This window comes from Culicoides brevitarsis, chromosome 1 (genome assembly GCF_036172545.1).
Source record: "Culicoides brevitarsis isolate CSIRO-B50_1 chromosome 1, AGI_CSIRO_Cbre_v1, whole genome shotgun sequence".
In the NCBI taxonomy this organism is placed as follows: Eukaryota; Metazoa; Arthropoda; class Insecta; order Diptera; family Ceratopogonidae; genus Culicoides; species Culicoides brevitarsis.
In genome coordinates this window covers 45459972-45564996 of record NC_087085.1, presented here as the reverse complement: position 1 = coordinate 45564996, position 105025 = coordinate 45459972, and the positions used below count along the sequence as shown (strand labels likewise).

The 105025-nt window shown below is 27.6% G+C and overlaps 1 protein-coding gene across 1 annotated transcript; it reads right to left on the bottom strand.

Moving 5' to 3' along the window:
• Positions 1–25786: 25786 nt before the first annotated feature.
• Positions 25787–85991, bottom strand: LOC134831998 (palladin-like). Its single transcript, XM_063845860.1, has 6 exons — positions 85923–85991; positions 30820–31013; positions 29852–30062; positions 27537–27667; positions 27242–27410; positions 25787–25990 (listed from the first exon to the last, which is right to left on the bottom strand). The coding sequence occupies exons 1-6, from the start codon at positions 85942–85944 to the stop codon at positions 25839–25841; spliced, it is 879 nt and encodes a 292-aa protein (XP_063701930.1). The 5' UTR covers positions 85945–85991; the 3' UTR covers positions 25787–25838.
• Between the last annotated feature and the right edge of the window lie 19034 nt (positions 85992–105025).

The following is a 105025-nucleotide window of genomic DNA, read 5'->3' as shown; positions in this document are numbered from 1 at the left end:
TGTCAATTTTTTTTTTATCTTCAGTTTTACGATATTTGCAGATTGATTTGTGAAATAAAAAAATATTAATTTAAAGGTTTTAAAAAAATTTCTGAACAAAAATTTTTTTTTTCGAAAATTTCTCGTTTATGAAAAAATGCTATTTTTTGAATAAAAATAAAACATAAATGACAAAAAACACTCAACTTAACGTTCCGTGCTTCTGTTACGTAATGAAATAACAAAGTTCGATGCATGCACAATAATTTTCCTCAAGAGTGAAAGAACTTTTGATTGAATAAAATTATCTCGCCTTCGTTCGTTTTTCCTTTCTTCCATGTGAATATTTTGTTCCATATAATTTTCTCTGCTTGACGAAAAAAAAAATTACAAATTAAAGTCACGCTATTGAGCAATTATCATACTTATTGCCTTATATTGAGTCGAGGATATTAAATCAGGATGTGAATCACCTTTTCATGTCTTTGTATTCTGTTTTGTCAATCTGTTTCGTTTTTCTTTTTAATAATGGAACGAAATGAAAACATGCATGAGACTAACTTACTCACACACACACTCACTCACTTCTCATGAATACTTTAGCATATTATATTTTCCTCATCATCATTGATTTTTGGATTTACCTTTTTTGTATCGTTAAGTTGAACGTTCTTGAAGGTACTCTGTGGCTTGAAAAAAAATTTTTTTGAGACTTATTTAAAGTCAAATAATAAATTTTTGTATACTTTTGACTTATGATTTTGTAAATTTTTTTTGACATAATTTTAATTTTTTTAAATTTTATCTTGAAAAATATTTTTCAAAAAAAAAATTAAAAAAAAAATTATATTAAAAAAAAATATTTTTAAAAATAAAAAAATATATTTTTATATTTTAAAAAATAAAAAATTTTTTTACAGAATTTTAATGAAATTTTTAAAGATTTGAACCGAATAACTGAAAAATCTTAATAGCTAAAGTTACCAAAATTTTTCCATTTTTAAGCCACAGAACAAACACAAAGCTCAACACAACACTTTTGAAAGGTTAAACGTGTGATTATTGCTCCTTTTCACTGTTATTGTTGTTCATTCTTCACAACTCAAGTGTTTCTCATTGAAATTATTTGTTTTGTGTGTTCTTTATATGGCATCAGCGATGATGATGTCGACGACGATGATGATGAGCACCAACAACAACGACGGAAAGTCAATCAATTGCACACATGTGGTTTTACTTCGACACAAATGGCATCGAGAAACTTTTGCTATTATAGAGACAATAATGTCATTCATTAAAAGTTTCTTCTGCTTTGCTGCGGGTTCGAGCGAAATGACGGAAGATGAAAAGGAAAACTTATTTTTGATATAGAAATAATTGACACTTCCTTGCTTCTTCTTCTTCTTCTGCTTTGAGTTCAAGATTCTCAAGAATTTCTATTTTTTGCGACAGACAGACGACTCCATTAACCAATATCGATGTCTAATTTCCATCTCATTTCCCTCTGACGAAGGCTTTATATTTTTTTTCGTACTTTTTTGCAGCGTCATTCCTCACTTCACACCTAACGGAAGGAAGAAAGGCACAAAAAAGAAAGAAGGAAATATCTCATCATGAAATTAAGTTGAAACAATTGCTCTTCACACATGAATTATTTATTTATTTGTGTATTTGGCATGTGAGATATTTGACTTTTTGATTCTTTTTAGGCTCTTTTTCGATTTCGACGCCGATAGTAGCGTCTCTTGAATAGATTTCCCTCTCTCACACTCTGAGAACTTTTCAACTTTAATGGATTTTGAATGACTTTACGTGACATTTGCCGAACGCCATATTTATCAAAAAGGTCGATCATCATATATTCAGGTCAATTATTCGTTGATCCTGCATTTTATTTAATATTTATCCATCATCAAGGCAAGTTTACCTTCGACTTTTTTTTTGCTCGTGTGTGTTTGAGAGTGAATATTTTTGTTCAGACAGGTCGAATTCGTGACGCACAACAAAACAATTAAGCAAGTCATACAAAAGAAGTTAATGAGAAATGGTTTTTATCACAGTCTTGTGCACACGAGTTTTTCTTACTTATCTCCAAAATTGTTGAGACAAAAAGGTGTGAAAATAACAATGTGCCCAAAATTTTTTTGCACACAAAATGGAGCTTGGTTGTTTTTTTACACTTGCGGTAAACCGAAAATTTTACGACAATAAAGGTAACACATAGAGGTTTTTTGGTGCCAAAGTGGTTATTTCAATCAACGAACGAATCAATAATGCGGTAAGTTTGTCTTTCACAGTGTCGAATTATGTCAAATTAACTGAAAATTTGTGTGTGCGAGTAATGAAAATTATTATTATTAAAAATTTATTGGTGCGTGTGAAATTTTGTGCTGTAAATTCGAAATATTTTACATTAAAAGTTGAGGAAGAAATAGAACGTCTAAAAATAAATAATAGAATTTGCTGAAAAGCTCTCGGAATAATTAATTAGCACGCTGCACAAATAATGAAATTTCGTTTCGCGAACATAATTCTTTAATTAGGGTAGTAATTAATAATAATGTACTAAATTATATGACGTTCTAAAAAGAACTCGCGTAGAATTTTAAATGGAAAATTTTGGTTCACAAATTATTTTTCGTTGATTGGTTGCCAATTAGTAATATGATTAAGTGAGAATTTTATTAAATTGAAAGTACGGAGAAAATGAAATCGGATTTTAATATATAGGTAATTTCGGAAAAGATGAAATTTCAACCTTTTTTTTGAGGGCATAAATTTACATATTTATAGAGTCTGATGTTATTGGGTAAAAATCTTATTTTATGCTTGGTTTGAATTAATTGGAGAAGATTATTAATTTTTTTAATTTGTTTCAACTTTTTTAATCTTTGGCTTAAAAACTCTCTGTGATATTCCTCCATCGTGATTCCAAATTGTCCAAACAATTTGTGATGTAATTCAGTTCGTTCAATCATTCATTCATACATTTTCTCGAAGATTAGAAAGTAAAGTCAAAACTTACCTGAGAATCTCGTATTTCATCAATTTATGTCTTGTTCTTGCTAAAATGTGTAAATAAAGTTTAAATTTAATAGTCTTGAACGTAAAAAATACTTACCTATTTCTGATGAAAATACTTAAGATTTAAATCTTGAAGTCACTTGAGTTTCCAAAAGTACCTCCTTGTTGTCAAGTTCTATAAATAAAATTAATTTAGTTCACATTTTAAAGAATTCCGCATGCTAAAGTTTTTTTTCCATTGAGATTCAAAAATCAAACCAAACTTTTAATCAGCCATTTCTCAGTTTTCTTCACTTTTCACAAAAACTTTTGCTCGAGGAAATAAAATAATAATAAATAAATGAAAACATCATCTAATTAGTGTCTTCCTTTCAGAGCACTTCCATTCTATTACCGTACAATACCAAAAATAACTTGAACACAACAACGGCTTCCTTCGTTCCTATAATTAAATGATGATAGAAGGAAAAACTAATTTCATACACTTTCAGGTCTTGTCTCTACATCAGGGTCGAGAACACTTCAGTCAAAAAAAAAAAACTAAAAGCTTTTGCTTAAGTAAAAGTCACAATTAAGTTGACATTTGAGTTTAAAGTCAAAAGTAAAAGTTTCTTAAATTTATTTACTTTTACTTAAATAAAAGTTCAAGTCAACATTAAAAACTTAATTTTTCCAATAAATCCAAAAATTTTTGAATTTCAAACAATTTTTTTGACTTAAACTTTTACTTAAGTAAAAAAAAAAGTCAACTTAATTCTGACTTTAACTTAAGCAAAAAATTTAAGTTTTTTTTTTGACTGAAAGTTTTTTCGACCCTGTTCTCCATCGTGTTGTGTTTGGCATTGCAGGCAGCACTAAAACACTTAAGAGTACGAATAACTACCAGTTAAAGTTAATAATTGTGTTGTACATTAAAATATTGTTCCAAGAGATGAAGTACTCCGAATGAGAGAGAGACACATAATAATAATAATAATGATAAAACCACTTTCCTAATTAGAAAACTTAAATTCATTTCGAAAGTTTTCTTCTGACTCTGCTCACATGGAATTTGCAGTAACTAAAAAGCAGAGCGAGCTATTGTCTGCAGTTAAAATGATACACATTAGTTTAATTCGTCTCCTGCGGTTGAGACATCTTTTGTCTTCGTCCCGACAACAACACACGTCGCTAACCAGAAAGACGACTGAAGAGCATTTAGCAGATGCATGACGATATCTTATCACGTGTCTGTCTTCACATCTCATTTCCAACTCGAGTGCAGTTTGTGATGGGGAACAATAAATTATGTGCCCGATTGCATAACTATTTTGGATCAGAGTTTGTCGCATAACACATGCCTATGATTGCCAGCAAACATTCAAAGTATTTCTCTCGCTCTCTTCACTTCCCGTCGTCACGCTGTGGCATTAGTTTGAACGTGTGTGTGTGTTTTTCGGGGTATAATTATTACTGTGTGATGGCAAAAGAGAAATGCAAGTTATTATTACATCTCATGCAATTGTTTTAAATTCAATAAATTTACCAAAGTTATATCCATACATGTGGCTTAAAGGGAATTTATGCAACTTTTAGGCAGTGCAATAGAAAGCAACTTTGTATTGTGCCAAGAATTTAACATGAAATTCTCCTTTCAAAGGTAAGTTATTTGAAAACATTTTGTTCATTTAAAAGATGTATGAAAATTTTACATCTGAAATGTTCTTTAGATCACGTTTGAATTGAGCTTCAATAGAAACATATTCAAACGTGAAATCGATTTTATATTTTGTTAAATTTTGATGAAAATGTTAAAGATTAAATTTAAGTTTTTAACTTTGACCTTCAATTGACCTTGAATTTAACCAATATTTCTTTTACGTCTTGAAATCAACATTTTTAAAAATTTATTATAAAAAAACAAAAACAAAAAAATACATACATGAAAAAAAAATTTAAATAATAAATTGAATTAATTAAGATTTAATAAAATATCAAATCGATTTTTCAAAATCAATAAAAATATTAAAATTAAAATAAAAATTTATTAAAAAATAATTCAAATAATTAATTAAATGTTAAAAAAAATTAAATTTTAGTTAAAAATTTTTTAATTTTTTTAATGTCTTATTTTAAAAAATATTTTATATTTATAAAATACCTGAAGTAGTTTAAATAAAAATATAACTTAAGTTATAAAATGTAATAAAATTATATTTTATTAAAATAATTTTATATCCTTTTAGTTTTTTATTATGATAAGATTTCAAGAAAAAAGTGAATTTCAAGACAAAAAAAAAAAATAAAAGATTCAAGGTCAAATGAAAGTCAAACTAAATTTTAACCGATTTGAACAGATTTAAGAAAATTTCAGAAGGAAAAAATCTTTTTGGCAACACCGTGCAAACTTCTCCATATATTAGTTAGTCGTCATCATGAAAAGACCGCAAATGCATTAACTACCTCGTTCGCTTTTATGGAATGTAAAACACATACATACGAATTCCAAACACTGAACAATAATAATTTTGTTGGAAAATTTACATTTGTAGTGCATTTTCCTCTTACACTTGTCGTCGTCGTTGTCGTTGAGGAGTTTTCGTCGTATAAATGTGAGACTGAAAGTGTCTCTATTTGTGTAGCAACGTGTTAAAACTTCTGTTCTACTTATCATTATCACAACTCATACCAACCAACCAACCAACCGAAATGCAAATAATAAAGAGGAAAGCGCTGGCGAATGTTAACTAGTTTAATTACAGTTGTAAATCATCCAATTGTAATTTACAAATGTTCCAATGATCCGCTGCTGCGCTTTGCGAGTTTTAATGATTCGAAATTTAGTCTTGAAATGCATGAAGAGAAAATATAAAGAGAGCGAGACAATTATCTTTTTTTCTTCTTCTTGCATTTGAATGGGATGATGCAAGGACGCATTAAAGTAGAAAAAAAATGCAAGCATCTCAATTTCATGCTTCAACAATCCTCACTCATCCTTCACACACGAGTTTTTATGTCTCGCTCGGTGCAAATGTAATTTCAAGGATGCCAATTGCAGTCCAGATGTCGCCACATTCGACTTTCGATAAATTTTATTGCACACGATCACAAACTTTTTTAATACTTTTAAAAACAGTTAGCAGCAATCTTTAGCACTAAACTTCAAATACTTTCGATAACAACAACATATTTACAACTTTTCAAGTGTATTATAAAGCCTCAAGTCTCTGCTGGAATATAATTCTGGTCGAAGGAGAAAACAACAAAGCAGGAACAATTTTAAAGTACATTGATTTATTCGTGTTTTTCAAGTGAATTTTTTTTATTTTCTCACAGACACACATTCACTTGAAACAAACAACTTGCCTCGAAGCTGAAGGAGTATTAAGAGAATAGAATGCAGTATCACAGAAAACGAGAGAAAACGAAAAGAAACAATCAGTAAGCAACGAAGAAGAGGTCAACACAGAAACCATAAATTACTTACATACAAAAATTTTCTCATTCTTCCGCCTGTCTGCAACTTACAGTCAACTTAAAAATGTCTAACAATACATTTTTACAAAACCCAAGTATTTGATGATGTAACACAATTTTCGTATGAACTTCCATTTCGACACACAAAATTTTGTTTGGTTGCAGTTGTTACATTTATACTTTTTTTTTTGGTATTGTTGGCAAAGGTAAGTCACAATTTTCTCATTTTTTATCTTATTTTCCTTCATTTTCAGATGTACTTGCAAAATCGTTATCAGAGCGCATTTATGTTCAAACAATGAACCGTTAATGCCCGAACGATAAAAAAAACTCTCTTTTTAAAAAAAAAGGAAGAATGAAAAATAGTTGTTAAAAGTGTTGTGGCAGCGTAGTTGATTTACCGAAAATATTTTTGTTATTCACAAGAAAAGTTTTCATCCCGGGTAAAAATTTCGTAATAGTTTTGATGATGGAGTTGTTATTATTACATTTTTTGTTGTCGAAAGCAAAACGAAAGAGTAGAAAGACACCCAAACGACGCAATGAAATTAAAACCTCTAGATTATGTGGTTATTGTTGGAATTTGTGTTTGTTTACTTTCTTCGTAGAAGGCACAAAAACCACACATTGACACGCAAACATCTAAAAATCAAAACTTGAAAATTTTTGCCTTCTTGTGGACTTGGAAAGCAAACAAATCGGTTTCAAGTTTACGAATCTTCTGTTTGTTCGGTTCGGATATGCAAACAAAAATCTTGCTCTTGACAAAAAGACATTTTTGGGCAACGTATTGACAAGGAAATGTCATCGCCATGCAAAACTATAATTTCTATGAAGCAGCATGTTGTTATCTTTTATGATTATTAACATGCAATATTTTGACATCGTGACAGCGAAGCATCTTCACAAAGTAATTAAATTAAAAGTTTTTATTTACTATGCTAATTGGGCTTCGGGGTGCACATTTCAATATGTCTTGTGTTGCCAAATATCGCCGAAAGTTATTTCGAGAAGAAATGTGCTTTGAAGAGTTAATTTAATCAGATATTTGTTACATATATGTAAATTACGAATGCATTACTTGATCAAACACTTTTCGAGGCAATTTTCAGGATTGCTGTTTGAGTTGCGCGGCGTTTTAATTAGCTGATATGAGTATCTTTGATCATTGAGTAAATTCAAGGAATTTAAAAGTTTTCCGCTTTTAAAAATGGTAACGTATTCATGACTTTTTTATAATTTTTTAATTAATTTTCTTTCATTTCAGATTCTGAAGCCTCATTTAAAGAATTTTTTTTTTAAACTTTTGTAAGTAAGCTGATATCCTTATCATTAGACAATATGGGAATTTAAAATATTTAGATAAAAATAATTTTGCACAATTTTTCGAAAAGTGACACTCAAAATGTTCACATAGTGCCTCACGTTGCGATATCAAACCAACCAAGCATTAAATGTAAGCTACTTGAGAAAAGAAGTTCATAAATGTTCACGATTGAATTCGCAATTTCCGTCACATACTTCACTCGCGAGTAATCTACTTTAGTTTCGCTCTACTATCACAATTCAATCCTATCTCACTTTTTCACGGTAACGTGTAAATGCATAGAATCCTCCATAATACGATGATGTCGTCCTTTATGTCTTCGTCATCGCATCACTGCAAATTGCATATGTTTAAATACATTATTAAAAATTTAAAATATCACGCAATGAAGCGGAAATATGGAGAAAAAATGTAATCCATTGAGTAAAAGCTGTCAAATGCTAAAAAAATAACTGAATACGAAATGAACTCATCCAGCTCATTTCCATATTTTAGGGGATTCTTGTTTTATTTTATACTTTTTTTTCCTTCTCACACATTCAATTACTGTATGCTTGAAGCACCTAAATGCGTTCCAAAACTAAATATTTGCATGCAAAAAACGAATATAGGTCAAAATTGAGATGATGATGATTTATATTCATAAATAAATGAATTGCTCGGTTTAGTACGAAACGCAAAAAAAAATTCACACACATGAGATTTTTTTTCGCCATGCTGCCAAGTAATTTGGGAAAAAGGGATAATGTAACCAGGCTTCTCCATTATCCTTGATAAAGTGTCTAAATTTGTGTGAGAAGAAATACAAAACTTTTCCCTAAAATATGAGTAATGTACTTGTTCAAAAATGGGATCGAACAAACTTGTTTTCGATACCTGAAAGTTATTTAAAAATTTTATTATTCTGGGATTGATAAATGTTGCAAAAATAACGGAAAATTCCATTGCACCAAATTTCATTCCCAAATATGGTTTTGTGCAAAAAAAAAATAAATAAAAAAATTGATGAATGGGAAGCTCTTGAGTTCTCAGAAGAAGGAAAAATTGATTGAAAATGTGTTACAAATGATATTTTTTCTTATTTATTTTTTACTCTTGAGATATGTTACAAGAGTTGTTTATGACACGTTATTTGGTTTAACAAAACGGAAAAAGGGGTTTCTTTGCTCTCATCTGCAATTGTTTATATATGGCGCAAAAAAGAAGCATGCCAAGGAAAATATTGTAAATAACAATTGACACTTGCCAGAAATCGTAAAAATTTTCATATTTTTCATGTCATGAAATTGCATTTGAAAAAATTTTAAAGGCAGCATTTTTTGGGTCATAGTTTTGTTTTAGCGATAATAATTTTTTGTTTCTTTAAATTTTAAGGAAAAAATTTTTATTTTATAAAATTTAAATTCATTTTAATTTTAATTTTAGTTAATTTTAATGAAATTTAAAATTATTTAAATTTTTTAATTTTTTAAATTTTTTTAAAATTTTATTTTAAATTTTTTATTTTAAAATTTTATTTTTTTTTTTTAAAATAAATCAATATTGATAAAAAAAAATAATTTTCATGAAAATTTTTTTAAGCTGTCGTATTTTTTATGAACTATGATGGGAACATATGTTTTTTAATTACTTATTAAATTTTAATTTTTTGATATATATCGACATAATTTTTCTACTAAATAAACAATTAATTACTTGATCCTATCATATCCTTTGGTTAAAAATGAAATAAATTTTACACTTTTAATCATAAATTATAATTTTTAATTTTTTTTTTTCGAATTGAATAAATAATTAAAATTTATTTCTTAAAAAATAATTTTTTTTATCAATTTTTGACAAAAAATTTAAAACTTGATGAGTAAAATTTATCTATTTTTACCAACAGATTCATCTCAAGGTTGAAAAATGGCGAAAAATCTGATTATGCTGATTGAAAATAATTTGCATCTCATGATAAGCTATGAAAATTATGATTGGAAAATTCAATTTGATTGTGTAAATTTGTGTTATCGACACAAACACGGCAAAAATTGATTGGATCCGTGGAGTTAATAAAATATTTAATAAATGCACAACCGATTCGAGTCGGAGTAACAGATGCATTCGAGTGTAAAATAAGGTTCAATAATCGAATTACTTTGTGTTTCCCCCCAAACACACACGAAAAGTTAAACTGGATCGAAAAAAATCAAATAAATCTCAAAAATTTATTGTTTTAACCCTGCAGCTTTCACTCTTACACTCTTTTTCTGTTCCGTACTTCCGTGCGAGGAGTAAAAAAGGGCTGCAAACAAGTAACGGTCTTAACGGCTTTTAATAATTACCCAAAAGTGTTGCGCCGCGTGAACAATAAATGGCACATGAAGAAATAATTAAATTGATAAATTGCTGCCTGTTTCGGTGCGTCGTCCTCGTTTTCGACTGAAACAATATTTTGGGCTTAAAAAAGTTCGCGGAGGATTTCCGTCGTGCTTCGTCGTCGTATTTTTTATCCGAGAAACCCCTTTTTGTATTCTTTTCCAAATAAAGATTTATTCTTGTAATTAATGGAGTTAACGTTTCCGCAAAAACCATTATTATCATCATCATCGTGCCTGTTCGCCAATGCGAGGTACACACTTTTGCGAACGAAATAATTATGAAAATGAAGTTCGTACCACAGAGAGGCATTTGTCGCTTTAATTAGCGGTTTATCTAAAAACTCGTCAAAGCAAAGTAAAAATTTGGACATTGGAAATTCAACAAAAAATGCCTTTGTTCAAATTAAGCGGCTTTGAAGCTAAAAAAAATTTTGTTCAACATTTTAAAATTTTTTCGTTTGGAAGATATCCAAGATTCATTTGAATTTCCAATCACGATTTCGCTCACTTTAATAATGAGAAAAAGAGAAAACACAGAAAAAAGTAATAAAAAAACGTTTCTTTGTAATTTTCTCTTTTTATTTTTCAATCAGCATCGATTTGATGCAAATTAATATTGTTTTCATGTCTTTTCATTCAAATAAATTATTTTCCTTTTTCAGGTAAAGTCCATCTTTAACCAATTCATCTTCTTATGTTTGATCCATCATTCATTCACACGTTTTACGAAAAAAAAAATATTAAATTTTCCTAAAATGTATGAAAAATTAGTATTTATTGAGCACGTGAAGCAAATTCGAACGTAAAAATAATTTATCTTCCTTTTTTTCGTATTAGCAGGTCAGTGAAACATGTGCTTGCTTTCTATGAGGAAATATTGATTGAAAAATGAAATTTTGATTAATATTTCAGGCGAAATGTTAGAAGATAATAATAATGGACTACTTGAAAATCAATTCGTTTCTTCTGATAAAATGTTTGAGAAAACAAACAAAGAGCTCAAGAACTGTCATGTCGTGTCTGTTAAAAGAGAACAATTGCATTACAATGAAGAAATTGAAAGATGAGACAGATTTTCTTATGAAACTCTTTTTTTTCTTTTTCTTCTTTGTTTATATAATCTTCAGAGGCTGAAAAGATAATAAAATAAAAAATTATTTAAAATACAAAAATAATATTTTTAATTTTTTTTTTAATTTTAATATTTATATTTCTAAAAATAAATTAAATAAATAAATTGAATAAATAAAAAAATTAAAATAAAAAAATATTTTAAAATAATGTTTAATTAAAATAAAAAAAATTAAAGTTATTAAAAAATTATTTTTTAAAAATAAATTTTTTATTTTAATATTCTTTTGTCTCTTGAAAATAAGTAAATAAAATGAAAAAATAAAAATAAAATTAAAAAATAAATAAAAATATTTTTAATAAATTAAATTTAAATTAAAAATTTTTTATTTTAATTTTTTAAAATTAAATAAAATCAAAATTTAATTAAAATTAAAAAAAAAATTAATAAAAATTAAAAAAATAAAAAAAATTTTAAATTAACATTAAATTTTTAATATTATTTTAAAATAAAGTAATCACAAAAAAACATGTCAAAACGAAAGACATCCCGATAAACGAGAGAATAATTTTATGATTATGCACAGAAAAGTGATTTAAATTCTCGGGCTGTCATGTCGTGCATTTGAGCAGGCAAGCAGGCAGGTCTCCGTTGTGTTCAATAAGATTATAAATCTTCATTTTTTTTGTGTGTGATTTTTTTCTTTTTATTTTTTTTCTTCTTGCATGTTTTACAAGAACAGCGTAGTTCATTTTTATGGAAATCATGACTTTTTATCATATAAATTATGGTTTAAAAAGGTAGAGACTATAAATTTAGATAATCCTCGTCTCTTTTTGCTCTTTTTCTTGATTTCCTTCTCTCGTTTCTTTTGTGTCTCTGTCTGACCTTTTTCACAAAAAAAGTCACAAACATTGACAATCACATATCACGAGTTGTCCTTTCATTCCTTTTTTTGTATTGCGACTTTTTTTTATCTGTACTTGAAATGGAGCAAATGGAGAAAAATTGAATCATTTGCAGAATAATGAGACTTTCCATGAGTGTGATTTTCATTGATATAAATTTCTTTTGGTGAGCACATGTACGAGCTTTAACAGCAAAAAAAGACAATAAAATCATGAAAAATGTATTTACATTAAATTTTTAATGCTTGTCATTCATTCGTACAAAAAAAAAGTTTTTTTTTCTCATAGATAAGGGTGTATTAAAAAAAGATTAGAAGAACGAAAAAGGACATAATCCTCGACATTTTTATGTAACTTACCGACATGTGTCTCTAAAGTATTACGTATATCCTGAAAATTATTCCAATTTTTCTAACAAGCCATTGTCCGAGTTAATCCCCTTCGACTTAAGCATCTCACCTGACAAGGAAATCTTCAGCATTTTATTTCCTGAAAACTCAGATTTAATTAAACTTTTAAAATTTAAAAAAAAAGTCACACAAGTTGAAAACTAATTGCGCTTTTAAAACATTGTTTGCACATAATAAATTATATGTTGAAATAAAAAATAAATTAAATCGATTTGTATTTTCTGTTCGGAAAGCTATCATCAACAAACATACACGAAACAAAAAAAATATTCGAACTAACCAAAATACAAAATAATAATGAAATTGGCAAGAAAGTTTCTTTTTTTTCGGTACAATTTAATATTATTATTGCATTGACAACACACAAAAGTACAATGTTTTAAATAAAATTCATTTTACGAGCCGCTACGTGAACAAGGAAGGAACGAACGAAAAAATATTGTACATTTAGGTCAAAGAATTTGCTTTGAATTAGTTTTGAAATGCAGCAAAACAAAAAAAAAACGAGAATCAAGGGAGAGAGTTAGAGTTTAATTTAATTTAATTATGCTTTGAGTTTTCGATTTGTTGCAACGAAGCACGAGAGCGGAATACAAATCAGAGTCTTAAGAGCTATTGATTCACGAAAAACAAATGTTTTTCATTGATTTACAATTTTACGGGATCCGTTTCCTCACTTAATAAAAAAAAATGTTTAAAAAATTAAATAAGAAAAAAATATTAAAAAAAAAAACATTTTTAAAGTTTCAAAAAAAAAAATTGTAATAAGAAGAGGATATGAGTGAATTTTTTTTTCATAATTTTTAAATTTTTTTTCGCAAAAAACTTCAGTTACGTCATAACTAACATTTTTCTCCATGAAACATATGCTCTGAGACGTATAGTTTTCGAGATTACCTCTCACGAACAAATTTTGTAAGGCAAAATCAATATAAAAATTGAATTAAAAATAAAATTTAAAAAAAAATATTTAAAAAATTGAATAAAAATAACACGCAAATTTGTTAATGAATTCATTTTCCGATTTTATTCGATATTTTTTTTGTTCAACTTTCCAGACGGTTTCGCGCATTTTATTTATTTTACGGGACAATATGCAACGGCGATTCCATATTATTTTAATCAATCAATTAAATTAAAAGCTATTAAAACAATCAAGCTCAAGTAATTTCATTATGTGTGAGCGAAATTTTCATGCAGTATTTTTTTATCAGAATTTTTTTGCTTTTAAATTGAAAACAATTTGAATTAAAGTTAGAAAAACAAATCAACGAATCATCCGAATTAAAAGCTACGGAGCCAAGAGTTCGTTGAATCCTCTCTAAACCTTAAAAAAGGCAGGGTAGGGGTTCGCCTTTTGTTAAAAGTTCAAAATTTATCATCGTCATAAATTAAAATGTCGACAATGTTTACTTTTAATGTTATCTCTTTGTCTGTTTGTAAATATATATTTTCTTTGGACAACAAAACAACAACAACAACAAAAAATTAAATAAATAAACAAATTTTTCATCTAAACATCAATTTGTTTTCGTCTTTCTCGAATTTCATGTCGAGAGCATTTAAAAGTGTCCTGTTGATATTTATGATTTGCTTTTGTTCTGTTTAAGTAAGCGTATTAATTATTAATAAACGTTTCTCTTTTCTTCAAAATTCTATCAAAATTTCTCTTTAAAGAAGAAATTTTATGATTCTTGTTCTTCACAAAAAAAAAAAAAAATATGAAAAATTCTCAAAGGAATAAAATAATTGAAAAGCTTTTTTTTGGAATGTTGATTGAACCAATTTAAAAAAATTCTTTTATTGAATTTTATCATTATTCAATAGAATTATTCATATTTACTCGAATTTTCAATTCAATTGTACTCTATAATAATAACAAATATGAAAAAAAAATAAATCCATAAAAAATTGTCTACAAATGTAAGTCAGTTACTGCAGAGAAGCTCTTGCAATAAACTAATAAAATGTAACAAAGTGATAAAAAGTTTAAAATTTTTCCATGAAATATATTCAGAGCACGTCTTGTACAATCGACGACAGAAATGCTTTTAAATTTACATGTACTCTCGATTGAAGAAATATTTTAAAATTTAAATAAAATATATACAAGTTTCTTCATTTGCCGAGAATTTACAAATTCAGATGGTCTGTTTTGTAGTTTTTGCAAAATAAAGTGAGAAATTTCTGCGGAAAATTTTAAATAATTCTCACAGCAGATGCCTTTTCGTTACTTTGACTGCAATGAAAAATGTTGAGTTATTTATAAAATTAATTAAGGAGACCTAGTTTTGCTTTCACTTCATTTCTTATCGTGTTCCAGATCTCCTTTTTGAATGTTTAAAATTAACTCGAAATAACTCACGTTAGTTTTCGTGCAATAATGGGAGAGGCACGTACATCTTTTAAACAATATTAATTGCTTGATGATTGTTTTGTCTGATTTGTGGCTTATTATCATCTTTCTCCTTTCGCACATTGTTTCCTGCTGTGCCTTGCGACGACAAAAAGCAAACCAAATGTTACAAATTAAATTCCGCACACACATTTCGTTATCTCTAACTTGCGTCGTGTGTGTTGCCGGGTAATTGTGTAATTATCGTGAACAATGAGGAAAATAAGTTCATTTTCAGTGCTTTAATGTTTCTTTAAAGGAACAATTTTTACGTGGTATTTTTCATTATTATTTCAATTGCTCTACTTTTGCTGTTGTTGTTGAAGAAAAAAAGCATCGATTTATGAAAGCAACCACTTAGAGCACAAAAAAAAGTTTTATAAAAAAGTATTCGAGAACATTCAAGTGAATGTCATTTCTTGTAATTATTTTAAAAGCCATTTATTGGTTTTTTGTATCTACTGTTTTGCTACTTTGCAAGGGAGTAAAAAAGTAATGTTCGAGTTATTCTAAGTGAGTAACATCGGGTTTTTATGGCGGTTTAACATTTTAATAAAATTAATTTTGAATCGGATTTCTTATGGGAAATCAGGTAAGTTTTTATTTTTTTAAATTTAATTAATATTTTTTTTTAGAATTTGAAGCTCTTGAAAAATTTTTTCATAAAATAGATTTTGAAGCTTAAAAAAAATTTTAGTTAAAAAAAATCTTCAAGAAAAAATATTTTATAAAATTTATAAAAAAAAAATTCTTTAAGAAAAATTTTTTAAAAGTATTCTTAAAAAAAATTTAATTAAAAAAAAATATTTAAGAAATTCTTCAAGAAAAAAATTTTTAATTAAAAAAAATTTTCAACATTTCCGTTATTTATTTTTTTAATTTCAGAAATTTTTTTTTTTTTAGAATTCGAAGCTAAAAAAAATTTTCAATTAATTCAAACCAAGCTATTTAAAAAAAATCTCCGTGAAAAGTTCCTCCGATGATTGCCGTCAACTTTAAAAATCAACAAGCGATCTGTTTTTAAATCCATCCATTTATTATTTTAATTAAACGCCGTCTCTCCAAAGTTGATAGCGTCATCAGAGGAGCCTGCAACAAAAAATCGTATAAATTATATCTTTATCATTCTCGCAGTCCAATTAAGTAGAATCAATTAATTTTATTCGTATTTTTTGTGCTGTCATATAAATTAATGGAAATCATCACATTCAGTTGTTTTTCCTCGCTCAGTGCCTCTTCTGTTTTGTTTACATAGTCATGTATGTGGTTATCAGAGTGTCACCATCTATTCCGAACGTCGCTGATGAAATGAAACATGACCGACTTCCATGATGTTACACACGAAAAAACGCTTTCAGGTCAAAGTTGTAAAAAAATCCCTTTCCTTCGTCATCACTTCAGCTCGTTACGAAAAACTAAATTCTTCGTTTTTGGGTCAACGTCGAGATTGAGTGTCGCTAAAGCCATTAGAATTCCAATTTTTCTTTCGATAATTTCCATTCATCCTAGATTTATGTTGACTTGGCGCTTTCTTGCGACAAAAACAACCAAAATATTTTCTTCGTTGCAATTTTCCCATTAACTAAAAAGAAAATAGTATCAAGAAAACATACATTATTTCCGTTCTTCGTCGTCAGATACAAAAAAAAATAAATGGAAATGATCGATTTAGACACTAAGAAGACGACTAATTTTATGTGTATAGCAAATTGTAATCCAAAATATCCAATTGATAACATTCTAATCTCTGTGTTGTCAGCGCACTGCGTTCGTATTTTTCTATTTTTCCTTCTTTTTTTTTTGTAAGACAACGAGATAAAGCGATTTTTTATGTAAAAACTTTTTCCCACATTTCCCTCTCCTAACGAAAAATTTCATTTTGTCAATAAGCAAATGAATGAAACGAATGATATGTGCGCGATATCATCATTGGCAAGCCAAACTCCACAAATGTCGATACAGATTTAATGATATTAGATGATGTCATTTGCTGTTTTTCTTTTCTCCTTCTTCTTCGTCTTTCATGTTGTCAGAGGTCTGAAAAATAGAGGAGAAGAAGCATAATCATGTTAATATCAATCGAGATCAGCGTCGACGAAATTAATTTAAGGCTAATTGAAACAATTTCAATCAAGTGTTGATTGGAGTGACGGCAGAAATTTAATCCTTTGCGAGAGATCTACTGTTGGGCGTCGAAGATGCCACGTGATTAGCTCATGGGCAACGCAAAAATGTTTGACCTGAGGTCAAGTTTCTTTCGAAAGTAATCAAAAAGTACTTTTGAATGAATTCTTTTGAAAGTAATTCCCTTAGAATGACAGAAGGCAGTGATGGAAATTTCGTTTTTATGAAATTTTTTCTTGAATCGAATTTTTCGTCGATTCTTTGAATTTTTGGTTTAAAAATTTTTAATTAAAAAAATTCTTCATAAATTTAAAAAACAAACATTTTTTAATTCAAAAATTCTTTTAAAAAAAAAAAATTAAAAAAAAAATTCTTCAAGAAAAAAATTTTAAAAAAAAAAAAAATTATAAGAAAAATTCTTAAAATTAAAAAAAATAATTTGAAAAATCTTAAAGAATTTTCTTCAAGAAAAATTTTTTTAAAAATGTTTTACATTTAAATTTCTTCAGGAAAAATTGATTAAAAATATTCTTAAAAAAATTTTAATTAAAAAATTTAATTTAAAAAAAATTTTTTAATTAAAAAAAAATTTTTACATCGTGAAAAAATTTTTCAAAAAAAAAATTTTTTTTTAAATTTAATTTTTTAATTTTCAAAATTTAAATTTAAATTTTTTTAAAAAATGTTTTTTCTTAAAAAATTTTTTTAAAAATCATAAAAAAATCGAAATTTAAAAATAAATTTCTCTTGAAGAAATTTTCTATCAAACTGTTTTAAAAAGAATTTTTAAAAGAAATTTATTTTGAATAATTTTTATCCCCAAACCTTAAATTTTGGTTACATCTCTTTTGATAACAGATTTCTTAAACCATTACATAAACACCAGAAATTGAAATTCCTTGCAGGCTTGACCTTTTTTCTCTTTTAAAGAAAAATAAGGAAATCACCAAACAACAGCTGATGTCCATCAAAATATCTTTATCTCATTTGTTTATCTCGCATGTTTTGAAGTTTATTTTCTTTTGCACAAACTTTTGAACCCAAAAACTTACCTTTTTTGAATGGAAATATTTCGAGTGCCGAATCTATTGAAAATATTTCATCGCCCACTCCATTGACTCATTAAAAACAAACTGAAAATTAAAACGCATGTAATTGATACGTTTTTGTTGTTTGTTAAGCCAGATATAATTGCTGCTCTCTCAAAGGTTATCCGATATGTTGTTATTATTAATTTATTCTCGATAAATATTTGTCAATTACAGAAAAAAAAGCTGCAACGACAAAAAAACATCAAAAATTAATACCGTTGATCCATCAAAGTTTATATTTTTCTGCGTATATCTTTAACATTTATTTTACGGTGTGATGTTTTATTTTTTTAATAACACCCGAGTTCTTTATTATTATTTTAACGCCCGTTTGAAAAATGCGGTGTTGACAGCTTTTTGCCTTGTTTCGCACGCAGCGGCGGTTTATCAACATCAATTGATCTTTAGCTTCATTATTTATATTTGAATGTGTGTAAAAAAAATTTTCATTGTCTATAAAAAAAATATACTTCAATAAATTTTACTTTACATTTTTTTGCGAGTCTTCGTGATGTGATGCGCCAACGCAAAAAGAGATGAGACAAAGTAGTCAGGATATAATATCATGTCAGCAATTTACAATTTTTTTTTTGTGTGTTGGATTTTATATTCTGTTTTCGTCTCTCGCATGACACACATTCGCTGCTGTTGTTGCTTCTGGATGATAGATGCGATGATAAATAATGTAAGGTACGTTTTTTTACTCTGTCGATAAAATTGAATTTTAGTTGGCAACAAAACAACAGAGGATCACACACATAAAAGCAGTTGATGATGAAAAGGAAGGAATTTCTTGGAGAAGCAAAAAAAAAAAAGAAAAGTTCATAAAAAAATAAAGACGGAAGAAGAAAAGAAGAGAAATGACGTCAGTAAATGCTTTTGATTAAAATTTCATTACCTATAAATTGATTGTCTATTAGGTGTACATATGTACATATTCTGCTTGAATGCACACGTAAATTGACAAGTATTGCTGTTAAGTGTGTCGCAAAACTGACTTGAAGTCATTTACGACCGATTGACGTTTAATTGATGAGCAATTAAATTTTTATTCAACAAATAAAAAAAATAATAAATGTTTAAATGCAAAAGTTTGATTTCGAATGAAAATTGCTTATTTAAATTTTTTATTTAATTTTTTTAAAATTTTTTTATTTTTTTTAAATATATTTTTAAAATTTTTTTAAAAAAATTTTTTTTAAATTTTTAAATTTATTTTTTTTTTTTTTAATTTTTTTTTAAAATAAAATTTTTTATTTTTTAAATTTTTTAAATTTTAAAAAAAAAATTTTTTAAATTAAAAATTTTTAAAATTATTTTTATCTTTTAAAAGATCAGTTAGATCTACAAAGATCGATCTATTAAAAAAAGACGCCCTCTGTCGTTCGTTCTGTGAACTTCAATTCAAATGAAGCCAATTCACAAAATTAAAACAAAAAATCAATTCGATATGAAAAATCTCTTTAATATTTTATTAACAAACCGCTCTTTAATAAATTTCGTTGCTCATCAGTCATATCAATATCAATTGATCTTTTTACACGAATAGATAATGTCATCTTAATAACTTTTCCACACGAAGAGTTTATCGATGCATAAAGAGACACATTGGTCATCATCATCGCCTCGTCAATACTATCTAAATCCAATCATACGATTATTCTCATTAGTGTTGAACTTATCAAGAACTTGTTCAATGTCAATGCGATTGATACACAAAAGCTGACACTAAATTAGATTATCGTCGCATTAATACGAAACACGGAGCGATAGATGAAGAGCAAAGCACTCAAAAGTCATTTATTTCTCACTTTCTGTTTATTGTCGTTATTATTGATGTCTATTTATTTTGCACTTCATAAACGCCCGAGCTCGAATATCTTCGGAAAATCATTTTTTAAACACATTTTTGGCATTGGAGACTCATTTGCTCGATGCCAATCATCATCGTTTGTTAGACAACGCACACACACATATCCAATAACAAGTTTAGTTTAACACAATGTCATTTTGTTAACACGCCGATGAAAATGATGATGATGCCGTCGTTCGTGCAATATGATATCAAATAGCATTTTTTTTTGTCTCTGTGCTCATCTCATTTTGCTACACGGCGTTTTTGTTGTCTTTTGCGAAGGCATCGTCATTATGATTGATCGAGATTCATCTAACAACAACGAAACCTATGACACGATGAAAAACGGTGTCAATTTTGCTTTTTTTGTTCGACGAACACTTGATCCTTGTTTGCTTTGATTTGTTTGATAATTTAGTTTAGTATCAAATATTGACAAGGCTCGCGTGAAAATTTCACTCAGAGAGAAAATTAATGCAAAATAAACCGAAACGAATTGTGACGCAATAGAAGCAAGCGAAAAAAAAATTCCACAAAATCTGTTATTGAATACATTTTCCGCTCTTTAATAGATAATAGACGGAAGGATGGATTAACATTTGATCTGCTTTCATCAACATCATCTCCAACCAACAACGCAATAATCCGCTCTCTTGAATGAACTTTTTATTCGAAATTTATTCATTTCATTGAGCTGCCAATTATCTTTTCATTCTCTTCTTGCCACGAAAAAGGGAATTTTTGCGCAACAAAAGACCACTCAAAGTTGCTCGATATGCCCTTGATTTAAAAAGGGGATCAAACATTTATTCTTTGGCTTTTGTTCATGTCGAAGAAATGTTAGGTCGCTTAATGAAATTATCAGAAAAAAAAATAATCTTGAAATCCTGAGCAAAATTGAATTTCCGGTCTTTTCAATTTCTATTTTTAACACATTTTAAAGAATTTATAAAAAAAAATAAAAATTGAGGTCTGTCTGATCACGTGGTTTAAAACTTTCAAATTGCACATTGGGAAATTTTTTAAAATGTGCATTAGGCCAAAATTTTAGAATGTGCATTGGGATTAAAATTTTTTAAAAATATTTTAATAGAAAAAAGCTGAAAATTTTTAATTTAAGTTAAAGTAATAACATTCAATAGTCACGTGGTTTAAAATTTTTCAATTGTTCATTGGGACAAACATTTTAAATGTACATTGGGTCAAAAGCGTAAAATGTACATTGGGGTTAAAATTTAAAAAAAAAATTAATAGAAAAAAGCTAAAAATTAAAATTTTTTAATGAGTAACAACTTTCAATAGTCACGTGGTTTGAAATTTGAAAAGCAATTTCGCACATTTTTCATACGATAACTTTTTAAATAATTTTATTTTTCTTTCAGAATCTAAAAAAACACGTTTGTCCCTTTTTTCCGTTATCTCTATTTGTCATGTGAACATAAAAATTCAATAATTTTCAATCAAATTTCTATTATTTGGCCATAAACTTCTAATTTTACGGTCAAATAGTGTTCCACGTGACATTTTCAACAAACGAAGAAAGTTGACAACAAAGAAGAAAACGGAAACCGAAAAAATTTAAAATGTTAGCCAATCATTACTCACGACTTTTTTGTGAGAGAATTCCGATAAAATTCATCCACGCTGGCAGTTCATTAGATTTGGCGATGCACAAAGAAAGTTAACAATCACGTCACGTTCGGTTATCTATTCATCTGTATCTCGAGAAGTTTTCCTCGTCTCTCTCAAGAAGTCGCATGACAACGAGCGACGACGATAATGATGATGCTTTTAAAAGAGGCGGAGAGATACATAAAATGATGAAAGGAACGCAAAATCTCACATAAATTGGAACTATAAACATTATTTAGCGTTCATTCGAGACATAACTTAATTTTATTTTTATTCTTCTTCTTCTTCTCATTTGGAGACTTATGCTTTTAATACTTGCGATACTTTTCAAATAACTGAAAAAAAAATCTTTCTTTATGAAAAATGACCAAACCGAAGGATTCATTGAAGGAGATTAAGAGATAGAGAAGAATTTTCGTAATTGAACAGATTTTATGCTTCTCATACAACTTATGGCTCAAAGAAAGCAGGCAAGAAGCACATAAAAAGGTAGCATGATATTATTATTTTCCATTTGGGTGCTTTTATTCACAGAGATTCATTTTGAACAGTAATGGATGCTCATGTCAATGATCCGTTCTGAACCGTTAAAGGGAAATTTTCAACTTGAAAAGGAATTTTTAAGAGAAATTTCCGAGAAAGACTTGAAAGTTTGTCAATTTTTAGATAAAATTTTTATTTTTAGGTTTTTTCGTCAAAACAACTCCAGACTATGAAGAATTTTTTGGTCTGCTTTTGATGACATTCGTTGTTAATTAAATTTTCAATTGCAAACCAATGCCTTCGTGAGAATTTACTTTACTTTTATATTAAATTAGTTTCCAATGAATTATGAATAATAAGATAACAAAAGTTTCTATGACGAGAGACATAAAGGATTATTCAATAATAATTCAAATAATTTTATAAAAAAAAAAGTTTTTTTTTAAGTCATGACAATTGATATTAGACGGCTTTTATTTTTTTCCAATGGAAAAAAAATATTACAATACAAATTCTATTATTCGTAAAAAAAATTTTTCTTTCATAGAGCAAAAAAAAATTAAATAAAAATCGTACAAATAACTATTTTGAACATAAGTTTTAAAAAAATATATATAAATAATAAAATATTAAAAAAAAATAAAAAAATATTTACATTTAAAAAATTATTTAATAAAATATTTAAAAATATACATTGAAAAAATATTGAAAATAGATAAAAAAAGTGTTAAAAAATATTAAAAATAAAACATTTAAATTAAAGATATTTTTAGTTTTTTCACCAAATAATAAATTTTTAATATTTTTTTTATATATTTTTTTTAATATAATTTTTAGTATATAAAAATATTCATTCAATATTCAATTTCTGAAAATAAAATTTAACTAATTAAATGTTATGGAATGGCTTCCAGACAAATATTAATATCGTAACAATATTATACGAAGAATTTTGTTGCCAGACATAAACAATCAAACATTGGTCATAATATTTACAATAAATATTATATATCATCAATTAATCATCATTCATGTGGTTATACAGAGAAAATCTTCTCTCATCTGTTTGAGGTTATTTTCCTTTATATCCGATATTTAAACAAATGGATTATAATCAAGTTTATTCCTCCAAAAGTATCAGATTTTCATTTTAATAATACTTGTTTTACCTCATAAACATCTTAAAATACATTACCTTTGAACAAAATTATTGCACCGTAAAAACTTTTTCTTCTTAAAAAAATTTATGGAATGAGGCAAAGAAAAAAAAACAACTTTTCTTTATAAACAAGGTTCAAATTTATTCATTTTCATATACTTTTTTATATGTTTTTAACATTATAATATTTTTTTATTATTATTTTATACTTATCTACTATACAATACAACTTAATTTTTGTTTATCATTCATTTCTTTTTCTTTCATTGTTTTTCTTGGATTGTTTTATTTTTTCTTTATAATTATTTATTTTAATATTATATGTATCATTTAATTTTAAATTCTTTCCCTATTTTTCTTCTTCTTTTTTTTCGTTTTTATTCCTTTGAAATGGAACATTTTATTTGATTTTAATTTTAATTTATATTTTATTAATATTTACATACGCGCTGGCATTTTTGTGACAGTTTATTTTTTGTTATTTTTCATTTAATATTAATAAATACAATTATTTTTATTTAAATTTATTTATAACATTTCATTATAATATTTTTTTATTTTTATTGAATATGCTAGATGTGAATTTAATTTTTTTTTTGTGTTTCAGAGTTTGGTTGAATCAATATACGGAATAATAATAAATTGTCTTTATTTTATTTTTTTGTCATCTTCTTAAAATTATAACCAATTTGCTGTTCTCATCCCTTTTTTGTTATTATTAATATTAATATTATTTCTCCCTTTCTTATGTTTTTTTTCTGGTTTGTGCTTTTTCTGTACAATACATATGGAAAAAAAGAAGGTTCAACATATTATTTTATTATTATACAATTCAAGAGACATTTTTTTATTACCTATTACTTTCTTTTTATTTTATATGTGTTTATATACAATTTCTTTGTGATCATTATTATTATTATTTTTATTTGGAATGTATCTATTTTTGTATTGTTTTATATTGTTTGTAACTGAATTGAGCAGAAAAAGTGCAAAAAAGATAAAATAAGGATTTATCTCGAAGAGAAGAGATGCTTGAAAACACAAAATCTTCGATATTGATTTTTCGCTAATAAATTAAATTTATTGGAAGGTAAAGACATTAAATAAATTGGTTCTTCGTACGAAGTTGTATACAGAAAAAAAATTTAATAGCTTGTATTTTCTTTTATTTTTTTTTTAGTTGAAGTCAAGAATGTCACTCGGGAAATAAAAAGGACTGCGACAACAAAACCATTACAGAGACAATTATTTAAAACAATTCCTTGCTCTTTTCCATTTATTTTTATTATGCATGCAGTTTTTTTCTCTCCTTTCCATGAACTGAAGGAAAAATCTGTCATAAAATGAAGAGAGCAAGCAACGAGTGGTTCTTCATTAAAAACGCAACTATCGTTAAAAAGTTCTTCAGTGTGGTTTTTGTGCAAGAATTTTTTTTTCAAACCAGAAAGGCAAAAGGCAGGCAAGTAACACCTAAAAGTTTGGTTCATAATTTTTTGTGTGCAGCATTTTGCACTTTTCAAACTTTGACTGCTTGGCAACTGCTTCATGGGTAAAATAATATGAAACTAAACACATTTTCGCTATCACTCCTTTTTTTGCATCTCATGATATTCATGATGGAGTGAAGTTGTAAAGTTCTTGTTTTTGACTCGCTTTTATTTGATTAAAGACGTATTTTACATAAATTAAGTACGAAAAACTTTTTCAAGTAATTTTCGGAAAAATTACAAGACGTCTCAAAAATTGAGAATTGAGCGCAAAAAATCATCAAAAATTATTTAAGAAATTTTCAAGAAAATTTTTCAATTTTTAGTAATTTTTGTATTGAAAATCGTTCATATTTCGAGAAAAAATTGTTTTAAAATTTATTTAAATTTTATGAGATTAGACCAAAAAATTGCAATTTTTGATGAAATTTTTAACTTTTTGAACTTATTGAAATTAATGATTAAATATTAAAAAAAATCAGACGTCTCCATTTCATGAACCCTTATAATAAAAACAAAAGTTGAAACAAACAAAGAAACTTTTCTCGCGAAACTTTTTCTTTTCTTTCCACACACGTGCCTTTTCCCTTCCTTACATTTTTTGCAAGTTTTATCATCGCGTCATAATTGTTATCAAGACGGTGCAATTGTCTTTATCTTTTTTACAGGCACACATAAATCGCTTTTTAAATGTATGCGAGACGTGAGATTTTAATGCAATTCATACAAGCGAAAAAAAAAGTTACAAACTTACAACTTTTCTGATTGTTTGTGCAAGAAGGTAGTCTACCTACGAAGGTAACGTACTTCACGAGAAAGAGTATGTGACTTTTTAATAATCAACTAATTTTCTTGGTAGACTTCTTTAAATATATTCACTCATTTTTTCTGCTTTTGTATTTTTGCATCGAGGCATGATTTTCGATTTTTCCCCTTTTTCTATGAAATTTTTTACACTGTACACTTGACCTCTATTATTATCATAGTAATAAATGAACTCTACATGAATATATTGCCGTATACACTTTTATTTGTTTATCTTTCTATCTGCAGTTACGATACGACGTAACTTATCACCTGCTGCCTTCGTACGAAATGTTGGAGTAGAGATGGAAAACTGGAATAAAGTACTCGAAGATGTACGAGATGATGAGAATGATGAATAAACGATTTGTCTTATTTGCTAAATTTGATGATCCCGTTTGCATGGCTTCGGGTCTCTCACCTGAAATGGGAAAATAAGTTTTTTCTTATCGTCATCGTGATCATCGGTAATAATCGTTAGTTCAATGTGAAATGTCAGAACATGACAGAGATAAGAGAAAAATCATCAAAATTGAACGCTTTATTAAAAGTTTTTCTTCTCTTATTATTGTCGTTGCTCGACTATTATTTTATCCTTGAACGCATAGGAGGCGAGTCAATAACAATTGTCATGAGAGAGAATTTAAATGAATATAATTTGTCGGAATTTGCATTATTATGCGAAACTTTTTAATAGCAATTTAAATTTTTTGACACATGCAAAAATGAAAAAAAGTTTTTTTTTTTTAATGTTTTTGACTTTTTGACCGCATAAAAGTTTATGTTATGTTATCAGAGTGATTGAGTCTGCTTTGAAATCATTGCGGAATAAAAGTTTGCAATTACCTGAAGATAGAAAAAAATGTCAGGTAACAACTTTTTTGAAGGAAGTCGACAATTTGTCAACGAATCATTTTTATTCAAAAACTTTTTCTTATTTAAATTGAAAAGAATTTCCTCAAAAAAATCCAGACAGGAAGGAAATTATTTTATTGATAATTATATTGAAAAATGATGACTAAATTTGGGTTTTAATAAATTTAAAAATTCTCAGATTCAAATCAAAATCAGATTCATGCCTCAGATCATTGTCAGTATTTGTTTCAGTTTTGATTTGAAAAGAAGGAAGTTGTCAATGCGTTTAGTTCTGAAGGAAGGCTGTTGAAGAAGTTTATCCCTTCATGAAAAACACTGTTTCGTGAGTAGTTTGATCGAGACAAAGGGATTTGTAATCTGGATCTTCTTCTTGTGTCGTGATCATGTCGGTCCTGAACAAGAGGAATTGACAAATTTGTCCTCAATAGCCCTTTTGTCATTTTGTATATCGTCATTTCTTGTTCGTATTTAATCATGTCATTCACTTTCAGGATATGATATTTGTTGTACAATTGGGATGTTGTCATTTTTTGACGATTTATTTTGTAAATCTATCAAGGTTAGTGTGACTTGAGGTGCCCCAGAATAAAAAAAACTGAAATAAAATATTTTTTTCATTAAAATGAACAACTCTAATTAATTTTTAACAATCCAGACAAATTTTACATTCCATTAAACTAAGAAGATACTTATCGCAAAAATGCAAATTTTTCCATTTATAATTCCATTTAAATTGCTCCTCATTCCATTTTTTCGCCTCAAAAAAAAAATCATTAACGAAAAGTACTTTACTTACCATTTAGAACGTTCACTCGTATGCTAACTATCTCAGCATTGGCAGGATCACATTTATAAGTGCCCGAGTCGGTAAAATCAGCTCGTCTGATTAACAAATACGATATCGCTGCATTGTCTTGCTGCTCGAAATGGATTCTTATGTTACTCCGCGTCTCTTCGCTCAGCACCTGAATTAAAAAAAAAATTGAAACGAATATGAAATGAAAATCGAAATTAATATTTGATGCGTTTTGTGCGCTTTTTTTTCGTTATTATGAAGTTCATGGCGCACGAGAAAAAAATTGCATACGTACCTCGTTTTGATGATACCAAAAAATGTAGTTTGGCGGCTCGGGACTAAATCGTATTAAGCATGTTAAATTAATTGAGCTACCTTTGTCCACATAAAGATCATCAGGACCCCCCAATATGGTTGCTGTTGGCACTAAAAAAGATAAAAATGAATTAAAAAATGACACGAGAGAAAAAATCTGTTGAAATTTCGTGTTAAAGGGGTTTCGGATATCACATAAGAAGCAAAAATGCATCCAAAAACAGGAAAATTAAGTTTGTTAGTGAAAATCAAAAATTTTATCTGATCGTTTAATATCATTACGTGTCTTCCATATTGTTGTTTATGGGAAATTTTAAGCCTTTCCGTATAGTATTTTTCGTGCCAGAGCTTTTAAAATTGTCATAATGCACGAAAAATTTACACATAGTACTCGCATAAGCCCATATTTTTCACAGAATTCGTACTCGCGTGCACAAAACAGACAAACAAAGCATTTGAGCTCAGCATGAGGTACGTTTTATGACATTTTACAAAATAGAGGAATTGGGGACAAAAGCAAAGCAAGGCTGAAACAAGGATTAGTTGACTTTTATTTTGTTATATTTTTTTGTTGTTGTGTCGAAAATTTATTTATTTTATTGTTTGGGTAATAACGTTCGTTATTTTTATTATGAATGCGAATAAAAATGGAATTTATGGGTTGAAACTTTTTTTTCACGAAGAGAGAGAGAGTTGTTTTTTATTTAGAGAGGAAGTATTAAATTTGAAGCATTTTGTCAAGTTTAAAGTGTTTCCTTTTTTTTGCTTAAATTTTGTTTTTCGAAATAAAATTTTCGCATTTGAAGTTAATTTCAAGTTTACGAATTTTTTAAGATTTTCAAGAAAAAAATTTATTTTTTTTTTAAATCATAAATGTTTGAAATTGAAGTTTCTTAAAAAAAACAATTAAAAAAATCGTTAATCTTTTAAAGATTAATTTAATTTAATTCTAATTAATTAATTAATTTTTTTCTAATATTATTTTTTAATGAAATTTTCCATTTATAATAATTTAATTTAAATTTTTTATTTTTTTATTTAATTTCATAAATTTTGGTAATAATAAATATCAATATTAAATTAAATAATTATTTATTATTAATTTTTAAATTATTTTATTGAATTTTGTATTTTAATTATAAAATATTTGTAATGAAATTTTATTACAAAACCACAAATAACGAAAGGTTAACCACAAATTTATATTTTTAATCACTTTTTAATGTAAATATTAAATATTTGAATAATTTTCACTCGAATAAATTCAACACTTTCACTCAAAGTCAATATTTCTTCATAACAGACCGAACTAAGTGAATTAACTTCAACTCATTTCATAATTGCCTTTATTTATCTCTCTCGGTTTCTCGTCTGAAAGTTGTTTTAAAACTAATAAAAACAAACTACTGACAACACCGAACGACAGAGTCCGTAATTAGGGATGGTTTCATGTGAATTTTGTTAGCGCACAAGCCAAACACACTCCCGAAAAATAAAATTATTTATCGATTCACCCTTGAAAAGCGTTCTATAAATTACCCGCAAGCAGACGGCATAATTTAATTTGTTGTCTTCTACCATTTTCCTGTTTTGCGTACTTTTGCGTCGACGACCATCATCATTCTGTTGTTGTTGCATCAGTTTAGTATTTCCAGTGTGGTAATCATCATTTAATTTTGTGCGAATATTGGAGGACGACGATGCAAACGATGATGAAGGCGCATCTGCTACATGTTGAAGCTGTTGCTCCTCGTCGTCGTCTCTTTCTCGATGAATTTTAACATCTGGAATGGATTTTGTGTTACTGCTGCTGCTACGTTTGTCGTCGAATATCGCAGGATAATGATGAGGATCCGTATATGCCGGCTTGAAATATCCATTTGCCTTTTTCATAAGTTGAGGATTTGCTGTTTTTTTTATTTGGTATTCAATACATAATTCGTTTATAATTTAAGATTTTTTCTCGTTTTTTTGAATTTTAGGTTTTTAGGCGAAAAAACGACAAGAGAGAAAAAAACAGGTGTCGCTAAATAGAATTTTTCAATTTATTTCTGATTCACACACGTTGCGAAAATTTTTAGAATTCCTCTTTTTTTTCGTTGCCTACCTCAAGCGGATCGCAGATGACACACGCATGCCGATAAATTACATTAAAATTCACTCAATTGTAAAAAAAAGCATTCGTCGTATCTGATATCCGATATCACATTCACACAATACAACAACAACAACACTTTGAGAGAGTGAGAAAACGAGAAAAGAATTTAATAAAAATTATTTTTTCAGTCAACTTACCGACGATACTCAAGTCAATGGAATAACTTTTCACAGGCTGCGTGGATATTTGACACTCGTAGGCGCCAGCGTCACGTTTTTGTGCCCATTTTATCTGCAATGTCCATTCGTTGGTATCACGATGGTATGTCGCGGTAAATCGCTGATCTGATGTATATGTGTATGTAGCAACTGTGAGGATGTGCAGATCGCGATGACGAACGAATGATACCTGAAAATAGAAAAAAATTGATTTATTTACTTGTTTTGTCATTGAACTTTATTTTTTTTACACAAATAAGAAAATTTTCGGATTTTATTTCGAAAAATTTGACAAATTGTCAAAAATCGAGTTCGAAACTTTTCAAATTTTCGAAAGTCGAGTTCGAAACTTTTTAAATTTTCAAAAATTTGTTAAAATGAATTTTGAAAATTTTCTTTTTTTTTGTAAAAAATAATTTTTTTTCTTAAAATACGAAATTTTACGAAATTCGAATTCGAAACTCTTCGTATGGTATTATGGATTTTCGAAAATTTTATTATTTTAGAAAAACTACTTTTGAAAAATTAAATTTTTTTTTAAAATAAGAAAACTTTCGAAAACGAATCAAAAATATTCTTTAAACAAATTTCGAAAGTTTTCTCATTTTCGAAAAATTTCTTGGATTTTTTCGAAGATATTTTTTTCTGAAGCTTTTTGATGTAATATAATACCTTGAGGAACACAAAAGAAGAAGCAGCAACAAATTAACCCTAAATTTCAATTTACTCGGAATTTACTCAACACACTCGTTTACTGACGTTTACTTAATAAATGAACATGCTCGTAAAATCTGTTAAAAATATATTCAACGGTAGTATATATGTTGCTCGGTTGCTTCGTGGTACAGACAAATTAACTCTCAAGGCATAATAAAAAATTTTGCTTTTTCTAACTCGTGTTTCTCGAAAAAAGGGAGAGACATCAAAAAACCATTTTCGCTACTTACAGTTTTATTGCCCAAATTTATAACTCGGCAACTCAGATAGGCAGACTTGCCCGACAAGGCAGTTACATTTCTCGGTAACGTTGTATCGAAATACGGTTCGCTCCATCGGCTAGGTACAAGTGTATTTAACGGATTATCTGGTACAAGATCATTTGAATTGCCGTTATGTCCTTGATATCCGCCGTTTGAGGCGTCTGTAAGAAAATAAGAAGATGAAAAAATATTTGATGATAAAATTTTGTTCGAATTTTATGTAAAGTTAAGCGCAAAATCAGAGAAAATCCGCACAAAAAATAAATCTTTGAAATCTGTCCCTGAATGAGAAAAAAAAATATAAAAATGACAAAAAAGTCATAACCTCGAATTTTCGATACGAAAACTATCACATAAAACATAAATCGAAATTGAAAATTAGGTTTCTTCGTTATATTTATGAAGATTGTGAAATTGAATCGGATATCCCTTATTTCCTTTTTTGGAATGCATTTGTATAATTTTTTCATAAAATTTCGCTTTTGTAATTTTTCAAGTCTATTTTGAATTTTTTCATTTTATTATTTATTTTAAAGCGCCATCTATCGTCAGATTTTTTATATTTTTGTTTAATGAGCGCCATCTTGTGTCGAAAACTGTTTTTTAAATTTATTTCTTTTTCGAAACACGATTTTTCATCATTTTTTTTTAAATTTATTTTAAAGCGCCATCTATCGTCAGTTTTCTTAAATTTGATATTTAATAAGCGCCATCTTTTGTCGAGATTTTTATTTTAAAGACAGTTTTCAATATAAAATTAAAAGAAGATGATTGCAAAAGCGCTTCCTGAAAATTTTTTCATTAACTTTCCTCTCAAAAAATGTTCGTGCCATGTCCTTTTTTGAAATTCCAATATAACTGCCAAAAAAATAATTCACAAAACTGAAAATTTACTTTCTTCGTAACAATATAAAATGGCACTGTATTCCTAACTCATCGAAATACGATATCCGAGAAGATATGCATCATTGATATTTTATATCTCGAGTAGTTTGACAAATCAATTAGTTTATGCTCAAATAAGCACATTCACCGAATACTCCGAAGAATTGTGTGAGGAAACCTTTTTCTGTCACAAAGTGTTGCGTGCATGTAAGTTAAAGTAGATTTTGAGTGTGTCATGTTTTTTCCTCGAATAAATTTAGGAAAATATATTTCTCTGAACCGTAATTTGGTTTGCCTTTGTGTGTATACGCGTTTGGGGTTTTTTATGTCCAGCTGTCTCTTCAAATAGACAATAAATAAATTTTTGTGAAAGGTGAGTCGTTTGTGTGTCGAGAATTATGTAAAATATGGAAGAAGTAGAAGCAGACGAGATATTAGATTCGTCGATGAGGTGTGAAATTATTAAGGTTTTAAATTGATTTTTTTGTCCTCTGTTATCGCTTGCTTCCGGTGTCATGCCAATATTTACGGTGATTTATTTGCAAACCCAAAATTTTTGATACCTATCTTTTGATACCGAACAATGGAGAGAAGGCGAAGAAATCGAAAATTGAATTTTATCAACTAACCACTTTTAGTTTCGTGTTCATGTCAAAAGTAATTTCAATTACACACGAGAAAAATCCTTGCTTTCGAAAAAACCGCAACAACTACCTAACGTTAAGCAAAGCCACACACTGACATTAACAACAGTCCTTTCTCACACAGTTTGAGAGAGTTCTCTTGCATGCATGTGCGTGTGCTCGAGAAAAGAAGATAAACAACTTTATTACACGAAAGTTGGATGTTGATAGTTAACAAGGTAAATAGATGACGACGAATGGTCATGTTTTCAATGTTGTAAAAAAAGTTTGTAATGATGTAAAAGTTTAAAAAAAAAAGTTGATGTCAAACCAGCGGAAAATCTGTGACGACGTAAAATTATTTTCCGGAGCTCTTTGTGACACGCATGATGAATAGAAAACGGCGGGAAGTGGCTTTTCATGTGATGAGAAAATACTTTAGTCAACGAGAGACACGTGTCGTTGTTAAATAATGTGTCGCCAGGTGTGAACTAACAACGGAAGTAATTCAAATGTTGAGTCATTTAACATAAACAGGACCATCTGACATTATTAGTTCTGAGAATTTACCTTTAGATGGCGCAACGAATAAAAAATTTATAATTTTAAAGTTAAAATTTGTGAAATTTTCTTCTGAAAAGTTTTTTTTTTGTGAAATTTTCTCATAACATTAGAACGTGTTATGACAAAATTTTTCATCAGAAATTTTTTTCAGAATTCAAAAAAAAAAAATTGTTCGATACGCCATCTAAAGGTAAATTCCCCGAACTAATAATGTCAGATCTTCTTCCAATTTTCAATTTTCTCGGAACACAAACAGCCTAATTATGTAAATATCAGCTTTGTTATTCAAATTAAACGTCAATTTACACACGATTCGACAAAACGTTCCATCATCATTACCATTTATCAACCCACATCTATCGATCTGCGGCAAATGGTCAAACTAACTATCCCATTAATACGAAATTGACATTTACGTTTATTAACTTCGATGCATTATTAATATGGGCGATCTGCAGTAAATTTACTGAGGCGTAATTATTCAAGCTACATAATTATGAGAATTGCAGCTTGAGATGAATATGGCGTCTCGTTTTACATTTTGTGTGATCAATCATCGGGTTTTGATATGTGAATGAACATGACCGCAATTTTCATTAAAATCGGTCTCAAGGCGACAAAATATCACTTGATGTCGTCTATTGTCTGACATGTATTGTGAGAAATTTATAACTTGCAACTTTTGATTTAATGTTTCGTTTAAGTTCAAATTTTGACAACCAGATGGCGCGTCGAAAATTTAGTTGATCAGTAAAATGGCGCAATTTTAGATCTTTAAAAAAAATAAAAAAAAATAAATAAATAAAACAATTTAAAAAAATAAAATTTTAATTAAAAAAAAAAAAAAAAATAAAATTTTAATTTAAAAAAAATAAAATTTTAATAAATTTGGTAAAAAAAATAAATTTAATTTTTTTTTATAAGAATCCTATAATTTTAATGATTTTTTTTGTAAATTTCTGTTAATTATCGATACAAAATATGCTAAAAAAGAAAAAAAACACTTTTAAAACTTTTTGCTTCTGTTTTGTTTGTGCAAACACACACAAGTTAGTTGACAAGAGACCACTTGAGTACTCGAATTTCAACCACATTGCATGCACAAAGGAGAATCTATTGTTGCTTGCGCGTTCACCGAAAGAGGATTGTTGATGCAAACTTTCTTTCTTTTTTTATTGTTATTGAATATATATTGCAGGAGTATGTGGGGAAATTGTCGGTTTATCGCGCGAGCTTCTCTTTTCTATGTTTGCATCTGCCTTAAGGCCCAAAGTTAAATAATAGAGAAGGCTTTTGTATTGAAATGGGGTAACAATGTTGATTTTGTACTTGGTCGTAAAACTTTTTTTTTTCTTCTTCGGTTTTTCACATGTGAGAGAGAAAGAGAAAACCGGAGCGAACGGAGCAAAAATAAAATTCAATGTGAAAGGTCATGAATAATAAAGTAAATTTCTTTTTATTATTTGTTTGTTTTGTTCTCTTTCTCTCTCGCTCTTCCGACGTTAAGTTGCTTGTAGGTACCAAACGTTATTACATTATTATTATTATTATTGCGCTCACATGTCGGGATTTTTTTCATGTAATTTTTGCGAATAAGCTATTATTATTATGATTTTTTTCTGCTTCATATGAATTTTATATGTAAAAACGGGTCCATGTGGATTTACTCTCCTTATTTTTTGTTCAATCTTTTTTTTTCGAATTTTGCACAAAAAAAAACACATAATAATATACTGATTTTACACACAATTTCATTAATGCCTCAAGGAATCATTAGATTTTATTTTTTTCGGTTTTCATTTCGACTTTTCAGCATTTCCATAAAAAAAAATCCGATTGTTAAAAACCGATAGGACTTCTTTTTTTTTGCCCTAATTTTTTCATTTTCGAATAAAACCCATTTCGCATATATATTGATGTACATTCCAACAAATGCAATTCCAATGAGAATTCATTTATTATTCAAAATATTTTTTTTTTGTTCGTTACTGACGTTGTTCCTCCTGCTGCTGCTGTTGTTACTGCGATATGATAAAACAACATTTATATTGCCAATGTCTCTTGATATTTCTTCATAATAATCAGAAATAAGTACTTTTGAGAATTTAAACGCATGTAATGTTGTTTGATATGCTCGTGCGAAGCGTGAAAAGCCGTCTAAATGCGATGATGATCTCTTGTTAGATGTATGATGATGATGATGGAAGAACAAAATGGAATGACGACAGGAAATGATTTCAATAATAACGAGGGAAAGAGGAACATTTACATAGACATAAATATGTCAGACTGATCTGATATATTAAAAAAAAATAATCAAAAGATGGCGCTTTTAGAAAAAAACGAAAAATTTACGAAATATAAATTTAAAAATATGTATAAAAAGCTTAAAGAAACATTTTGAGAGACAAGAAATGAAATTTTAGCCATTAGATGGCGCGTTATAGAACAAAAAGTTGAAATGAAGGATCAAAAACTTCAAAATTAGTCAATAGATGGCGTTGTTCTGAAGCTTAAATTAATTATAAGAGTATAAAACTTAAAGTTATATTGTCAAAATGAGTTTTTTTTACAGCAAAAGTATTACAATAGATGGCGCTTTATAAGTCAAAATATGCTTTTCAGGCAAAAATAATGAAACTTTATACAATAGATGGCGCTTTATAGAAGAATTTTCATTAAAAAAAACTTAAACAAATTTTTTAAAAGAAAAATTGAAAAACAAATCATAAAAATTCTTAAAAAATAAGAGATCGTAAAACTTTAATAAAACTGATCTGAACATGCGATCTGGGCTGTAAAAACATTTCTTGACCATCTGCTTAAAAATTATTTTTAGAGGCTTATTCGACATGACAAGGTACTTTAAGTAACAAAAAAGAACATTTTAAGCTGAAATAGGTACAACCGAAAAATAACAGTTACAAGCATAAATGATGTTAATTTGGAACGAATATGGGGTGTTAAGTGCTATTACAATATTTTCCCTTCGGATTATAAATAACAAAAAAATATTCTCTCTTTGCTGGCAAAAGATCTTTTTTTTTTTGGAACAGAACAAACCGGCATCAGGATACGAAAACCCAAGTTAATATCTCATATTGCGTGTAAAATAAAAATATAAGATTATAAAATGAAATAATCCTTTTTAATGTGTGTTATCTTTGTAATTTTTTTCTCTCTTTACTTTTTTTCAGTTTCATGGGGAATTAAAAAGCACATCAGGATTCTTTTTAATATTAATTGCAGTAGATTTTCATTTGGACATGTGTCTTATTTAATTTTTTATCTGATTTTTCTTCCTCTACCTTTTTATCTCTTTTTGCGTTTCTCTATTTCTGGATAGAACTAAAAATCTTTTCGTTTTTTTTTTATAATCCCTCGACCTTTTTATGTCCGAAATAATTGAAAGTATTATTGTTTTGTACGCCATTAGTCACTATCTGAGACACTGAGCAGAAACCCGAAGCAGATAGTGGTGTGTCATCTGATAAATGTAACAAATTAATTATGTTTAACGGGAAATGAAATGAAATGACCAATCCAGTTATCCATTTTCATCCAACGAATAGATTTTTTTTCGCAAGGAAGAGAAAAAAATAGAATGGGGCAAAAATTGTTCTACGAATAGTTTAATGATGTTAAAAGGATGACAGAAGAAGTAATCGGATTTCGTTGTTTTTTTTATTCTTTCGCTTATTTTATCTTGTTAGCTTGTTGGCGTGGCATGCCATTTACTGATCTAATCTGTTTAGCTCATTTTAGAATTGTAAGAATTTTGCGTTGAATCCAAGTAGATTTTCAGTAATCTAAAGACGTCGGAAGGGTCAATGTTTCTTTAAGTTTTATTGTGTCTCGAATCATGTTTTTGGATGAAAATGTAAAATATATACAAAAAAAGAAAGTTCAAAGTTCAGGGTTGCCAACAAAAAGTTGTCTACAATTTAAACGATTTTTTTATTGTTTTTCAAAAGTAAAATGAAATTTTTTTTCAGTTTTTATTTTTTGGCAGTTTTGAGTTGCAAAATGATTAAAAATGATAAATTAGAGCCCTCTGACAAATTTTTATCCATTTAGAGCAAGATTTGACAAAAATTGCTTTGACACGGTTTTTGACACAGTTTTTGACATAGTTTTTCTCTTGATTTAGTTTTCAAAACAAAACTATGTCAAAGAAAAAAATTTTTTTCAGTTTCAATTTTTTGGCAGTTTTGAGTTGCAAAATGATTAAAAATGATAAATTAGAGCCCTCTGACAAATTTTTATCCATTTAGAGCAAGATTTGACAAAAATTGCTTTGACACGGTTTTTGACACAGTTTTTGACATAGTTTTTCTCTTGATTTAGTTTTCAAAACAAAACTATGTCAAAGAAAAAATTTTTTTTCAGTTTCAATTTTTTGGCAGTTTTGAGTTGCAAAATGATTAAAAATGATAAATTAGAGCCCTCTGACAAATTTTTATCCATTTAGAGCAAGATTTGACAAAAATTGCTTTGACACGGTTTTTGACACAGTTTTTGACATAGTTTTTCTCTTGATTTAGTTTTCAAAACAAAACTATGTCAAAGAAAAAATTTTTTTTCAGTTTCAATTTTTTGGCAGTTTTGAGTTGCAAAATGATTAAAAATGATAAATTAGAGCCCTCTGACAAATTTTTATCCATTTAGAGCAAGATTTGACAAAAATTGCTTTGACACAGTTTTTGACATAGTTTTTCTCTTGATTTAGTTTTCAAATCAAAACTGTGTCAAAGAAAAAATTTTTTTTCAGTTTCAATTTTTTGGCAGTTTTGAGTTGCAAAATGATTAAAAATGATAAATTAGAGCCCTCTGACAAATTTTTATCCATTTAGAGCAAGATTTGACAAAAATTGCTTTGACACGGTTTTTGACACAGTTTTTGACATAGTTTTTCTCTTGATTTAGTTTTCAAATCAAAACTGTGTCAAAGAAAAAAATTTTTTTCAGTTTCAATTTTTTTGCAGTTTTGAGTTGCAAAATGATTAAAAATGATAAATTAGAGCCCTCTGACAAATTTTTATCCATTTAGAGCAAGATTTGACAAAAATTGCTTTGACACGGTTTTTGACACAGTTTTTGACATAGTTTTGCTCTTGATTTAGTTTTCAAATCAAAACTGTGTCAAAGAAATTTTTTTCAGTTTCAATTTTTTGGCAGTTTTGAGTTGCAAAAAATTTTTATGCTCTTGATTTAGTTTTCAAATCAAAACTGTGTCAAAGAATTTTTTTTTTTAGTTTCTGTTTTTTTTATGTTGTCTACAATTTAAACCATTTTTTGATTGCTTTTTTAATGTAAAATGAATTTTTCTTTCATTTTTTCAAAAAAAAAAGTAGAAAAAAATATTTTTCTCAAAAAAATTCAAAAAATAAAATTTTCATTGGCAACCCTGAATTTCAGATTTTGAATTAAATATTTTTAGAATAAGTGTTTATCCACAAAATGGTCGATTTTTTATGAAGTTATAATAATCTAATCAAAAAATACTTGATTTCCTGTCATTTCCTGACTTTTTATTGCTTTGCTTTCTTCCAACTTTTTTTTTATTTTATTATTAAAGCATAATAAATACGACACATCATCAAAAACATCAGATAATAAAAAGTACAGGAAAACTCATATAAAATGTTCTTTTTTTTCTTTTTATTATATTTACTTCTACGACTTTTTATTTCGACTTAACCAACAACCCTCGAAAGGAAGCGAGCAAAATAACACTCAAGCATAATTTAATGTGTTAATAGATTCAAGAAGAAAAGCAGAAAATATGTGCGTTTATGACACATAATAACACATAATATATTAATAATAATCGTATAATAATAAAAATAAAAAAGGGAAATAAATGCCTTTCATGATGATAAAGTATAAAAAAATAATAATTATCTCATCATTTAAGTTTCCACACCTTTTTCCTCCTCTTTGATTGTTTGCCCAATTATCGACGAAAAAAAAAATAATAATTGACCTCTTTTATTTATACGAAATGTCATTATCTAAATTGGCTTTACAAATTTGTTGTGTACAAATGCACTCAATTTAACAGAGATTTTCATGCTTTTCGACTGAACAAGCAGCAAAATGTCGAAACAAAGCATTCCGCAAAATCAATTGGAAAATTTCATTGATTTTAGTCAAATAATAATAACACTAATGAAAAGTAGAGCTGAGGCAAAATATTAATACGATGAATTCCTTGAGGTGCTTGAAGCACAATTGAATTTATGAATCGATGTGTTTTATTAAAATTTTGTAAATGCATTTGAGCACGTTCGACTTATTATTGAACGAAAACGAATAAACGAGCATTGAATTGAATGTTTACCCAAAATTTGAACAAATGTTGACCTCAATTTACTAAAATTTTGTGTTTTTGAACGTTTCAAGATTAAACGTTGTGATAAATGAAAAATTTCCGAATAATTTTTTTTTTTTTTTGAAAAATTACTTGGCTTAGTTTAAATTTATTTAAAAAAATTAAAAATGATAAATTTCCTGACTTTTCTCTTACTACTTCTCATTTTTCACAAAAAAAAAACACAAACAAGAAAAAAATGGTCATTTCTTCTTCTTCTTCTGAAAAATCACGATAAAATTATCGCCAACGTAAAAACTGATGTCTATCATTTATTTTATTGTTATTATTTCACATTTTTTCCACGCTGCACGGGAATTATCTCATTTTTTTCATCTCGAAAGACGACAGGATGAAAAACGAAAGAAACATATTGAAATAAAAATTATAAGCCATGGCACGAAAATGAGCGATGATGAATTTGAGCGAAATTAAAATGTGATGCTTCTCAAATTGATAATGCATGAAACAATCATTCATGCATGAGTAAGCGTTCAGAAATTAACACGAATGCGGATGATTTAGAGATAAAGTTTGGTTTTGTGACACTTTTCATAAATTCATTCGTGAGAGAGACGAATTTTATTTATAGTTGTTTTAAAATTTAATGGAATTATGTAAAATTAATTACGCAAGAGTGATAACTTTAAATGAGGTAAGAAATTAATATTGATCCAAATTGGATGAGAAAATATTATTTTAACTCCTTTCGTGTGGGTTTTGCGAGAAAATTCAGAAATATGAGCTTCAAACGAAATTGAATCAATATTCATTAAAAATTAACGAAGCTTCTAAAATAATTTGTTTGAAAATTTTCAAACTAAAAATATAGATTGACATTTTAGTTGGATTTTTTTTTAAATTTAATTAAAAAAATATACAAAAAAAAACTTTTTTAAAAGTTTTAATTGAACTCGTAACATTTTTTTTTTTTTTTTGAAGAAAATCTATAAATTTTATCAAGTAATTTTTATTCCTTGAGCCAAAAATACTTTTTAAAAATTTAAAAATTTTCTCTTAGAATTTGTTTAATGGACCCTTAAGCTTTTTTTTCTTTTTTTTAACTTTTTTTTGTCCATCAAATTTGCTTTAAATATTTCAAAGCAAATTACAAAGTCTTATATGTCTCATAAATCAAATCCTATCAAGCGCGCGTTGTTTGCTGTAAAGTTTTTCTTCGCTTCACGATACTGACATTATCTTCGCGTCTCATCATATATACCTTTCGCTTTTACCCCAGATCCTGCATGATAGGCGCGGATGTGCTTCGTGTGCGAAAATTATGTAAAAATCCAAGGTTTCTACCTGCTTGTCTACAACGCAGCGTATTTATGTTCGCTTGAGAAATACAGCGAACTAATTTTAATTATTTTTCAATTTAGACTTTAATTGAATTTTTCCACAATAATTTCCTTCCTTCTTTACTGCTTCTTCGTGTAACGTTATTTTATCATGATGCTAAATTGATTTTCGCAAAGTTTTAACTAATGCTGGTTGTAATGTGGGTTGTTCGCGAAGATAGCATCTCATATCGGAAATATCTATGTCAAATGCTATTAATAGTTAATAAGTTAGGCTGTTTAAAATTTTTTTCGATTTTTTTGTTTTAAAAGATTTTTCTCAAAATGGGGCAAAATAAAAAAAATAAACTAAAAAAAATATTTTAAAAAAATATTTAAAAAAATATATTTAAAAAAATATAATTTAAAAAATATATAAAAAATTTTTATTTTTGAATTTGTTTTTTAATAAATTTTTTAAATATTTTATATATATTTTTGTATATATTTTTTATATTTTTGTAATTTTTTTAATATATTTTTTTAATACAAAAATTCTTGAAAATTGAAAATATTTTAAAAATTTTTTGAGAATTTCTTAATCAAAAAATTGTCAATTTTGATGAAACTTTTAACTTTTTTTTTTATTTTGCACTATATTGCATTTTTAAAATGAGGCAAAAACATAAAAAAAAAATTTGGAGCCGCCTTACTAAATTTTTTTTTTTCAAAATTTGTGCCTGATAAATTTCGTGTCGGAACATCGAAAAATCATATTGTAATTTATTCCTTTTTACTTCCTGTCCCTTTTTCGTTCGTTGTTCGTTCAATATTGTTATCTTTGAGACAACAACACTCGAACACTCTCTTGAACGTTGATGAGAGGAAAAAGAAGAGCAAAGCATCACTCACTCATCATTATAATAAACACTTCATCCGGCATCGCATCGTGCGTCACGTTACAGGTCAAACAACAAGGACCACGACTTTTACATTGTTTGCGTTTACGTGCTGAATATGGATGAGGAGCAACAAAAAAAAAGCAGAAGAAAGAACAACAAAAATGATGATAATAATATTAGTACATACTGTTGATGCGAAATGTGAGATAAATTGCTCGACGGGGCAGTTTTTTTTTATTTTTTCCTCATGAACGAAGGAAATTTTTTAAAAGTGCCCCGAAAATTCATTCAATTTTTTTTGCTTCAAAACCTCTGTTTCTGTCGGAACTGTCACACACTACTCTCATTTATATTAAATTTTTGCATGTTAGGACAAACAAATGACATGACATCGTTGAGCCGCACCATGCCTTCGTCATTACCATTATTATCATCATCATTTTTTTTTGCTTCTTTTCTCGTTCCTCATCATCGTGCCAAATAAAACAATATGAAAAATGAGCGAAAGAAAAGATGATACACGAGACAACTAAGTACCAAAAATGTAACGCGCTATGATAACACATTATAATGCGGGACACATTGATGACACGATCTAATTAGGAACCCGAAAAGAAAAAAAAATTGCGACGATAATGTTTCGTCATTGCCGAAGGATTGCGAAAAATTTTAAAATGACACGATAAAATATGAAAGAAAGGTTTTTTTTAACATAAAATATTATATTTCCGTCGTTAGAACTCCTCAAAAATGTTCCTAAAAATATTATTTTACATTAAAGAACATCTTTAAATTATTTTTCGTGGAGTAGTTGCCTCTCAGGCAAGGTTTTGTTCAATCAAAAACATTTCTCGGAAAATTATGAACCCTAAATGGCTTATTTATTTATTTATTTTCTTGTTATGCCACATTTGATTACTCTGAACGTTGTAACATCATGTTTTGCGTTTTTTGTTCTCGTTTGTCATTCTATCCCTTCAAGAAGTTGAAAAAGAAAAAAAAGATGAACAGATTGAAAAACGAGTTGATTTTTTCCTTAAAAGAAGACTTTTCGATCTAGTTAGATAGTATTTACGGAATTTTCCTTAACTAGAAGGAATGAACTTTCTTGATTTGTTTCGGAGAATTGGTAAAGTTAAATGTTAAATAACAAAACATCAACAAGACGTTTTTCTGATGAAAAGTTATTTTGTTTGTGTCATGGTAAATTGATGTGTGTTAGAGTTGTTCATTAAATGGGTTTTTATGAACCGGTTGAACCGAAAAAATTTATTTATTAAAAAAATATAAAAAAAAAAAATTTTTAAAAATTTATTTTTTTTTTTTTATATTTTGGGTTTTCAAGTTTATCAGAAAAAAAATTATTTAAAAAATTTTTAAAAAAAATTATTTATTTATTTTTTTAAAATTATTTTTTAATTTTTTAAATTTTATATTTTTGGTTTTTAAGTTTATCGAAAAAAAACTATTTAAAAAAATTAAAAAAAAATAATTAATTAATTTTTAATTAAAATTTTTAAAATTTTGAATTTATTGAAAAAAAAAAATTTATAATCAATTTAAAAAATTTTTTAAAAAAATTTTGGGTTTTCAATTTCAGAAAAAAATTTAAAAAAAAAAATTTTTTAAAAATTGATTTTTTTTTTTTTTGAGGTTCAAATTTTTAATATTTTTTTTTTAATTTTTTTAGGTTCGAAAATCTCATTATTTTTTTTACGATATTAATTTTTTTAAATATTTTTAAGATACAAGCTCATAAAAGAAAAGTTCATCTCTAAAAGGTAAGAAAATAAATTTCACTTCCAATTAAACAATTCTTAAGAAACTAAATTTCTTTGAATTCTATTTTAGGAGCTTGGTTCAAATATGTTCCAAAATGAGAAGTTAACTCATTGTGCATTATTCATTGCACTATATAACATAAATTCTTCAATTAAAATTCATGAATATTTTATAAAATAAACATTTTCTGTATAACATAAGTTGACATTGTAAATGAAAATTTGTTATTTTGAAAATTTTTCGAAAAAGTTGAAGAAAAGTAAAATTTATACGTTAACACACAATTTTAAATTGATTTTTTTCTTAACCTGAACAAAAAAGTTATCGAATTTAAACCAGATTTCAAATATCGGGACAATCCAAACACTTTTTTTTATTCAAAAATCTCCCAAATTACCTTATTGACAACCCAATTTTCAGGAAAACTTTTTAAATTGTTACTTGTTAGGTGAAAATAAGGAAAAACGGAAACCATCAAACATAATTTCACTTTTTTTTCTCTTCATACCCAACTTTTCACATTTGTTTGTCTTGATGTTCGATGATGTTCCGCAAATTGAAAAAAATGAATGCAAATTTATTTATGTAAATTGTTTGTTTTCCATATATATATTTTTGTTCCGTAAACATCCTCTCTATTTGTCTTTGCTACTTCTACTCTACTTTACTCTACTCGATCCCTTCGTCATCATCATCGGGGAAAAAAAGTCTCGTTCATTTGTGGCGATGTGACCAAAATCAACATATTTATTGCATATATCATCATAACAGCGAGCGAACGTTTATACAATTGCCATCGATTTGCATCACACCGCTCTGTGTTGACTTTCAAAGTCAGATAAAAAAAATACATTTATAAAGATACGACGATTTGTTTATCTTTCCAGTCAGTCCCCCGATTTAACTTTTTTTTTTGCCTTTTTTGAATAAATTTTTTACTCTACGTCTTCGTCGTCACTCGTCGTCGCACTTCATGGAAATCCAATCTCACTCTAAGTTAGTAACGAACTGTGAGAGGCGGCATGTCTGTTACTAAACAATCAAAATCAGCAGGATCATGTGACATATGATAATACGCCAACTGTGTGTGTGCGGAGGATAAAGTGACAAGTACGAGCTCTGTGGGTAAATTTAATAAATCCTCTCAACATTTTTCGTCTTATTCTTGCTTATCCGGGCAACGTCGTCGTTGTCTGTCAAGTTCAAGGCACGTTCAAATTTTGCTTTTTTCTGATGTCGAAAACTAATAAGTCTCAGATAATTTCGCAAGTAAATAATAATTTTTGATGATGTTACACGCGAAATATTTTGCCAATCATACGTCAATAATACGTGAAAAACATAAATATTGAAATGTTATCGAAAAAAACAGAAAATCACTTGAGACTTTTTGCGACGTCATGTTGCTTAAGATGGCACAGGAAGCAAAATGAGATAAGAAATCTGTTATTCGATATCATGGTTTTCAATTTTTTCGTGTCTGTTTCTGATATTTTGATGTAATGTAAATCATTGAGTGTGAATCGGAAATAGACAGATACAAAAAAAAAAAAAAAAATTAAAAAAAAAAAATAAAAAAAAAATAAAAAAAAAAAATATTAAAAAAAATAAAAAAAAATTAAACAAATTTATATATTGAAAAAAATATTAAAAAATAAAAAAAAAATTAAAAAAATATATAAAAAAAAAATTAAAAATGTATTTAATGAAGTTTTCATGAGTGAAAATTTTTTAAATTTTTTTTCGCGCAAAACATTTCTTGAGTCATAAGAATCACTTTTCTCCATGAAACATATTCTCGGAAATGCATAGTTTTTGCCACACGTGCTTAGTTTCAACTTTTGTACGGCAAACTCAATATAAAATTTATAAAAAAATACATTTTTATGACAGAATTGTTTTTCGTTCATTTCCTTGTTTAACGAAAATGTTTGAAAATTGTTTTTTTTTTACGAAATTTAGATTCATAAAACGGAGAACGCGCTTCATTTGTCTTTTTTTTGCCTTTTTTTGCGAAGTTCAAATCCATAATTCCTTTTTACGCTCTAAAAAAACTCAAACCATTATTAAAAATTCCATTGCCAGTTTTTTTTTGCGTTCACAATTCCATGCAAATCCCTTTTTAATGCAAGTTATTTTCTTTCCATTCATCATTCGCTAACAATTTCCTGCCTTTGGTGCATCAGAATTTCCATTCAATTCCTTTGTGGATGCGGAAAAAAAAGTAACAAACAAACAGGCAATACAATGTATAAAGCGCCCTCATCACTCTCGTAGTTCAGATGTAAAGTTGTGGATTTTCTCATTAAAATCAAATATACACAAATAACATCGTTGTCGGGGGGTGTGCGGCAAATTCACACTCTACTAACTGGCGACGAGGACGATGCGCATGCAGTATTCAAATCGCTGGCGAAAGTAAACAGGAATGCGGAATAGAAAAATGACTTTGTTTATTCCTTTTCTGTGCTCTACTAACTCTTTTTTTTCGCATTCAGAATAAATTCATAGAAATTCCCACACGTAGTTTGGATAACTCTTGAACGTAGAGTCGTCGTACCCTGATGGCGAAAAAGGGGTGAAATTAACCCATAAAGAGGTCAAATTAACCCCTTTAGGATATAAATTAATTTCTTAATGGGTTAATTTATCTCTTAAGGAATAAATTTCACTCCTTTTTCGCCCATAGGGTACATTCGGTTCGTTGCACCGTTTTTTTTTTGCCTTCCGTCGTGTGTTTTTGTTGTTCGTGAGCTTCTTTTTCCCTTCTTCTGCCTCCGCTGTACAAACAAGAGTCTCCCGTGGGAATGTACGACGTCGTTGCTGGCAAAGCAAAACAAACGACAGGGAAAAACTGATGCAAACGAAGATAAATTTACTGTCGAAAGTTATATTGGATTGCATTTGCAGCGCATGCAATTTTCGTTATTATTCCTCTTTGCGTGCATTTTTCTCTCGTACCTCGAATAAATAGCTCCAAGGCAGAGACACCGACGAAAAAAAAGAAGAAACTCAAAAAAACATCCTGTGTGTTTGTTGTAAAATATTTGTGTAATTCATTGTTGCGTTATACAAAAAATCACCGTCGTCGTTATTGTCGTACCTTGAAAAATTGAGGAAAAACAAAAAAAAAACCAAAATGAAAAATTTCAAGAGGAAATGCATGAATCTAATAGATTTGACAAGTCTCAAAGCGTATAACGACAAAAAATAGCAAGAGATAAATGATGAAAATACCGTAGTCGATGTTTTTTTGTGTTTCATCATCATTAATTATGAAAAAAAACCAACATCACGAGGAAGGAAACGGAAAAAACAACAAGAGAAATTTTTTCTTTCAAGGTATGTTGGTTTTTCCATTAATTTTGTAAAATTTTGAAGATCGAATTAAAATTTTTAATGATTTTATTTCTGATAGCATGTGAGATGACAAAAAATGCAAAATAAAAGCAAACACGATAATTGGATTTTTTGCGCTTTACTTCATCTGTTTACCCTTTTTGCATTGAAAAAAAATAATGAGGAAATTAAATGAATTTGCAAAGGCGAGTTTTCAAGTTTACTTTTCAAGTTTACTTCAAAATGAAAATTACGTATTTTTTACGTATTTTTTATTTTTCAACTTTCAAGCTTGAGAACCATCCAAAAGACATCCAAAGGCATTTTTCATAACTTTTGTTCAATTTGAAGCTTCAAAACCATCAAATGGGCCTTCAAAATAAAAATTACGTATTTTTTACGTATGTATTTTTTATTTTTCAAGCTTCATTTATCAAAAAATTTTCAAAATTTGATTAAAAGGTCAATTTTTTTTTTCATTTTAAAATTTTTTTCCTTCAAAATTTGCCGAATTATTTTTTTTTTAAATTAAAGGACAATTTTTAATATCCTCATTTTCTGAATAAAAAATCAAAAGTAAACATTAAAAAAAAAACAAGTCGAGTCGCAAAACAGAAAATAATAATAAATAAAGCCTCCAGTTGATGCCTCGTTTCACAAACACACAGCAGCAAAAAAAAAACGAACGAGAGGCATTAATCTGTATGTGTGAGATAAGCATCAGCAGCAGACAACAGACAAACAACAGCTTCCTCTTTGTGTAACGTAACTCTCTCCGACACTAATTTAACATTTATTTTTTTCAGTCTTTTTTTGCGCCTCTTTGCTTGTATTTTCTCATTATTTTCCATCATTATTATTTTTTTTTTATTTTTGTTTATTTGCATTTTTGCTCGATTTTTGTTGTGATTTTCCACAAATTTCACGAACGTCGTTGAACGGATGCCAAATAGCAGCTAAAATAATTTTACAGATCATGAAACAATAATCAGAGCTTCGAACGTTGTTTGTTTGTTCCATCATTTATTTTGTGGAAAATCATTTAATTATCCGAGTGTTTTGTCGGTGCGGAACATCCAAAATCATGGCAAAGGTAAATAATCAACCGCACAAAAATAGCTAAAAGTACGTTGATTGGGCAGCTCAAAGAGTGGTATGTTTAATTGCGATCGGAATGCAATGCTTCGGTTGGAATTTTAGCCAATTTTGGTTAATCAGAGAGAGAGGAATTTCTATTTGACTCAAATCCAATAATTCTCCAAACAACTTTTTAACTTTTGATATTATTTACTTTAGTGGATTGAACGATAAAACTTGTTCCTTGACCAACAAACTAATTTTATACTTTTCATTCACAACTTACCCCATTATTATCTTCGTTATTAAATATAGAAATTTTTCTAAAATTAAATATAAACTTTTCCGAAAGTTTTGAAAAAAAATATTAAAACATTTTTCTAACAATTTATTTTCATTTTAGGCACATGCATGCATACACTCGAACAATGTTAGACAAACAAACACATCGGGCAGGAAATGTTGAGGAAAATCTAATTTATTTAAATCAGTGATTTTTCACATTTTTCACAAATATTTTCCCCAATGAATAAATGAATGAATGAGTTATCATCTGAATGCACTGCATGCATCGGAAATTGCGATAAGAACTCAACGGGTGACTTATAGGAAAAAAAATGTTTTGTGAAAATTTATTATTTTCTTTGTCAAATAAAAAAATATTTGAAATATTTAAAAATAATATTTAAAAAAATATTAAAAAAATATTTAGAAAAAATATTTAAAAAAAAAATATTAAAAAAATATTTAGAAAAATTATTTAAAAAAAAAATTGAAAACAAAAATTTTTGAAGTTTTCAACTTATGAAATTCAAGATATTTTTTTTTCTATTTTTTGTCATTTTTAAATTTTTTTTTAAAATATTTTTTAAATATTTTTTTAAATATTTTTTTATTTCATACTTTATAGTGTTAGATTTTATAGTTTTTCAACTACAGAATTTTTCGCGAAAAACATCAGGCACGTCATAAATAACATTTTTCTCCATGAAACATATGGTCTGAGACGTATAGTTTTTGAGATTACCTCTCAGGTTCAAATTTTGTAGGGCGAAATCAATATAAAAATGTTAAAAATAATATTAAAAAAATTCTTATTCGTCATTCTCACTTTTAGTTAATAAAAAAATCATTTTGAGCTTCATTTTGAAAAATGAAAAATCACTCGAAAAAGATTAAGAAAAAAATGCATTAAATGCACTCAAATCTCATTATTTTTTAAAATGAAAAGTCTTTGCATTACTTCCTGCAGGAAAAATAATATTTATATAAATAAAAGTCTTTGCGTAAGCATACTTTTGTAAAAAAAAAAAATAAAAAAAAATTCAGCAGGCATCGCAACATTAGCAGCAACAAAAAAGTAATATTTTCTAACAAGTTTTAATGGAATGAAAAAACATTAGGGAATATCGTGCTTTCTACGTGGAAACTGCAAGCGAATGCTGATCCGCATGCCGAACGAAAGAGTCACTGTTGCGAATATTTGAAATTTTTATTCGAGATAAAACTGAAAATTTAATAAATAATAATAACAACACACAGAGAGAAAGCGCAAAAAAGCAGAAGAGACGAGAAAAAAATATTAAATATAACATAGAAAAGTATTTCACAAATGAAAAATTGAATTTGTTGAACCATTTATTTGAGCCAAACAACAACGTTTCTGTGTGTTACTTTTCAGCGTTGTTAGAATTGAATCGAATTTGAAATGGAATGATATGCAAATGTTGGCCTCCTTTATTGCTACCCTACTCCGTTTGGCATTCCCTACCCCAATTATTTTATATTATTAATGGCGATTAAAGTTAAGCTTTTGAATAAATAACGACGAGAACGAGGGAGACTGACCTGCAAAGTCAGAAGAAAATGTTAATAATAATTTATTTATACAGAGACTCAGTAATTTAAAAAATTTCCCGACGATGGTCAAGAAGTATTTTTTTAATTAATGTTTTTTATAAATAGAGTGCTAAAATACGCTAAATTTATGTTCGTTCATGTAAAAATAAAAAAATCACGGAAAAACATGCAAAGGTTAATGAATTCAATTTTTTTTTGTTCGCTTAAATTATAAAATAACATCGAAACCGCCAAAAAGGAAACGACACACACACATCATGTAAAATTATGTTCATTCATAAAATGCTGCTGAGTAATGGGAAAAGTGCAAAGCCACCTACTTTCTCACACATTGTTAGTGCGGCGTATAATTTGTGGATCATTAATGTTGGTAATTTTTCATACATTTTCAAAATACACACAAGTTGCCGTAAAAAAAGTGCACAGCTCGCTTTAAATTAAAATAAAGAAAATTTTATGTGCTGCGAGCAAGTTTGTGTTTCAATGAAAATGTGAATTTATTCGTCGTCATGTAAATATGACGAGCTAACGACGACCATAAAATGTATATAATTTTAAAATTAGAAACGGATGGATGTAAATTATATGTTGCGTTAAATATATGGACGAGCGAAGTTTCTCTTTTCATTAATATTAATATTTATTTAATGTTTTTTTTTGTGTAAATATGAATGAGGAGACGCCTGGTTAATTTTCGAAAATTATTTTAAATCAAATATTTTATTTTTTATTTAATTTTTTTAATTATAATTTTGTTTAATTAGTTTTATTCAATTTAATTTATTTTTGTTTTATTAATTTATTTTTTTATTTAATTTATTTTTTTTATTAAAAATAAAATTAAATTGAAGTTTTGTCTTAAATTTTTTTCAATTTTTTTTAATTTTTAAAAATTAATTTTTTTTATTTTATTTTTTATTTTTTTATTTATTTTTATTTATTTGTTAAAAAAAAATTAGTTCGTAGCTTGGTTAAAATTTTCTCCAAAAAAATTTTTTTTTTAATTTTTATTTATATTTTAAATAAAATATTAAATTAATTATTTCAATTAAAATATTTTTGTGATTTTTTAAAATTTTTTCAAAAAATTTTTTTCGAAAAATTCATCAAAAATCTTGCTCTCAAGTTGAATAAACTATAACACAAAATATTTTTTAGGAAAAAAGTCAAATCTGCCTTTTTTAATTTCAACTAATGGAATAAATGAAAAAATCCAATAAAATCCTGTTTTTCCTTCAATTTCATCTCTCTTGACACTCAAAAAGAAAAAAAATCTAATTAAGAATAATAATTTTTCATCAAAAAATTGTTCCCGAGACGGTAATTTCACATAAAAACAGCAATTACGAAATTAATAATCACCATAAGTAGCTCTCATCTCATTCTGTTTCGCATCTCGACCGAGGATGAACGCAACACCGACAAGACATTAAAAGCAATTTTTCCCATGTTTGATTAATGAAAAGTGCTCTTCTAATATTTTTTCCTCTCTCTCTGCCGCTGTCATTCAACACAATTTTCAAGCACGGAACAATACAAGATTAAATAATAACAGTCTCCTTTCATGTAATAAAAGTAATCTTGGCATGATTCATCTTCATATAAGTGGCTCTGTGAGAGCTGCAAAGAAATGTTTTACAATAATTTGATGAAAATTAATTGTTGGAACAATAAAAAATGACAACATTGGCAACGAGATGGGATGTGTTGTCCTGTCCTTTTCTCCGTGGAATGCGAAAAAAGTGACACTTTTGCTCTGCGATGTAGGAAGACTCATAAATTTGAAAAAGTAATAAAAATTTACTGCAGGTCAACCGATAGCCTTTTGCGAAATTTTTCTCGACACCCTACCCTGAGCGAATAAATTCCTTTCGAACATTAAATAGTTTCGCACAAAAAAAAACGGAGACAAAAACACACAGAGTTGTCATTTATTTCTTTCCGTTTTTTGTTTTTTTTTTTCATTTTTACAAGAAGTAAAAAATTCACGGTGTAATAATAACGAAACCGTACGACGGAAAAGAAATGAGATTTGAGATAAAACAACAAGAGAGAACAAAAAAAAATTATATATCAAAGTTGTGACAATGTAAAAAATGATTTGACTTGTTCGTTCATTGTTCGTTTGTTTCTCATTTTTCTTCGTTTCCCGTGTTTTTGCAAGAAAAACTTTTTTTTTTGCAATTTTTGATTTTAAAACTTTGTTAAATTAATTGATTTTTGGTCCCAAGACGTCACCTGATGCGAAAAAACTTCGTTCGTCCTTGGCAAAAAAATTAAATTCATGCGAAAAATAAAAGAATCCGATATTTTATTTGATAACTTTGACAAAAAATTGTTTGCAACGACATTTTACAGCAAACAAAAATATCAAGCCGCATTCAGAGACATCCATCAGTGTTCGCATGTGTCTCGGTTGGAAATGCCGCCTTGACAAATGTACATGTTTTCTCACATGTTTTCGACATGTATATTGATTAATGGCCCGAGATCGTTTCGTTTTGTTAAATGATTTGGATATAATGTGATTCTATTGCAAATGACTTCGATTTTTGCGAAAAAAAACTCAACTGCACACGCAAACTAAAAGAAAAAAAAATACGGAAACGAAATAAAAAAAAATCAAGTAGGAGGAAATTACATGACTCAAAAAAAAAAAAGAAAAAAAAATATTAAAAAAGGATTTAAAAAAGTTTCCTCATTTCTTTTCTAACGGCAAAGGCAGTCCTTTGAGAGAAAAGAAGAAAAAACGCAAAAACAACGTAACGCAAGCAAAGAGCTAACAACGATCGGAAGGCTGCTGTTTACTTTATGTCGTTTGAAGTAAATTATAAACCTTTCATATATATATAGTTCTAAGCGGCTTTCAAAAAGTTTTCTTTTGCGGATTTGTAGAGTTGCAGGTCGTTAGATAGGAGAAAACGAACACAAAAAAAAATAATTTAGAAAAAAAAAAATAAAATTTTATTTTTTAACAATTTTTTTAAAGTGAAAACATTCAAAAATTTTAATTTATTGAACAAATTTAAAAATTAAAAAAAAACTTTCTTCTTATTATTTTTTTTATTTTTTAAAATTTTGAAAATTAAAAAAAGAAATCTAAATAATTTAAATTTTCGAAAATTAGAAAAAAAATAAATTTTTATTTTTACATATTTTTCGTTTTTATTCAAAAATTTTAATTTATTGAATAAAATTGAAATTGTATTTTTTTTTTGTCGTAAAAATTTAAATTCAATTTTTAAAAATTTGAAAAAATATCCTTGATAATTTTTTTTAAATTTTGTTTCGTTTAAAATTTTAACTTAATAAATAAAATTTAAAACTGTAAAAATTAAATAAAAATAATTGCAAATAAATTTTTGATTTTTATTTTATTTTTTTGATATAAAAATTAAATTATCTCTTCGAAAATTAAAAACAAAAATTAAAATTATTTTAATTATTTTAAATTCACAAAATTTATTAATAACTTACGATACGGATTTTCTTGATATTATTTTTTAATGTAAATATTTAGTCATAAAAACCACTTGTTGCTTACCTAAAAAGACAAAGAAAATAAAAATTAATTAGCATTAATTCAAATTGATTCAATTTTCATCAAATCTTAATTAACTTTATTAGCTAAATAACGCAAAAACAACAACTTTCGTTTACTCAACATTCCAACCTAAGAAGTATTTTTCTTGAAAAATGTTTCGCCCACGTTACAACTCTTTTTCACTCACAAAACGACATGAAACACGATTTTTTCTCGATACACCTTCGCCTTGTGTTTCGCATTTTATTTTAAAACTTCGTGGTTTAATACATGATGAAAGATTTATATCATCATCCGACGTTTTTTTTCTTCATGCTGCGTGGCAAAATACACTCTTTCTCACAATTTAGATGAATAGAAAATTTATTAACGTATCTCCTGTAACTTTTTTTCTTTGCCTTTTAATGAAACACACACATTGACGCTCGTTTACTTGTTGTCGACTCGACAAGTACTCTTACTTATTTCCTCCTTTCAGAAGTAGATTACACAAATTTACCTGCACGGTGCGTCAACGTATACAAAGAGAATAAATAATTGCGTATCACTGCGTTATTTATGACAAAAAGTTGTTCGTGTATGACGCAAACGAGTGAGGAGGAAGAAAGAAAAAAATGTTCAACATTTTCCTTTAATGAATGCTAATGTGTTTCATTTTAAAACAACAACAACGCGAGACATGAAGAGTAGGAGGAATGCAAATGTTTACTTCGTGGAAGACAACAAAAAAAAAAAATCGAAAATGTGAAGGGGAACGTCGACTTTCACACATATCGCACATCAAGGATCTCGACTCGCTGGAATTTTCATCAAAATGAAAAATCGTTTGTGTCTATTATTTTGCTCGTGAATCCTTTATTTATATTTATTCATTAAAGAAAGCGCACGAAAATAATGGACGACAACGTCGACGATGAAGAAGGTACAAAAATTTATTTCCATCAAGGCAGCAACAACAACGGAATGTAGACAGAAAAACGAAATTCGGTCGTTTATTAGAGCAGAAAAATTTTTCAAGTTCATTGTACTCAACAACCGGAGAACGAGGAGAATGAACGGAACAAACAAAAAAAAAATAAAGTTAATGTTCCTTCAGTGTCTGTGCTTTAAATAATTTATGAAAGTTTAGGATGTTTTAGCAGGAAAAGGGAACAAATTACATACGACGACGACGTAATGGGAAATTTTTCTCTCCTGCAAAAAGGGTTTGCGAGAAAAGGATTACAGCACGGAGACAACAACGCTTTTCAATTATCAGTCGAGTATCTCGGGATTTTGATGGATTGGTGTTTCTCATTTTGCGTGTGGGCGAAATGCGGATTATGACGATCCAATGGGTAATTTTAATGAAAAATTTTTTTGGTTACATTTTGAGCCTTTGTGAAAAATGCCGGGCGTCTCCATTTGTTATGGATTTTACGCTGCTTGAACAAAAATGTTAACCAAAAATTAAAATGGTTGTCCTTGCTTCAAAAATTAAGATTAAAACATTTAACGATACACGTTGGTAGACACTTCACAAATTAGTTTCTTGTAACATTCGACAAACACTGCTTTTTATATTTCCATGCGGCGTCAAGATTCTAAGAGCTCTGTTTTGAATTTTTTGTAGTGCTTTAATTTCTTCTTTTTTATTCAGGTACAGTATTGAGCTGCAGTAGTCGATATGGGCTCCAACCTTGCATTTGTACAAAGTCAATTTCGTTTCGTGTGGAAATTTTTTCCTGTTTCTGTTTAACAAACCAACCATTTTTGTCATATTTTGCTTAACATGTTTTGCGTTCTTTTTTGCATTAAGTTTGTCATCGATTTCAATATCACAGTTTTCAAAATTCAATGCGTTTTCATTTAATTCAGCATTTCCTCTTACCTACGTTTAACTTGAGTTTGTTCATATTCAGGTACTTACGAACTTCTTTAAAATCGAACAAAGCTTTTCAAAATATTATCATTTTCATGAAAAAAAATGGAGACGCCTTGTTAAAATTTAATTTTTCTCTCGAAAAAACCTTTTTTTAAGGTATTTTACTCTAAATAGTCGACATTTCTCCTTCTTCTCAAAAGTTGTTTCAATTCAATTCAATTCTATTAAGATAAGACAAATTGGTAGCAAATTGCTCGTTTCCACAATCAATAGACAAACTTGGTCATGTCGTACAAATACTTTCCCCAAGATAAGATTGTTCCAAAAGTTATGTAAATTTGTTTGTGTGTGTGTTTGCTTATCAGACACATCGAAGTCGAGTTGTTTCGTCCCAAAAAGCAGATCAAGGGTAACTCTCTTGGCAATACAATCAAGTTGCTTGCTGCAATCCATCCGTTAAATTGTTTCGCTTCGTGTCTCATATCTCATGGAACACGTAAAAATTATGAAAAAAAAAAGAAAACATGTTAATTCACAACGGGATCAACTGTACATCAATATGTCAGATACAACACCTGAATATTAATGCAGAAATATTTTTGTTTCAATAAAGCAAAAAAAAAAACTAACCTTGCCTCGGTATGTTTTACTTGGCGCTTAATCCGATAGGAAAAGGAGAGAGTCATATAAATTATTCCCTTGTCAGATCAAAGAAAATTTGTTTCGCAATACGACTGATATTATTTCTGCTCTTATTCGGATTACTAATCATACAAAAAGTTGGCAAACAGACACAATTTCTTCGTCGTTCGCAGTTCCTTTTTGTATCTATCTCATGCACAGAACAGAACATGATAAAAATAGATAAAGTGGCGGTTTTGTTTCCGTTGTAGTTTTGCTGAATTTGTACGAGTTTTGACGTTAGATTTTTGACTTGAGCGCTTTATGATTTTTTTTTATTTTTCGTGATTTTCAAATTTTTTCAAAATTTCATGGTCATTAAAATTTTTAATATTATTTTTTTTTTTGCATATTTTAAATTTAATTTTTAATTAATTTATCGAGGTTTTCAATTTTCTTTTTTTTCACATTTTGAATTTTTTATACCAAATTTTATTTGCCCAATACACATTTTTCATATACTTTTAATTTTTTTTACCCAATGTACACTTTGAATTTTTGTTTTAATTTCTTCTCAAGCAATTGAACAGAATTTTTAAATTGTTTTTGGAATTTTAATTTTTTTTTTAATTTAATAAAAATTTTTTAAAACTATTTTTAATATTTTTTTTTTAATTTTTTTTTAAATTCAAAATAAAATTTTAATATTTGAATATTTTTTTTTTGTAAATTTCAATGTTTTTATTTTTTTCTATATTTTTAAATTAAAATTTTTTTCTTATATTTTTTGTCAATTATTTTAATTTTTTTTTTTTTATTTCAAGGAAAGACATCAAAAAAATTTTGTCCGTCGAAATGCACTAAAACACAAAAAGAGGGAAAAAATCATATCTATCACTCACTCCGTATTACCATTATTTATCAGATGTATCATCTGTGGCATGATTGAAGGTAGTATTCGCTCGAACACACATTCATAACATGAGCAAAGGCAGAAATGATCATAAATATCGTGAGCGATAGTTTTTGTTGTTTTTGTCGTTTGTACGGAACAATGTTCTGATTTTTATGCGATATCAGATTCAGCGACAATGATTGATGATACATGGACAACGACATGAATTTTTACGATTTTTGTCCTTGAAATTGTTCTTTAGTGAGGATATTCGTCGATAACAAAACTTGTGACTGACACAGGAAGTTCTTCCGGTTTGTAATTTAACGTTCTTCGTTTTTATTGCTTTAGTTTCGTTTTACTTGAAATCATCGATTGTCGCGCAAAAATGAGAAAAATCTTATTTTTGTTGGTTTTTTGTTCTTTGGAGCTTATTTTTGCTGAAAATTATTGCGTTAAACGAGGAGATTTTTGTGTTTTTTCAAATATAAAAACTTCAATGGAAAATCAATCGTTCAAACCATCGCATCAAGATCCAAATTCAGTTCAAATAATCGCCTTTGAGAGCAGTTCCATGCCTTATTTGACTAACGAACTGTGTGAAGTCTTTCCAAATCTGAGGGAATATCGCGTTGTTGGTGCTCAAGTCATCGAAATACATCCGAAGGCGTTGTTTAATTGCAAAAATATCGTAATTTTTGACATTTATGGCAATTTTGTGACTTTTTTTGATGAAAAATTATTCGAGAACAATCCAGAATTGAAGGAAATTAACTTGGGAAGCAATAACATCAAATATATCCAAACCGATTTGTTCCAATTTTCAAAAAAACTCGAGGTTTTAAAGCTTCATATAAATGAATTGGTCGAATTCAACATTAAAGGAATGAAAAAGAATCTCGCTCTGAAGGAAATTCATTTATTTCAAAATTCTCTGTTAAAAATAGATGAACGAGAATTACAAGAAAAGTTTCCAAATCTCGAAAAATGTTACATCGATCATAATTTGTTGCAATGTAATGAACTTGTAACCATCAAAAAGACACTAAAAGATGTTCAGCTCTATTCAAATGTTCTTTCTGAACCTACAACTTTGTACAAAACGCGCAAAATTGAAAATATCGAATGTCTTGATCGAAAAAATTATTTCGAAGTTGTTATTGATAAACTCAGGAATCAAAAAGACGAAACTGAAACTAAAGAATTTTTGTATGAAATTATTGCTGATGGACTTGAATCAACGCAAAATGGGTCAAATGTTCCTTTTATCATTCAAATCATCACAATTTCTTTGATTTTAGCGTGTTTCGTAATGATTGCTTATCACGCGTATTTTTGGACATCGGAGTTGAATAAGACGATTCAATCTGACAACGGAGATTATTATTACGAATACACGAGTTATCAGAAGAAATCGTAGGAAGGAAGAACAACTAACGAAACCCAATAGTTCTAATCTAATCGCTTGTTTTACGTCAAAAATTTGATGTTATCTTGAGAAGTTTTTTGTTCTTGTACAACGAAACAAAGACAATGTCAATAATTCCTGTCATTAATTATGGTCATTTTTCTCGTTTTTTCTTTCCTTTTTTTTTAACGCATTTTGGAAATTTTTGTATGAAAAAATTTTTTTAAGGTTAAATTTGTCCGTTAACTGATTTAAGTATTAAATTTCAATGAACAAATCAAAAATTTTTATTTTTTAAATTTAATTTTAATTTTGATTTCAATTTTAATTTTAAATTTAAGAATAGAACAAAAGTTAAAAAAATTTTGCTTCTCCATTTATTTAAAAAAAAAATATTATTATTTTTATTTTTTAAAAAATTATTTTTTTATTCATATTTTCGATTTTCTAATTTAAAAAAAATGTATTTTGTAATTTTTTTTAATTTTTCAAAAAAAAAAAAATAAAATTTATCAAAATATAAGAAGAGAACAAAAGTCAAAAAGTTTTTTACTTTTCGACTTATTTTGAAAAAAAAATTTTTTATTTAATTTTTTTTATATTTTTAGTTAATTTTAAAAAAATAATTTTTATTTTATAATTTTTTTTTAATTTTTCAAAAAAAAAATTTCTTTAAATTTTTATAATTTTCAAGTTATTATATAAAACAAAAGTCAATTTTTTTTGCATAACGATTTTTTTTTAATTTAATTAATTTTTAATTTTATTAACTTTTAATTTTAATTAAAAAAAATAATTTTTAATTTTAATTAAAAAAAATTATTTTATAATTTTTTAAAGAGAATATTTTTTAACTTTTAATAATTTTATATGTATTAAGTTTTTAACTAATTTTTGTTCAGGAGAAAATTTATGAAAAATCCAATAAAAATATTGAAAATTAAAAAAAATCAGAAAAGCGCTTTACTCCTGAATTTTACTCATTCGTGACTCTCTAAAAAAAATTCTTTTTCTCTGTATCGCTTCCACAAACTCACTCAACTTATTCGCCTTTGTGTCTGTATAATTTATTAGCAAGGACAAGAAAAAATATTCAAGAAAATCCTTTCTTTTTTTGTTGCTTTAGTTTTTCCGCCCTATTTGCGAGCGAACGTATACCTTAAAGCACACACGCGGGACCGAATTTGTTCATTACGATAATGTACGACTTACGACCTAAACATAATTTGATGTCGTCTTGGCATTCATCACATTTTGCCATTGTTTGACGTGCGTTTCGTGGCGTTATCGTTGTCCCGACTTTTTTTTTTGTTCGTCGGAATTAGATCGTTTATCCGCATCACTTACACTTGTAGTAAACACAGAGCGATAGAACGAGTGAGAGAAAGTAGTAAAAGTTAACAAGAAAACGGTAAGAAATAAATTTTGCTGATAGCAATAAAAAACATGCGACAGAAAAAAATTGAAAAAGAACGGAATTGGAATGAAAAAATAAAAAGAAAAAAGCGAAAATGCTAATCAAAGTATTGAAAACGAACTTTTTCTATAAAAACATGAACAAAAGCGTATTTTTTCTGACATTTTATGATAAAAAAAAACAAGAATTTTTTTATTTCGATGTTTCAGGAAGAAAAAAAGCGAATAAATAGATAACGAATCGATCGAATAAATTTATGCGTGATAATATTTTTTCTGTGAGCAATTTCGCTCAGAAGAAATAGATCCGGTTTGTTTCTTCTTGTGCGTCTTCTTTAGAGAATTATTTATTAACCATCCATCGGGATCCGTTTGCAATGAAGCAAAGGAAGAAAAAGGGTTTCATTAAGTTTTTTTTTCTTTCGTCTCGTTTTCTTTGATGCCTTTAATAAACTTCCATCTCATTGAATTATCCGAAATAAATTACTGTTGGTGAATTTTTGATGAGCGAGCATTTTCGCTTTAATTTTCACGTTTTTTCTTTGAATACACGCGTTCGCAGTAATAAATCATGGATGAGTGACTAATATTTAAGTAGAAAAAAAATTTTTTTTACCGCTGCAGGCAACGATTTTTGATTAAGTCTCACATCGCGCGACATTTTGAATAATAGATCAAAGATTTTTTTTTTGCTCTCCAATTTTTCGCGGATAACTGCACAATAATCTCATAAATTTTACATTTTTTTTTTATTTTCAGATCAACAACAAGTGTCATTTTGTCTTTTTTTCTTTGTTCTTCTCCTCTTCAAGTCGAGACAAACAACAAAGATGAACAAAAAAAGGTAACCGCATACTTGTCGTTGTCGATTACAAAAAAAAAAAAAGAAAAAAAGTTGATTGGTCTTTATCTACAATGGAAACGTGACAACCGGAGAGCAAACAAAAGACAAAAAAAAACTAATAATATTTCAAAGCTGTCTGACGGTCTTAATGAAAACACATAGAGAGTGAAAAAAGGATCAATAATTTAACTCTCGCAATAAATGTTCAGACGGTAAACAAGAGTGCGAGCAAGGAAGCAAGACAACAAATGATAATAATCGTAAATAAGGATGGCGCGAACCAATTTAGACGAGAGATGAAAACTTTTCAATCCACAGTTCGTTTTTTTTATTATTACATTTTTCCTGATGATGTTATTGTTACTCCTGTCTCAAGTGCGTCGAAATTGCTCGCAGTAGTTGTTATGACAAGATAGATGATGGAAAAACCTGTTTATGTAGAAAAAATGACGTTAAGGAAGTTTATGATACATGAGTAGTTGAAAGATGATAACTTTATTGTCTGAGATAATTTTGACGTACTTGTTCGAAGAGAATTTCATTTTGCACATTTTTTTAAATTTTAAAGCGTAAAAATACAATTTTTCTCCTAAAAAGTTTTTTTTTTATCAAAAAATAAGAAAAAAATTTTTTTTTGTCAATCTTTAAAAGTTTTTATTTTTTTTTTTAATTTTTGATAAAAATTTAATTTTGAAATGTATATTTTCAATTGATTTTATTTTTTCTTCACAAAAATTTTAATCAAAAACGATTTTTTTTTAATATTCAGGGTTGCCAAATATATAAAAATCAAAATTTTTTCTTACTCTTATACGATTTTTTTTAACTTTGATGTAAAATCGAATTCCAAAACTAATTTTATATCAAATATAAAAAAAATTATGTGAAAAAGAAAAAAAAATGAAAAATTAAATTTTCATATTTGGCAACCCTGAATCAACTTCAAAAAATTTTCAAGTAATTTAACGACATTAGGAAACAACTTTTCAAAAATAAAGTAGAACACAACCCAAATTAGCGAAATTAATCCAATATCTTCCCTTTCCTCCCGCTTAACTGTCGACGACTTAAAATTGAATTGAATGAACAATGACTGCCGGATATACAAATAAATTGAAGTCTTAACGAAAAATGAGAAGAAACGCGAAGAAGTAGAAGAAGAGATTCCTAATAAATTACAAATTTACATAAATTATATTTTATTTTTTCTCTCGTGATATTTTCCTTTGCTTTCGGCAGCGTTGCTTCAGAAAAAAATACGTCATTTTATAACAACATGGCTTACACTTCATTCATTCGGCGCGAGATTAAGATGTTCATCTTTCGGAAATATACATGGAAAAATAAGCTTAACTTGATATGAATTGATTATTCCACATGGAATAATTTTATGCAAAAACAAAAATCTCTTCTTTCCTTTTTTTTGTCTTGCATATTATCTTAATAATAAATACAAAGGAAAGCAAAAAAAAAACTTTTGAAAGCAATAAATCATAATTCTGAAGTTTCCAAAATTTTATATTTATTTATTCTTTAAATCTTTCTCAACAAATCTTATAAAGTCAAGTCTGTAATAAATAAAGCCATCAATGTCAACGCCATTTCCTCTTTGAATTTGGGTTTGTAATTATTTTTTATTTGATTTGATTTTCAACAAAATTGCGTTTTTTTTTTTGGACAATGACTTGTAGAATTTTTTTGTTGGTTTTTCGTAAATGAAAAAAAGTTGAATTCAATGCAGCAGAATAAAAGGAAATAGAGAATGATGGACAGACAGATAATAATAAAATAACTTTATTTTAAATGAAATGATGGGAAATTCTGTTTTGGAAAGTATTCAATTTATTTAATTTTGCTTTCCTTCCCTTTTTTCTTGCTTTTCATGAAATGAACAATTCTGACAAAAAAAATGTTTGTAGAAATAATCTTCAGATTTTAATGTCTGTCAAATGTATCTCAATTCAATATTTTGATAGGGCTTGTTTTTCGCTTGTTTCATGATAAGAAACATTTCTCATGAGAAAATTCATTTTGTGGATTAAAAGCGACTTTGACGTCTAAATTTCTGTCATTTCGTGTGTTTTTGTGATAAAATATTCGTTTTGATCAATCAAGCAAATGTCCAAAGTGTCATCAAGCAAAAAAAGGCAGATTTATTTTCTCGGACATGCGAAAACATAAATCACTCACACACACACACACGGAAAATCTTCCATCGTTCCATCAACTTTAAGCCAAATTTATCACCTACGTGTTCAAATGTAACCGAATCCAATTTGATTATCTCTCTCGTCTTTCCATCTTTGCGGCGGAAAATGTCGAAATAGCGCCAGACCAGACAGGAAGGCGCTCATTTCCCGAAACATCCATCAAAACACACAAATTTTCCCCTTCTGTTGTTTCCTGTCTCTCTAATGTCGAATGTGTGTGTGTGTGTGGGTGACAGAAAAAAGCAAATTCGGCTTGCAATGACACGCACGTAAAATTTTTGATTATTTTATCAAAAAGAAAGGGAAGAGGAACCCTTTTCAAAAAATCACATTATTATCAAAATTATAAAAAGATTGTTTACAGTTGTACGATTTTTGTTGGTTTTTCTTCGTATATGTTGTTAGGATGCCAATTTTTTTTAAATATTTTCCGCAGCTGAGCCCTCAACTTTTAATAATAATGTTATTTATTCGGAAAAAGGTCGTGATCCTCATAAAAATTGTCAAAAATTGACACTACTTCGACTCATAAATTAAGTGTGTTACCCTTTTTATGTTTGGTAGACTCACATAAAAACTAAAATATCTTACGATGGAATGAAAAGTAGTTAAATTTGTCTTATTATTTGATTTTTGTTAAGTTTAAATAAATTTAAACTAATTTAAATAAAAAAAAATTAAATTAAATGAACATTTTTATTTTTTTTAAACATTAAAAATTAATTATTTTTCATATATTATTAAAATTACATTTTTTAAGGTTTTTTTTAAAATGACTTTTTTAAAATTTTCTTCACTGTTCATTTTTATGTTTTTATTTTTTTCATTTATTAAATTTTTCTTATGCTTTAAAATCTTCAAATAAAAAATTTTAAATTAACAAAAAAAAAATTAAATTGATTAATTTTTATATTTCACTAAAATTATTTTTTTTAAGATTATTTTTTATTAATTTTTCAAATTTCTTATATTTTTTTAATTTTCATATTTCATTAAAAATAATTTTTTGAGATTTTTTTTTTATTTATTTTTAAAATTAGTTACATTTTTTTCATTTTTCAAAATTTTCTATTTTTTTTAATCTTCATTTTCATTAAAAGTTATTTTAAGTTTTGAGTTTTTTTTTTATTAATTTTTTAATTATTTTTTTTTCATATATTTTTATAGGAGAACATTTTTAAATTTTTATAAAGATTTTTTTTTCAATTTAATTTTTTTTTATTAATTTTCTTTTATTTATTTATTTATTTATTTTTTTTTTTTGAAAAAAAATTTCATTTTTTAACAAAATATTCAAGGAAATAAATTTTAAAAAAACCATTAAAAAATAATTTAACTTTTCATGCTACAGGGCATGTTTTTTCAACATGTAATGCCATAAAATTATGACTCTATCCGCACTAACTTTAACGAACATTCATGAATGATAAGCAAGTAGGTCCCTGTTTTCCAAACAAACAAACAAACACCCGAGCAGTGTGTAATTATAATTTTTGTCAGGAAAATGTGTGTTGATTCACATACTTCACGAACATTTTAATGAAAGCACTTTTTTTTAACGAAGAGGAAAAAAACGAATTTATGTGTGGTTATGACTGTAACTATGTTAATTTTCGAAAAGTTATATTTTTGTCAACAGAAAAATGTCTTTTAATTTAATTCTCATGTAAAACAAGAGAAAAGTTGTGAACAATTTTTTTTCAACACATGTAGAATTTCTCAACAATTATTTATTTTGTGATAAAAGAACTATTTTAACAAACTTTTTTTTTGTTGTTGGCCATATTGTTTTATGTGTGTGTGCTATAAATACATATTTGCTTACCTGCAAATGCAAGTCATTAAAATATGAAATTGTGAGCGTTTTGTTTCAATGAGTGAAACACGCACAAAAAAGCAGAACGACGACGGAAAAAAAAGTTTTGTAAAAGTATGAATAAATGAATGAAATTTATGGGCTTTTGTGTGGTCGACGACAACTGAGTGACATTTAACGAGTTTTGTAGGCTTGCAGGAAATTTAACAGCTTGACGTGAAAAACTGGAATTTAGAAGTAATTTAGAATGATGAGTCACATTTTTTGTTTGTTTTTTTTTTTACCGGAAAAAAATTATAATATTTCAAAATAATTTTTTCCAAAGAAATTAAAAAAAATAAAATAATTTTTAAATCAATTTTTTTAAGCAAAAAAAAAAAATTTTTCATAAAATTTTATTTTTTTTAGGATTTTTTTCACGTTCGACATAATTTACATTTTTACCCTTTGAAAGTAATTTCATAAAAAAACCCTAATTTAGAGTCGAATTTTAACTTTTCGATGGGATTTAGCTTTGAGGCACGTTTTTCATCTAAATTCCCTTCCAAAAACTTTTTTTTTCAACAAAATGAAAAATGGAGTTGCCTGTTTTCTCATTATGTTTCCGAAAGAAACTTCATAAATTTTACTTAATAATAATTTGTCACTTGACGTTCCCCTTTTTTTCCCTTTCTTTCTCCATCATTAGTTACCTTCCCGCTCATTACGCGCTTCAGACTGTAATTCAGTTGTCGCCGCGTGCCATCATTTTCGAGTCGACATCTTCCGCGGCACATTGCAAACCACAAAGAACCATTTATCTCTACCATAATATTTATTACTTTCGCAAATACCATCTAAGTGGTAACATTATCTCAACTTAACGACACCCTGCAAAAGCCCTATTTCCGCATATTATTCTGTGTGCGTGAAATAAATTTCACCTCCGTCATAATAATAATCTATTTATTGCTCTCGCCCCGAACGAAAAATTGTTTTTCTTACTTTTCGAGGACAAGATTTTCAATAAACCATTTATTATTGCGTAATTCACTCCTTTTACGCTCTCCCAAGTTGCGATGAAAATGATTTTTCCGATATTTTCTCCATGTGTCATCGCACAAACACACAAAAAAGTGCTAAAATTCGAAATAAAATTGACACAGTGATAAACAACATGCAATACGAGATAGAACAAAACAACGAGATTCGCCGAAGGAGGAAAAATAATAAAGTGCTGCGATAACAGGAACAAGGAGGAGACAAAAATGAAGCGAAAATTGCTATTGAATATAAAAAAAATACATAAAATAGCTTGAGACTCAATTTTCGGCATGAAACGAAAGAAGGACAAAAAAAAATAAACAAGTAGATAGAGATCAAAAAAAGTGTTTGTTGACAGCCAAAAATGATAAAAATGCGAAAAATTTCGTCCCAAAAGAATTTCGACTGCAAAAGTGATCTCACGATCGCTAATCAATCATTGTTTTATTCGCGATTCAACGATTTCGACAACGAGACGATCTCGAGAGTGACACTAAAACTACTCAATTTATTCAATTTATGCGCCAGAAGTGGATCCATTTGATTGGAATCGAAAATCGTTATAGTTTCCTTTTAAAATTCCATCCTTCGATGTTTAGGTCTAACATGTCGAGTAATGGGAAAATTATACACACAATCGGTTCAGAATATTAAGCAGCAGTGTGTTACTTCATGCAGAAAAATAATGTCTGACGACAAATTGTCAAGAAGGAAAAAGTTTAAAGACCAGAAAACTTCTGGGATTAAAAAGTTTTTTTTTTCAATCGAAAATTGGTTCAGACAGAAAAAATATAAAAAAAAATATTTAAAAAAAATATTAAAAAAAAATTTAAAAAAAATATTTTTAAATAAAAATATTTAAAAAAAATATTTAAAAAAAATATAAAAAAAATTAAAAAAAAACATTTTTGAAATTTTTAACTTACTTAAATGAAATTTTTTTTAAAAATTTCTTCAAATTTTTTTAACGAAAAACTTTGGGCACGTCAAACGTAACATTTTTCTGCATGAAACATATGCTCTGAGACGTATAGTTTTCGAGATTACCTCTCAAGAACAAATTTTGTAGGGCAAAATCAATATAAAAATTTTAAAAACATGAGAGAGAAAAGTGAATAACAAACAATCGTAAACAGTTGTGTTCAAAGACCTTCTCTCTTGTCACCTTCATGTGTGTCTCTTGTTATTTGTTATCTAATAAAATAAAAAAAACCTTTCTTTTGTTTCTGTTATTTTATTTTATTGCAGTAAATAAGTTATTTTATTGATATACCAATTTATTTATTTGCTCTGCACATCTGCATAATGAACAATGAAAATTTTTGAATTTTCTCCAAAAAAAAATTCGCTCTCGATTGGCAAGTCGAGAAAAATTCACAAAAAATACGCTTACAATTTTTAAATTTTTTCTAAAAAAAAATATTTTTTAAAACAAAATAAGAGCTTTTTATTTATTTTTTGAGCAAAAAAGAAGAAGCACATGCAATATCACACATCTGCGCCATATCGAGCCATATTCGTAAAGAAGAGTAACGAAGAGAAGAGAAGAAATATGTGTCAAAGGAAAATAAATTTTATTCTATTGAATTTACATAAGCTTTTGTTTTTTTTTTAGTTCTTTACTTCATTTCGAACGAACAAACAAACACATAAGCAATTTTCCTCTCGATATTGAGTGTTGCAATTTCACAACAGCTCTCTTTGGTATTAGAGATGCAAAGCAAAGGAGGAAAATGAAAAACTTTAAACAATTTACTTTTTGTATGAGATGAAAACTAAAAAGAGAAATGACATTTTGATCGCACAAAAGAGTGACGCATTTTTTTTAAATTCTCTAAAGAGAAAAGTTTTCGTTTGTTTCATCAGTAAAAATGTTTTTTTGATTGAAATTGCTTCAGTTGTAAAAAAAAAGTAAATTTTAGACCTTCGAGAGAGAAATTTTTAACCTCAAAGGAAATTTTTTAACTTCTGAGACCTTAAAAAAAAAATATTAAAAAAAATTAGAGCTCAAGAGAAAAAATTAAAATAAAAACCTTTCAATATGAAAATTTGTAACTTTTTTCATCCACAGAGCACATTCACCTTTAATCCAACACAGAAAGAGCTTTTCATTAACTATCCATAAAAATTTTCTCGCCATATGGTCCCTTTGCGTATTAATATGGCTTCGATATCCTTTCACTCCGAATAGGCTCAAATCAGATGATGATGATGGAAATTTCCATTAGTTCCTGTCGAAACCATACAACTTTTCTGTAAAATGTTAATTTTGTTCCATTTTTCGTTACTGTCGAAAATGTTCAATCTACTGCCATTGAAAAGCCGAAAAACTGACGGAGAAGCAACTGTGACCATACACATCCAGAAAATAAATTGAAAACATGATTTGACTAACAAAAAGTACTTTCTTCTCTCCTTGTCACTTTAGTTCGATGGAAAATTTTCAAAGAATTGACAAATCCCTTGAATTTTCTCTCTTTTTAGTTCTTTGCTCTTCTCCTGTTTTATGGATAAGTACAAAAACATTCAAAATATTTTATGCTAGTTTATTGCAACAAAACAATAAATTCATGTGCAAAACTCGTGCTTTTACTGAACGAACGAAGACGATGTTTCTCAGTTTATGCATGAAAAGATAGGTCTTTCCCATAAAATATTTCTCTTCATTGCATTGCATGCATTTTTGATGAGTTTCAAAAGTGTTTGTTTGAGGAAAATAATCTGAAAGGGAACATTTGCCGTGCTAAATCATGCATGAGTTGTAGCCGATCCAATAAACTTGAAATATTTTGAAGGATTTTTCTCAGAAATTGATAAATTGTTCAAGGTCTCCATCCTTTGATGTTTTATTTTTGGAGAATTTTACACGTGTTAGATTTTCACTATTTATTTATTTCCATAATTAGTGTTTTCCGCAAATTCTAAAAGCCACACGAAATTATATTTATTATTTAAACATTCATTGTTTAAGCAAACGAGCGCGACAAGGCGAAACAAACAAACAACAGCCAAAAATGGATTTATATTTGGCATTTGCATATTTCTCGTTCTCTCTCTGTTATATAAGACGTGAAACTAATCCAAAAATCTTGTTGTATGTACTTTATGGATTCAAAGGAGGTAATTTTTACATCTTGAGGAAACATTTTCAGTTATGGCCTGTATGAAAAATTACATCAAATGAAATTTTCAAAATTAGTTTTTTAAAAATATTTTAAATTTTTCTAATTTTTGTTTCGAAAATTAATTTAATAATTAATAATCATAATCATAGTTTTCTTCTCTAAAAATATTTTTGCATAAAATAACTGAATTATTTTTCAAAATTTTTTGAGAGTTTTTGTGATTTTTTTTTTAATTTTTATTATGAAATATTCTTAATTTTTTTAAGAATAGCAAATCTTAAAATATCAAAAATATTAACGCTCAAAAATCGTAAAAAAATTAAAATTTATTCTTTATTTTATTTTAAAAAATTTATTTTTTTATTTTGTTTTAAAAAATTTATTATTTTTATTTTAAATAATTTTTTTTATTTTATTTTAAAAAATTTTGGACTTTATTTAATAATTTTATTGTAATTTAATTTTTTAAAATTAAGATTTTTTGACTTTCAATTAAGAACTTTGAATGTCAAATTCACCCATTTTCAATCCATAGGACATAAAATCACAACCACATTAGCTCCAAATGAGCAGAAACCGCACAAACGACGATTCACAGACACAGAAAAAGGCAAAATAGTTGACTTGATTAAGTAAATTATTATCTTGACTTCGGATGTCGCTTATACAACATGATGATTAAGCATATTTTCCGTATATTTTTTTCCTCGAGAGAGAAAGAGAATTGTCCTTGTTCATGTTGAATCGTATAATGCGACACAGATTAAGTGTTGTGACACGTGTTTTGATGTTCTGTTCGGCATTAAGAGATTATTATTATTATTTTAGCTATTTTTGATCTCACATGGGACGAAAAATTGCCGTCGCGCCAAACAAAACCATGATTTATCTCTGTGAATAAACATTCGAGAATGATGGGAATTTTCTGTCCATTTAACTCGGAGAATGGTTAGTAAATGGCAAACCACACACATTTGTTTTGCATAAACTAGCATACGAATATCCTACTTTTGTTTCTCCCATAAAAATGTCATCTACTTTGGCACACACATAAATATTCAAAGAGAAAAATTACACAATAGAAAAAAATCGAAAACTTTTTTTTTAAGACCAATTGATGCTTGCTTGGGGATTCGAGAAGAAAGGAGTAAAAAAAGGAAATAAAACTACTTCCTTGTTTTCTCGTGTGTCGTCTCAGAAGGCGAAAACGAAACGTACCAAGCGTTATCGATTGCCCTTAATACTTAAACCAACATTTACAATACATTTAGGACTAATATAGGACGAACGAGAGAGAGAAAGGCAGAAAATTGTTTGTGTACATTTACAACGTCGAACATCGATGAGGATATTAAAAGCCTAAAGGCTGTTTTTCGTGTATATTACCGCACAGAGAGTACCGTCTGTTTTCCCATGTAAAGGCTTTTCTTGTAAAACATGGAATGCCGAGTGCGAGTATTTAGGGTGATTATCTACGATCTAAATTTCGCACAGGAAGGCAAAGAAAAGTTTGGCACAAGAGACAGAACAGACACGAAATGACCTATTAATGTATATTGGAAAATGGCATCAATCGTTCTTCTTCTTTTTTTTCTTGCTTCAACCACAATTTTTTCGTTTTGTGGAAGGGAAAACGACTGTCGGAGGATAAAATTAAAGTGGTTTTGTCAAAATGTGACAGGCAAGATTTTTTTCATGAAATTATGGAAGGAGTGAAATTGAATCGGTTGAGAAATTGAAAAATTTCTTTTAAACCAATGAATTTACGATCTCGAAATTTATAAAGAAATTTTTGAATCGAATTCAATATCGATTCGAAAATTTCTTTCTAATATATTCGAACTCGAAATTCAGAAAGAAAATTTTGAATCGATATTGAATTTGAAAAATTTAATAACAAAAATTTTCACTTGATTTTTTTTAAGAAAAACAATTAAAAAAAATTTTTGAAACATAATTTTTCGCGCGCTTTAAAACAGATCAGCTGATCAAATTTCCCTCCAAAATGTCAACTGGGTTTGTTTTGATCTAAAATTTATAGGTTATGAAAGACGCTTCAAATGATAATTCCCAAAATTTATGCCTCAAATGACATTTTATTCAATAAAATTACATTTCTACTTAATACTCAAATAATAAGGATCTCATGCCCAAAGCTTTTGATTCATAATTAATATCCATATTCTTGGAAATTCATTCAACGAAACATTATTTGTCGTCATGTAATCAAAATTTGCTGCATTTCACTCAGATATTATACACATGTTTTGTAATTTACACACCCACAAGAAATGCATAAACTGAGTATTTCAGATTAATGTTTAATCATTTCCTGCAGGAGAACAGAAATCCATAAAAAAAATCTCCGTTCCAAGGGCAGACACATACCCTACTTTATTTTATTTTATGGCGATTTTCCATTATTGCTTCCTTTTTTTTTCGTCCTCGATTACGCACAAAAAACTTGCCAGCTAGATAAATATTGAACGAGCAAAGACTCATTTGTTCCATAAATTGTTTGTGCGATACTATCAGGCGCTATTTTATTTTATTTATTGTATTCGCAGATATCCGAGCTATGTACATGAGCGGAAAAAAAGGACAAGTTGTCCTCGATATCTCAAATTCGCTGCGAAAAAAATGAAGAGAACTTTCGTTATGTCTGTCATGAATACCAATATTAATAATTTTAAAGATGAAACCGGTATTGCAGATAAATTTGGAATACGCAAGAAAAACTTAACTAACCACAGAATTTGAACCTACGTCATCGTTGTACCGAAAAACCCGAAGAAAGAGAAGAAGCAGCTTGTCTCTTTCAAAATTTATGTGCTTGTTAATAATGAGGACACATAAGGACACACATTTATCATCATTCGCTCTGTCTGTCTATCTACGAGAAAATGGAAAGTATAATTCCACTTTAAGAGATTTGCTTCTTCTTCGTTTTTTATTTTATTTTGGTTCGAGAGACAAATTCAATTCATTAGTATTCATATAAAATAAGCTAAAAAATATTATAAATTGTATGTGTGTCATCGTTCTGAATGAATATGCAAATAAAAAGCTACACATTGCACTCTATGGGCGAAAAACGGGTCAAATTCATCCCTTAAGGGATCAATTTGTTCCGCTTTCGAGTTGGTTATCCACAGAATCAAAAAATTGAACCCTTCAAAAGATAATTTTGAACCCTTAAGAGGTCAACTTGATCTCTTCAAGAGGTTAGTTTGACCTCTTAAGGGCTCAATTTTTTGGGTCTGTGGATTTTGGGACTCGAAAGGGGATCAGATTGAACAAATTTATTCCTTAAAGGACCAAAAAATTCCCTTAAGGAATCAATCTAACCCGTTTTTCGCCCATAGGGTATCCTCTTCACATATGGAAAATAATTGGGGCGCCTTTTCATCAAATTGACTCCGTTTTTTGCTTTGTATCGCTTACAGAACGAGAGAATGAGGAAAAAGCAGACGACGACGAAGAAGAAGGGATTGTTTTGTTTCATTTTGTGGTAGAAAAAAGCATTTAATAATTGCTTGCGTTGGAAACAGATTGTTGAGATGCCGAGAAAGAGACATATGGCTCCCATTTTTTTCATATTTTTTTTTTTTTCGAAAAAATTTCAAAAGTGTCTCTTTTCTCTTTCTCTCTCTCTCTCAACCCATGATTTATGTAAATATTTATAAAAATATTTCCGAGCAACTTCCCTCCATTAAAAAAGCTTAGCTAAACACTTTAGAACCCATTCAGCAAAGTGTCTCCCGTGTCTCCGATTGCACACAATTGCACATTATATCACATTTCTTGCAGCACGAGAAACTATGACGCGACGTTACAGCATGAGCATCTACCATCTGGCACATAGCCAGCAAGTATTTGTCGCCTTTGCTCATATTTGCATTAAAATTTTTTCCTCCTTCTCGCACTTCTCGTTGTTGTTTGTGCATCAGCAACACAAAAAAAAATGCAAAATTACCCATCTCTTCATTCATTCATTCGTTTTCTCTTCGTTCCCGTGTTATTTTTCTCAGACAATGCTTGAGAGAGAGAAAAAAAAGTCTAAAGTATTAACCTAATTTATCATGCATTTCACTCTGCCAGCAAATACTTTTGTGACGGGCTTCGACGTAGTTAGTTGATGTCACTTGCTGTATGTTTCCAATATTGATCAATTGCGAGTTCAATTCAATTCGATTGGTATTGACTATGTAAACAACAGTGACTATCTACCTCTGTCGAGTATTAAGTTTTATTATTTTCCTCGGAAACGTACAGAATTGAAAAATTGTAGCGAAAAATAGTTTATGAGCGGTAATAAAAAAAAGTGTTTGAAAAGTTTTTTATAAAAAAATTTATTCAATGAAGCGCTTTTTTAATAAATTTTTATATTTTGAGAATTTTTTATATTGTTTTAAAGAATTATTTAATAAAATAAAAAAATTTAAATTTATTTTAAAAAAATAAAAAATTAAAAATATAAAAATTTAATTAAAAAAAAAAAAAAATTTAAAAAATAATTTTTAAAAAAATAAATTTTATTATATTTTTAAGAAAATTAAAAAATTATTTTAATTTCATTTTAAAAAATTAAAAATTATTAAAAAAAAAATTAAAACAAAAAAAAAAAAATTTTTTTATTTTTAAAAAAAAAAAAAAAAAAAAAATTTTTTTTTTAAATATTTTTTTTATTTTTTAATTAAATAATCTGCTCCAATAACAAATTTTGAGAGAAAATTTTCAAAATTTGTTCACAGACGTCAAAAAATATTTTTTTTATAAATTTTAGTAAAATAATGCACTGAAATAGTTTTGAAAAAGTATCGATATACAACGCTGAATACACTCAAATGCATAATAAATCAAGTACTTAGCGATAAATTATGCAACAATGCAAGCAATGAATATATAAAGAGACTCCTCTCTACTATTTTCACATGAAAACTGCCATAAATAGCAGAAGGAAATTAAAAAATAAACCACTTTATTCCTGTATTAGACTTTAAATGGCGGTTATTATTTTATTTCTCCTCGGCAATTTTTTATTGAAAAATTTATTAGATTTTAGGTCATTTTTTTCGCTTTTACTCAAACAGGTTGTTTTTTCTTTCTTTGGAATTTCGTTAGATGTCAACGTCCTCCGCAATTAAGTTCATATATGAGCAAAAAACGAACATGACAGCGTAACGAAAGAATTTGTTGGCGTAACCAATAGTCTCTAAGTACGCCTCGAGGGCCTACTTTCATTCGTGGAGTATTTATTTGTTTTCCCTTTTCTCTATTTTTTTGTTATTTTTTGTTTGTTATTTGGCAGCGAAGAGGAAAAAAACACACAAAAACACCCTCCAGAGGCAAAAATTATACAGACACAAACTTTGTGACAAGCAAGATGACTTTCTATTCTTTTCTTCTCTTTTCACTCGTCGTCGTCGTCGTCTGTGACTTTTTGTGTGGTTGCGGTTTTGCTCGTTCGTTTTCCGAAATATTTTCGCAAAACGAGTTGAATGTGTCGCCTTCTCTATTGGGATTTTATTCATCGTCTTTCGTTCGCTCGTTGGATGATGAGATGATTGCTTTGTTTTGCATTATAATGCAAGAGGGTAATGAATGACAAAAGAGCTCAAGAATTCAACGCGTTATCTCCCTTGTTGTTCCAGACGACGCGTACTTATTTTTTCATTAAAGTCCTCCGGTGACATCATAAAAATTTGAATAATTTTTTTTTCGCGACTCGTAAGACAAGAAAAGTCTCTAATGGCAAGTTTTTTAGGCACGTGCAGAGGCGTAACAACATTAAAATAAATGGCAACATTGCTCAATTTAAGCTTAAACGTCAAAAAATGAAAATTTTATTACAAAATTTGAATATAAAGTTCTAAAAATAAATTTTTATTGAATGAACTTTAATTTTTAGAAATAAAAAATTTAAATTTTGTTAATAAATTTTTTTTAGAAAATTTTTGAAGCTTTCAATATAAAAATTTTAAAAAATAATAAATCTAAATTTTTTTTATTTATTTTTTTGAGAAATTGAAATGATTTTTTAAATAAGAAAATTCTAAAAAGAATTTTTTAAATAAATTTCTTTTTCAGAAAAAAAAAATTAAATTTTTTGAATTATGAAACTGAACAAAATTTTAATTAAAAAAATATGAAAATTAATTTTATTTTCGCAAATCATCAATTTAAAATAATTTGAAAACAAATTTTGAGTTTTTTAAAATTTTATATAAAAATTTTGATTTCGTACAAAAAAAAGATGAAATTTTCTTCAAAAAAACTTTTTTTCAACAATTCATTCAAACATTTTTCGCGTGCTTGATATCTTCAGTAATTTATGTTCCGCATAAATATGCGAGATGATAACATGAGTCACTCCACGCGGCACGCAGAGAGACAAAAACACAGATCAAGAGCACCTTTTTAATGAACAATCTCATTAAAAAAAGTTTTGTCATGTCATAAATTATGGCGGCAAACCATTTTGCGGTTTGATAAATGAAATTTTCCGGCAATTTTTGAGTGTGCACGAGCGAATTTTGAAATGGAAAGGACATCAACAACATCATCATCATCATCATTATTATTTTATAAACTACTAACAAAACTTTTCCATGTGCCATGGCTCGCGTAAATAATAAGTCTTTCCTCGAAATTACTAACTAGCGCTCATAAATAATAAATAACGATCTAAAATCCACTTGATTTATACCTTATTTATTTACCAAAAATTTGCGTGATTGTTCGTAATATCAGGTTACATGAGCGACAACCGACTGAGTCGCAACGAGGAGAGAGAGACCCTTGCGAGGATAAATTACACACAACGTTCGCAATATTTTTTGTCTTGTTACATTTTTGACAGTATTTACTTTTTTTTTGCACCGGAATTCTGACGATGATGGCGATGAAGGTTGTTTTTGCAACTTTTTTTCACACTATTCGTCGACGTTGTTTTTTGTGTGTGAGTGACTCATGATTCATTTTATTACTAACAACATCGCAGAGCTGATTTACGGCGCTTTGGTCATCGTTCCATCGCTCGTTTTGTGTGTTTTTGTGCGAAGGAATTAAGTGATGGAATGTTGCGGGATTAACGTTTGTTGTTCGTGCGCGTGTAAAATTCTACCTTTTTTCTCCGTACCTATGGTAGATTTAATATTGTTGACATCACAGTCTTATTGAATTACATTAATTTTGGGGGACTTACAGGAGATTTTTTTTCGTAATTGATCAGATTGTGTCATGGAGACTTTTTGCGTGAAATTTATTAAAGAATTTTTCTTATTTTTAGAATTTTCGATCTAATTCTAATTTTTCGTGAAATTTCAATTTCGCTTTAACTTTAATGAAAATATTAATTTATGGGATTTATGTATTTTTTTTTTAAATTATTTTATTTAATTTTTTTAATAAATCATTTCTTGATAAATTTTAATATTAAAATTAATCTTAAAATTTGAATTAATATTTTTTTTTATTTTTCTCAAAATCAAAAAAAATTAAAATATCGAAAATATTGAAAATTGATCATTCTTTAAAAAAAATAAATTTTTAGAAATTTGTCAGAAATAAATTAAAAATTTTAATTAATATTTTTTTAAAAATTTAAAAATAAATTAAAATATCGAAAATATTTAAAAATTGATCATTTAAAAAAAAAATAAATTTTTAGAAATTCGTCAGAAATAAATTAAAAATTTTAATAAAATAATATTGTTTAAAATTATTTTTAATAAAAATTTAAAAAAAAAATAAAATATTGAAAATTGATCAATTTAAAAAAAATAATTTTTAGAAATTAGTCAGAAACAAGTTAAAAATTTTAATTAATATTTTTTTTTTAAATTTTTTGTAAAATATTTTTTAAAGCAAAAAAAAACTGAAATTCTTCAAATTTTTGTATGTCAAAAAAATTTTCAAAAATAACTTTTTTTCTCAAATATTCGCAATGTCTCATATTTTCTCATTGAATTAACTAACAACTCACTTAACTCGATGAAAAACGAAATTTTTCTTGTCTAATTGCACGTAATTTATGTATTTACGAAAATGTCACGTCAGTGCCAATCAGAAAGAGACAGCGTTGACAGAACTCGTCTTCTCTTCATGTGGTCCGCGTTTCGTAAAAGATAATTTTATTTGACAATAATAATAATAATTATTTGTTAGTACATCGAAAACGAGACACTGTCGTCTAAATTTAATTTTATTTTTAATTTAAGTGTGTGTGACAGTCAAGCAAGCGTAATACTTAATGTTCACGAAGATAAATGGAATGTGAAGAAAAACACAGAACGAGGAAAAAAGAGAGATAAACAAAGCATTAATTAAGACAATTTTTCTGTCGTTCTGTACGGTGCGAATGGAAAATAGTGTCAACCGTGCACGCAGCATGTAATGACCTAACTATTGCTCAATTGTTGTTTTGTTTCGTGTGTGTGAGGAGATTTTGCCATTGTTTCTCGGTTTCCATTGTTGTCGAGGAAAAAAATAAATAATAAAAGAAGGAGAGGAAGAAAAGCGCGTGCTGTGAACGAACGAAACAGAAATAGAGAGGAAAACTGTAATAAAACCGACACCAGACCTACAACAAAGCTAGTTAAATGTGAGGCATTATTATTTTCAGTTTTATTGTCCTCCTTCATTTCTACTTTTCTTACTTGCCATACGAGACTCGGCGAAAAAAAAATCGTTGAACAATGTTGACAATACGGATTTTGCGAATGTTCGTCACTGCGTTGTAACTTGGAGCCAGATAAGTCGACGAAAGCGGGAGAAAAAGACTTTTATTATTGATTTAACTTTTGTTGTGTGTCATGTCCTTGTACCGATACACTCCCATATGTGTATCAAGGAGTGTTCCAAACTATTTATTCTTGTATCGACTTTTTATCTTTTTACGACTTGTTTAAAAAAAAATTTCTTTCGATAAAATGCAGAAGGCGGCGTCGACTAACTAGATCAATATCATCTGTTGTTCACAAATATTTTAAAACTTTTGCTTGCTAAAATTGGTGTCAATCGTCCTTCGCAAAGTTGTAAAAAAGAATAAAAAAAGATTTTCTCTCAGATTTGTAAAAAAAAAGTATAAAAAAGTTGAGGAGGCATTCTGTTTAACAATCATCCGCCACGATCGAGAAGGAAAAATATGTAAAAACAGCATTTGTAAACAAAAAAGAATGTAATCTGGCACGTATACCGGAGGAGATTCTGCTCAATTGATATGGAAGAATTTGTTTGAAACTTTTTCTTTGGGAAGTTTCGAACAAGGAAGAGCGCTTTTTGGGCTTTGTTTCTCATAAAAATGTGAGATTTAAATATTTTTTTTATTTTTTTTACATATATTTTTTTTAATTCTTGATAAAATTTTATTTAAAAAATTAAAATTTTTACATTTTTTGAATTTCGGATAGAAAAAAATATTTATCAAAAAATGAATTTAAAAAAAATTTTTTTTTTCATTTTTTTAAAAACTTATTTAATTTTAAAATTTAAAAGTTTTTACTTTTTTTTTTTAAATTCTGAAAGAAAAATTTAATATTTGTAAAGAAAAATTATTTTCAAAAATATGTTTTGTTCTTTTCAATTCAAGATTTTAATCGAATTTGATTTAGAAAAAAAAATTACTGAAAGTTGAATTGAAATTTTTATAAAAATTTTAAATTTCAACTCAAATTTTAAAAAATATTTATTTTTAAATTTGAAATTTTTTCTGAGCTTCATGTTTCATAAAAATTTCAAGAAAAATAAATTTTTTAATCAAAAAAATTATTCGACAAAAAATTTCAATTCATTCAAAAATCCAAAATTTATTGAAAGTTAAATTTAATTTTTTCATTAAAAATTTAAATTTTAACTGAAAATTTTTCATTTTTTGACAAAAATTTAATTGATATTTGACATCAAATGTCACTTTTTGACAGTAAATGTCAAAATTTTGCCCTTTGATGACCTCTAAATCTTCAAAAATTATATTTTCATTAACAAAATCGCTTTTTTACAGACAAAGTTTCACGATTCATAAAGAGATAAAATATTTTTCAAATATGCAAACTGTGAAGAAAATGCGTGGTTATCCATTAAAAACCATAAAAATTCCTCGCTTAATGACTTCTCATTCACAAACAATTGTTTTGTTAAAAAAGTTATTCTTTCTCTCATTTTTTTTTCTGTTTCAAAAATGAAACGTACGAACAGATGACACACCGTTAGTAACAAATTTTTCCGAGAAAATGAAAACATTTAACCGCATTCCTAACTAATGTTTTAATTAATACAATCAAAACAAATCAACAAACGTTACAAACTTTTTTCTTTCTTCATCTCTTGTTTTTGCTGTTCCAACCATCTGTAGATTCATTTGTATGCTAATGGCAGAATAACGAACGCAACATCAGTGCGCGTAAATGATATTGTTAAAAAGAATTAAAAATACACAAAAATATAAACTCCCCAAAACACATTAAAATCAATTTTTCTTTTGTGTTTTCTCGTTCGTTCACTTTTTTTTTCTTTGCTTTGCTTTGTTACTCGTGCATGATGACGATATGCCGTTAGTTGTTAATTAAATTACTGAAAATATTTTTAATTGTGCCGTTTATTTTTATATGTTTTATTTTATTTTCTAATTTTTTTCGCAAACAAAAAAGGGAACGACCGAATTTATTTTTATTTAATTTAAAACATCGTAAAATTTTTGACTTTTACCACCCTTGAGGCGAACTCAAAGGTCTTTGCCTCCGCAATTTCATGTCTTTTCACTCGAGAAATAGAAAAAAAGTTTGAATGTTGACACATCTGTGTGAAGGATTAACGCTCGTGTGATTAATGTCTCGTCTTCGAGAAAAAAATAGAAAAAAATCATAAATTAATCAAGTCAAGTAGAAAGCTAAGTAGCAAAGTCTTCTTCTTTCGATATAATTAGGAGGCAAAAGTCGAACATTATTACCAACGACGCATCATCATGAACTGAAAATTATCGAATGATGTCGTAATTTTGTTCTGTGATGTGAAAAGAAAAGAATTTTCACCTTTTCTTATCTCTTTTTTTTGCGTTTTATTGTTTTTTCTACCTGAATGTGTGTGGGAATTGTTAAAAGTCGTTTATTATATATTTTTATGGCTGTCGAGAAAGATACAACGGAGTGCCAGACGACAAATATTCGACAGGCAGTAAGCACATATGTGACTTGCACAACAATTTATATTTTTTTTGTTCGAGAAAAGTGAGTAAAAATATTTGTGGAAAATTATTCTATGGAAAAAATCAGTTTGAGCGCTTTTTTTATATGAGAATTTTAAAAAGAAATTTTTTTAAATTTAAAATAATTTTTTCTTTCCATTTTAAGAGATTTTAGCTCAAAAATTCAATTTTTGTTGAAATTCGTTTTTTAACTATTTGAGAATTTTAAAAAGATTTTTTTTTTTTTTAAATTGAAAATAATTTTTTTTTTCCATTTTATAAGATAAAACCTTGAAAATTTTTCTGAAAAACTTTAAATTTACAATAAAAAAAGTTCAAACGGAGCAAATTTTCAATCAAAACGTCAAAGAAAAAAAAATAAATGAAAGGCGGGAAATAATAAATAAATACAATTGAAGTTTACGTTCAACGTTTTCGCAAAAAAAAAAAATGACAAAAGAATCGAATTGAATATATATCTTGAATTTTCTTTTTATTTTCAATCTGATACATGAAATCGATTTCGTTTTGAGAGTACGCAAACCTCATCTCAGACGACTTGACTCTCACTCCAATGTACGTTCAAACAAATCATTATTAGAGACCTTTTGTGTTTGATTATTGGAACGAAAGATGTTCGTGCTTCAATAAATTGTATCCTGTATGTCGTCTCCATGCTAAGCCGATGCTCTTGTAAAGGAAATTAAAGTCTTTTGATGGCATTGAGACTTTAATTCCTCACACTTTTGTTCATTTTTTTTTGTATTTTTTGCGATTCAACAGATGAACAAACAAACAAATCCCAAAGAAAAAGAAAATTTTTAGATTTTCTTCGTTTATCGCGTTTCATCAATCAATCAAGAACGCCGCAAAAGTGAACAACGTACGAATTATTTGATTAATCAATGCTTTATTTTCATGATTACACTTCATAAAATTCAATTAAAACTTTTACCGTGAATTTTTTTGCCGTTTGATGATGAAAAGCAACAAAAGCCGGGGGAGAAAAAGTTTTTTTTTTGTTCGGATAAAATGAATGAATGAATTGTAATTATCATGGATTGAACGTGTAAAACACGGCACCGATGGATTATCAATAACAGCTATTGTTATTGGGAGTATAAGCGGTAATGCCATAATGAAAACCGAATTAATATAATCTTCTCTAAGTATTTCGTTGAGGCAACAACGTGCTAAATAATAAGTTTTTCCTTTAAATAAAAATGTTTGTTAGGCCGCTCCAAATTTTGTTTTTGTCCCAAAATGTTTTTTTTTCGTTTAAAAATTTTATTTAGAGTATTTCAAGTTATAAATTTTACAAAAAAAATTCATAAAAATAACTGTAAAAAAATTTTAAAAAATAATTTTTTGAAAATATTTTTAGAGAAGAAAATTCATGTTAATTTTTTTTTCAATACAAAAATTCTTGAAAATTAAAAAGACTGTTAATTTTGATGAAATTTTCAACTTTTTATTTTGCCCCATTGGATTTTCGACTTTTGAAATGGAGCATGAAACCGAAAAAAATTTGAAGCATCCTTATTTTCGAAAATATTTTATTTCTCATGAATTATGTGACTTTTTTTTCATTATTATTGCCGTGTCCTTCATAAATTTCCTTTTTTTACGCAAATAAACAAAAATGCTAGAAATGACGGCAATTAAGTAAAATCTACGACAGGTATTCATCATGTTATCTATGAAAAGTGCGCGACTCGGCGACAAAAGAAGAAAATAAATTTTCGCAGGAAAAAAAAGAAGCAACGAGAAAACTTTTTTAATGCGAGTGGCGTAATAATAATAATAATTTCATATCTGGAACATTTATACAGGTAGCAAAGTAGGCCAAAAAGAGAGGAAATTTTTGTCATCTACGGCTTTTTATTGTTGAAAAATTACTTTAGTGTTTAAAAGACTCGTAAAAAAAGTTGGATCAAATTAAAAAAGCAGAAAAAAACATTGTCCTAGATTTTGTGACGGTGTGTTTTTCATAAAAAAAATAGTAGTAATTAAGTCACTCACTCGCCTGCTTGCTATTGTGGTCTTTAATGGGCCCAAACACACAGAAACACACAAAAATTGTATAAAAAGACAATTAATTAAATGTGAATTTAAATGAGGTAATTTTGTCATTGTTTTACTTTCTCTTAGATTTAAGATTAGTTTTATGATGGCGCGCGTGTGTCTCTCTTCTTTTCTCATTTTTCGTGTAGTTGACGCAAATTTATGCGCTTTAATGAAGAATGAAGAGGATTTTAATGAATTGTGTTTGAGTTTTATGGGACTTTGGGTTGTCAGGCGATTTTTCAAGTTTTCTTAACAAAAAAAAATTAAGAAATCGGAAGTTTTTTGAGAGAAAAAAAAATTTTTAAAGGAAAGAGAATTTCGATGACGCAAATCTTAAATAAAAAAAGGAAAAAATATCAAAAGATCAAAAAGAAATTTTAAAGGCTCGAAAATCTCACAAAGCTTTCGAGTCAAAATTAATTTTTCTACTGAACACACGTGCCAACAACTCTCCATCCATCCATCATTTTCAACAACAAAATTCACTTTCATAAAGGTTCATGTCTGTTTAATGTTCAATTTATAACATAAAAGCACCTCTATTACCATCAACCATCAACACCGCACACACTCTGGTTTCATAATGAACTATTAACTCTCTCTCCCCAACAAATTGATAGAAACTGCTATTTTTCGCCTGCAAACATTCACATACACAAACTCACTGATAACGAAAAAAAAAAAACAGAACAACATTTCACACCAACTATTTTATTTTGATTATTTTATAATTAAAAAGTGTTGCATGAAAATTTTGTGCATTTTCCCAACAATGTCGAAAAAGTGTAAAAAAAAATTAAAACAGAAAAACATGATTCCAAAATTGTAAGTAGGCTCCAGCTACATATAATGATATAATAATGAAAATAATAATAATAAATATTGCACAAATAACAAAATAAATACGTGATAGCTGACGGTTGGCGTTGTTGCTATCTGCATTTCAAAAAACGAACGGAGAACGAGAAACTCGAGGACGAGATTTATGCGCTATAAAGTGCATTTTGTATTATTTTATTATTATTAACACAGACATACTCAAAACAAAATTAATTTTTGGAATTGTGTTCCAAACCAAAAAAAATATTTAATATATTTCTGTATGTAGGCGAGCTGTTTTGTGTAACAGCCATTACCATCACACCATTTCTACCGCATCCATTGCAGGCGAGCCATGCCGCCAAATGATGGAATTATTTTTCATTTATTTATATCACGAAATATGATTAAAATAAATGTACGACAATAATTTGTCGGAATGAAATAGAGATAAATTTATCGCTTTTTACAGCGAATTTGGTAAATTTTGTTTTTTAAAAGGGAATTATAGATTTTCAATTATTTCATAGTTTAAAATAATTATTCAAAGAATTTCATTTTTAACTTAAAAAATTTAATTAATTTATTTTCTTTGATATTAAAAAAAAATTTTTTTCTTACTCAAAATTTTTAAAATTTATTCTAAAATTATCAAAAATTAATTATTTTTTTTTTATTAATAAAACATTTAATTATTCGTCTTCTCAATTTCTTTAAGAATTAAAAAAAAATTAAATTTTAATAATTTTAGATTAATTTTTAACAATTTTTGAAAATGAAAAAAAAAATATTTTTTTCAATATCAAAGAAAATATCTTTTTATATTAAAATTTTAAAAAAAAAAAAAAAAAATTTATAATTTACAAAAAAAAAAATAATTTTAAAAATTTTTAACTTGATGCTCAAAAAATTTCTTTTTCGTTCGTATGCTTTGATATTTAATTTTTTTATTCAACTTTTTTTTATCAAAATTTTAATTCTTTTTTTATTCAAAGCTTTGAAATAATTATTTTTAAGAGGAAATCAAAACCAGAAAATTTTTTCAAAAATTTTAAATTTAACTCCTTTTGAATCCGCAGAGCATGACAACAGTAGTTGATGTCACACTTTATTTAACATAAAACGGGCGCCTAATTGTCTGCGTACAATATCGAGGATTTTATAAAATTTTGTAATCCAACACTGATAATGGTCATCATTAAAATATCGTTTTCATGTTTTTTTCGCACTTGTTTTTTTTTTATTTTTCGTTATTTTTCGAGAGGGATCATAAAAAATCCCCGTATATCATCATTAAAAAATGCTCGTATTGGCATGTGCCATTTATTTTAAATATTTAATTAGGGTTAACTACCATTACATTTACAAGAGCTCGAATAAATAATATGCTAATGTTGTTTTTGCATAAATTTAGTCCATGTGTGGGTTCATGTTAAGTGAGATATAATTTCCCAAAGTTCATGTTTTTCGATGGGCGAACATGCACAACAGTATCAAACCGACAAAAAACGAGCGCGAGGAGTTTTCCGGTATCTTTTTAGATATTTATGAGGTTTTTTCTCTCTCTCACACGCGTGTGCTTCAAAAGGATAAGTAGACAAGAACAAGGGTTGTAACGGATTAAATGACTAGACAAAAAAAGCCGTGATTGTAAGTAAATTTGTATCTAAATATTTCACATGAAAAAAAATCCGGATAATTGGCAATGAATGAAGGTTAAAGAGAAGGGAAGAGCAACACAAAAAAGGTTGTTTGCCCATAATTGTGTGCGAATAAAAGGAGGATTTTTTTCGTGTTTTATGTCTCGCGATGATAATTGGGTCAGGATCTGTAACCTTTTGAATCAATTTTTAGCCCGCAGTTACATTGATATCAATGAGTTTAACATTTTGAATTCAAGTACCTGAGGTAAAACGTGTTTTTGTGACTTTTTGTGACATTTTCATTTAAAAAAAAAAATGATTTGTTTTACGGTATTGTACTTTAATGTCAATTTTAAATTTTTTTATTGTCTTTGTTAAAAAATCAATTTTTAAATTGAAAAAATTGTAATTTGATCAACAATTCAAGAAAAATAAAGAGCAGCAACCCTCTTTTCTCGAAACAATTTATTTTTACTTGTCAACCAAAACAAACAAAGAGAAATAAATAATAAGAAATTCAATCCTTTTTATTTCATAAAAAAAAATTACTGAAAAGTCATCAAAGCTAAATAACGATCCGCAAATAACAGAGAGAAAAAGAAAACAAGCGAACAAAAGCTTATTTATTTTTATTTCGTTTTTACTTTTAGTTTGAAATGTTGCTTTGTTACCCAACATCACCCTGCTTTCGCTCTCTCTCGTTATTTATATACATTATTAAAATAAAATAATAACAAGAAGCTCTTTTTTTTTGTATTTTTCCGCGGAACTATATGGTCTCGGGCAAAACGAGAAGCAAGAAAACAACAATGGCGCGCAACAACGTCTGTTACAACAACAATAATATTGTTTAAAAAAATATTACGAGGAAGATGAAACTTTTATTAGTGCAAAACATGTGCTTGAAAAAACATCCATTACATTAAAAAATACATTTTACTGCGAAAAAAAAAGTACAATGCCAAAGTACTCGCAAAAATATGGTTTCAAACAGTTTTCTGCCTCTCTACGGGACACTTTTGGGTTTGAAATTTATGAATTTTATATAATATTTTATTTTAGTCGCGGTTTTTTTCCCTTCCCAAAGTATCCGTGGCACGACATTCAATTCAAAGGGCTTCCATGTGTGTTTATTTGCCGGATATTTAATTATTTTTCTGACCTTTTTCGCAACATATATGATGAATATTATGATAAAGTACAAACTAATTAAACAATTTTTTTTTAAATTTTGAGTAGGTTAGAATATATATTTTAATTGCGCTTCAATAATAAAATTTGAAGAACTTTATCCATTCATAAAAAAACACTGTTTCGTGAGTAGTTTGTTCGAGACAATGGGATTTGTAATCAAGATCTTCTTCTCATGTCAATCCTGAACGAGAGAAATTGACAAATTTGTCCTCAATAGCCCTTTTGTTATATTTTATATCGTCATTGCTTGTTCGTATTTAATCATGTCATTCACTTTCAGGATATGTTATCATAAAATAATAATAAAATAAATGATAAACTTTTTTCCAATTATTCGAAAAATAATAAATATAACTTGGAGTGCAATTGCAAACTATATTTCAATTCGAAAAATTTTTCTACATACGAAACATGATCAATTTATTTATATTTCATTTAATATATCCACATTTCCCCATAAAAAGGTATAACAATTGTTGGTAATTTGATATTTTTTTACAAAAAAAAGTCACAAACCATTCATTTAACAACGTAAGGACATAAAATCACCTCACGGCGAAATAATGGAGAAGAGAAAAAAATTAAATGTATAAAAATATTGGAATATAATTGATAAAAATTGGAAAATTTTATAAAATTTATAGTTTTTAATATATGTGAAAAAGTTGCTCGAATAATAATGCACAAAAAAAGTCTGCTATATATATTACTTACCGAGAAAGTAAAAAAGGCACATGAACGTATAAATCCAATTTGATGAAGCATATGAATGTATCCATGCCATTTTTTATCCAATATTTTTTTTTGTGTACACTTGTGAGTATTTTATGTGTCAATTTTGGAGTAATAATTTTTTCTGCACTATTTCACAATTTTTTTATATTATATATCTTTTGGAGGACACAAAAAGAGAATAAATATATTTGTTTGTTAAATAATATCATAAAAGGATAAAGAGTCACACTTGAATGAATTGTTCAGCTATTATTATTATTATTAAATATTTTAACGGTGATTGAATATTTATTATTATAATGTTATGTTAAGCTATATTTTATTGTTGTTCATATCATTTATCATCCAAAAATCCTCCTAGAATGAAATAATTTGAATAAATTTTAATAATATTTCATTAAAAAAAAGCGTTTAAATGCTTCTTTTGTCATGAATATGAATGAAATTTTCCGAAAATCAAAACTCAACAGAAAAATAATGTAAAAACTGACTTTTCACGTCAACGTGAGTCAATAAAACAATGAAAAAACAACATGATTGATTGTATTCCGACACATCCGCACCTCGATATTTACTTCCTAACATTTTCTATTTGCCCGCGTAAAATATTTATTTTACCGAAATACAAAAAAAAATCTGTTTACTCATATTTCGTTCCAATACGTTGATTGCCCCGCAATATCTCAATTTGACATCATCATCATCATCGCCATCAATAATAATAATAGAAAAGAAAGAAATATTGAGGAGTGAATGAAAAATTAGGAAGAAGGGAAAATCTTTCATTAACTCAAATACGAAATTTGATCGTAGATACATAAATAGTACAAATAATAATAAATAAAACAAATAAAAGTATTTCGGAAGTTGGTAATGAACGCAGATTTATCGAAATTACCTTCATTTGTGTTTGTCAATATGGTATTCCTGAATAAATTTACATATTTCATTTATTTATTTACTTTCTAAATTTGGAAGTAGCCACTTAAAATGAATTATTCGTACAATATTTGAACGTCGGCATATTAAATATATGATAATTAGGCTAATGCAATTAACAAAAATGTTTCTCCATTTTAAATTTTTAAAAAAAATGAATTTTTATATTTTTTATGAAAATTCTTACGAAAAAAATAAAATTCGATCTTAAAATTAATTTAAATACGAGATTTAAAGATTTTATTTAAAAAAAAAATAATTTAAAATTTGAAAATCGCTTTTTGCTAATTCAAACAATAATTTATGGTATAATTTATAGTTTTTACTCATAAATTATCATTAATAACACCTTCTGTTTTTAATTTTAGCTCTCATATGAAACATTTTTCTTCTCTGTCTGAGCCTAACATGAAATGGTAATTAATCATACAGATTATAAAATCATAATAATAATTATTAATAATAATACAAATATACAGAATTGAATAGTAATAACGTTATAATGGCATAATGAAGGCTTTTTGTGTTCAAATACTATACGATTTCAACAATATATGGGGAGTAATTAAAATTATAATTACTAAAGTACATTAAAGGCTCCAAAACAATCTACATTTTCCTCGCATCAGTGATAATTTCCAAAAAAAATCCCTAAATAGCGATCATTAGTATTAAATCGACATCTAAGCGGTTTATCGAGTACAAAAGCGTCAACTTGGTAACAGAGGTAATTAAAACTGTGTTTCGAGTAGGACAAGGTGATAATTTTGATAATTCGTGTAAAACAGTGTCAATTTTACGATTGAATGCGGGTGTTAATCGATATTAAAGACAGATTTCCGAGAATAAAAACTTATTTTGAATTAATGGAAATTATTTTTGGAAGTTATATAATGAGAATTTTGTTAATAAATCTCTTTCGTGGAAATTTATTTTTGTAAAATATTAAAAAATAGATTTTTTGTGAATTTTGTGAATTAATTTTCAAAAAAAAAAAATTGACAATTTTTATGATATTTATTTTTTTTCAACTTTTTCTAAAATGTTCTTTAATCAATTTTAAATATACAAATATTAATTCAAAACAACAAAAATATTGATTAAAATTTTTAAATTTTTTTTTTTTATTTTTTTTTAAGTTTTTAAAATTTTTTGGACAAAAGCATTGAGTTTCATTTGGAGCAGCCTAAAATGAAAAAAAAAATCATAAATAAATTAAAAAGTCTAATGTATAAAAAAAATACTTTATGGTAAATTATACGTCAAAATACGACAAAAAAAAAAATATAGACATCAATGAAGATAAATTCCGAAAAAAAACATCCGCATTTCGTTAAAAAATTTAGATATTTTTTTCGTTAAATAAAAAAAAACTCGTCATGATATTAGATACTTGCTTGAATTATTTATTTACACGTCGTACATGTGTCAGTCTGTGTCGCTATAGTCCATTTAAATATTTAACATTTATTACCCAAAAAAATATTCTCTGTGGAGACAACGACACGAGCTCGCTGCAATGCAATTTATTTCCTCAGCTCTGTATATAAATTGTGTGTTGCATAAATATCTATAATAATAACAATGTCACATTTTTTAGCAGCACAGAAGCAGCGAAATATTTGATAATAATACTGTGGATGGAATAGAATGCAAAATATTTGTGTGTCTCTGTGTCACAAATGCTATAAAATTTATTTACATTTGTCTGTACTTTTTAGTACTCTATTGCAATCACGTAAATTTTGCCTCGTTTTTTTCGTTATTTAGAGGCAACTCTATCTAATAAATTCTTTTAACCCCACTATATTGACTATATTCTTTTGTAACTTTTTTTTTCGTTCGCCTCTTTGACGGTTTTATAGGATTATTTATTATTTTTTTATTTTCGATGCTTCCGTTTGATGTGTGGTAAATAATAATATAAGTAATAAATTTCGAATTTTTATTCGACTCACACCGAATAAATATCCTTAGATGTCAGAACACACGTCATGCTTTAAACTTGGGTGTGATGGATTTATTATTTTTTTTTTTTTGTTTTTTTTTATTTTTCACTTTTTTTCCTTCTGTTTAGCTATTCACGAACGGGCATTTCAATACGAAGAACAACAAGCCCATTATTGAGATAACAATAAAAAAGGAAGATATGATAACAGATACACTTTCTTTTTGCCTTTAAGCTTCGTTTTTGGCTTCGTTCGACATCAACAGAACATTATCTTATTTAAACTTTTGAACATTTCGCTTGTACTTTCGTCATTTTATACATTTTTATTATTATCTTCCATTTTTCTATATTTTTATAAAATCATTGGCATTCGTGTTGTACACACAAAAAATCACATTACATTGGCGACAATCTGGTTTAATGTCTTTTATTATCGAAAATTTGTTGGATTGTTATATTTTTTTGAAATTTTTCCGATTTTAAATTTTTTTTTATTTTTCACTTCCGAGGAAAATTTTTTCCTTCAATATTTATTTATTTATTTTTCTCCATAAGGAAGGAAGTTTTCACAGTCGAACACGAAATTATTGAAATCGCGTCTGATTTCGTCAATGGTTGCGGCAAAACTGAAGAATTTAAAATTTATCTACGACACAACACACAAAATTCTTCCAATAAATTTGATTTCCATTGACTTTTCCAACGACTGATTTTTTCATCTCGCATGAAAATAAAGGGGAAATTTCCCCTCAAACGGAAAATTTCGATTTTCATTCCGTTTTCCGCATGAAAATTCAACGCGCTCTCTGTTTTGTAACAACTTTCAGAACATTCGACGTACGTATGTAGTAATGACCTACCTCGAGCATGTTAGAAACACGTTTTTTTCGTGTTTGAAGTAACTGTTGATGTAGGTTAGGGAAGTGTTTTCGGTGCATTTTCCAATATTTTCTCTCCGGTTCATGTTTTCTCTCTGTCGAGCTGTTGTCGAGTTGTTTTATTAATTTGTATAATGCGATTCATGGATACGGAGGAACTTTAGACATAACATTAACATTTTTCATTAAACATGAAAACATAATCGCATGTACAAATTTACCACAATGAACATCAAATATTTAGCATGGGAGAGCTACTCATGTGTTGGGGACAAGGCGCAATACTTCAAATGGATTGTGATGCATTTCGAAATTGAATAATGAATATTTATGTAAGAGGGATGGACAAAGCAAGTAACGCTATTGATGAAAAATTTCGTTGATACTTGACTTGAGCGCATTTAATAATTTTAAAAATTAAGAAAATTCGAGGAAAATAATTAAAAAGAACTTTAAATTAAAATTTAATTAATTAAAAAAATTAAACTAAAATTTAAAAAATAAAAAATAATTATTCAAAATGATTTTTTAAAATTTAATTAAATTTAAAATTAAATTATTAAAAAAATTAAAATTAAATTAAAAATAATTATTTAAAATTAAAAAATATATACATATATAAAATGATTTTAAAAAAATAATTAACTTATTCAATGAAAAGTCTTTTAAATCATCTAATATTCGATAATTTATTGTTTTAAGTTATTTTAAATTAAAAAAAAATATAAAAATAATCAAAATTTAACAAATTTTTTGATTTTTATATAAAATTATGAAAACTTTAAAAAATAAAATTTTATGTTTTTTCGTGAGAAAACGAGATAAAAATTTTAATAAAAATATTTTTTTTCCTCTGAAAGATTTTTATTAAAAATCTCATTTTATGTTTCAAATTTTTAATTTCAAACGAGTTTTAAGGCAAATATGCGTTTACATGAGCTGCATTTTTGATGTTGATGATTGTTACAAACTTTTTTTTCTGAATGACATTTTATCACGAAAACCATGGAAAAAAACATCGTTTGCGTCAAAAATGTTAGAAACGAATGAAAAATTCCGCTGAATGATGATGATGATAGATGACAGAACAAGTATGATTATGATGTCTGGCAATTTATTACAAAAGAGTGACGAATGAATGGTCATGAAAGTTTTAAAATCAGTTTTTTTGCTGCTGTGCGTTACATTTTCATTCATATTGTAGGCAAATATTGACTGCCGAGCCATAAATAAAACTGAAATCCGTCCTTGAAACAATTCAAACAATTCCCAATTCGATAAATTTGGGCAATTAAATAAATATTTATTGGAATTATTGATACTTTTCCTTTTTTCGAGTCTTCTCCGATACTTTTTTCTTCGTTTTTTGTGAATAAATAAATATGTGTGTGTGTTTAAAATGAGACCGAACATACCTACGGGGAATATTTTAAACACATTTAAAAGAGGAAACAATTAGATACGACAAGCAGATAAGGGTTCCAACGCACGGAGCACCCAAATGTGTTTTTAGGTTGATAAATTTCCTCTGATAAAGGCAATTAAAAATAATTTATTTGAACAAATATGAAGTTGAACAGATAGATACGTCACAGAAGCGAGAGAATTTCAGTAGAAGAAAACGAAAGGAAGGAGAAAATGGCTTCTTTTCGATTATCCTAAAATATTTTTTTCTGGTTTCTCTCTCTCTTTTTTGCTCTGCAGATATTTGATAACGGCAGAATGCTAATATAATATGAATAAATGGATTCATGATGGTGACAATATTATCAATATGAAATGGATTGTCTAACTTTTATGTTGTATTTTATTGCTTTTTCACATAAAGTTGTTCCTTTGCTGGATTGTCGACGGAGTTTATTATGCGTGGATGCGAATCGAATTTATTAAAAAAAGGTTTTAAAAGATTTCATGTTATGGACAACTTAACCGCATTAAAAGTCAATTTTAAGAGATTTTTTTATTTTTTGGGCCGCTCCCAATTTATTTCGAATTTTTTCAAAAAATTTTCACAACTTTTTTTTTATTTTGAAAAAAAGTTCTTGGGACAAAAAGTTCGGAAAGTTTAAAATTTGGAGCGACCTTAAAAATTAAAAAAAATTCAAAGGTTAAAACTTGATATTTTTTTAAAAGAATTTTTCTCAAAATTTATCATATTCCTCGAAAAGAAAGACCATAAAATGTTCATAACTCTTATTTCTTTCTCCGAAATTCGAAAGAAAAAAATTTTACAGCTTCATTGGAACCATATTTCACAAAGCATTCCTTCGCACGAAACAAACAATACAACCCGACTTGAAAAAAACCAAAATTCTTCGCTTGAATTGTCTTTGAATCTTTTTTCGTTTTGTGTCTTCTTTGATCTATTTGCATGCCAATTCACGGCTTCACAACGGAGTCAAAGGACAAAAGCACCACAGAAATTGTCGTTGTACATTTTTTCGTTTGTTTTTTTGTTGATTTCTGTTTGAAAGAAATTTAGCTGTGAGATAAATGGAGTGTTAAATGTTTCATGGCTGAGGGCTGTCAGCGTCAAAAAAACATCAAAAGAACAAAATTGCCGACAATTTGAAGACCAGCATGACAGAAAAAGGTTGTTAATTGAAGCAATTTCACGAAATTTACCGCAACAGAGTCTCTTTAAGGTTTTTTCCTGACCTTGATTTCAAAGATTTTTATTTCAACACTCAAGGGCTTCTGTCAAAACTCAACTTTTCCGTGTTGAACAAAAAAATGTTAATTTCTGTCAAAAAACGTACGAAAAGTCATCCAAAAGTCTTCATTCCCAACGAACATTTATCTACATAACTTATTTTCAACCATTACTCATACACGATAAAAAAAAGTACACAGGAAAAAATAAGCGCACTGAAGAAATGATAGCCATAATTTAACAAAAGGCATGGTTGGTGATTTAATATTTTTCAAGTTTTCTGATTGAAAAAGTTTTAAATAAGAATTTATTGTTACGGAGAATTTTCCAACATTTTTTTCTTCATTTTTTTCGGTAGACTACATTATTATTATTAGTAAGCAGGCAAGACAAAACGCGTATTAAGACGATTTTTTTTATGAGTAGGTTGACTCAACTTTTATTTATTATTTGAGCAAAATTTATTAGAGCACTCAAAATTTTTTCTTCTCTTCAATTTTTTTGATTTGATAGCTTTTAAAAATCAAGAAAGATTTGAAAAGGTTGAGAAGTAACATAATTTTGGCAATATTCTGTTTACATCGGGGATTAACTTTTGCTTGCCTACTCGTAGAACCTTCGAATGAAAGCCGAAAATGAAATGATGAAGTTTTGTTTTTCATCAGTGTTGTTTTTATTATGATACTCCCTGTATACGCGCACAGAAACTTAACGCAGTGAAAATTGTCTAATTTCAAAATATTTTATTAAATTTACGAAAAGTTGTTGATGATGATGATATTAGCTGAAGAGTATAACGAAACGAAAGTGAGTTGCAATTTTTGATTGTTTAAATTTTTTCAGTGTCTCGGGAGGTTTTTTGGGCGATTATTTGGCAAAATAAAAGTTTTTTGGGACAAACGACGTGGAAAATTGTAATCAACAAAGAAATGGAGACGGCAGGTTTTTTTCATTTTGAAATTACAGAAAAATTCCATTTGAACCATGTGACTCATCCCAATGCAAATTTTAAAATTTTTTGAACCTAATGAACAATTTAAATATGGAAGTTTTGCCCCAATTTCCATTCCAAATTTCAAACATTTGATAAAATTGCCCAATGCATATTTTCAATTTTCGCCCCATGTCACATTTTAAAAAAATTATTTTATTTTTTCTTGAAATGCAACAAAAAAGTAGAAACAAATAGATTGAAATCTATCTCTATATATTTTTCATAAATAAGTATGACAAACAATTCAATCGGATATGTTACAATTTTTTTTCTTATTTTTTTCGAAAAAAAAAAGTTTCATATCAACATTGTTCCTTTCAACGAAGACGTTGGAGAACAATGATGCGAAAGAAAAAACTTTTGTTTCTTATCCAGATTTTCAATCCTTTCAAAATTCAATTCAAAAGTGATATGCAAGTAGATTATTTCGTGTTATTATTATGTTATGCCTTCGTCGTCAACGTTGTTTACGTATGATTGTGACAGAACATAAAATATGGAGAAAAACGTGTGAAAATAAAATCTCGATAAGTCACGTATTTATTATTTCACTTGCAGTGTATTTTTCTTATACATTTTTTTTTTCATTTTTTTTTCTCCGAGGCAAAAAAGGAAAGGAAGTGCCGCTCGACTCATTTTCTTGATGATGATGTATTTGACGAAGAACGGAGATAAGCTTCTGTTATTACCATCAAGATTATATCTGATTACAGGCAATCAGGAGAAAGAGTGACATTTTTCACAAAAAGTCGTCCCATTGGGGATTCTAAGCTGAGAAATGAACGATTTATTATTAATCAAACTATCCATATAATTACCAAAGCCTTCTTTCTTTGTATTAATTCAGTAAATTATACGCGGAGATAGACATAAATTATTGTTGCAACATTGCAAATATGCCAGCCACAAAAGATCATTAATATTAAATTAGTGATTTTCATCACGTTTTATTGTGCAGATTTATGCAGGAGCTTAAAATACATCCATGATGCGATGAATGAGATGCGATACGTAAACAAAGCGTATGCTAACAACAACATCGTGAAAGGATCAAGTCATCTTACGCTAGTTGTTGTGTTTGTTTGTGTTTGAAGTAAAGTATTTGTACTTGTTAAAGTAAAGAAGAGGAAAAAAAAACGAGTGAGGCATGATACATGTAATTCCATCTATCTTAGTTGTTTCGAGAACGCTTATTTCTGTGAATTTTTAAAATGTGTGGGTTAAAGTTACTTTTTTTGTAACGCGAAAAAGTCATGTTGTTTTTTATTTGATTTAAAAGTTTTATAAGAATTTTTCCGCTAACGAACTTTTTTTTTTAATTTTTAAGAAAGTCTATTAAGCAATGTAAAAACTGAAATCAAATAAATTTTCAGTAAACTCGAAAAATATATTTTTTTTGAACTTGACAATTATTAAAAAAAAAAATAAAAATTTAATTTTTCAAAAAAATAATAAATTTTCGTAAAATTTTTTAAAACAAGAAATTTTTATCTCGTATTTGATTTTTGGAATATTTGAGAAAAAAAATAATTTTTGTTTTACGATTTTTGAAAATTATATAAAATTAAGTTAAACGTAAAAATGTTCAAAGAAATTTTGAGACGATATTTGTTCTCATTAAACCTCAAAAAATCTGTTTTCTCTATTTTTCTTGTTCTTTTAACTCTCGTTCATCTAAAATTCAGCTTCTTTGTGAAAGCGAGAGAGAAACTGAAACGAATTTCATTATTATTTATTTATGCAAATCTCGAATGTCTGCCTTTGTCTGCCTTGCACTAATAATAATAGTTTAATCCTTTTTTATCTTTGAACTCTGACATTGTTGTCGTCATTTCTAATGAATTAATAAAATATGTGATTCCTTTTACTCTCTCTTATGAAACCTTTTAAATAATAATAATTGAGCAAGTAATGTCCGAAAATGATTCTCATGTTTTTGCTTCTTGCCTACCACAAGAGAGAAATTTTCTTATTAATGAAGAAATTTCGTCGTTTTTGTTCCTCATATAATTTATAACAAGTGATAACAAGAGACAGTAAAGGGCAAACAGCAGCAAAATTATTTCCCTCATTCATCCTTGTCACAAAAGAATTCCCTGTTAACCTTTGTTGCCTACTGCTGAAAAAAAAACGTCAAAAGCGCCGCCAACAAGCGACAAGCGACGTCAATAAAATAAAATTAATACATTCCCGTTGTTTGTGTTCGTTTGTTCAATATCTAAATTTAATGACCGGTTATTTGTTTTGTTAAACTTTTCTTCTTGCGCCTTCCTCCTCGTACGTTTTTGTTTCTCACAATTTATTTTAACAACAAAAGTTGTTCTCTCTACTGGTATTTTATTCCGTTTGATTAGCTGATATCCCTTTTTCGTCTCTCGCTCTACTGTGTGAATGGGGTTCATGCCATTGTTTCGCATTATTTCATGAAAAATACGAGTTTTGTTTCACACGATTTAGCAGAAATTGTTTAAATCCTCCCTTCCATGAAACAACAAACACGCAGAAACAAAACGACGGCTTTAACAAGAAAAAGCACACTGAACGAAAATACAAGAGACGAAGAGAATTTCTTTGTTTTTATCGAAATTATAAATTATAATTTGCTTTCATGCCCATTTAAGTTGAGGAATGTTGGTCCGATCGTGAATCAAGTTAATGAGGAATGTCAATTAGGCGATTAACTTTCTCCTTGTTCACGAATTTCGAACATATCTTTTTTTTCATCTAAAAGACCTTGAAGGTCGATTCGTTTTCATTGTGTGAAAAAACAAGCAAAAAGTGTCTTATTACGAATGAAATTATGCTCCAATTAAAGTACAAAGAGCCTTTTGTTCTCTCTGCATTAACACTTTTTCATGATAACTGTTACCGAAAAATGTTTGCCGGAAAATGATGATGATGATTCCATAAATGTTTTCAGCAACAACGACACGAATGCACGAAAATGAGTCAATTTTAGATTCACAAATTATAAATCACAGGCATATCGAAAGACAAAAATTTAAATTCACAAGAAAAAGTGAAAGAAATTTAATTTTTTTGAAGTATTTTAGAATCCCGTTTTTTAAATAACGAAACTAAATTACCATAAGCACATTTAAGAAGAGATTTTCATGAAATTGAATAGTTTCTACTGAAAGAAACTATTGTTAGAAGGTAAAATGAGGGAAATTTTCCCAAATTCTACCCAAAGAGTTCTTTCTTAATTTTTTATTTGTTTTGAAAGAACCTAACTTGCCTGATCTAAAGCACTTTTCGTACATTTTTCCTGCGAAAACTTAAAAACTACCTAACGCTCTATAGCAGAAACCCTTAAACTCTATAGGGGAACACAATTCCCGTTACAAAAATAATTGAAGCTGTCCCTTACGAAAAAAAGAAGCTTTCCCTATTAGAGCGACAGTGCTCTAAACTTAAAATTAGCTGAAAAAAACTTACAAACTACCCTAATACGAAAAGTGCTGTAAAATTTCTGACTTAAAAACTAAAAGAGTAGGAACTTACGGTTTTCCTGTGTTTCGTTGTCATCCTGTCGTTGCTTGATCTGCTTTCGAAAAATTTCGTCGATCATCTTCTCCATTTTTGTTGTTGTGTTGATCGTCATCTTTTTCTCCATCTTTGTCCTTCATCGTCTTCGCTAAAAAAAAATGAAAAAAACACTCCTCGCGACTTAAATGAAAAACTCAAATAATGATCGCGAGGAGCAAATTAGAATCTCAAAATTTCACTTTTTGTATCTTACCTGTTGTATTTTCAGCTAATCCGTCCTTTGATATTTTGATTTTCGATCCGTCTCGTTTTTTTGATTTTGTCCTTCTCGTATGGCATCCTTCATCCTTCCTTCAACGCGTTGTTCATTTATCTGCTGTTTTTGCTTAAAAAAAAAGTATTTTTTAATAATTTTTTAACATAAAATAAGAGAAAAATTCTTACTTTTCGTGCCGCTTCCTTCCACGTGTTGATTCAAGATGGCGGATTTGATTTGTTTACATTCAGTTGACAGTAATTAGTTCAAATTTCTCTCACCATGCGCCATTTAAAAAATTCAAATTGACCGTTAATTTTGTAGATTGTCGAAAAATGAAATAATCTCCATGAACAACTAAAAAAAGTAAATAAAAATTAAAAATTACTTGAAAAAATATAAAATTAATTGTAAAAATTAAAAAATTAATTTAAAAATTAATTAATTATTTAAAAAATTAAATCTAAAAATTTAAAAAATCAAAAAAATAAACAAAATAAAAAAAATTATTAAAATTTAATTTCAAAAAAATATTGAGCTACAAATTTTAAAATCAACCCTTTTTTTCTCTTCACAGAACATCATCCGCACGAAACGGAGCAAAAAACATCCGCAAAAAGGGCTACATCATCATAAAACATTTGTGTCTGCTTTCAATGTAAATTTTTAGTTAGCAAAAACTTTTGCTCTTTCTATCTATCTATTCTATCTGTCGGGCATATACGATAATCTGCATGTGCATATAATTAAATGTAAACGAGACATTAAACGGTCATGTACACGATGTTATTGTTCTTGTTCGTTCAAAGCGTTGCACAAAAAAAGGCTGAATAGAAACTGTAGCTGCAATTACATCATCCCGACAGCCACACAATGCGAAATGAAGCCGTGTATCATGCAACTTTGGGGAATGAATAGAAGAGATTATGCACTCCAAAATATCATAATAACAAATGGAAATGTTTTTTAAAATGCTAAAAGTGGTCACAAACAAGCATCACAAAATGAGCGAGGAATGTTTATGACTTTTTGTTTGTTTTTTCAAGTGAAAGTGTGCATGATGATACGAAGAATTTTTTCCGTAACGGTTTCAAAAGTTTAAAAATAATTAAAATACAATGATGCATTGCGAGGTTTGAGGTTTTTTTTTCAAGTAATTTTCGAGCGAAAAAGTAATTAGAAGAAATTTTCAAAATAATTGAATAAAACCTTGAATTGCACTTCACATTGCTCATTTACGCTTCTCAAAGCAATTATGAAAAAAAAATTCTAAACAATTTTATAAAGATAAAAAAAAGGTGCTTAATGATAATAAAAAATGAAAACTGAACAAAAACCACAATTAATGTTTTTATTTAGCTCTGTTATGAATTTTGCCATCAATTCATACTTAAACACCGCAAAAAAATTCGCTGAGAGTAATTTTATTTTTTTTTTACTTTCTTTTCACAAAACAAAACATTCTGCGCAAATATAAATTAAAAATTAAAAAAATTTCTTTTATATAAAAATTTTTTCTCGCTATATTTTTAAGCTTTTGTAACACCTGTCTGCCTTTTAATGCTGAAAAGCGCGATTCATAAGCCTGAATTTTTTACATATTTTATGCATTTTATGTATTCATAGAGCGGAGCGGAGCATTTTTATTTCATTTGAAAGTTAAGAGCAAAAAATTATACAAACATTAAGGGCATGTGAGAGAAATTGTAACAATGTGATAAGAACAGCGCATAAAACATCTTGTGATTATGTAAATAGTACATTTGAAATCATATGTTTGAGAGAGATTTTTTTTTCGTCGCTCACTCACTCGACAGTGCAATTTGTACGTCAACTTGAGAGACAAAAGTAAATAGTCGGCGATGGAAATGTATGCGCATGCAAAAATAAGTGAAAAATGTGCGGTAATATTATTATTATGTTGAAAAAAAAAACAAAAGAATGAACAAGCAAACTTTTATTTGCATAAAAAATTTGAAATTTTTATATTTGACTTTTGTTTATGGAGCACATTGAATGATTTTCACAGAAAATTGCAGAAAAATTGAAAATTAATAAAAAATTTTAAATTTTTATATTTGTCTATTGTTTATTTCACAGAAAATACAAAAAATTGAAAATTTTTTTTTTTGTAAAAAAAAAAGTTTTTTTTAACTATTTATTAATTTAAACGTAAAGTCGTTTCCAATTTTTTTTATTATTAAAGTTTAATTCGGTTTTTGTGAAAAATTTTATTTTACGGAATTATCCGATAAATAAAAAATAAATAAAATTTCATGTAAAAACAATTCAACAAACCCCATTTTTGGTAATTTTTCAACTATAAGCGGATTGCTCGGAAAATTCCTGTTCAATGTCACTTTTAAGACAAATTTCAGTAATTTTTGTACGGAAAGTAAGCAATTAACCGAAATGTCACATGCACCAAAAAACTTTTTTACAAGCTTTATCCTCAAACATAAATTTTCCCGCTAAAGCTATCTGTGGAAGCAAGAGATAAAAAACTTTTTTTCGTCGTCGTTGTCGTCGAAACAACCGGAACAGAGATAAACTTTTGTCTAGACAGCAATGGTCCAATTAAATATGTTTTTAAATTAAAATTTTATTAAAAAACTGCCACAATCTGCTTTTCACACACACAACCACAGAGCCCCCATTCATTGGAATGACATGCGAAGTGACATTAGGATTAAAAAAAAAAAGAAGACAAATAGCAAATAGTTTTTGTGTCTCTGTGTGTGGATCATTCGGTTATCACTTTTATATGCTTAGTCAGTTATATTTTTTCTCATCTATTTTAAATAAAATAAAAAGTTGTGCGGAAATAGAGCATGAGATGACATTAATATCATTTATAACACGATGTTGTTGATAGGCGACAAAAAAATCTAAACTAAAAAACCGGGATTAGCAGAAAAAACTTTTCATGTTTCTTGCTTGATTAGTTTTTGCTCTGTGAACGCATTGAATTGCGAGGTGTCTCCAATCATCCGCGTCATTGTGATTTTTTATGCAGTTTTTATGATTTTAATCTGCTTTTATTTAAAAAATTTGATGAAAAGTGAATTTTTTCACTCCCGTGAGCAAAAAAAAAGTTAATTTTCATGAGAAAAGTTTTTATTTTAACAACAATTAAACTCAAGGTAACACGCTTTTTACTGAATTTCGCGAGGGATGATAGATAACGTGGGTGTGTCAAGGCTTTTGTTTCACTCATTGTCACTGCTGGAGGTTGACATTTGGTAAATTGAACAAAAAAACAAGGAAATTTAAGTGCTTGATATGCCTTCAAGTAGATTTTATGACAAATTATGATTTTTTTTTTGTAAATTTGGTAAATGATATCACTCACAAAAATGTCATTTTTTTTTTTTTTTTTTTTTTGAAGAAAAATTATGTAATAATTGTAATTTTTTCTGATGCATTACGAACATTTAAAAAAAATTTTTTAAATTTAAAAAAAAAATTAAGAAAATTGCAGAAACAAAATTTGAATTAAAGAAAATTTCTTAATGAAAAAAAAATTTTATTTAATTTAATTTTTTTAATTTTTTAAAATTTTTAATTTTTTTTTTATTTTTTTAAATTATTTTATTTTATTTTATATTTTTAATTAAAATTATTCATTTTTTTATTAAAATAATAATAATTATTTTTTTTTTTCGCAAAACTTGAGCTCTTTGAAATTTATTCCAATTAGTAACATTAATTCAGGTTGCATTCTTACCTCATTTATCTCAAATCCAAACTTCGAAGAATTTTTCACATAACTTTATCCCCATATCCAACTTGAAATGTTGCATAAAATCCACTTTCATGTAAAGAAAAACATTTTTCACACAAAATTTACCTGAATAAAATATAATTAATTCATTACCATGCAACAACTACGCTACTCATATTTGTATAAAACATTAAATTGCTCTAAAATTCCAAAAGTTACCATCAGAAAAAGAGAAAAAACAACACATTTAATATGAATTTCTCATTTAATTTACCGTATGAGGAGTGAAGAGTGGTTTGGATGGAAGTTCATTTCATTTTGTTGTCTGTTAAAATTGTACCGAACTCATGTTTTGCATGTTTAGCAAATAAAATAAAACTTTTACAATAAAATAATGCAGTTTGTGTGCTGTTGTGTCGATTGTCAGGTAAAAATGATAATTAACTTTGGGGTTTTGTTGTAAACCATATCTGGAAATGCATGAAATTGAAAGAAGTTTTATTGCATTTTTTTAATGACAGAAAGTTTATCCTTTACTTTGTAAACGATAAAAATTTAATGAAAAAAAATTGACACAATTTAAAAAAAAAGTAGAAAATACGCTAAAATACCATCAACCTGAAATCTATTTTAAAATAATTTTTTTAATTAAATGTAAATTTCTTGCTTCTTATTTTTTTTTCTTTTATTTTTTGCAAGATGGGCATGAATTTATGTTTATTTAAGCGGAAAATAAATAAAAGGAGCAAAAAGTGTATTTTCGCTGCATTTTTATCTGCTCTGTGAAAAAAAAAACGAAAACTTGACGACGAAAAAATGTTGACTTTTTAAAATCCGCATGACATTGAATAATGCTTAGCGATGATAATATTAAACAAACACACGAAAGAAAAAAAAAACAAAAGAAAACATAAATTTATCTTCAAATGCTGTCCGTGCAGAATTCCGGTGTTTGTTGTTCTACTTAAAAGCGCAGATATCTTCGCATTGTTTTAAAATTATTTTTCTCGTTGAAAGGAAAAAAACACGACAAGCAAGAAAAAAAACGAAGAATTAATGTTGTAAAATTTTTGTTTTTAATTAAATTTTGTCTTTTGTTGATCAATTAGCAACGAAAGGCGAGCATTTTCCAAATAAACTTGTCTTTAGCTGAAAATTAAATTTATAATTTCACGAAATTTAATGAAAAAAATAAAATAAAAATCCAATTTTGTTAATTTCGTAAATAAATTACTCGATTTCATTCCGGCTTGTCCTTTGGCTTGCGTTCTTCTCAAGAAGCAGAGTCAAGCGAAGGCAATGTTCGATGATAATAATAGCTCATTGGAGAACCATTGAGCAATATCTATAGATATAAATTCAGCTTAAAGTTTCTGTCGTAAATTGTGTTACTTAAAAAAAATAAAAAAAAAATCAAAAGAAAAGAAGAAAGGGAAAGAAGAGATGAGAAAAGTTTCAATAAATTAAATACTGACTATTATTATTTTTCTTGACATAAATAAAGATTCAAAGTTTTGGTTCGAAGAACAACAACAAATTTGCAGAAACAAACTTCAATTAACATTAATTGGACACCAGAGAGATATTTGTGTACGCACGGAACAAGATATATGCTCGATTTCAAGTTGTTTACAATAATTGCAAAGAAAAATATCTGGGTGAGTGGATTTTTTATCCGTTCGTTATAGGAAGATTTAATGGGTCAAACATGATTGTTAGGGTTTCAAATCCGTCCTGAGGATATTATTTTTTTCATCAATAACGAGATATTTTTTTGAAAAATTTAGGCTGTTACAATATGGAAAAATGTTTCACGAATTATTATTACGAACATTAAAAAAAGTTAAAATTTAATTTTTTAACGAAAATTTCTTAATGAAAAAAAATTTTTTCAATTTAATTTTTTTTTATTTATTTTAAAAATTAATTTAAATTGGTTTTAAGTTTTTTTTTTCTAAATTTAATTTTTTTAATTAAAATATTTAATTTTTATTGAAATAATTTTTTTTTTGCAAAACTGAAAAATGTTTTATTTTTATGTTTTTAACGGAAAAAAATAATTTTACTGAATTTTCAAGACATTAAAATTTCATGAAAATTATTAAAATTAAAAAATTTCAAAGAAAAACAACTTGAAACACTTTTATATATTGCATCAGCCTTTTTATCTTTTTAATCCTTGACAACAAAAAAAGTACTTACCTTGTAGGTTGCTGTTGTATATTTTGGTTACAGAAGTATTCTTGGAAAATGTCGATTGATGTTTAATCCAAAAATAGAACTAAAAACAAAAAAAAATAAAATAATTTTTCGGTTAAGATTTTTTAATATTTTTAATTTTTTTAATTCTCATCAATTTTTGTTCTATTTTGAAAAATATTTTTCCGAAATTTTTTTCCTTGAAATTATTTCTTTATAATTTTTAAATTTTACAGAGTATCGTTGTTCAAAAAAAGCTCAAAAGTTCAGAAACATCCCTTCTTTATAAAAAAAAACAAAGAAAAATTCAATAAAATATCTGACCAGAAGTTACTTTAAACAAACAACGATAAAAAGCGCATGAATTGTTTGTTCTCTAAGGCTAATTTTATTAAGTACTTTTCATTCGATTTTTTCCATAATTTCCTCTTCTTCTTCAGTTTTCAAGTAGTAGATTTTTCTCGTTTCCGCTTCGTTTTCGTATCGACCATTATTATTTTTATTTTTATTACGTGTACAAATAATTCTAAACCTTCATTTTCTGCTTTTTTCTCATTTTTATTTTTTTTCTAACAAAATTATTATATAATTTCATCTATTTATTATTTTGATTCAAGTTGCATTGGAAAATTGTTGCAAAAGCGAAAAGAAACGAAGGAAAAAAAATCTCACAAATGCTTATTTAATTTTAAAGAAACCTGAAGGAGAGGCTTTTTCAAACCATTATCACGTTTTTATCAATGTATTTCGTTTACGTGCGATGCACTTGAAGACGAAGACGACAAAAAATAACATAAAAAAAGAAACAAATCACAACAAAAAGAAAATATCGATGGAAAAAAATTGAATTTATCAAACGATAACAACGAGGACGAGACGAGGAGATATAAAAGGGAGAAAAATTGGATTTAAATTACAATTTTTATATCAAATGCTTATTGAAGCAAAGTGTAACAGAAGTACTCGAAGAATATTATCGAAAAGTAGCAGATGATAAATGTTACGAATTTCTATTAAAATTGAAGTTTTTTTTTTAGAAAATTTTAACTTTTGAAAGATTTTTGTTCTAAAAAAAATCAAATTTCACATTTTTGTACTCCTCATTTCACAAATTCGTACTCCTCATGGGTCAAACTATTTTGTTAAAATTTTTCGCGCCAAAAGTGTTTTGATAATTTTTTCACAACAAACAACTCAGTAAATATCCAGTCAATTAAACGTTTAATTAAAGTACTTTTCATTACGATTCATTACCGTCCATCACACGTTGAATCATTAATGTGTCGATTTAATTATCGCACTTGCTTTCAATATTTGTTCAATAGCTGCTTGCATAAACATCCGTATTTGTTGGGAATTCGCGGAATTTGTTGCAAACAACACAAACATCGGCTTTTTATTTTTGAACAAAACATCAACGAAAGGATGAAAAACTCCAAATTGTAAATCCGTAAACAAAAAAGATCACTAATTACCGCACAAATAGCTGCGTTACAACATGAAACAATGCGAACGTGAACGCAAATTAATTAGCACATCTACAAACAAAATAATATTATTTTATCAGTAATCAACAAGTTTTGCATAATATTGGTGCAATTACGAACAAAAATAAGGCGTCGGGGGTTGATGGCATCGTGATGAGTGAAAATGACAAAATTACTGCAATGTAAGGCTGGGGGATATAAAGTTGCAATTAAGCACTTCTTGGAAGGATTTTTCATTAAAGTGTAAAATAATGAAATTTCTTCGTAATTATTGCCTCAGAAGTGTTCTCAGAAACATGAGACGACATTGTCTTTTGTCTGGTTAAGTAAAATATTTCAAAATGTGCCTTTCTCAAGGGTAAAATTATTGAACGCAAGACGTATAAAGACTAATTTTCAATGAGAAAATATTTTCAATCTTGAAATTTTTGATTAAAAATTAAAAAAAAAAAAAATTATAAAAATAAATTGTAATTTAAAAATTAAATTTGGCGTCATAAATTCTAAAAATT

What these genes read in the sequence shown, in the direction of transcription:
- LOC134831998 (XM_063845860.1), bottom strand. Translation starts at nt 85,944, where the DNA reads ATGTGCCTTTTTTACTTTCTCG. An exon ending in GTGCCTTTTTTACTTTCTCG is followed by an intron (nt 31,014 to 85,922) that starts GTAAGTAATATA and finishes ATTTTCTTACAG; the next exon opens with ACGCCTCAAACGGCGGATAT. An exon ending in TAAATTTGGGCAATAAAACT is followed by an intron (nt 30,063 to 30,819) that starts GTAAGTAGCGAA and finishes TTCTATTTTCAG; the next exon opens with GTATCATTCGTTCGTCATCG.